General features: G+C 47.0%; 2 protein-coding genes across 4 annotated transcripts; both read right to left on the bottom strand.

Moving 5' to 3' along the window:
• Positions 1–12,912: 12,912 nt before the first annotated feature.
• On the bottom strand, positions 12,913–67,264 carry AMOTL1 (angiomotin like 1). 3 transcript variants are annotated; one of them, XM_042862517.1, is made up of 14 exons: positions 67,223–67,264; positions 59,431–59,577; positions 56,271–57,165; positions 49,357–49,455; positions 44,804–45,086; positions 37,875–38,019; positions 36,718–36,807; positions 29,790–29,935; positions 23,433–23,582; positions 20,378–20,568; positions 18,991–19,116; positions 17,017–17,243; positions 16,295–16,564; positions 12,913–15,667 (listed from the first exon to the last, which is right to left on the bottom strand). In XM_042862517.1, the coding sequence occupies exons 3-14, from the start codon at positions 57,104–57,106 to the stop codon at positions 15,564–15,566; spliced, it is 2,667 nt and encodes an 888-aa protein (XP_042718451.1). In that variant the 5' UTR covers positions 57,107–57,165; positions 59,431–59,577; positions 67,223–67,264; the 3' UTR covers positions 12,913–15,563. The 3 variants fall into 3 exon arrangements, with proteins under 3 accessions (XP_042718451.1, XP_042718452.1, XP_042718450.1); XM_042862518.1 differs by lacking the exon at positions 49,357–49,455; XM_042862516.1 differs by lacking the exons at positions 59,431–59,577; positions 67,223–67,264 and having other exon boundaries at positions 56,271–56,937; positions 57,042–57,132.
• Positions 67,265–117,589: 50,325 nt separating this feature from the next.
• Positions 117,590–121,568, bottom strand: FUT4 (fucosyltransferase 4). Its single transcript, XM_042862530.1, has one exon. It carries the CDS (start codon positions 121,566–121,568, stop codon positions 120,498–120,500), a length of 1,071 nt encoding a protein of 356 aa, XP_042718464.1. The 3' UTR covers positions 117,590–120,497.
• Between the last annotated feature and the right edge of the window lie 328 nt (positions 121,569–121,896).

The raw sequence follows: 121,896 nt of genomic DNA, 5'->3' as shown, positions 1-121,896 counted from the left end.
TGAGTTTTGTCTTGCTCACTTGGGAAAAAAATTGACATGCTTTTCCTTAAGAGATAAAGCCTATCCTTTGTTGTAGGTCAGCTGCTTTTTCTCTAGGCAAACTGACGTTTGTAAACTGGTCTTTCTTCAACCACTATGGCCTCACTGCTGTTCTTACCATCACCCAAGGTTTGATATTAATGTAAAGAGGCACTTCTTGAAATGTTACACTTCCACGGGAAAGGCATCTCAGAGCTCTTCTTTTGAACTGGGGATAAGCAGAAAGGAAAACGTTTCCTTAGGTATCCCAAGTCACTTAGTTAAAAAAAAAAAGCAACAACAAAAAGAAACACTGAATTCTGATGTCCATTGGTCAAATGTTTCTGTTATGTTGAGATACTTGAGGGCAGCTTAACAAGCAAGAGGGAGAACGACTTCTAAATGGTCCTTTCCTATGAGGAAAGGTTGAGGGAACTGGGCTTGTTTAGCTTGGAGAAGAGAAGGCTGCGGGGAGACCTCAGTGTGGCCTTGCAATATTTGAAGGGAGCGTGTAAACAGGAGGGGGAACGGCTGTTTGTGAGGGTGAACAGTGATAGGACAAAGGGGAATGGTTGTAAACTGTGACAGGGGAGGTTTAGGTTAGATATTAGGAGGAAGTGCTTCACACAGAGGGTGGTGACACACTGGAACAGGCTGCCCAAGGAGGCTGTGGATGCCCCATGCCTGCAGGCATTCAAGGCCAGGCTGGCTGTGGCTCTGGGCAGCCTGGTCTGGTGGTTGGTGACCCTGCACATAGCAGGGGGTTGAAACGTGATGATCATCGTGGGCCTTCTCAACCCAGGCCATTCTGTGATTCTATGATATGATCCTATGATAGTGATAGGACGAGGAATCATTTTAAACTAAAAGAGGGGAGAATTAGGTGAGGTGTTAGGGAGAAATTCTCTACTCAGAGGGCAGTGAGGCCCTGGCACAGGCTGCTCAGACTGGGGTTTGGTGATTTAAAGTAAAACTGCCTGCAATTCTAGTATGTCTAATGCAACTCTTCACTGGAAGGGAAACTGAGCTAAATCTAAATGGATTAAATTTCGTAACCCAAATCTCACTTTGCATCAAACCCTCCAAAATGGAGGGAAGCTGGCAGTGTGCAGAAGGTGGAGAAAAGAAGCAGAAGAACACAGGGACATCTGATTGCCCTCTGTTGGAATCTGTAGCAATCAATAGTTTGAATAGGAAAAGATGATTTCTAAATTGTGCTGTCATACAACTTTATAGCTGACATCAGACATCTGTTAGAATAGATTTTATGCAAACAGAGACTGTGAAGTAGGCTGTATTCTGAGGAGCTTCAGAAGTCAGGGTGGAGGGCAGGGTGGGGATGCTGCTCAGTGGCACCAAAATTGTGTCTAGGGGCTGAGTGTGAGCTCTGCCTCCTTCAGAGTGTGGCTGCTTCTGTCCCTGCAAGGCTTCTCCTCCTCCCAACTCTTCTCTTAGAAATCCTCTTGCTAGGAGGCTGCATTCTTTGTTCCTTTTGCCCCAAGTTATTCCCAGGGGATGGGATTTCAAGCAGTGACAAAGGTTTATTTTTACTGTATTGGAAGAACAAACAGTAGGTTAGAGCTGGAGGAGGATGGATTGACTTGCCAGCCTCCTTACTGTGTATGGGGTTCATCCATGTCCCCTGGAGTGTCCACTTGGACTTAGGGACAGTTGGGATTGGTGAAGCATTTGGGTGCTGCAACAGCTCTTCAAGAGGCTGTTAAGTAGACTTTCCCCAGCAAAACCTTCTGCTAGCAATGTCCATCACGTGTTTAACCACAGGCTTGCTTTGGGCTGCACAGTGCAGGTGGTTAACACTGGGATTTGTTCTGCAGGATGGTAGTGCATTAGAACATCTTTTTGGTCTGACTTCCAGGGCGGGGTTTGTGTCAGATAAAAGCACATGTAAGCTGATGGTGATGACAACAGATCAGTTCTCTGAGAGCTTTAGCAAGTATTTCATGTTGAAAACGTAGCTCTTTTATGTACAGATCCTTTATGTTTGCCTTTCAAATGTAGGCTTTTTAAAAACATCTATTTTCAACGCAGGCAGTGGGAGAGAGTTTTAGGGAATCAAGGACCAATAACTAAATAAACAAAGCAGATTAAAGTCCTTCTTTATGTAATACCCTTTCTGCCATTTGCTCCAATAACAAATAAGAGCTAGCTGGTGCTAGATGGAGGCGTTAGAGCAGCAGATGGTGATCAGGACTCCTGCCATCTATTTTCAGCCACCAGCCCAGGATGGTGGCCTGGTTTTCATTCCCCTGGTCTGACTCACACTGCAGAGCTGCGTTATTTGTGGAGCTGGGATCTTCCCTCCTTCTGGGCCTCTGCTGAGCTACAAACGGAGATGAATCCTGCCCTGTGAGGGGTGCTGGGTGTCATGGCACACTGCTGCGTTGTGCACTGCGCCCCAGTGGCATCTCCTATGAGACATGAGGGTGCAGGAGGTCTGAGCTAACCCTGCAGAGGGTGGAAGCACTCATCTCCAGTCCCTTGAGTGAGGGATTGGTGCACCCTGGGGCCTCACCCTGGAGACTGCTGGCACCCCAAGTGCTGCTGCAGGTGTGGGGTGGCCTTCTCCTTCCTGGCCCCTGCTTTCCAGGTCTGCTTCTCAGTGGAGGGCAGAGCTTGAGAGGGTCCCAAGTTAAATGGAAGGGAATGGGAGACGCTGATCAGGGCAGGGATGGGACTACTTGATTCACACAGACATAGTGCCTGCAGCGTATAATGCTGCTGAGCAGAGGAGTCACCATGAATGGCGTTGCAGAGACCAAAGCCCATGTGGCATTGCCCATCTGAAGCTGCTCAGGTGTCTGAGTGAGAAGTGAGCTGGGCGGAACACTGGAGTGAAGGGCAAGTGGGAAAAAGCCTCACCTCAGGTCTCTCTGGTTTCCTGCCCTTTTCCAGGCATCCATTTGCTGCTGAGTTGCCCCATGGGCTCAGCTTTAGCAGAGGTTGGGTGTGTGACAGAGCCTAGCAAACAAGAACTGCCGCTGCCTTTGGCACAAGGTTATATTGAAATCACACGCTGTCAAAAGCAAATAGTTCTGCTCCATTAGCAGCAATCTGTCCTGGGAACTTGTTATAAATTGTGCTCTTCCTTCTTACAGAGAAAGATTAACAACTCCTGACTGCAGATGGGTACGGACAAACCTTTTCTTTTTGCTCTGCTGTGGGTTGGCAGGCTCCTCTTTGGGTTTTTGTGGTGTGGTGCAGCTTTGTCACTTTCTTTGGCCCATTTCTCCCTGTTTCTCACTGTTTCTTGTCCTTGCTTCATTTGCATGCTGCCTTTCTGACTTACCTCTGACCAACAGTGTTTGTCTTGCAGGACAACTCAGTAGCAACAAAGAGCAGCACTGGATTATTCTGTTTAAACATCAGTTTAAACATCATTGGCATGTGTTTTCCTTACAAAACATCTCAAAAGCAATGGAAGGATGGTTGAGGCCACTGCAGCACACACTTATCCACGTGCCTCAGGCTGCCCATCCCTGGGGCTCCTCCTTCCCCATTGCCCCCCTCAACAGCCCCTGCACTTCTTAAGGGTTTGTCATTTTAGGAGCTAAAATGAAATTAAAAGTGCTGAGCTGAACACACATTTCAACTCGCTGCTTTAGAAGGGTCAAAGAAAACCCAACTCCAAGAATGAAAAAGTGAGTGTTCAGCTTTCATCAAAGCTGCTGGCATCTAGGAAGGCAGTTGGGTCATTGCAAAGTAGACAGATACTCCAAGTGTAATAACATTTAGAATAACACATGCTTACCCAGCGGTCACATTGTATATGAAGTTCATTTCTATTGAGTGAGCACCTTTTCCAGGAATAGAACTCTTTTTCTTTGGCAATTCAGAACTGCACTTCCTTTGATGGAGAGGGCAAACACACAAATAACTTTGTGCTGTGGGCAAATCTGAGCTGACCACAGTCCTCTCCTGTTTGGAGGTGGAAATATCACAGAGAGGGCTGTTCTGGCACACATCTGATGTTTCAGCATGGAGGTGTTGGTTGGACCGGGTCCCCAAGGTTGCACCAGGCCAGTGTGGGCTCACAAGGCAAAGAGGATTCCAAATCGCTGCTCCAGATCCTCTGCCTCCCCCCCAAGCATTACTTTGATAGCTCTGTGGATTAAAGAAATGGGTTTTGCTTTATCCACAGTGGGGAGCCAGCTTAAGAGCTGCACCAGTGCTTCAAGCCCCTCCAGGAGAGCAATTAAAGCCATGGAGTCATGGGCCTGCTTCCAGCCTCAAGTCATTGCTGGCTGCTCCAAGGTGTGCTGCCAGGAGTCAGAGCTGATTCTGCACCTCTGGAAACTGCGTGGATTTAGGAGTCTGGCTCTGAGCACCTCCTGCCCTCATTGCAGGCGCTTGGTGCTGCCCAGGTGGGACTGAGTGGTCCTTAGGCTGTTTCTGCTGTGGCTGTATGACATACCATGATGAATTCTCAACTCCCTTTTCAGTTTTGCTCTGCTGGATGGCCTTGCCTTGTTGCCCATAGCAACATCTGCTTGAAAATAAGAGCTGTGACAAACGGATGGGTTTGCTGGTGGCCATGTGAGAATGGTTGACATTATTAATGATAGCTGTTACTACTACCACTGCTATTTATAGCTGTTGGGGCCATGCAGCAACTATTTTTGCTGGGGATGTAGCAGTGTGTGACTCAAAACAGGGTCACCCAGATGGCATCTCTGCGAGCAGAGCAGCAGTCTGGGGCAAAGGCTCAGCGATCACGGAGGGGCTGATTTCTCTCCTGTTGCCTCAACAACTGCTTTTCTTGGCAGGGAGCTGGTGGAAAGAAGCCTGCAGTGTCAATAGGGAATCCTTTTTTTCCTGGAAAAAAGACATATACACGTCAATGTGTCCAGGAGAGCCAGAGTGGCACATCATCAGGGCTCAGGCTGTGACTCAAAAGGGACAATACTGCTTGGTGCACAAGTCAGAAACGTCTTCAGATGAGCTGAGCTATGCGAAGTGGCTCATGGCTTTGGACATCTTGGTTTCTGGGAGACCCTGGTTGAGCTGTTGAAGACTGCTATGTGCAGATAACCTGTCTTCTCCAGTCCCACAGAATGTTTACGATCGTGGCCCCCTTAGTCCCCTTTCACAAATTACAGCTGGGTTGTGGCATCCATCAATCCTTACTCAGAGGGCACTGATGCCCTGGGGCAGCTGCCCAGAGAGCTGTGGTGCCCCATCCCTGGAGGTGCTCAAGGACAGGTTGGATGGGTCCTGGGCAGCCTGAGCTGGTGGGGAACAACCAGCCCATGGCAGGAGATGGGCCTGGGTGAGCTTTGAGGTTCCTTCCAACTCAGGCCATTCTGTGATTCTGTGATTGCAGCCAGATAAATGGGCACAGAGGCACAAGTGCTGCACAGGCAGGCTGGATCCAGGTGCAGCTCTGGATTCCCAGTTTAACTCATTTGCTCAGGGCTGCCCAGTCAGAGGAGGAGGCACAGCAAAAGCTGGCTTCATTCTTCTTGAGAGCTTGGGGTGCTCCTAAACTTCCATTTTTTCTGCATGCAGTTAAAAAGCAAGTTACTATTGACAATGATGAGCTGACAAGTTCTAATTAACAAATGATAGTTGGTTTCAGAACAAATCATATTTTGAGGGAATGTGCTTAGAGGAGGGGATAGACTTTGGCCTCAGCAGCTTTCAGTTGCGATCATTTTCCTTTTGACTGTTCACCTTTAAGCAATTTAGTCTGTGAAGCTGAGGTTACTCATCCTCAAATGAAGATGCTCATGCTCACCTGTGGCTCTTCCTCTCCCCTCCAGGACACTTAGCAAACATAAGCTGTCAGAAGGCATCACACCAATCCACAGCTTTCTTAGCATTTATATTTTTCAACGCATTTTTCCCAAATCACCTTAAGATCCTTCTGGAGGGGCGCAGAACAGCACCCAAATCTCTGTGGCACCATCTCCTGCTCCACTACCCTGGCACACACCAAGCCCTTGGTGTGCAGGAGAGAGGACCACAGCAGTGTCCACCTGGAGGAGGACGGAGGTGGCCACCACCTGTCCCCAGGTCTGGTGAAAGCAACAGTTCCATTCAAATGTCCCTCTGGTTGTTCCCATCCTGTTGGGGTTACTCATCGTGTTGGCTCCCTGCTGTGGGTTCGAGCTCTGCCATCCTGCACTTGCTCTGGAGGGTCCCAGACAGGAACTGAGGTATTTACAAATGGAAAAACTGCAGAAAAGGAATGTGTTAATTTGGTGTTTTCTTTCTTCAGCACTTGAAACTGCTATATATTTGCCAATCTTCTAATGGACATTGCCAGTATCTATGAATTCGGGATTTTTGTCTTCTAAATTCATCCTGTTTCTATTATTCCACTTTACAGGATTGTTCAGTTCCTCCAAAATGAAATGCTTGCTGGTTGGTTGTTTTTTCCTTTTTTGTTTTGTGTTTTCCTTCAATTATTACATATTTATGTTACCACAAATTCCATTAGCATGTTATTCATTGCACCAGCAGCATTTCCAGAAATATTAAATATAACCCCAGATTCACCTTTGAGGCTCTCCAGTACGTTTCTCCCTTCAAGTTGAGAAAACCTTTCTGAAGCTGAACACTGATATCCCTCTTAGTCCCTGTGCTTCCCATCTCAGTTTCCTCCCACTGGGGACTGTCTTCTTCATTTTAACTGACAATTTCTCATGGGACAGCGTAACAAAAATTTGGCCAAGCCCAGATAGAGTTGACTGACTGCCTCTCCTTTGTCTAGAAAATCAGTTATTCAGGAAAGCTCCCAGAGTTCTTGGGCAAGAATTTCATTTGGCAGACACCATAGACAAACGCAGAAGTAGTTGCCCAAGGCATCTTCCTTGCTTTCTTAAATTACTGTTTTCCAATACCGCTTCTGAAACATCACAGATTAATTTCAGATACTTGCTGTTGGACTTAAAACTCGATGACCTGACTCTTCCCTGTCTCTGGGGTGGAGCTGGTCCAGTTCTTTCAGTTTGTAAGCACTTAGCTCTTTCAGATTTTCATTCCCTTCAGATGTGGTCATTTCCATATCCTGATGTCCCTCATTCATCTTCACTTTGTGCTGGGATTCAAGATCCTTTTTCTTCCCAAAGGCTGACACAAAACAGCCACCTCATTTGAGGGATGGAGTTCAGTATCTTTAAGCTTCACCACATCCTGGGCACACAGAAACCACATTTCTTTGTTCTCTTCTCATTTGTGACTCATGAACGTTTTACTAGTTGTTTTAATTTCCTCTGCAAGATCGAACGCAGCTTGACTTTGGTGATTCTCATGTTACCCCTACACTTCCTGACCTTTAACATAAAATTCTCTTTGCTGGTTAATTAACCCCTTTTTCCATCCACTGCAGGCTTGTGGTTATTCCTAATTTTGTTTTTGTGGTAATTCTTCATTCAATTAAGGCATTAACCTTTCCCCTGAGAGCTTTCCTCTCTTGCCTGGGATATACGATCCATATTGTTGTAAGTTCAGTTGATTTCTCTGAATAATTCCCTTAATTTCTCTAAATTCCCCCTCTGAAATGTTAACTTCTTTTTGATTTGAAGGGAGATGCCTTGAGGGCTCCTGATCCAGGATATTTTCTATGACAAAATAGTTCTGCGAAGTCTTTATCTCTTAGTAAAGCAAGTGCAAGGTGTTGCACTTGAGTTGAGGCAATCCCAGATACAAGTACAAAAAGGGAGAAGAGCTCACTGAGAGCAGCCCTGCAGAGCAGGACTTGGGGATCCTGATGGACAAGATGGACATGAGCCAGCAGTGTGCACTTGCAGCCTGGAGGGCCAGCAGCAACTTGGGCTGCATCAACACAGAAGTTGCAGCAAGGAGAGGGAGAGGTTTGTTCCCCTCTGCTCTGCCCTCATGAGGCCCCATCTGGACACTGTGCCCAGGACACAAGACGTAGAGCTGATGGAGTGAGTCCAGAGGAGCGCCATGAAGATCAGAGGGCTTGTGGACCTCTCCTATGAAGAAAGGGGAGACCAACTTTTTACACAGTTTGATAGAGGCAGGACAAGGAATCACTTTAAACGAAGAAGGGAGGTGTAGGTTAGATGTTAAAAACAAATTCTTTACTCAGAAGGTGATGAGGCCCTGGCACAGCTGCCCACAGAGCTGTGGTGCCCCATGGTGCACCCATGAGGTGCTCAAGGCCAGGTTAGATGGGCCCTGGGCAGCCTGAGCTGGTGGGGGGCAACCAGCCCATGGCGGGGGTGGGGGCTGGGTGGGCTTTGTGGTCCCTTTCAACCCAAACCATTCTGTGACGCTGTGATTCTATGATAAAAGCAAGTAAGAAAATAATTTCCTTTATCAGATATTTCAGGGAAGAAACCAAACTGCTGTGTCCAGGAGTTGCTGCATCTCACAATGGCCAGCAACATGACGATTCATTCAGATCTTCATTAGAGACTTCTGTGCTTGGTGTCATCAGCTGTATGACAACAGCACAGCACTCCCTGTTCTTACCTGCATCTAATGACAGAGGAAAATGCCACCACTACCCTCATGCTGACTTTTTGTGCTCCCATTTCCTTCCTGTCACTGCTGACACCACCTAGATACCTCCTAGACAAGGCATGCAGGATGTTGTTCCTCTCACACAGACTAACGCTCTCACTAGTGCTTATTTCTGAGTCGCCATAAGGTCCACTTAATCTTCTCCACCTCTGCAGCTGAGTTTGTGTCCCAGCCATCATTTCCCACACACTTGCCCAGCCTGACCCCTGCTATTTGCCTGATCTGCAAGCTGCCATGACAAGGACCAGTTCTGCTTGATAAAACCTGCCCCTTTGAAAATGGTTCTGTCGGCTTTCCCTTTCCTCCACCAGGAATCTTCATCAACCTAAGATCCTTACATCATGCTTTGCCTTTAATGAAGCTGTCACCTCGGAGTACCTGTAGGTAATTGGTTGGAATCTGGGTCCCATCCCCCAGCTCAAGGCTACAGATGGTTCCAGTCCAGCTTCCCTCTCCACTCTTGTCTTCTGGCCTCCTCCTTGCCTTTCCTATGTTGTTAAGCTTTGGAGCTCCCTCAGTCTGCAGCAATCAGAGAGTTTAAGGGGCTTTGAGGCTTAAGGAAAGGCTGAATCCTTCCTTCTTGGGGCCTAGGAAGCAAGGTTCTGTCAAAAATCTGCCCCACTGCTGCCACAAGTCAGTCTCTGCTGCTAAGCTGGGCGGAACTCTGTGCCTTGCCAACCTGAGACCAGCTCAGTCCTGTGGCCGGAAACCTCCAGGGACTTTACACACGGGCTGACTGCCCCCATCTTCCCAGTGTTACGGTTCTTTTCACAGCTCTATGACCTCTGCTGGTGAGGGGCCCAGACGCAGGTCGGGAAGGAGCGGCCTGGAAGAGAGCAGGGAGGATCTGATAGGGACATGCTGATAGAAGTGGTTGCTCACACCACCGTGCCCCATGCTGCCCACCACACAACACACAGCCCCTTTGCCCACTCGGTTCATCCTCTTTTCCACAAAGAACTGCCAAGAGAAACCTTCAGTGCAGGGATCCCCCAGAGGGACAGTCCACGTAATTGCGTTTGTTGTGCAACCAAACTCACCGCTCCTTATCCTCCGATAAGCTGCCTTCAAAAAAATGGTAAGGAAAAATTATGCAAAATACCAGATTTGGGCTCTTTAAGAAAAGCAATTGCTGCTGTTGATGGGACGGTTCTCCCTTCCCTGCCCCCTGGGCTCCTGCCAGCAAGCTGGGGAGGAGCTGTGCGTCCCAAACATCTCCTCTGCTTAGGGCTTCAAGTGCATTTTTCACATGGGAAAAAATCTTGTAGTGTAGTGTCCAAAGGGAAAGCTGACGTGCTTTGGGTCAACATTGCCAACTCCGAGCAAATGTTTGCTTTAAGGAGGTGTGTGACATTCCTTTCCAAAACCAAAGGGAACCTGGTCTTCAGGAGCTCTCTTGAATTTTAACCAGTTGAGTGGACGAGGAGGCAAAGAGGACTTCCAAGACTGTGTAGTTAAACAAAAAGTTTTAAATTACCAGCCAATTCCTGTGAGCATACTGCTGTGTTCCCTGCATGCAGAACTCAAGCCAAGCGCTCAGGCCCAGGTGTTCTACCTGGATAGGTGCAAAAGGTGCTGATATGGCCACAGTCCCTGGTCACAGAGGGGTGACAAGTCTGGACAGACAGCTGAAGCCAAAATCAAGCTCTTCTCCTTCAAATGTTTCTTTTCCATTTGCAACAAACTGAGTTTCTTATTCTTTCTCTTACAGTGCCCTCTCCTCTCCTCTCCTCTCCTCTCCTCTCCTCTCCTCTCCTCTCCAGTTACCATTTCATTTATTAAGGATGGGGATTAAGGAGGCCAGTGGGGTGGGTTAGGCTGGGCCAGTGACATCTGGGTAACATAATAAGGAGCTTCCAAAAGCAGAGGCTCACCCAGTGATAAAAAGCCCTGTTGTGGCATGGAGGAGCACTGTGCAGCACCTAATGATGAAGGTGCTTTCAGAATGAACAAGCCAAGGGAGCACCCAACTTCACTCACCCCTCTCTCTCCCACCACTTCATCCCAGAGGGATTTTGCCTGCGTTCATGTGTTAAATTCCAGGCACAGACCCCATTCAGGCGCTGTGCCCTGCTGTCCCACAGGAAGTCTGGCATTCCCACAGGATCACAGGTTCAGACATAGATGGGGACTGAGACAGGCTGGAGTAGTGCAAAATAAAGAAGTACATTAAAAGACATTGCAGCAGAGCAGGTTTGTGCATTGATGTGCTACTCTCCATGCTCCTCAGTGAAGGAATTCTCCCCCAGGCATTCACAGCCCTACACTTTCTGTTCCTGTATATGGATCAGTGCTGAAAAATGCCATTTTTTGTTTATTTGTTTTAAATGTTATTCATATTTCAGCTCTTGGCAACATCCATTTGCTTTAATGGGCAGCGGTAGATTCCCGTGCCAGGTTCTCAGACTCAGCTGCTACTTTTCACTCCACTTCTTCAGCTAAGGCAGAGATGCTCCTTGCGCACCCCCCAGCATGAAGGCACAGACCTTCAGTTCTGCTTGGATATTCCTCTGCCCTACAGCAGCGTGGATGTGCTGCCCTGCTTTAAACCAGCGCTGGCTGAGGACCAAGAAGGGCCACGCAGGGTTACCCCGGAAAATATGTGCTCTGCTATTTTATTCATCTGGAGCTGAAGTGGTTGGTATGAAAGAAAACACCCCGTGGGGCTTCATGCCTCGAGTCAATGGATTCCTGCTCCTTTTATAGCTCAGGAATGCCAGCGAGCTCGGTTGGTGTTTCAGGGCTGTGAAGGCACAGCTTACAGTCTGGATAACCATTAATCACAGCAGCACAGTGACAGCTGTGCACCTTCTGCTGTGCACCTTCTGCTGTGCACCTTCTGCTGTGCACCTTCTGCTGTGCTTTCAGATGTGGGCAAGGATGAGTGCTTCCCAGCCAACTGAGATCTCTGTCCTAAAAGCAACAGAGCACAAGGAGATGGGCTTCAGAGTCTGTGGGTAAAGGGTCTCAGCTCCCCACAGGCCTCTGCTATCCCACGGCAGTGCTGTGCATTTTCTGGGTAGGCAATCCATCAGAGTACCCCTGTCAGAGGGTGCTGAGAGCCCCCAGCAGGATGCTCAGAGCCCAGCTTCACAGGTTGGGCTGCATCCAGCTCCCAGATTCGGGACACCTGGCAACGACCATCCTCCCAGCAAGGGATGTTTATGCTTGGAGTGTTTCTACCATGGTGCTGACAGCGCTGGCGGTGCTAGCACAAACCTCGGTGGGTGATGTGCTCCGTCAAGTCCAGCTCAGAGCTATTTAAAGACACGAGGAATCAGAGCTTCTCAAGAATGCAGCTCACCGGTGGTTGGACGTTTGTTCCATTACAGCATGGGAGGAGAAAGCCTCTATCCCAGCAACCGACCAGAAGAGGAGACACGTTGTAGCTGTGCAGCATGCTGAATCCAAGTGGATCATGAAAAGATCTCCTCATTTGGGGCTGGATTGCTCTTGATTTCTGAATGCTTCTAAATAGTGATTCTGTTGATGGCTTTAGCTCTTCCGAGTTCTGTCCCTGTCTGTGCTAAGATGCTGCCCCTCGCTTACTTCTGGGAAGCCTCAGTCATTAGTGACTTTGACATTTCAACAGATCACCTCTGGAAGTTTGCTTTGTTGCACTATTTTTTCCAGAGGGTAATATGCAAAATGTACTTAACCTGCAGCCTTAACCTGTTACCGAGGTGAAGGCACAATGCAAAAACGGGATGAACCATTACAGCTACATACCTGAGTGCAGCTGGTGTTGAGGCTTTTCCCACCCCAATTCTGCTGTTGCCTCCATTGGTTTTTTTTCTTTTTTCTTCAATGAGAAAACAAAGAAAAGAAGCTCTGAATAAAAGGAGCTAACTCCCCAGCCTTGCTGCTCAATCCTGACTCAAAGAAAGATGAAAAGCCAAAATCTAAGCAACCATAGATTTCTATTCTTGGTAGTAAAAGGCCATCACAAGTACCCAGATATAGGAGGATTTTAGGTATCTTTCCCACATCGATCCAATGCCTGTCAAGCAAAGAAGTCCCAGACTCACAGGAATAATGAAAAAAAACCTACAAACAATGGGAGTGCTATGCTTAATGGGAATATCTTAATGGGAATATAGGGCCAAAGTATATTCTGATGCTCACCAAAGCACCTTGACATTCCAGCTTGATTTCCTTCAGGTAAAGCTGATCTGACTAAAACCATCTTAGGCTTGGCAAAGCTCTCTGCTTTACAGACCTGCTGACTCGGTGCCCACACACCACTGGTGCCAACAGCCATGGAAAACAAAGGAGGTGCAGCCTATGGTCAGCCAGGTCTGACCACTTAGCACACTGGGTGAACTGTTTACAAATTCCTTTCTTCTTAGGGACCAAATATATTCACGTTGGAAAAGTGAAGAAAGAAACACGTTTATACATTTATTATATACAATATTAAGGCACGAGTTTAAACAGCAAAGAATTGGAAATCTTTGGCTGACCAACAGTATCTATATTTGCTGTGGGTGACACGTAATGCTGCTCGTTTACCCACCTATGTACAAACGACCCTCCAGCTGTACAACACTGTACACCAACTCCTCTATACAACCAACAACAATAAAAGAATGACAGTATTTTACAACGAGTTCCCAACATTGCCTGGAACGGCTACAGCACCATTTCCCAAACCACCATTCAGTTCCAGGAGCTGGGAAACCCAGCAGGAAGGCAGCAGTGCTCCATGCAAACTATTCATGGTTGGTCTGCGGGGCAGCACTGGCTGTGAGCACACCTTTGATGGCACGCCCAGCTGCCTGCCTCTACAGAAGTCATTAAGCAGTTCCATCCAAAGAAATAATACAGCCAGTAATGACGTGCTGTGGGACTCCCAAGCAGCTGGGTATCCTTATTTCTTGGAGCAAAATGATGGCACATTTACTGTCATTTTCCTGCTATCCCCTCGCTTTGCCATCCTCCTGGCCCAGTCCCAGCTGGGCAGCGCTGGCATGCGTGGGGTTGGGAGGTGCCCACCTGCAGCCAGCCACAGCCACACGCAGGCCCGGCCTTTCCTTACGACCTTTAAATTAACTTTAGAGGAAAAATAAAATTATTTCACAAGGCATATATTAAGCGGCACAGCATCTTCAAAGGAGTTTTACACATTTGGTTTTGCAAAGCTGCTACTACTTGAAACACACAGCTCTCCTGACGGCACGACCCACCTAGCACTGCTGCGTTAACAAGTGCAAAAACCAGAAGGAAGGCAACACCAACACATCTGACTACACACACACTCAGGTAAGTGCATGGACTCAGCATAGCAATTTTGTTTTACAACGAAGGTATCTCACAGCCATGGGGCTCCAGCACCTGCAGCCTTTGGGGTTGCAAGGACTTCAGTTTTCAGCAAAAGTACAGGGTAAAGTGCCTGATGTTCTCTCAGTGTTTCTCCTCCTCTTGATGCCTACAGGAAGGGAGAGCCTTGAGCCAGTCCTGCACACACGTGTATCCAGGAGCACCCATTGCTTTTCCACTCTACACAACTTGGCATAAAATCCCACCACCCTTTTGCCAAAGCTGAATTCTTCCTGATGCCATAGGGGCACACTAGAAGATTTGGGAAGAGAAAAGCCAATAGAAAAATAGCCTGGAGAGGAAAAATTCCCTACCAGCTTTTTTTTTCCCCTACTAGGAAACAGAAGATATGTTTTGAGTAACATTGCTGTGAGCTGGCTGTCTTACAGACAGATGCTACCTCCTACAGAAACCAAGGGCTTAGCTAAAAATCAGAAACGTTTTGTCTTGGGTGAAGCAGGCTGAAAAGAGCCCACAGCTCAGCACACAACAGGTGATGCTCACGCACTGCTTTGCAGTTAAACATTCCAGGTTCAGTCCTGCACCTCTTAATGCAGAGTCCCACGTCAACCCAAAAGGCAGGTCTGTTTGCACAGGGAATGTGAGACTGAAAATAAGGAACTGTTCTTGTCCTGTCTGCAGACACTGCACAGTAAGAAGTATCTTCTGACCTCACATGCAAGCTTGGCTTAGTTCACTGAAATAACCGCAGAAGGCATCAGTGGTTTCTGTTTTCTTCCCATCTCTCCCGTGTAAACAGCCCTGAAGAGTTCCTTGGGCTACACTCTGTTACAGTTTTGTGCTCAGATTCTCACTTGCTGAAACCTATGTGTTGCATCTGGCTCTGCGTTGGGGCAGCAGAAGATGCACTGAGGCACCTCACCTCCTCCATCTCTGCCCTGCACAGCCCTGTGGTGGAACTGGCTGGATCCTCCTCTGACTTTCCTTCCTGAAACTTTCCCAATGTTGCAAAAGGGAACAGCAGGGTAATATCCCTCCTTCACGTTCTTCCTCTGTGGAAATTCCAATGAGCAACTGCTCCTATCAAAAAACAGAAGTCTCAGCAGACTCGGAGTTTGCAAGACACGAATATTTGCACTGTAATCCGGCTCCAAGAGTAATACTTGCCTGGCCAGGCAGAAGCACCTGACCTGCATGTCAGGAAAACCACACCACACCACTTCAAATGAATACTTACAAGAACCTGCCGTGTACATCCACACACCAATAATTCACTAAAATCCAGCAGTGAATACTTTTGAGAAAGGAATCAATACTGAGGAAGATGCAAGTTTCTCCAATTATTGTCAGATGCTCTGCTGGCCTCAGAAAAGCCAGGATTTGGCTCCTGTCCTGGCTGCAGAGGCAGCAAAACAGAAGCACCCTGTGCACCCAGTCTGTAATCTTCCTTCTCCACCAGAAAATGCAGTTTCCTCTTTCCTCAATGACCATCTTCTCGGGCCACCTTCGGTTTTCAAAGTCCCCTTCCACTCAGAAAGTCCTGAACACTCATCTCATCTCATCTCTCCTCTTGGGTCCTCTTTATCTCTCGCCCGGTCCCAAGTCTCTGTGTAACAGACTCAAGCTTCAATTCAGGCACAAACTTTCTCCTTCCTTCTTCAAATTCTCAGAGTCAGTTTTTAAGGTTGGCACACCAACAATGTCCTTGGACGTGGATGTATGCCCACAAAAGCCCAGACACCATCCTCTGCTCAGATGAGGACTTCCATCATATCTGTATCTGGAAATTCAGGCTTGTGGAGCAAGCTGCTCACCCTGCCTTTGCTGTCGGGCAGCTTTCCGTGGCTGGAGTTCTCTGCAATGGAAACAAGGCAAAGTCAGTCTTCAGCTCAAATCCAGTAACGAATTGCCCGAAGTAAATACAAGACCTTTTTTTTTTTTATTTTCCAAGGGAGAGGTACAACTGTGTGGCCTAAAGACTGAAGGCCAACTGGAGGGCAAGAGTCCCATAAGCCTCCCTGCACGAGGAAGGCCACAGTAACCCAAAGTTTCAAGCAGTTAAGGTATTCAGCCTCACTAGTGGCAAATAGGAAGTTTCTAGGGGGAGATTTGCTTTTAAGTAGAAAAAAGTATAAGAAACTGACTTTTTCAAAACTGCATCTGCAAAATATGTCTCTCCTTGATAAGGCTGCATGCCAGCAGTTTCCATATTCCAAGAATAACTGAAGTTGTATTTCTTTACAGAAAAACCCAAACCGTAACAACAAAACATTCTCCATTTTACTTTTTAGCCATATGTTTCTTTTAAAAACCAGGTGGTGCTTTCACTAACCATGGTTTAACCATTGGTCTGTATCCTCATTCGCATGAATGACGACATTTGTCACCCTGAGGTATCTCGGGGAACAAGCCAACAGGTCAGGGGAGCTGACACTCCATCGCTGGCCCTGCTGCCCCCAGGTGTGCTCCTGCCAGCACTCACCCAGTTTCTCCCCGGCTGGCCGTGCCCCCGCGGGCCGTGGTACCGGGCTGTGTGTCGGGGTGGTGCCCAGCCGGCCACGGCCGGGGAAGGAGGCGGTGGCGGGCCAGAAGAGCTCGGTGTTTTTGTCGGTCTGGGTGCTGTTGTCCTTGCTGCCCGTCTTCACGTGGGAGGCTGCTGGTGCCGGCACGGGTGCACATGACAAGGAGGGCAGAGGGGGAGGCAGCGTGGGGCCCGGCGGGTGCTCGTGGTGCTCCTTCCCCAGGAGCAGCCCTGAAAACACACCGAGCGCAGCCATATCCAGCTCAGTCAGAGGTACTGCCCCATACTCACCCCGGAGCTACAACCCCCTTTTGCACACCCATCCCAGCCGTACCCTGGGGCAGGCACACACACCTTCACACTCCCATTGCACACGGCATCAAATGCATAGTAAGATGAGAGGTAACAGCCTATAGTTGCGCTGGGGAGGTTCAGGTGGGGTATGAGGAAACACTTCTTCTCAGAAGGAGTGGTGAGGCACTGGCACAAGCTGCCCAGGGGGATGGTGCAGCCACCATCCCTGGAGGTGTTCAGGAACTGTGAGATGTGGCACCGAAGGATGTAGTGAGTGGGCATAGTGGGGGTGGGCTGGGGTTGATCTCAGAAGTCTTTTCCATCCTTAACAATTTTATGATTCTCTGAAGCAATGGACTAGCCAAAGCTTAACCAAAACCACAACTCACCTATGCTTCCCTTCCAGATCTTCTCCTCTTTCTTCTCCTCAGTGATCTGGTTGTTGGTGAGCGAGGTCTGGCGTGAGTGTGTGCCCGCAGAAGCAGCAATGGAGGGCACGGAGCGAGCGGGTCGCAGGCTGGCACTGTCGGCTTTGCCGGGATCCTTCCGTGAGCGCTGCTGAAGGACCTTGATCATGGCATCCTTCTCGATTATTTTTGCATGGAGATTCTTTATTCTGCCAAAATACAAATGTTGTGCTTACAGGGCTGGAAAACAAGTTTATATGGGCAGCAATCTGCAGCCAAGGGTAGCAGGACCGCTCCCCAGGTACATGCCCTGCTGCTCTGTCATCTCTGCTTTTACGTGACCCGGATGAGGAAGCTCCCTGCAGGGCTTCTAAGGGATAACTATGCAGCCTGAAACAGGGAGCATTTCTGGCTATTAACCCCAAACAGGTTTATTTTGCATGGTTAGATGAAATCACCTATTGCTGTGGCTTTACCAACACAGGAGAAGCAATGGGAGCAATATCCTGACTGCTGTGGATTGCTACCTTCACTGAAATAACACAAAAACACAAGCAACATTCCCCCACTGCCACCAAATCCGAAATCCCTCCCAGCTTGGCAGACTGCCACAGGGAGGAGTTTGCCTCAGCATTATCTGAATGAAAATCCTGAGTTAACCTCGTAATTCAGGTCTGTTGGCAGCTGGAGGAAAGATTTGTTGCTAAAGTGATGGAAGGAGTTCCCTTTGGTGCCTATGGCAGCTGGGCTGGGCTCCCGGATCCCACTTAAGCCCTGCAGAAACCATCTGTTTGTGGTGTGCAAAGCTGGGACCCCAAAGACCATAGAAAAAGTTATCTGAAAATTGTCTCCGGGAATTATTAACAACTAATCCTACTGTATCTTTGCTGATGTACAACATACGGTCAAATCAACTACGTTCTGTGGAGCAGTGAAAGCTGAAACGCCACATCTGAAAAACTTACACATGCAAGGGAGACAGACAGTAAGATGCCTTTAGTTTTCATAGTCAGATGTCTAATTTGCAATGAAAACACAAAATCCTAATCCATTCTTCATGAAGTCATTGGCAAAACTATTGCTTCGCTAGAAGCAGGGGTAGCTTGCATGTGTGAGTGGAAAACAGAAATCAAATCCAGTAGAAACAATCATCTGCACTTTCCATAAGCAACACATACACTGTTTAATAGAACTGTCTGCAGACTTGTCATTTTGTGGGAAAGACAAAAACGGAGCATGGATTTCAAGTGATTTTTCATTAAAAACCTAGAGACATCCCCAAGCACTCCCAAGGGATCCTTACTCATCAGCAGACCACTTTTCTCCAAAGAACAGCTGGGATGACAAGTGCAGCCCCATGCTCTAGCACCCATGTATCTACACAGCCATGTTTCCACTGGTGTGCTGAAAATGGAGAAGTGCCATTGAACATTACCTGTATCCAAAGAAGTGTATGCTATATGTTCTTCTACTGCTGGTAAATATATATATATATATATATATTTAGAGGTGTTTGGGGGACTAAGTTTTGCAGGCTTATTGCTAAATGCCATGTGAATGCCACTCAACATGGACGTGCACAACTGAGTGTATCCGGAAAGAGCAACAAGCAGGCAACTAAGGAGAGCAGATGCTCTACTTGCTGATTATGTAGGAGTGGGATTACAACTTCAGCTTTTACAAAGAGATGCTCTTGTTTCCAGAGGGGGATTTTCAGTGAGATTAGGCAAGTATTTAGCTTCCTTGCATGCCAACCTACTTTTAATATTGGAACAACCTCAATTTTTCAAGAAGGTCGGTTTGGATGCAAGGCTTTGGTGCAAGTAGAGGAAGTTATCTAAGGACAGCAAGGAACCAAAGTGCATCCTGATCCCCCTTCCCAACACCTCACCCCACCACCCAAGGGAAGGAGCCCGGTGGGGTGACTCCAGTCCCAGCCCCACAGCAGTTCCTTACGTGTACTCCATGTCCTGGCAGCGCCGGTTGGCCTGCACAATTTCCTCCTCCTCCTGCCAGCCCCGTGCCTCCAGTGTGCTCTCGCCATAGCTGCCGTTGTGTGAGTGGCTGGGGGCCGAGGTGTCCCTGGCAAAGTGATGGGACACAGTCAGTTGGGCCCCATGGACTTTGAGGATGGGTTTTACAAGAGAGGTTGGTGCTTGCAAAAAAAACCTAAGCCAAATCTCACGTTTGAAGAGTAATGATTGACTGTTGAAATGGATGGCTATTGGTTGTCTTGCTGTGGTGCACCCTTGGATCTGGGTTAGTCGTTAACGGTGTTAATAATTAGGACCAATGCTAAAATCACAGCTGAGCCCTGTGAGATTAACAGCCATCCTGCAGGATGAGGTGAGACATCAAGAGGACTGACTCACCCACCAGGGAAACAGTCCCAGAGTCACCAAGGCTGCACCATGAATGAGAAACAAAACTGCATGCTTAGGAAAGTGAAAAACAGAGGAAGTGCTGTCCAGAAGCACAAAAGGAATGCACTGTACTGAGATCAGCACACAGCCATATTTAACAAGGCAGATCTCATCTTAGGATGTATTCGGGGGATTTGGCTCTAAAGAAACAGGGGTGAGACATTAATTATCCTGACCCATCATTGTCGGAGACTTTGCTGCAACACATTGTGTGCTTTGGGGCACCACACTTTGACACAGACAAACTGGAGACTACCCAAACAAAAGCACTGGGAATGGGAAGGGGTTCCTACAGGACGCATGAGGGATGGCTGGAGGAAGCGGCTTTAGTTCAGGCCAGGAAGATACACCAAAGAATGTGTGTCTTCCAACATTTAAAAGGCTGTTATAACGCTGCCAGTGACCTGTTATTCATCTTGCACACCTGAGAAGGACAAGAATAAATTGAAGCAATCTGCAGCCAAGAGGTTTAGTTTAATGTTAGGAGAACTTTTTTAATTTGAAGCTTAATGAGGCAGTGAAACAGAAGACTTAGGCCACAACGCTTCCCTTGTTACAGGTTTTAAAATGAGGTTATAGAAACAGCAGCAGAATGTGGGCTGGATGCAGCTGATACCAGTAGCTCCAGCTGTGTGCTGTGCATAACCTGTGAATAACCTCACCAGTGCTGAGTAATTTGGCATCCTTAGCTTGGTGCCTGAGTTTGGTAAACTTTTGGACATGACCAAAAGGGTAAATTCTGTCTTTAACCAAACTGTATTTCAGAGGTGTCACCTCACTGAGAGATGTATTAACTCTGCTGGAGAAACAGCATGGAAAGGCAAAGCAAAATCCAGCCTTGGGGAAATACCCATTCCTTATTCCTCCCCCACACTTTCTGCTGCAAATAGAGCTGCCTGCTCACAGCAACACCATCTCACCTCTCCGTTGCAGCCGTGGCTGCAGCATTCATGGCAAAGTGCCTAATGGTGCTCTCCTCCAGGTACTTCTGCTCCCACTTGGTCATGTCGGCTTCCAGGGCCAGGATCCGCTCCTCCTTCTCCCTCACCAGCTCCATCAGTGCCGGCGCATTGTACTCGGGGAGGCTGCTGGGCTGGAAGCTGCCCTGCCTCTGCCGGAGCAAACAGCCACAGGTCATAGAATCACAGGATATCCCAAGTTGGAAGGGACCCGTAAGCATCATCGAGTCAACTCCTGACTCCACACAGCACCATTCAAACAGGACAGGACCACCACCTGACAAGCACAGGAGCTACCAGCCCTCATTCTCCATATGGACAGCTCAGCCTTGCATTAGCACATCGCCACAGGGGCTATGTTGAGCCACCTGCACAAGATATTGGATTGCAGGAGTCTGGGCAGGCTGCCAGGCTGCCAGATCCCTCGATGCACAGGGATTCTGTGGGATGCACCAAACCAAGGCAAAAAGGAATAAAGCTTTAAAACATATTCTTCTTGCCTGCCTCTGCTGGTACATCCCAGTCTAGCAGTCCCTGGAGATGCTTTGTGAGGGCAGCAGGAGACTTTCCACCCACATGGGCAGAAGATCCCCAGAGGCTGTGAGGTGGTTCCCACAGGAGGCAGACATGCAGCCATGAATGTGGAAGAGCACTCTGGATTTATTCTGATCTACACAGGTTTATTTTGCTCTGTTACAGGCACTTAACTACAGCACCCAAGCTGCAAGTAAAGCTGCCCTGAGCTCCTTGGTGGAGATGGGGCAGAAGAGAAAGCTCTGGGAAGATGTCATTATGGCCTTCCAGTACTTATAAACGGGAGCAGGAGTGACTTTTTACATGGTCTGATAGTAGTATGACAAGGGAGAATGGCTTGAAACTAAAAGAGAGGAAATGTAGGTTGGATGTTAGGAAAAAAAATCTTTATTCAGATGATGGTGAGCCAGAGAAGCAATGGTGCCCCATCCCTGGAGGTGCTCAAGGCCAGGCTGGATGGGCTCTGGGCAGCCTGAGCTGGTGGGGAGCAACCAGCCCATGGCAGGGGTTGGAACTGGATGAGCTTTAAGGTCCTTTCCAACCCAAACCATTCTATGATTCAGTGATAAGATCCAGCTCAGAGGCTGGGTGGAATGAGCCCATACTGGGAGGATGGGCACAAAGCTCTGTCAGAAGTCAGTATAAATAAATGGTGAGGTTTTTTTAATAAAAAAGCAATTTGTTACAGTTCACAGTGTACAATACTATGCTAAGGGGAAAATCATCTTCAGCTCTTCCTTCTAGACATTTATCTCCTGGTTACAGAAAAGAAGAGACAGCAGAGCAAGACTGCAGCTTTTGGCTTGATGCAGTAATGACATGTTTGGAAGATACTTTCTGGAATAGTGCAGTAGGGAATAACCCTTAGGAGCAACTGCTGCAACCACTCCTGCAAACCAGCCAGTGCACTCAGATACTGTCAGACCCCCGGCAGGAAGGCAATGTTTTGGAAGTACAGTTATGGGCTGTAAAACAGAGCCCTGCGGTGCTTCACTCGCAGTCAAAACATCTGCCAGCCCTGCATGCTCAGCCTGCAACTCCAAGTCAAAAGGATATTTTTTTGGTCAATGACATGATATTTTTTTGTCAAGACAATGACAATATGCTGTTTGGACTCGCTTGGGTCAGGGAGCAGAAGAGACTGGCTCACTGTCTCCTTGCATACCACATCTCTTCTTGCTGGTGAAGAGGAGAAAAAAGCTCTTTTCCTCTGTGTTGAGAAACAATTTCAGTAGATGTAACTCTGCTAACAGAGACAGATCTGACTGAAAACACTGGGGCATCATTGCAAGCACCATGATTTGTTGTAATGCTGTGTGTCTCATAAGGCCAGAAGTATAAAAATATCCCAAAGTCTCCCCATCAATACTGATAAGAGATGTGAAGTCAAAGAATCTTTGTTCTTCAAATTCTTTAAAGAGGACTGGTGTAGGCATGCAGGAGCTATGGCAACCTAAAATGCAGTTGCTAATTGCAGTTCCAAAAAAAAACACAAAGAAGGCAAGTTACAGAGGCATTTTTCTGACAAAATCATAGACACAGCCAGAACTCCCGCAGCAAGGACTTGGGTGGGAGTCCATCCCAGTTACCTAATCTATCCATTTGTCCTTCTGTCCCAGCCAACAAAGCCTTTTCTAGTTCCACACAGAATCATAGAATGGCCAGGGTTGGAAGGGACCTCAAGGATCATGAATCTCCAATCCCCCTGCCACATGCAGGGCCACCAACCTCCACATTTAAAACCAGACCAGGCTGCCCAGGGCCCCATCCAACCTGGCCTTGAATACCTCTAGGGATGGGGCATCCATCCAGTTTTACCTTCGTTTACATTTATTTTTCTCAAATGATCTTTCCTTTCCACCAGCATCAGCATGTTATATCCCCGAGTGACTTATTTTTTAAGACAGAGAAGAGCAGGCTAAGAAGCAATTGAGAAGAGCTACTGAAATACAGCATACAATTCCATGATTCTGTGAAAACCCAGAGGATGTCTGTATAATCTGTTTGCAAACTCCCCAGGAAAGGTTGTTGTAACAGATGAGTTTCTTGACAGATATAGGAGTGAGCCCTCCAGGAGTTACAGCAAAATCAGCCTTACTTATGTTGCTGTCTTTTACCCAGGCAGAGGTTTGATAAATGTGGTGCATCTGCTCACTCTGCACTAAAGCCAGTACTCGTGTATTGGGTACTTGGTGCTGGCTGTGAACTGGAAATCCTCCCTGAAACCTCCTCATGCTTTTTTTCCCCCTTTTCACAGATAGCTGCGCCTGGGGACTGGGGAGAAAGAAGAGTCCAGAGTACCACTCAAAAGAACGACTGCATAGGACACAAGCTACCTCCAGCAGCCCCACAGCAGAGTTCAGCCATCATCCATTGGAAACCAAGGGCTCCATGGGCAATCCCAGCCCTAAAGCAAGGTGACTCTCAGAAAGGCTGAGAGAAGGCTCTGTGCTGAGTCCCACACAGGCTATCCCTGCCTCACCTGCTGCATGCGCAGTGAGTCCAGCTCCCGCTCCAGGCGTGTGCGCAGCCGTCGCTCCATCTGCTCCCTCTTCTCACAGGCAGCCTGAAGTTGTGTCAGTGCCTGTTGTAGCTTCTCCACCTTCTCCACATAGGCCTGCTTCCTACGCAGCTGCAGGTCACAAAATAGAATCAGAGAATGATTAAGGCTGGAAAAGACCACTACGATCTCTTAGTCCAACCATCAACCCATCCCCACCATGCCCACTAACCATGTCCCTCAGTGCCACATCTACACACTTCTTGAACATCTCCAAGGACAGTGACTCTACCACCTCCCTGGGCAGAGAATTTTTTTCCAATATCCAGCCTGAACTCATACTGAAGGAAGCAAAGGTTGGTTTGGGGTGGAAGGGACCTCAAAGATCGCCTAGCCTAAGCCCCTACCATGGGCAGTGACAGCTGTCAGTAGATCAGGCTGCTCAAAGCCTCTTCCAACTCTGAACATCTCCAGGGATGGGACATCCACAGCTTCTCTGGAAACCTGTCCCAGCCTCAGAAAGTGTGGGTTCTCCTCCTCTACCCCAGCTTTCTGTCATGAATTTTGTCACTGATACTGAAAGTTTTGGGGGATTGTAGCTTCAAGCTTGAAACTTGATTTAAACTTCTGATTTGGTGAGAGTGAATGCCAGAACTCTGCCAACACCAGTCAGGCCCATCTGCAACCTGGGTGGTAATAGGGGTGTTTGGGGTCATTGCTACAACCACCATGATCCCATTTGGGGCTTCTGATCTCATTTATTAGCGCACTTGTTTGGGAAGCTTTTCAGAAGCAAGATAGGAGGCAGAAAAATGCATTAACCCTCAGTGACGCTGGTGAACTACTAGATATACAAGAGACTGAGAGCTGGCTAGGTCAGAGCCAAGACAGTATTCTGGAGCCTATCTTATTTTTAAACACTTAAATTGCTACTGAACTGCAATGTGAGTTCCAACAGACATTTTTTTCCTTGTGTGATGCTGGATTCGCTTAGGTTTCCTCCCAACAACTACAGAGATAATAAAATTGATTTTTCTTAAAATTCTTCTTCCACTATCTCAAATCCATCCAGGTCACAGATGGAGTGAAACTGCTCACAGCAAAAGCAAAACTGGTTGAAGCAAAGTTCTGGCTTCCCATCCAGAACCAGCCACCTGCAGTGTGACCTCCCTAGCCCTGCTGTAATCTGGGCTAATGCTCATACTCCCACAAACTGCAGAAAAGCACTGAGATTATAATCCCCGCTGGTGTTTGGCAGCAGTAGGAAGACTGCATTCCTTGGGAGCCGATGACTGCAAAATAGACACACTGGTGGCTTCTTAGTGAATATGCTGTTTTGCAAGTAGAAAAGTGCCTGTGCCACCTCCCAGCTGTGTGAGCACAGATCCGAGAGGTGATGTGGGCTCCCAGCCTTCATCCATGTCCCCACATCCTGCTGGGTGCTGAGCAGGATCTATACCACATCAGCCAGAATTTGGCCTTGCAGCAGCCTTTTAGGGCTCAGGATTCACTCACTTATGCATGAGTGCTCCTTTGTATACGTGGGTGAGGCCAAGCACGTCTACTGCCTTAGCAATCAATTTTGTTAGATATGCAACAAGACAGTTCCCACATTCATATACTTATAGGAAACTTCTTGAACCAAATCTGACCTTTTTTCATCCTGTCTGCAGATTTGTAAGAAATATTTCATCCACGTGCACTTAAGAAGCAAAGTACAACATGTTGTCACTGAAATTAATGGGCTTGCTAGTTGCTGTGAGGGAGGAAGGTTGTAATCAGAAATACATGATTCTAAGCTCCACTGCCTTGCGGAGTCCCAGGCTCAAAGGAAAAATGGCTGGAAGTTACCTCAGCAGGTACCAGTCTATCCTCCTGCTACCAGATAGGATCAATTCTACCTAAGTCACAGGCTGGAGAGCTGGGTCGACCCAGCAGGTTGAAGGAGGTGATCTTCCCCCTCCTACTCTGCCCTGGTGAGGCCACAACGGGGGTATTGTGTCCAGCTCTGGGCTCCCCAGTTCATGAAAGACAGGGAACTGCTAGACAGAGTTCAGCAGAGGACCACAAAGACAAAGAGGGGTCTGGAGCATCTCTCTTATGAGGAGAAGAGGCTGGGAGACATGAAAGTGTTCAGTCTGGAGAAGCTTGAGAGGGGATCTTATCAATGCTAAAGGGCCAGAATCAAATGGATAGTCCTGGGGTCTTTTCAACGGGGCCAGGTTCTTTTCAGTGGTGCTCAGTGACAGACAAGGAGCAATGGGCACAAACAGCAACACAGGAAGTTCCATAAAAACATGAGGAAGAACTTCTTTACTGTGAGGGTGACAGAGCACTGGAACAGGCTGCCCAGGGAGGCTGTGGAGTCTCCTTCTATGGAGATACTCAAGACCCACCTGGATGCCTACCTGGATGCAACCTGCTCTAGGGAACCTGCTTTAGCAGGGGCTGGACCTGATGATCTCCAGAGGTCCCTTCCAACCCCCACAATTCTGTGACTGTATGAAAAGCTGGTGGACGTCTGTATAATCTGTTTGCAAACCCCCCAGGAACATGGACACCACAGCCTTTCCCTACAAACGACTTCATGACCTATTTTCCCTTGCTGCTTGAAAACTTTTACCCTAATGCCTAATCTGGCTTTCTCTTTTGCAATTTAAGCAAATTACTTCTTGTTCTGCTTCCAAAGTGTGATCTACTAGAGCAAGAAGCACTTAATGAAACAATTCATGTATTCACAAAATCAGCAAACTTGTCTGAATGCTGCTCTTGTCCCACTGGTTAGGAAAATAAAGATGAAGAGCTAAGGCCAAAAGGGGCTGATCCAAACCTTGTGTCCATGAAGCAAAAAAGTCTGAGAGACCAGTGGGTCTTAAGAAAAAATTTCTGCTCTGGGAAATAAACTCTGGTTTGAGTTACAGAATAGTGATTGGGAAAAATCTATGGATTTGACTGTAAGAGATGGAGGATTCACTGACTTGCTACATAAGGCTGTTTCCATGTTAATGACTCTTTTCTTCTGGCCTGATTTGCTCAGGTTTAGCTCCCAAACACTGCAGCTCATTATCTCACCTCATGTTTAAAAGCGATGTTTAATCTAGCTGACAGCAATCTCTTCTTAATCTTCATGTGTACGGACCCAAGCTCAGCCATCTCTTAACTTTAATTGTTCACAGCAAAGAACATCTTCTGGGCTTCAAATAAATTCTATGGCTCTTTCCTGACCTCGCTCCAGTTATTCAGTTGTTTCTCTGACACAATTCCAGCAGCAGTGTCTAAATGACATGTGGTGGTAATACCACCTACATACTTTTGAATTAAATCCTTCTACTAACAAGCAATCAAGATAATGTAGATTTACATAGTATATTATGTTAATTCAACTTAGCAGCTGCTGCTTATTTCTCTTGATTTGAAAAGCTTTTAAACTCAATTACATTTTGGTGCTACAAGAAATCTATGTGGAATTACAAAGCAGTGCATGAGGTACAACTCAATAATAATCATCACCTTTATGTGAGTGTTTGTTTCTTTCAGTATATCCCAAATTATAACAAGAATGCCTGGTTTGAGATGAAGACTCAAAACTTGAAGATTATCTGGTTTGCATATGTGTCAAACTGATCTCCAAGAATTGGAGATCGTTAAAAAAGTGGTCTCTTTTAATGGTGGAACAGACCAAAAGCAAGGGAAAGTGCGATGAGGAGTTTGGGTACATGCTGACAGTCACAGTTTAACCATGCAGTGCCCAAGTTGCTTGGCACCGCACTGCACCGAAACCACAGTAGCTGTGAGAAAGCTCATTTAACTCCTCTTAGAATGAAAACCACGTAAGCACTACTAGCTTAACATGGGTCTGCTGAGGCTGAGGGCTCTGATTAACTCTGGGGAATGTGGTTGCATCACATTCATTCACTGTCAGCCCTTGGATCTAACATGCTCTAGGGCACGTAGGTTACCACCTCTGCAACACCTAACATGCCCCAGACATGAGGTTATCATCTCTGTAACACCTACTGTGCTCCAGCCTTGAGGTTATCACCTCAGTAACACCTAACATGATCTGGGCAGAAGGTCCCTAACCCACCTTGAGCAGAAGATCACTTCCTGAGGAATACCAAACATGTAGGACCTTACCAGATCTCTTCACAGGAATATTTGTCCTCTCTCACTTTAACTTGTAATTCCCATCCACAAAGGCATATTTTTCTTGGAAGACTAGGCTAGGAACTGGCAACTGCAAAGCTTTAAGACACAGAGCCTCGAGACTGCAAATGTATTTACAGGTTAAGGACAGCTTTTTATACCACCTGCCTGAAAATCTGTGTTTATGCTTCTGCTGCCTTCACCAGTGTGTGATTAGCAAGTTGGTATTACCTGCCAGTATCACACTGACACTGTGGAGCAGCCAGAAGCTAAACATGTTTCTTCCCATTCCCTGTGTGATGCTGTGCTTGCAGAAGCAGGTACTGCTACCTAAAGCATTTCTTTATTCAGCCACTTTATAAGAAAATGTAAACAGAAAAGCTCTGGTTACCTTTAAGGCAAACAGTATCAAGTGAATAATGGACAGATGAAAGCTATACTAGCTCCTGCAGCTATCCCAAAGGGACTGCCCTAAATACACTGGGAAGATGAGCAGTTTAACAGAGGAGCACTTAATCTTAATGGGATCCTCTTCCTGCTGCTGAGTGCATTTGCCAGAGGCAATGGAGGTTTAAAAATGTTTTCAAACAAGAAGTCAGAATGGTCTAGTGGCCAGGAACGATACAGCATTCACCTTCAGTACTTGAAAACCACCAGGTTGTGAGTTATCATTAATTAGCCTACAGGAGGGTCTGTCTTGAACTGCATCAAGTTACTTGCCCACTCCTCGCAAGACAACTGGCAGGATTCATCCCCAGGCCAACCTCTGTGAGAGTGCAGCTAGGAAACGAGGCACCAAAGGGAACAGAGCTGACCAACCTTATTACTCTCTTCCAGTACCTGAAAGGTGCTTACAGTGAGAGCGGGGTTGGTCTCTTCTCACTGGTGACAGGTGACAAGACGAGGGGAAATGGCCTCAAGTTGCGCCCAGGTAAGTTTAGGTTGGATGTTAGGAAACACTTCTTTACAGAAAGTGTGGTTAAACATTGGAAGGGGCTCCCTAGGGACATGGTTGAGTCACCATCCCTGGATGTGTTTAAGAGCTGTTTGGATGTGGAGCTCAGAGATATGATTTAGCAGAGGGTTGTCAGAGTCAGGGTATTATGGTTAGGCTGCGGTTGGACTTGATGATCCTTGAGGTTCCTCCCAATCTGAGTAATTCTGTGATTCTACGACCATGCCAGCATTCTGTGCTAGGTGAGCATTCTTCCCCTCACTGACAGAGCCTGCTCAGACAGTCAAAACTTTTAAATTTATTCCCCATAAAACATCTTCCTTCTCTGTTGGTCCCAGGGACTGATATTTCAGGGTCAAAAAGTCCTATTACAACAGTCCTGTCTTATCTGCCAGAGCACACAGGCTTTCAGCTAACTATTATTTGCAACTTCTCATTGAAGGTCCGTAAGGAACACAATAAATTGAAATTTATTGATCTCCAGTAACAGAGAACTGACATCACTCTTGGTTATTGCTAATACCGAGCATTATTTCCATTTTGAACTTGCTTAGCTTCAGATCCAGCTACTAGATGTTGTACTGTATTTGCCAGTTTGAAGAGCACTCTATTCTTAGGATTTGTCCTCCTGTTTGAATACTGATTTTCACTATTGGGCTTACATGACTATTTTTAAGAATGCCTTGGGGGTTTTGCACAGATGACACTTTGGGAGTCTTATGGTACAACAGGTTTTTTCAGCTCTTGGATAAATACTGTAGCTCCAAATCCTGAGGGTCTTGCCTGTAGCCAGATCAGCTCATTCTTTGAAGACCACAATTCACATGCAAAGTTGCTAAGCCCTAGACTGCTGTGCTGCAGTCCTGGAATTCTCTGGGGAGATACAGGATGTACCAGGATCACATGTTTATATCACAGCTCTGAATCAGTGAGTCAGATTTTTGTTTGATATTTCTAAGCCCTACCAATACCTCAGCCATCAACTATTTCAGCTTAGAGATGCTCCCGATTACATGTTGAACGCTCTGCCTTGAAAACATCTATGGTTGTAGTCTCCTTTAATTGCTTTCCTGGCTCAGTGCTGTACTGCTGTGCATTTTCTCTGCTGGACATACACCACATGGGAGCAGGAAAATGTGCCACATGATGGCCAGAATAGATTCTGGACTGGGATGGAATAAGTCTTATCTGCAAGCTACCATTAGCATCAGAGCAGAGGAATGATGCCCACGCCTCACCTCCTCTTCCAGTTTGATGACTTTGGCTTGAGCATTGTTTAGGGCCTGGTCAAGGATTTCAATGTGCCTGCGCTGATCCTCATTGGCAGAGCGCATGGCTGCCAGCTCCATCTCCAGCTTCTCCTTCTCTTTCAAGTGTTCCTTGTCTGGAAGAAAGACAAGAACATTGTGGATAAGATTTAAAATGACATCAAAAAATAAAGCTAAGTTCAGTCAGCTCTTCTCGCAATTTTCCCTCAGCAACAAAACTCACCATCAATTTTGCTGACAACCTACATACTGAAAAGCTCAGCTCCACCTATATGAAGTTCTTTACTTAGAGGGCGGTGATGCCCTGGCACAGCTGCCCAGAGAGCTGTGGTGCCCCATCCCAGGAGATGCTCAAGGCCAGGTTGGATGGGGCACCGGGCAGCCTGAGCTGATGGGGGACAACCAGCCCATGGCAGGATGGGAACTGGGTGATCTTTAAGGTCCCTTCCAACCTAAGCTATTCTATGATTCTGTGATCTATCTCTGCTCTGACAGCACTGAGAAACCACTTCAGGAAATACAAATATTGCAATCTGACTGCTGGATCTCCAGTGTCAGACTACAAACAGTTAATAAGGAGAGGAACTGGGGATGGAAGTTTCATTCAGTGAAATCTGAGATTTCAAAATCTGGCCTTCGTTCTGAATCATGGCAAAAATAGAGCATTTGGAAAGCCTCCAAGAAAGAATATTTTCTCCAAAAATTAATTTGGCACCAATTAAACCTTGTTTTGACTTTTGACTTTTTTAAACCCGATATTACAAAATGCATTTTTTTTTTAACTGAAACAAAAAGTTGCTCCAAAACCAGCAAACTGTGGAAGATCTGCCCCTAACATCCAGTCCCCCCAGCAGGGACACTCAAGTCACGAAGGCCCTCCAGCCACCTCCCCACCAGTCACTGAGGAGGGACAGGACACCTCACATGGCTTTTTTCAGAAGCAAACTGCCCCCTGAAGGACCTTATTCTTCCTTAATCATAAGCAGGATATGATCAGCATTAATTTACTTTCTCTTCATTGTGTCTGCAGTGAGGGGAGACAAATACGGGCTGAGCCATGTGGAGGAAGGCACGAATGGCTCAGGTGAACCCAAACCCATCTGGCCACCTCTCTGTTTGTCCTAAAAGGAGAAATACAGCACTCAACAAAAACAGACCCAGAAGCAACACAGCAGATCAGCCTCTGCACAGCACTGAGACTGCTGGGCACTCTACTTTGCCGACCAGCACTGGGAGCCATCTGAGGAGGACATGGCTTTTGGCTTTCCACATTGGCCAGGAATTTTAAATCTGACACACAGGCCTCATCACATTTACTTTGGTCTGATTCACCAGAAGAAACATTACTGTCTATTGTATGAAAGTGTAAATCTGGGAAAATGATCAAGCAGCTCATTTCATTAGAGGGTGAAGAAGCCAGAAGACAAATGCTATTTCAGTCTTGTGGCATTCAAGCATCTCACGCTAGGACCATGCTTGCTGTGCTTTGAGCTTGAAATCTGCCATATGAGGACAGTGTGCACAACACCAGGACCTGAGACATACACTTATGACTCTCATCCAAAGCACTCCAAGTAAGTTTTCTATTCCCTCCCCTAAAATGAGGATAAGATCATGTTGTACACAGAATGACTGCTGAACCCACTGGAAAGCTGGCAAGAAAAATTTGCCTAGCAGTACTTTCCTACACTGTATTAATTTTTAGTTAGAAAGGACTTTACTGAATATACCTCAAATTCTCACATACATACAAGGCATCCTTGTAAGTAAAAAAATTAGTTTTACTGTACTACACTGTGCATATCCCTTGAATTTTGACATGTGATTTTTACCCAACAGACTCCAGCTAATAACTATTCCTATTTTCTTATGGGTCACTGCCACATCCCATTAATAGTGGCCTTCTATGACGGCGTAACTGCGCCAGTGGACAAGGGAAGAGCCACTAATATCATCTATTTGGACTTCAGTAAGGCCTTTGACACAGTTCTGCATACAGACCTCATGCTTTAACAAAAATTTTTGATCACATCAGTCTTGAAAAGAAAAAGAGAAATGTTTTTATTTGCTTACATCAGCTGAATGAGTGCCCTCAAAGCTACCCATACCTAAACACTATATTATATCTAAATATCAACTTATCTGCCTAACTTAGCAACCATATCAGTATGCCTTGAGCTGTTTTTCTCCTTGCTGCAATACTGCAAAGCAGTGACACTGACAGCCTTTAAGGACACTCCTTGTTCCTGTGGAATGACTGCTGCTGGCGGAAGAAATTATATCAAATGACAGCAGTGGGAACAGAATTTGCCTGCAAGAGATTTGCTGAAAACAGGAATCCCTCGCATACCACATTCCTTGAGGTGTTTCCAACAATCTCTTGTACACAGGTTTATATTTCTCCATGATCACTCTTTGCTCACAGCTGTTAATTCCAACAGTGCTCCAGTGACCATCACTTTCTTAAGCAAAACCTGTGAGACTTCTTAAGACTCCCATCAGTCTTGCAACTCCCAACATGGCAAGTGAGTGGAGGAGCTCCATTGCCCGACATCCACAAGTATGGGCCTATATGACAGCAGCAGTTGCCAGTCCCCAGCAATCTGGCTGATTCAACCAGGATGGGCTGAGGCACCAGAGCTGCCTGTTCTGCTCATCCACTTCCATCAAGACTAGTTCTGCTCATCCACTTCCATCAAGTCTAGGGCAGCTCTGGTGGCCCTGTGACTCCACCTGCAGTGATCAGCAGAAGGACAGGTAAAATCTGAAGTGAGGACAGGACCTTCTTGCCCATTCTAATACACTAGTGGTTATCATCCCAAAAATATGTAGAGTGAATGAATAAATAGATCCCATTCACTAAGTTTGGCTGTACTGAAAGGAGATTTTTCGTAGCTTTAGTAGATTCTTCACACATTAACCAGGGCCATGTTGCCAGGTCAAGACTTTGACCAGGTTTGCCAGGTCCATGGAAGCAGCACAGCCAATGTTCATCTGTCCCTCTGCCCTCTGCAGCTTGGTAGTGATAGTCTGGGCCAAGCCAAGCATGAAGCTGTAAAGTAGGACTGAGAAATGAAGCATTTCTTTCTGTTCTCACTCTCAAGTCCCAGTGAGAAAACTGGAAAAAAATCCCACACAAAACAAAAATAAAAAGAAGATAAGAATGACCTCCCCAGATTTATCAGGCAATGTATTTAACGGGAGGGATAACCAAAGGCTCACTCTCAAAAGAACATTTCTGAAAAGCAGGAGCACAAATGAGTCACCATCTCTTTTCAGCTCATCCAGCATCCAGGATGGGAAGGATGAAGCCTCTCTGTACATTCACCCCAAACACCTCTGCAAGGAGCAGCTCCCCGTGGAGCAGGCTGAGCCCTGGCTGTTGTGTGCACGCCACAAATGCAGCTGCATTCGTACAAACTGGGCTCCTGTGCTGCAGAAAATGAGACAACACAGGTCTCCCCCACACTCTTCTCAAGGCTGCATTAACCCCTGCATGCTGGCCAAACGCCAGAGGAGCTGGCTACAAAATGCTCCTCCTGCAGTTTTGCTCATAAATGGCATGTTCCTGGCAGCTCTTGCAAACTTCTGCCATGTAAAGATTGAGGAAAGGCTGAGAAGCTGTAGGAGTTGATGCTCGGGGGAGTTGAAGTCTCTGGATTCGTTTTCTCATATGGTGATTAACAGGGATTTTTTGGTGGAATTAATAGCTGTAATGAATTTCAGTGTATTTAACAAGTGGTTCAGTGTGTGGTTACTCATGGTCACTGACCTAAGGGATGAAGAAGAGTTTCAACTCTGTCCTCCATTATCAGAGAAAGTCACTGCATGGTAGCTTTCATTATCCTACAGAAGTAAATCCAGCAGCTCAAAGATGCTCTGATTTACAGGTTGGGCACTGCCACTTCCATGTAGCAGTGAAGCTGTGAATGCCCCATCCCTGGAGGTGCTCAAGGCCAGGTTGGATGGGCCCTGAGCAGCCTGAGCTGTTGCGGGGCAAACAGCCCATGGCAGAGAATTGGAGCAGGGTGGGCTTTAAGGTTCCTTCCAACCTAAGGCATTCCATGTTTCTATGATTCTATGTCATGAAGCAGAAGCCAGGGAGAGTTTGACCTTCACAAGTTGAAAACTGTCACTGGTCTTCCATTCCACTTTCTTTTGGAGAGCAGGGGAAGTCATGCGGAACAGATGTTTTTTTTTTATACAACACACTCTCTTCAGGCTCCTGCTCCCTGTGCACATGCCCTTGTTCTGGGGAAACGAGAGCAGCAGCTTCCCCATCTTCCACGTGTGCTCCTCAGGGCTGTGAAACAACAGAGCAAGGGTTTCCCCTTCCTTAACTCCCGGAACTTGCACTGATTATTTCCTATTTTAATACCAAAGGACTTTCAGTCTGCCCAAAACACCACTCTGAAAAACATCTACTGAGCGTTTTTTTGGCTAGGTTCATTTGATGGGAACATTTCTTCATCTGGGATTTTTAGGCTGGAGATATGTGCACAAGTGCTGCACAGCACATCCACAGCACACTGCCACGAAGCACGAGGCTTTACTATGACACTATGAAAACTGTCTGCACATCCCCACTAATGGGCCCAGAGCCATGCAGGGTAAACTCAGATGGATGCAGCCTCCAGTCTGCCTCAGACACCTGAGAAAACAGTCCCTTGGAGGAACCCCTGCTCTGACAGAGGGGCTCTAAGTCCAGAAATCCCAGAAAAATACACAACATTCTCAGACTCCACCAAAACAAATTCTTCCTGTGATACGCACATCCTAAGCTTTCTCTTTGTCCTGTGCCTTTGAAATCATCCTCAGTCTCTCCCTTTTTGCAGCACCTGTCTCCTGCCTATAGTTCTTCTGATGCCTGTATGGGCCCAGACACCTTCATCGGTCACTGCTTCATGTCTTTCCTTAAATGAGCCCTTTTAACTGAAAAAACATCACATCATTACGATGAAACTAACAGGTTGTGAGTTCTCTACTGTGCCACATACTATGGCAGCATTTTTCATTCCACACAAATGCCGAGCACTTAATTTTTTGAGGTGTGCAGCCTGGCTTACGACAAAGAATAGGAGCTGTTGTCACCTTCTGTCCCCATCTCAGAGTGCACGACTGCGCCGCACTGCTGCACTGCTGACAGGGACTGCTGCAAAGAACTGAGAAGTGATGCCTGCAAGGGTGCTTTTCCTATTAGCAGAGTTCTACCACAATATTAATTCTGTAGTTGAAAAAACAAAACAAGCACAAGACCGGCTTAAAAATGGTAACATTTAGGAAGGTGCTAATGTTGGAGTCTTTCTATGCAGCTTTTGGTTTGGGGATGTTAAAGGCCATGTTTTCAAGTTGTTTTCCATAAACTTCTGAGCCCTCAGAGGAATGTTTGAGGCTGATACCCTGCTATCAAGCTCATCACCATATGCCACAGCAGCCCTGAGAACATGACTGAAGGGGAACCTGCTTTACATGTGCCCACTTTTCTATTCTTGGAAGCGCTCTGCATCACATTGGTAACATTTAGCTCTCTGGCCTGGACAGGAGAACTCCAAGCATTCAGCCTGTCTTACGTGATAGGATCCAAAAAGCTATATTTGCTCATAAGCTGAGGATTGATGGCAGCAATATGCCAAGTGCACAGCACGAAGTTTTACTGCTCGATATTTAACATTAGAAGCACAGAGCATGTTTGTATGCTGGAAAACAACTCAATTCAGTGCATTCTGGGGATTTACCTCCCTTTGCTGATACCATCACACATAAATACTGCCAGGCTATCTCTATATGAAGACAGCAGATCTCAATCTGCAATTTGCTCTGTGCAACGTACCCTGTTTAAACTCCAAAGGAGACAAATTGACATAGCAATGCTATTTTCTTAACAGACCAACCACTTAGATGCACAGCAGTATCTACACGCTCTGGCAGCATCTGCTAATATAGCAAAGCTAACACAGTCATAGAAAAGGTAACCAGATTCTCTTCTATTGGTGCACATACGCACCAATCTGCCAGCAGTGTTGCTGTGCTGGTGTCATTGGCACAGGTGGGAGCTACAAGGAGGTTCACCTGCACTTGGGCTGGCAGCAAGGCACACTGAGTGCTCTTAATAACTCGCAGTTAGAGGAGATGGCTGGCTCTCAGCTAACAATTTGCAGTTGCAGCTCATCTTCCAAGAAAGCTCTTGGTGCAGTAAATAAAACAGGATGAGCTGTACACTGGGTTTTGCTTCAGTAGGATTTAAGCCCACAAGGGCTTGGTCAAGCCAAGCCTTTCAGAATGCATACTACAGGTGCTCAAGATATTTAAGAGGTGATATGTGTCAGACAGCATCCAACTGCTCAGGTTTTGGTTTGCTTGGTCATCATCAGCACACAGTGGGACATGCTGCAGAACTGTGCTCAGTCATTAAGGAAGCCTAAAATTTGATTAGAAGGGGCAGCAGAAACCATGAAATCTTTGTTTCTGTAGCCCTTTGAGAAAATGAAGGCCCAGCTCTGCTCTTCCACCTGCTAGTCAACCCATGGCACTGACAAGTCAAAAGAGGTTGCTCTGAGCTTTTCCCAGCCAAGAGAAGAATTTGGCATCTCTAAAAATTATGTTCTTTGAAAGATGATTCCTGCAAGCAACACTCTGCAATTTCAGATAAATATTTATCAAAAATAAACTAAGTTATGATATCATTAACTCCCACTGCCTGATTCTGGAGCTCAGATAAAAAAAGCACTCCAAAACAATCCAGTCTGCGGCTTAAATCAGAATATCTGATGAATTAGCTGACTAGAACCAAGCCATAAGGAGAATAAGAATTAATAGCAAGGCATTTAACTTCACTTCAGTACATATACATGGGTGTGTACACATATGTACCTTGAAAATAGATTAACACAGTACTCACTCTGAGTGACATAAAGGCCCTCTGTTGACTTATCCTCATGCCCATCGAAGTCTCTGCTGGCAAGCTGCCTGTTGGCTGTCTCCAGTCGTTCTGCACAAAACAGGAAATAATTTAAGTATAAATATATGTATATAAAATTGTAGGCCAACCAAAAAAATAAGATGTGTGCCAGCAGTACAGTATAAATAGACTCTCTAAAGGAGAGTGTTTAAACGGAGGCTGACACATACATAAAAGATGAGACCTTTGACCTCTTCCATGAAGCTGTGCTGTTCAGACTTACAGAAGCTGGGGAGGGGGGGGAACCTCCGCCATCTGCAGCTAATATGTCCAAGCAGTTCATTTCTCATGCTGTCCAAAACGTGCAATACACTTGCCATCTGACTTCCCCCAGCTCTACAGGGAGATGGGTAACTTTCTACGGTGGAATGTGGTGCTGCTAGATGCCCTGGGGGAAGGCAGACACCTTGGTGACACCAATCCTTGGGATCCTGCTCCTTTCCCATGACAGGGATTCTGCAGCCAGGGATGACTTTCTATTGGAAGGGCAGCTAGAAGAAGGACATGACTTCCCTGAACCACTGCCAGCTGCCTTTTGGCACCCATCTCCACAAAACAGACCAGTCAGACTCCTCGTAGGAGTCTACACAAAGCATTTCATTGCATGAAGACGTAGCCATGTAATCCATCAGGCACCTGGACAGGTAACAGTTACTCCATTTTCATTCCCAAAAGGATATGCTCTCAATTTCATTTGTTTTCAGTACTAAAAAGAGATACCCTTTGATACTTGCTATTTCTTTGCTAAGATGCTGAACTTTGAGATATATGGGTTACACAGTGTTGGTCTACACAGGAACTTGCTCACTAAGCTCACTAAGGTTGGATGCGACTTTGGGACTGGCAGTCAAACTGACAATTGCAAGTACTACATGCAAAGGCATCATTCAAAGCTGTCTTTCATATTTTGCCGGAAGGTTTGTCTACAACCAGCAGAGTGACAGCAGTTCTGTCTTATGCCAATAAGCAGGGCCTGATTTCTCAAGGTTATCTAAAACATGTGAAAACACTCCTCTAAAGCCTGCTACTCTGGAGTTTGTGGAAAGTGAAGCACCACGTCAGCTGTGGAAAAAATCAAACACACAAATTTAACATACCACGGAGATCCCTGTTGAAATCATGAAGTCTCCTAATTTCTCCTTCCAGTTTGTTTCTCATCGCTTTGTCCAGAGACTCCCTTTTAGTGGTGGTCTTGACCAGGCCCTCATAAGCTTCTGAAATCCTCTGAATCTCTATTTCAAACTAGAGGAGAAAGAGGAGAGAGAGCTCCCATGAAAGCCCAGCAGGAAAGCATCCCATTCTAGCATTCACAGAATCACAGAATGGCTTGGGTTGGAAAGGACCTTAAATACCACCCAGGTCCATACATGGGCAGGGTTGCCACCCATTAGACCAGGTTGCACAGGGCCTCATCCAACCTGGTTTTGGCACTCTCCCAGAGCATTTTGATGGGGCACAGGTGCTGGGGCGATACCTGTGCCGAATGTCACACCAACCACTGGCTCTAAAATGAGAAATCCTACACACCACCAGAAATGTTATAGGCTTGACTCTGACCTGATTTCAGCTCTGAACTACTGTAGTCCAATCCTTTATTTCCTTGGCTGAAGACTGCTCCGCAAAGGAAGAAACTCTCTACAACAGACCAAAACAATTGTTTCGGATTTCCAATCTTTTAAACACAATCTCCTTGACTTTTGGAAAATGTGTATCTTAAAACCTAAACCCAAAAGACTGACAGGAGGACAACTCCAGGCAGGCTTTTGTTGTTCTGGTCAAACAGATTCAGCTCTTTTAATCAGCTAGATTAATGTAAGGTATTACAGCTCAGCTGAACTCACCGCTGAAGGAATTATTAACATCAAGGTGGGAATCTGCTCCTGCATGCCTCACTCTTGTGTTTGTGGAGAAAAGCCTGATAATGTGCATGGGCTGGAAAACCAAGAGATATATATAGCCTTCCACATACCTTTCTAAATCTGGTGCTTTTTTAGCTCCTTCAGCCATTGGTGGGATGGACTGGTGATTTGTCAAGCCAGAGTGCAGGCCCACCTCTACCTAACTCTCTCCAGGGCTTATTAAGCTTTAGCTTTAATTTGCCAGCTGCAGCATTAGCAGAATACAAGCTCCAGCACCAGGGATGCAGTCACCCCTCAGGAACCTAAAGGCAGGCTACAGCAGCCTGAACCCACGCTTCCTTGATGCCAGGGCCAGACACAGCCTTAGGCACCTCTGATCCACACACAGAGCAAAGCCTGTAGAGCTTGCACCTAAGGGATGCTGGGAATGCCCAGCTCCCCAGATTTCTGCTGTCAGCTCACTTAGGCACAAAAACTAAAACAAACGAGAAGATACAAAGCCAAAGACACCAGCACTGACACCACCCTGTGACCCCCGCACCTTTGGATCAGCAGCTGACCTTGCTCACACCACATCACCTATCTCACACAGGTGGTGATTTACCAGCTTGCAGGTATTTCACACACACAGGCTGCTTTCCTAAATGCGTGACAGTAATGGAACCATAGGCACGTTAATTTCAGCCAGTAATTCTCTGTGGCTCCATGAAGAGATTGAAGTGGTTTTATCCCATACTGTGACACTTTTTCTTAAGTGAACTACAAACCATTATTCTGACTTTCCATTTTTGTTTTTCAAAGCAGGACCACCAGGAAGTCCTGCTACATTTCAGATGATCAAACCTAGAAAAGTAGGTCCCTCCTTTTTCCACTCCGCTGGGACAAGAACAGACAACAAATGTGTTTCCACCATGGGGACAGCACACTCGGAGGAATGCTGCGTAAAACCTACCTGCATTGCTGTAAAGCACATGCAAAGATTCCTTTTATCCTTTCCTGGCAGTGAACTTATTTCCCATCAACAAGAAATCAGTATTAAAAATATCATGCACTAGAAAAAATCTTCATTTGAAACTCAGCCTGAATCTGACTGTGGTTCAAAAACAGACAAGGAGTTCTCTTTTGCATGGAATCAAAAACTGATTTGGGTTGAAAGGGACCTTAAAGACCACCGAGTTCCACCCCTCCTACCATGGATAGGGACACCTTCTACTAGGCCAGGTTGCCCAAAGCCCTATGCAATCTGTCCTTTTTGAGGGATGGGGTATCCACAGCTTCTTTGGGAAACCTTTTCCAGTACCTTGCCACCCTTTAAATAAAGCAGTTCTTCCAAAAGTCTCATTGACATCTCCCTCCTTTTAGCTTAAAGCCATTAGCTCTCGCCTTATCACTACACTTCTGGATAAAGAGCCCCACTCCAGCACCTTTCTAGTGTCATTATGTGTATTTTTCCTCACACACATAACAACACAAGCTTATACAAGCATGAACTTTCATGAGAAAATCTGTTTTGTGTGAATTTTGCAGAATCAGAGCATATCAAGTAGTTACTCAAATAACAGCACCGTTGCAGCTACTTAGGGCTATGGCTTTTCCTTTGGATCAGTGTGACCTCTGCTAGCTTTACTCCTGCAAGTACTTAGAGGCTATCTATACTCAAGCTACCCTGCATCATTCTCTGTGACCATTTACAGAAAACAAGCTTCTCTAACTCTCTTGGAACAAAGATTTGGCTCAGCAAAATTAATTTTCAAGGCATGCCCCTTTATTCATAACATGATCCCAGGAGGGCACCGTGCTCAGTTGGGTGCCCCAAGACCTTTTGTGCTTCCCTTCTCACACTCAGCTGTTATCCGAAGCAGACGATGCCTGCTCCAGAGAGCTCCTACCACAGCAGAGCAGATTTTCCAACACAGCAGGGATTTCCCCAGCCCAACAGCCCTGCTTCACACTGCTGGTTAATGTGGGGGCTCTGCTCTGCTCAGTCTCTGCTAAGATACCCATCTTTCCCAAAGGACGTCACCATGCAAGCTTCCTTCATCCACAGAGGCAAAGACTTCAGCAAAAACCTCCATCAACAATGAATAAAATTACAGGACAGCAGAACAGTTATAAGTTATGCTGACGTTTCTGAGCAGCTCTGAGACTTCCTTTCTTTTCTTCTGCTGAGGCTGCATCTAGAACTGACCTACTCAAACAACCTCCAGAAACAGCATGGGAAAGCACCAGCCCAGCAATTAAAGCTCAGCAAGGTTTGTCCACCAAAAAGCAGCAGAAAAAGCAATGCTCTGCTTTACTGAAAAAGCTAAAAATAATGTGCGCCCTTCCCCTCCAGCTCTTTTTGATAAGAAAACCAGACATCACATCAAGCAGCACAGGGATTAATCGCTGCCTTGTACCTTTCTGCAGAATGTCTGTTCAGACATGACTTAGAATCTGACAGCCCTCTGGGTTGATCAGCTCATGTGAACGCTCGGGGAGCTTTGCGTCAAGCTGATTTTCTCTGATTTCTTCTCCTAATTCTGTTAAGAGAATAGAAGTGCAGGGAGGGTTGCCCTACCTAGAATAACTTTGGTACACACAGACAAAAAGAAGTACTTCTCATAACTTTTCCACTTTCAGCAACAGAGAAGATCTTCCACACCTAACATACAGAATTTAACTCCATTGGTTTTTCAGATGTGGTGTTCAGCTGTGGGAACACAGAAGGACCTGCCCTGGCCACGTGCTCAAACACGGAAAAAAAACCCACAGATAGCATAATGTGTGTGAAGGTTTTGGTTCAGGAAATTTTCCTGAAGGAAGAATGCACTTGAGCATGTGTTTTGCTTTAAGAGTCTGCTTACATTCCCGCAAAGTCAATGGGATTCGAGTCCACACTGTTGACTGAAGTGAGACTTCAGCCCCATGCCTGAATACCTTTCTGTTGGTGTCTGATGCAATCAGCTTGCAGGGCATCCAAAATAAAGAGCAAGCCATTTCTAGGAGTGTGAAAGGGAAGCTGAATGTTTTTAGGGCATCATACATAGCTTCTACTGAACAACGCAGCTTTTGTGAAATTAATAAATGGAATATTTACTTTTGCCCACAAAGGCCATGGGGAAGCCTTTACAGCTATACTCACAAGTAACGCTGCTGAAAAAATGTTTTGACTAACTTTAGGAAATTCTGTGAATACAGCACAGAGGAGGTTGCAAAGTTAGCAGCAGCTACAAAACAACATATCTCTTTTTAAACCTTTCTGGACTTTCTAGTCAAAGATTTTCCTAAATCTGGGTCTTGAGACATGGTCTCTCAGTGCTGGCTCTCCTGTAGAAATGTGTCTCTGATAAAACACAGCACAGAAAAACAGAACTCCTAAATTCAGAGAGAGAAGACCAGAAGCCTAATGTCATTTCTGCCTATGTGGTGAGAAGTCATAAATGAAAGAGTAGCACAGGATCCTAAATTAGAATGGGAATTAAAATAGTTCAGTTGGAAGAGACCTACAAAGACCATCTAGGCCAATTGCCTGACCACTCCAGGACTAACCAAAAGTGTATTATTGAGAGCATTACCTAAATGCCTTTTGAACACTGACAGCCATGGGGCATCAACCACTTCAGTGGGAAGCCTGTCCTAGCATCTGACCTCTCTTACAAGTGACCGGACCCATTCACTCGCACCCTTTGAGCTCTGCCCTCCAGCCAGTTCCCTTCCCAGCACAGGGTGAACCTCTTCATCTCACAGTTGGACAATCCACGCAGAAGGATATTCTGCTATGAGGTACTCTATCTAATGTCCAGAAAGATTACCACTGCCTTCTTTTAATTCACCAAGCTTACCTTACCATAGAAGGAGATCAAATTTAATTAAAGGAGGACTTTGCCATCATGAAGCCATATCAACAATGTCTGACAATAGCATTATTCTGTGCCCTTCAGTAGCACCTAGGATAACTTTCTCCATGGCTTTTCCAGGTACTGAGTTTACACTAACAGGTCTGTAGTTTCCAGAGTCTTCTTTCATGTCTTTCTTGTAGACAGACTGCTATCTTCCAATCAGCAGGAGCCTTCCTGGACTCTCAGGACCTTTGGTAAATAGTTGAGAGGGATCCAGCTATAACATCTGCTAAATCTCTCTGTACTCTGGGATGAATGCCATCCGACTCCAAGGATTTACAAGCCATCAGCTGATACAACTGGTCCCTGACAATTTCCATGACCATAAATGAAAAGTCACTGCTCCCCTCAGTCACAATCCTCCAACTCAGAGGACTGGGCAACTCAAGATCTACTAAGGCAAAAAGAGGCATCCTTACTTGTTAGGTGTCCATAAAGTATCAGCTCAATGTTTCCTTTTTGCTATTGACATAATTCTGTTGTCTGACACCACACTGGCCAATATCAATCCAAACTGAATTTGTTTTTTCTTGTTTTCTCCCCGCAGATGAGAACCACAGCTCTATAATCTTCCTGTGAAGCCAGATCTTGCTTCCAGAGATCATATTCTTTCTTTTTCTTAATAATTACCAGGAGGAGTTCCTTATTCAACCAAACCAGTCACCTGTCCCAATTGCTTGCCTTGTAGCACAGTGGTGATTGCTGGTTCCTGGGCTTTTAGAAGGTGGTTCTCCAAAACTGATCAGCTTTCATGGACCCCTAGACTCTCCAGAGCAGATGCAAATGAGTTCCCTGAGAAGCTTAAAGTTTGCTCTCTTAAAATCCAGGATGACAATCCTGGGGACTGTTATTTCTCATTACTCCAAAGATTTTGAACTCAACTAATTAATCCATGATCACTGTCGCCAAGAGAACTTAGCTACCTCCACATCTCCCACAAGGCCTTCCCTATTCTTAACAAACAGATCCCAGAGGGCATCTTTCCTAGCTGGCTTACTAAATACTTGTGACAGGAAGTTATCTTCAGTGTGCTTTAGAAATTTCCCAGACTTGCCTGTCAAAGCAGCATGGTATTCAGTTTATGTAAATAATTCATACGGTCCTGGGCCCCAGGGACCCAAAGCCAGCAGGCTTGGGAGCACCTCTGCATCAACTTTGGTGAGACCCCACTTTTAAGCAACATCTGCTTTATCTAATTTTCAACTGTCTTTCCTTGTCAACCCAGGCAGTGCATGAGACATCACCTTTCTTTGCTGAAAATGCCCACTGTGCATACAGGAAAGAGGGTACAGGAGCTCTCCACAAATGGGTTTTTGAGCAAATATTTACCAGATTCATTCAGATAAAGTGACAGTTGTTTTTGAACCAAAACATTCAAACACACCTATCTAAGATTAGCTTTTAGGAATTCAGAGCAATCACTGAAGACCTCTCTGATAATCACACTATCCAAACCATGTCTTTTGGTTGTCCAACCACACCAATCTTCAAACCACATCAACCCCATCACTGTCTGCTAAGCCTTCATAGAGTGGAGTGCCATGCTAGCTCATTGTATGAAACACTCAGGATAGCCGTGGTCATGCTCTTCAAATGCTTCTTGTATACAGCTCTACTGCCTGTGCAACTTGGCTGCCCTAGAACACCCTGCCTGCATGAGGCACATTCCAGCAAAGCTGTCACGGAACATACGGCTTGGGTTGTAAGGGACCTTAAAGATCATCCAGTTCCAATATCCCTGCTAAAGGTCAGGCTGTCACCCAGTACATCAGGGTCCCATTCAATTTGGCTTTGAAAACCTCCAGGAATGGGGCATTCACAGCTTCTCATCCAGAGGGTGGTGACACACTGGAACAGGCTGCCCAAGGAGGCTGTGGATGCCCCATGCCTGCAGGCATTCAAGACCAGCCTGAATGTGGCTCTGGGCAGCCTGGTCTGGTGGTTGGTAACCCTGCACAAGCAGATGGGTTGAAACATGATGATCATTGTGGTCCTTTTCAACTCAGGCCATTCTATGATTGTATGATTTTCTGAGCAATCAGAGAAGGATGGAAAGTTCCCAAATGAAGGATGCTTGATGAGCTGCCTTGCTACACCCTACAGGCAGAGGAGCCTGTGGGCACCGGGGCACGGTATTATGCTTACGGGACACCACCACTGAGAGGCAGTGGTGAGAGACTGGTCGCTGGTATGTTCCTATTGCAGCGACAGAGCCATGAACAATCTCTTGAGGAACCCAAATGCAGGAGCACTGAGACTGTTCCCTATCCCCACATCTCCACGTACCTTCTGCAGCTTGTCTGCCTTCTCATAGTACCCCTCCAGCTCCTGCCGCAGCACGTGGTTCTCCTCGGAGAGCATCTCCACCATCTGCTGCGCCCTCTCCACGATGGCGAAGGCGTCAGGTGTCAGCTGCTGGCCAGGTGGCATAGGTGGCTGGGCAGTGGAGGGGGCTGGCAGTGGAGGCAAGGAGCCTGGAAGCAGAGGGCCGGCAGCGGAGGAGGCCTGCGAGGACATGGGGCTGTGCTGCTGGGCCGGCGGCGGCGGGAAGGGAGGCTGGCATTGTCGGCTGCAGGAAAGCACAGGCAGGGATGCGTTAGAGCTGCTCACCCTCAAGATGCACGCAGGGGCTTCCACATAATTACTGCAGGGTTTATTAATAGGGTTATAACTGTACAGTCATGATTTAGTCGCTCCTAAATACCAACAATCGCAGCAGGCACTGGGTAAATTGTCTCCTTGCCTGTTGTTGACATTGATGTATGCATCTGGTGCGAAGGGATAAAGGAAGCATTGAGTCAAAAGCAGCATTTTTAACAAGGTGCACAGCTAATATTTCAGCCCTCTGCCAGCCTCTCCCTGCCCCCACCTCAGCACAAACCCCACCACAGAGCAGCTTAAGCCCACGGCTGTGACTGGAGCCCAAGGGATGAATTACTCACCTTTCAAAAACTGGCCCCTGCCTGGAGCGAGCCGAGGGGCTGAGCGGCCAAATTTGGAGGTGAAAGGAAGTGATGTGAGCAAAGCAGTGTCCCTGCACGACTTTAGTGAGCATCAAAGGGAAGGGCTGCTGCAGAGCTGCTGGAAGCACAGCCTGATCAATCATCCCGTGCAGTGAAAGCTGGGTGAGACCTCATTGTGTCACTCCACGACAAATGGCATCCATCACCCACCAGCCTTATACCAGGGAGAAGAGCTGATCCCAGCCCTTGCAAACTGCTTGTGGGCTGTGCTTCCTGGTGATAGATTGCTCTTTAATCCTCCACAGCCAGTTGGCAGTGGCTGGAGGATAACCCAGGAGCACGTTTTGGCAGGGAGGGTAATCCTGAAGCTGGTGCTCAGGTAGGACCACAGTCATGGAACGGATTGTGTTGGAAGGGACCCCAAAGATTAGCTAGTTGGGCAGGGTTGCCACCCATTAAATTAGGCATTTGATCAGACCACTCAGGGCCCCATCCAACCTGACCCTGAACACCTCCAACAATATGGCAATACCTCTAGAGAGGGGGTGCAAGTCATTCTCTGACTTCCATTCTGCCTTTCACTCCTGCAAGATCAACAAGCAATGCAAACCCTCTTTACAAAGGGAGAACTGAGGCAGAGAGGGAGCTCAAAGCTTCTCCCATCCCTCCAGACACACCCAACCAGGCCAGTTTTGACCTTGGGGACCTGGCCAAGGTAGGCAGCCACACGCAGAGCTCCTCAGCCAAGACACCAAAGCTAAAACACGGGCTCCAAAATCAACATCACTTCTCATTAAGTGGCTCAGCCTAGGCCCCATTTTCTCTGCTCTACCTCAAGACCTACAAGGCATATTTTAGCTCAACCTGAAGTCCAGCAATCAAGCACTCTTTAAGAGGTGTATTTTGGCTTCACCGCAAGCTGTCGGCCTTGCACAGCCCACGCTGCCCTTATCTCCATACCGTAAGGAGATCTAGCGGATGGACGCATTTACCCTCACAGATCTATGAAGACTGTTCTGCAGGCAGACAGTTTTGTGCTATGTAAATACATAATAAATATGATGACTGCTGTGTACACAGCATCTCAAACAGGGGTTTTCAAAAACTCCCAGCGTTGACCTCATTCTGCTTCCAATGATAATAACCCATCACTACCTGCAATCGCAGCAGAACAAGATGAAAAGTGAGCACACTTTTAAAATCCTGCCCTAAAAGCTAACAGACTGAAAATGAGCTCCCTCCGGCCTCAGGATGGCTTTCACCTGCCCCAAGCAGCCATGCCCTGAGGCTGGCTGTCCCCTTCTGAGGGGCGCAGCATTCAGCCATGCCTGCAGGAAGGTCTGCTGCCTTAGCACAAAGAGGGGCACGGTGGAGGCAGGGTGCCACTCCAGCACAGTGTGCCAGGAGGCCTTGGTCCCCTGCATTTCTCATCAGCCACAGCGCCAGAAAGGAAAGGAATGTGCGCACCCCTCCCATGGTGACTTCCTGGCTGGTGGGCCTGCAGGCCACAGCCTTCAGACTGAGCTCAGCAAAGCCTGGGCTGCAAAAGGAGCCCCAATTTCCATTAAAATGTCCTCAGCGTGATGGGTCTGAGGCTCCAGAGCTACACACCAGGTTAAGATGCTGGTCCTTGCTCACCTGTTTTTGCAGTTTGCTGCCTTTGCAGGCAGTCACAAAACCATGGAATGGTTTGGGGTTGAAAGGGACCGCTGGAAGTTTGGTGCAGCTCCCCTACAGCTTTTAGGTGTCTGCAAGAAGACCCAACAGCCTCTCTGGGCAAACTGTGTCAGTCCTCCATCTACCATACAGCTTTGAAGCACATCCTGGAAATTCTGAAACCTCCCTATTCCTGTTTGTGTTCACTGCCTCCTGTCCTGACACTGGGCACCACTAACAAGAGTCTGGCTCCATCCTTTTTACGCTCTCCCCTCAGGCATTTATGGACATTGATGAGACGGGAAGTTCTTTACTATGAGAGTGGTGAGGTGCTGGAACAGCTGCCCAGAGAGGCTGTGGATGCCCCATCCCTAGAGGTGTTCAAGGCCAGATTGGATGGGGCCCTGGGCAACCTGGTCTAGTATATGTGGAGGTTGTTGGACCTGCCTGTGGTAGGCAGGTTGAAGATTCATGATCCTTGAGGTCCCTTAAGCCCGGGCCATTCTGTGAGGTCCCTGAGCCTCCCCTTCTTCAGACTGAACAGTCCAGATGTAATCCTTTCCTCATAGCAGAGGTACTCCACTCCCTCATCACACTGGTGACTCTCTCCAGCATGCCTATGCCTCTCCTGTTCTGGGGGGTGCAGAACTGCACACAGGACTGCAGGTGCGGCCTCACCAATGCTGAGCAGAGGAGAAGCATCACCTCCCTCACCCTCCTGGCAACGCTCTGCCTGATGCAGTGCAGGATGCTGCCAGCCTTCTTAGCATCAAGAGCTAACTCAGCATCAAGGGCACATTGCTGACTCATGTTCAGCTTGGGGTCTCCCAGGTCCTTTCCTGCCAGGCTGCTTTCAGCTCGTTGGCTCCCATCACATCCTTATGAAATAATCACAAGGGTTGCAGGGGTTGGAAGGGACCTCTGGAAACAATCAGGTCCAATCCTCTGTTAAAGCAGGTTCCCTACAGCAGGTTACAAAAGAAACAACCAGACAGCTCTTGAATATCTCCAGAGAAGGAGACTCCACAAGCTCCCTGGGCAGCCTGTTCCAGTGCTCTGTCACAACTGAGCCATGCTAGCATGGATTTTGCTGCTGCCATGGCCAAAGGACAAGGATACAATGCTTAGCCAAGACAGGCAGTAACTGCTCCTCTAAATCCACTGGATCTACAGAAGAATATCTGCTGCCAGCTGAAATATTTGTGCAGAAACAGACCCACAGAGGGAGAGCAGATCAGTATCTGTTGCACAGAAGGGCAATGAATCTGTGAAAAGTCTGGAGCCCAAGTCCGTGGAGCTGAGGGAACTGGGATTGTTCAGTCTGGAGGAGACTCAGGGAAGTCCTTATCACTCTACAACTTACAGGAGGTTGTGGTGAGGTGGGGGTTGGCCTCTTCTCCCAGATAACTGATGAAAGGTAATAGCCTTAAGTTGTGCTAGGGGAGGTTCAGGTTGGGTATTAGGAACAATTTATTCTCAGAAAGAGTGGTGAGGCACTGGCACAGGCTGCCCAGGGAGGTGGTGCAACCACCATCCCTGGAGGTGTTCAGGACCCATGGAGATATGGCACTGAGGAACGTGGTTAGTAAGCATGGTGGGGATGGGCTGACCAGGTGATATTAAAGGTCTTTTCAACCCTAATGTTTCTATGATCTGATTCAGGTGCTAGTTGAAGAGACCATTTTAATCCAGGGAAATTTCTTACTGCTCAGAGCACAGGAGGTGGAGGCAGCACTGAGATCACCAGGAGGACTGGGTACAGCATGGAAGCTGTAAGGACTGTGTTAGTGTAGCTGCTTGGCTCTGCTCCCTCTGGATTCATGGAGAAACTTGAAGCATCCATCTCCCCTTCACAAAGATGTCCTGCAAAAAGTCTGTGAGGCTAAAGCCCCAACAGCACTGTTTCTCACAGTCCATAAGCACGCTGAAATCAGGCATGTACACAGTGAGCAGCCTCATGCAAACATCTTCAGCAGCTGAGTCCTCTCCGTCCTCACCGCTTCTGCCTGTAGCTGGGTCTGGGCCTCACAGCAGCTGCTCCAGGGGTCATAGTGAGCTAAGGGCTTGTTTTATCTCCCTGAGACCAACCAACACCACGTGGCACAGCCCTCACAGTATCTTCACAGGGATCTTGCACTCATGCAGGACTGAAATACTGTTCGCTTGAAAAACTGCACAACAAACAATACCATAAGCAGTGGAACAAGGGATGTCACTCACAATGCAAAAGGTGCTCCATAAACTTGTGCAAATGCAGCTGACAGCCAGTCTGCACTGTGATGTGTTACCACAATTAGTGCAGCTAAGTGGGAGCTAGCTCTGTCAAAACAAAAGACAGCTGGTTTAACACATGTAAAAGCCCTGCTGTCTGGGCACAGTTATATTGCTATGAAGGACACACTTGCTACAGATACAGATTTTCTCACTTCTGCATGGGAATAGCTTTGAGCAACATAACACACTTTTCAATTGATCTCTGAATCTAATCCAGGTGAGATAAAGTGATTTTTCTTTTCTTTTTCATGATCAAGTACTGCGATCTCCTGTTGTAGATACACCCTCTGAACACCTGAGACTATACTTGTGGGAAATCCAACCTCCCATCACTAACCTTTTCACACACACTTCATCTGCTTGGCTTTATTCCCAAGAGTGAGGAGAGGTGCTCAGGACCTCCATTCTCTTGAAGGGTGAATCACACACTGAGTTATTATAGGTTAGCAGCAACAGTCAGACCCCAGCATCCTTACAGCTGGGGCTGCAGGAGAGATTCTCTGAAGCGTTCTCCAACTTGGGACATAGAACCAGCACACACACGGCTCCTTCTGAAGCGTGGCTGTTCAACATAATGGGCATTACCCAGTTCCAGCTTCCCTTTTACTTATTTAATCTGTCCTAGTTTAATTATGACTTAGTCAACGGTGAAGTGCCTCAATGTATATACGATAAAATCAACACAGCAAGTCAAATTAATAAATCAACATTTGTAGGAATAGGAGCTTTGTTCACATTTGACCTCTTTAGAACTCAGAAGAAACAAAGCAATCAGGATTATCCTGAACTCCTTTGGACTTAGTAAAGAATGACATTCTCAAAATGTTTTTGCTGTACTTTAAACACCGATCTTGCTCTACATTAGAGCAGGCTAAAACCTTCCAGCCAAGCACAGTTCCATCAAAAATTGTCTTTTTTAAAAGCATGAAACTGGGGGATATCCCAAGGTTTGGATAGGCTGCAACACAGCAGCAACATTTATATTGAAAACATATAATTTTGCTGGCATTCTTCTAGAAATAGGGCTTTATCAATTTCTGCAATGCAATACAGAAAGTGAAAAAAGAAAGAAATTGGCTTCTAGCATAGAGAGACACAATCAGGCAGACAGACAGAGGGCTTTCCCTGGGATCACTACATTGCACTGTCTCACATGATATACAGTTTGCAGCACATGTAACAGCTTGCAATACAGTTTCTTCAGCAAAACTCTTCACCAGGGACCTCACTGCCGTAAGAAATCTGACAGAATTCAGCAAGGCCATCCACAACCCTACATTCAGACACAGCCTTAATACACCTGTTGGAACTCCTTGGGAAGAGAGAGGTCAACACAAGACTGCTGAGGGCAATGTGTAACTGAATAAAGGAATCAGAGACCAACTAATGATAAAGTCTACTCACTGACTCCCAGGAAATCACAAATACAGAAGATCTTGCATCTATCCTCAATAAAGCAAGGCAGCATTCAGAAGTAATAAAACTAAAATCCTTGGAAATGTTCTGGGAGGGAAAGTCTACCTCCGCACTGGTTCAGGTACAACTCAGGTCACCTCTGTGCAGGGACAGAAAACAGACAGCTGAGTAAGGATGTAGGCTGCAACCTACCGTGATGCCCTGGAAGCATTCAGTGCCAGGCTGTGTGGGGCTGTGAGCAACATGATCTAGAGAGAAGTGTCCCTGCCTATAGCAGGGCTGGATCTAGGTGACCTTAAAAGCCCCTTCCAACCCAAACCATTCTAAGACTTACAATAGTATTTAAAATGCTCTCCTCCAATCTCTGTAGCTTATCTTTCTCTGAATGCTTTGCCTTCCCTAGCCTTCAGGGCAGACTGGCTTGTTCAGCTTTCACAGGATTTCACCTCACATCCATATCTGCTGTGGATGCTGCACCTAAATGCAGTGATACCTACACATGGGGAAAAGGCAGGACATCAGAGAAGTCAGTAAGTCCAGTCTGCTGGTCATAGTGCAAGGAAACAGCCTAGATATCCATTACTAAATGCTGATGCTGCCAGAAACAGGAGAAGACTTTCAGTAGCCAAAGCACAGTCTTTATAATATCCTGTTTTATGGGAAAAGCAACAGTCCAAGCACTCTGGTTTATTTCAAAACCAATTTGCACACTTGGACTCACCTCTAGAATTCAGTGTTTTGTTAGTGATGCCTGTTAGTGCTGGAAAGTTGTCATCCAACTACTTTGGAGGTGATTGTGTTATGTTCTGCATGGAAAAATCATTTAAAAAGACACACCATATCTGCCTTAAGTCGAACCAGAGGAGGTTCAGGTTGGATATTAGGAAACATTTTTTTCTCAGGTAGAGTGGTGATGCAGTGGCACAGGCTGCCTAGGGAGTACAGTCACTGCCCCTGGAGGTGTTCAGGATCTGTGGAGATGTGGCACTGAGGGATGTGGTGAGTGGGCATGGTGGGGTGGGCTGGGATTAAACTAAGTAACCTTAGGGGTCTTCTCCAGCCTTAATGATTCTGTGATTAAACATATCCTCCACAGTTAAAAAAGGATACCTTATTTCGTCACAGGGAGTCACATGAAGAACAAACATCCTTTCTAAAGCCCAGTTAATTTCCAGCAAAGGAAAAGGTGTGCTCCTCAGCCACATTTTTCTGCACCTTCACAGAGGATGCAACTGGGATAAAAGCAGAGGAGAATGAGAAATGACACTGGCTTCACAAAAGCTGCTGGAACAGTTTCATCTCTTCTTTATTTTACTGAAAGACAGACTAGACCAGGAGATGATAGAAATCTCTTCTGCAGGGACACTGTCAGCCTCCAGGACATGATGCAAGCCTTCAGCCTTCCCTATGGCTGCCAGCACCCACGCCAGCCAGCAGCGCTGCCTCAAACCATGCTTACATAGCTGCTGACCTCACTGAAACACATCGGCCAAAGTCAGCGTGGGTGCCCAACACTGGTGCCAGTGCCAGTGCCATCCCTCAGCTCCACCAACCCTCACTTTCCTGGGCACCTCAGGGAGTGAAAGGACCACACTGTATCTCCTTGGCGGGTGCAGACATGTGGTTGAATGAGTAACTATAAACAGGTTGTCTGAAAGCAGCAGTGACGTGTGGGGCAGGTTAAATACACACACATCTGGAGAAGCCACAGGCTGTCCCAGCAGTTAAGTATAGGCTTCTATATCCAGGCCAGGTGGAACGTTTTTGAGTATATAAAACAGTGTCATAGCTTTAAAATAGCCTAAGTCCATTTGTCAGTTTCATGCTGTCTTTTAAAATACATGGATTAAATCAGAATTAAAAGATGACCACATGAAAGACTTCCTCACATCACCACAAATGAAGACCCCTCAGCAAGGAGTGTTGTTTCAGTTTAAGGCCTCATTCACATTAATTGCATGAGGAAATCATACAGGACTGGACTGGTGCCACGGGGGGCAATGAAAAGGATTCACTGCTCACCCTGAGCGATGTGGATCGCTGCTTAAGCAGAGCATGAAGAAACAATATGCACTTGTGCACGTCCAAATACAAGCTCATCCACTCAGGAATAAATACAGCAGGCTACAAGCAAAGAGTGGGGAACCCTATCCTGGGCTGCCACTACCCTCACATGTCTGAGTGGGTAACAAGCTGAATGGTGAGCTCCTCACAGGCCAACCTCTGACACGGCAAGTGTTTATGAGATACACAAACAAGGAACTTTGAGCCATGTTGCAGAGGTGATGTTATGTCTTATTTGCCTCGTGTCTGGTTAAGTTTTCTATGAGAAAAGGCTATGGGTTGGGTTGTTGGATTTCTTTTTTTTTGAAAGCAGTAAAATAATTAAGGGACTCCAGGCTCCATTTGTTTAATGCATTAAAGAAAGGACAGCACAGCGCTCCTCACTATCTGACAAAGATATTGCAAAATCCAGACTGGTAACTAGAAAATACAGGCTGGAACTAAGACACAGATCTGTGCCAGAAGGGGCAATTAGCGAGTGGAACAAGTCTGTGATGGATTCTCCAGCTGGAGAATGTTACAACCACCAGACCAAACGTTGTGAAAACCGAAATTAATTTGTGGTTTTGTGTGATCAAATTAGACTATTTCAAACCCCTTTTACCTGACAAGCTGTGAGCTCTCTGAGCATGCACCTCAGGAAAATTAGCATGGATATTCTTCAGGAACAGATGTGCTAGAAGCTAGCAACGAGGAAAGGAAAAGTTTTTTCAAGACTATTACACTTGGCCAACTTGAAGCATTCAGAAGTTGTGAGTCAGGGCGCAAGGCACCATAACCAATTGAAAAATACTGATAATTTAAAATAAGAATAAATATTGGCTCCTCTTTATTTGCCTTATGGGCTTTTGGCCTTTTAAGCCGCAGGCTTTAAGCTCTGCTCTACAATCACGGTCTCCACAAAGGACAGGTCACCAAGTGTAATTTATATAAATACCATGACTCCTGCAGAAGCCTACGAATAAGAGGTCTTCAGAATAACACTGAGTATCTAGATTTAGAATAGAATAGTTGAGTTCAAAGAATCCTAGAATGGCCTGGCTTGAAAAGGATCTCAAAGATCATCCAGTTTCAACTTCCTTGCTATGTGCAGGGTCACCAACCACCAGACCAGGCTGCCCAGAGCCACATCCAGCCTGGCCTTGAATGCCTCCAGGCATGGGGCATCCACAGCCTCCTTGGGCAGCCTGTTCCAGTGTGTCACCACCCTCTATGAAAAACTTCACCCTAATATCTAACCTAAACCTCCCCTGTCTCAGTTTAAAACCATTCCCCCTTGTCCTTTCACTGTCAATCCACGTAAACAGCTGTTCCTCCTCCTGTTTATATGCTCCCTTCAAGTACTGGAAGGCCACAATGAAGTCTCCCCAGAGCCTTCTCTTCTCCAAATTAAACAATCCCAGTTTTATCAACCTTTCTTTACAGGACAGTGTTCCATCCCTCTGATCATCTCAGAGGCCTTGTTGGAGGGAGCTTCCAAGATCATCTACTCCAACCCCACTACTCGTATCTGTAGTATCAAATCCTACACCCTGTTTTCAGTCCTACTGCTATTTACAGACAAGTTATGAGATTTCACCACTGTGACTATAAAGGCAGCATTCCCTTTGACAACCAGCCACAGGAGAACAAACAAACATCAAATTAAGCAGCAGCTGTGGTTATTCCATCTCCCTCAGCAGTTACCTGCCAATATGTGTGGGTCCCTAGCCACACTTCCCTCCTCACATGAGGACTTGTGGGGCAAGGCAGGGAATCAGTGGCCCTACAGGTCATTTCCAATCCTGATATCTGTGGGTTTTTCCTACAGATCAGTGCAGCTTTGTGCTTTTCTCCTCTTTTCTGGCATGCAAAGCTGCATTCAATCATGAGATTTCTCAGTATCACCCCCACTGACCAGGTCCCTGGAAAAGTTTTGACACCAGCATCAAAGGGTTCCTTATTTGACAGCAGTGCCATTCCCGGTTAGCCACAGAAGTTAGCACAGTGCCCAGGTCTGCTTGGCTATATGGACTCAGCAGAACAAGCTCAGCAGAACTGGTTATTGAATCAGCATCTTCCAAGAGCAGTAACAAAACCCCAAGCTAACTGCTCTTATGTGCAGATGAGTCCAGTGCTGGAGATGTTTGTTAGCAGAATGAACAGCTGCTGTAGCCTTGCTAGGGCTTCCAGAGAGCACAGCCTCAACTTGACCCTGTAGCTCTCAAGTTCCTATAGATGTCTCTCAGAATAAACAGATTTTCACTTAGCTCTTTAAAATATCATTTTGCTCTGAAAAACTACCCAGGCTCTGTGCAGGGAGCACTGGTAAGCAAAACATGATTGTCAGGGGAAGACCTGCAGCACTGCCCACTCAGAGGGACGGCACAGGTCTTTTCCAAGTTACAACCGTTTTGCAGCATTTACCGAAGGAAATTCACACCTGGTTCAAAGTAAAAGCTTCACTTTTCCAACAAGAGCATTTACTCCCTGATTTTTCTACAGAAAAACAAGTACACCAAGTCAGAGCCATCAAGATCTTTGCAGATTTTGTGTCAGTGAAAACCTAATTAAGCAGCCTCTAAAATGAAAACCACAGTTGCACAACACAGGTTCTGAACCCACCCAGCGAGGCTGGCAAAATACTGCCTAGGAGGCTGCAGGATGAAATGGAGAATCACTCGTGTTTAGGAAGAGCAAGAAAAACAGCTTTGGATGGACAGATGATGAAGGAAGCTGTGACATGGCACAGGCCAGCCCCCGCCTTACAGCGAGGCAGCGCGGTGCTGGCAGGAGCCGTGTGGCTCTCAGCAATCAGCTCACAGGAAATAAACACTGTGGATTATTTGTAATGCGCTTGGAATAAAACCATCCTCATGCAGAGGCCCAGCACAAGGGGCCAAGCTCCATAAAAGTCTCATGTAAGTTTTGTTTGGAGGATTTAAGTAGGGCCTAAGTGATGTATACACTTTATCTAGCCCTCTTTGTAAAGGGGACAGTTCCCCCCCCCCCCCATTGAGCAAAGAGAAAGGCCTGAAATAAAGAGATGTCTCTATCTCACAATTAAGCTTCATGCAGGTTTTCCACTTTCTTTCCTTAGTTTGGGGTTCTGAAGATCTCAAGGATACAGGGCTTAGGTTATAAGCTCCCACATTCTCAGAGAGCACTCTTTGTGCAGTTACAGGTGAAATCTCATCTGCAAACTCTTCCACATGAATTACAACAGTTACAGCCCAGCTGCCGCCGCAGCACTTCAACACCCAAACAAGAGCTGGACACGAGGTTGGTTGCACAGCTAGGAATTTTCCCACCTAGAACTAAAAGGGTGGTGAAAGAGGAAGCCTTGAAGGCAACCAGACCCCTGTGGCCACAGGCTGCCAGGCCCGCACCCCGGGCATTACCTGGTCACCCCATACTCTGGGGGCGGCTGGTAACGGACAACGGCCACCTCGGTCCTGGAGGGCTGCGGGGCCACATAGGAGGCCTTGAGGACGTCCTGCGGCCCTGCCGGGTGCTGCTCGCCATAGAAGAGCCCATGATCAGGGGCCTTGCTGCTGGGGGACACCGCCGCCGCCACCTTGGCCTTGTAAGGGTACTCGGGCGGCGGGCCTCGCGGGTCCATGCCTTTGCTGGGTGTCGGGGCGGCCTTCGGCCCCTTGCTGCCTGCCGGGGCAGGTGGGTGCTGCTTGGCCCCGTTCCTCTCCAGTGAGAGCTGCATGATCCTCTCGCTCAGCGAGCGCACGTGGCCCTGCTTCAGCTCCTTCAGCGCATCGTCCTTATGTGCCTGCCCGCTGCCGGCCCGGCTCACCGTCGGCCTCCCCTCCGTCCTGGACTTCTGGCCAGAGGTGCCGGCGACATAAAACCCCGGCCCCGCCGGCGGCTGCCCCCGGAAATACTGCGACTGGGCCTTGGCCTCCTCGTAGGTGGGGAGCTCCTCGCTGCTGTGTGGGGGCTGCGCGGCCCGGGGCTGCTTCTCCATCGCAGCACCGTCCCCCTGGTGCTCCTGCCCCTGCGGTTCCTGCCGCGCCGACGGCTGGACCATTTGTGGGTCCTCGGGCGCGAGGTTTTCTGTGGAAGAGAGAGTGCTGGCAGTGCTGTTGGAGGGGCCGGCGCTGCCCGTTGCCTGGTGCTGGATGGCCAGCAGGTTCATGTTCTCGCTGGGGTTGCCATACCTCAGCTGCTCCTGGATCAGACGCTGCAGGACCGTGCCGGCTGCCACCTCCTCCGAGCCTCGCATCTCCACCTCTGAGCTCCGGAGGAAGGCTGGAGGGTGCAAGGTGCAGAGGGTTTCCTCGGCTGGGTGGAAGAGAAGGCAGCGGTTAGGAGAACACCTTGTTCTGGGCCGCCTGAGAACAGCACCATTCTACTTTCAGAGGCCTCACTCCCTCTGCTCTTCTTACCCCCCACGGCTGTACCATTCTCATCTCCTTATGGCAGCTCACCCCTAATTCTGATTAAGCTAAGTGACCCCATCCCTTCCCCAGCCCTCCCCCCAACATTCTCCACATGCCCCATACCCATGGCTCCAATCTCAGTCAACGGTGGGACAGGGAAACGTGATCTTCTCTAAGACAGGAATTGGGTAAATCTCTCCCTGGAGATGCCTGGCACAGATTACAGAGGAGCCTCCATAGCAATACCAAATCAGCGCATTTTTGACAGCTGAAGTTAGAGAGCTGAATCCCCTCACAAGTGCACTGCATGCCACAATACATGATAGATAATATATATATTATATATAATATATAATATAATATATTATATAATACAATAAGATACAACGCAGGATGTGTCACAGAAAAAGCCTAAAATCCTACTGAAAATAAAAGAGCTCTGGGAGCGTAATTGAAGAGAAATCTGTGCTCTGGCATTCTTTCTTAAAACTGCAATTTCCCTTCTGGCCAATAACACTAATTCTGTGCAAGTCAGTACCAACTTTTGTAATTTTGCTGGGTGAATACAAGGAAGACATTAAGGTTGCAATGTAGTACCAGAGCTTTAAGTATCACAGATCAGACAGACAACCATAACATAGACTGAAATAATACAGAGACAACTTCTTCGTATAACTTCTTCACCCAGCCTCACAAGATGCATTTGTATGGGATAAGGTGTTACAGATGCTGTAACTGAAGTGAAGGCACACAGCTCAGGGGTTAGGTCAAATACCAAAACAGTCTCCAGCTCCCTTCTTCATCTTAGTCCTGTTTGTTCCACACAGCAATGTGGGCATAAGTCATAGAAAGTGATGCACACAGTGAAGCTTGCCTGCAGCAAGGCACCTAATGGCATAATCCCTCCCAGCTGAATCCCATGAACCCATCCCAAAGAGGTGTAAAGCATTTGTGTCTGCACCCAAAGGAGTGCTCCTGGTGGGTGAAAATCAGCCCTCAGCTCTGCAGAGTCCTCCCATTTTCCTAGGCAAGGAGGAGGAGGTGCTGTTCTGAGTTCAGTTTTTGAGGTCATTTTTGGCAACTTTCTTTCTCTATCCCGCTGTTTCCAGTTCTCAAAGGAGCTCCTCAGCAGTATTTACATTTGTTTTCTTGGCGTTCAAAAGTTGTTAAAAAGCAAAACTTTCTCCCGAGGTCTGCTATTTCCCCATGTTTCACCAGTTACTGCAGATAATGTGGGACAACTTGTATACAACCTGGATGCCAGAGGGGAAGAAAAACCCTTGACTCTTATTCTGTGACAACTGGCCATTTCCACTAACACTGTTTTTGCCATAAAAGCTTAACAATGATTGTAAAGCTTGAGGGAGGCTGTTCCACTCCACATCTGCCCTGCAGAACACATCTCTCCTCTGCCTTCCCTGAACATCAGTACCTTACTGGCTGGGGTGGCAACCTGGCCACCATAACTCAGAGGGTCTGCCAGCTCCCTGAGCCAGTGTTTGAGCCAACAAGATGAATGGCTTAGGTTGGAAGGGATCTTAAAGATCATCTAGTTCCAATGATACAAACCTACTCAGCTAGCTGCACAATAGCCAAACGTCCATCCACATATGCCCCTGAAGCTACGGTGAACTCATACTGCTGTATTTGTATTATCACACTGCACAGGAGTCTTGCCATAATAGTCGTTTTGCAGACTTGAAATAAAAAACCTCTCTTACATACAAGAAAGCTCACTGTACAAGTTATTAGACTATAAGCAAGGAAAGTAGATAAAGCCAACGTCACATACTCAAAACACCAGAAAGATTTTCACTCCTGCACTAGTCATCCATTAGATCCCTGTATTCAGGGGATGTACTTTGGTGGCCTGTTTCTGAGGTTCAGAAGGACCAGCAGTGCTGTCCTGCTGGCAAGAAGCTATGCACCTCAGTCCTGCTGCTCAGTGAAGAGCAACCACATCCAGAAGGACAAATAGAAACAGGTGACAAATGACAGCAGGTTATAACACTTCCATCAAAGGAACCTGCCTTCTGCCTGTGCTGGGGGTGAGGAGGTGACCTTCATCTCAGTAAATATTTAAAAATGATGTCTGGTTAGTTAATGCTTAGGGAAAACCCAGATATAACCGTGATGGGTTCATATGGAAGAGTGGCAACTCACTCACCAGCTTTTTCTTTAGCACTGACAGCTTCAGCTGTTAGTGGAGAAATGTCATGCCTGCCAGCAAACAACTGGTGGTCCTGATAAAGAAAGCCAGTGTCCTCCAGTATCTGGCCTGGGCTGGTGGGCTTGTAGCATGCAGCTGAGGAGCCTGCAAGGAAGAAAAGTGGGATGTCAGTAAATAAGTTATTTGAATGATAAAATATAAAGCCCAGATTAATGACAGAAGTTCAAATAATTTTTGAGCCCTGTTCGGTGTCTGAGAGGCCCTGCTGGGGTCAGGCTGAGGAACAACCAGGAGTCAATGAATCATCAGTGCCATCTCACGCCCCAGCCCACCCCAGGAACACAGCCAGGCTGACCCAGCCTGGCTTACAAGAACCAGCAGGCTTACAGGTTGGCCAACAGAGGCTGTGGAATCTCCTTCTTGGAGGTCTTCCAATGCTGCCCGGGCTTGGCCCTGGGCACCCCGCTCTGGGTGTCCCTGCTGGAGCAGGGGTTGGAGCAGATGGACACAGAGGGCCCTTCCAACCATTCTGTGAACAGCAACAAGGTCACAAATCAAGTCATAGCCCCAGGACACGAAGCAAACAGAACTGGCATAAAACTGAAAGAAGGACCGGGTAAAGAAGATGGAAAAAGGTGAGGACACAATCACATGTCCAGCGGGGCTACGGTCTGTGAAAGACTTCACTGCAAAATTTGATCACAACTAATGGCTCAGTAAGACAGAAAATTACTAGGACATAAAATACAGCCAACACCCCCAAGGGAGTCCAATCCCTTTGTCCAGATGTTCTTAACATGGATGTAGCTGAGATCCCCAGGAAAATGTCCAGCAGGAGCAGAGTGACCCAGGTCACAGTGGCACCAGCAGAGTGCCCATGCATCCCAGCAGGGCATCTGTCCATCCTAGCAGGACGGGAAGCCACGAATATGGGGATGAGCTTGCACAAGCAGAGAAGCACATTCTTCTGACACATTATTGCTGACTCCACCCCCTGCACAAAGCAGGGCAGCAGGATCTAGCCCATCCTGATTACAGGCACAAAGTTGTAAAAACTATATTCTTCTATGCCCAGAGGAGAAGAAACAGGCGTTTGTGCAAAATGTTAATGAATTCATCACTTCACCATTCATGTTATGCACAGATTTGTAAGGCAGTTACCTATATTTAGAGAGCAAGGAGGAGAAGATTGTTCACTTGAGCAAATATAAGCCAAATATATTTGCCAAAATTAGCACAGAAGGCTGTTCTAGCATTTGTGCTGATAAAGATGCAGGGAAAACCTCCAAACCCCATTTTCCAACACGACTGCTGTACTGTGGCACAGAACAACATCCCAGACACCTTTCACTGCTCCTGCACACACACACAGCCCTGCCCTCAGACCGGGAATTCTGCCTGAAACAAAGAGTTGCGAGCCCAGGCTTGTTTTACAAATAAAAACTGGATTGGGATGAAACACATAGGGTAAAAAAAAAAACGGTTTCAGGCACTACAGACAACCTAAACAGCCATCAGCTAGGCGTCACCACTCGGCAAACAAAAGCTAGAAGGAAAACTGCTACTAAAATTTTGCTTTCATTCATCTGCATGCTGTATTTTGAGTCATTAGACACCCTCGGGTTGTGTCTTCAAGTGCTGCATCTGCAGCAAAGGGCGCATGAGGAGATGCACAGCAAGATGGCTTTGCTGGGAATCACAGCTAAAGACAAGGAGTGAGATGAGATGGGGTGCACCCATGGAATGCCACCCACATCCGGACATGTCCTGAGCACCAGAGCAGCTCAGCTGGGCCAGGAGGGTTCCAGTGAAAGGCAACCTGCCTGGAGTGAGGGTTACCCAACTTCTGATAGCCAAACGGAGCAAAGAAAAGGCTCCTCTGCTGCAATACTCATGCACAAGGTCAGTACAGAAATCAAAAGAATTCCTTAGAGCTGTGGTCACTTGAGAAAAAACAAGCAGAGCGACATCCACTGCTGTCACTTTGCTGAGGAAGGTGTTACTGAAGCCTCCAAAGAAAAAAAATCCTGGACTTAAGGATTTAGAACCTGACCATCATTAGTACTTGCTTAGATACCTTGGTTAGCACAGGCTCCTTCAGTCATTAGAAGGAGCTTCACCTTCAGAAGGGGACTGAGTCCACCCCCAGTGTAGAGGACTGGGATGAGGATGCTCCCAGCAGGAGGACCCTGACCTCAGGCACTGCCCAGAGGATACACTTGGAACAGACCTTCTTCCAGCACAGCTCATGCTGCAGTGAGACATTGCTCTGAGCCTCTCTTTCTCATGAAACCTCAGTCTACAGGACCGCACTGACAATTTTATAATTTTGTAATACTTTAGGTGAATATAATGCTTTAAATTCATTTAAAGATAAAACTGAGGGAGATACAATGCATGGCTGAAACAGTAGTTTTATGGAAACCCATTAGCACAATTAGTCAAAACCTTTCCACAAAACCACTCTGTTCGCTAACAAGCAGTGGGAATGCTGACCAACCATAAACTTAAAACATCAAGGAAAAAACTAAAAACAGCTGGAAGTCCATGCTGCATTTGATTGATCTGAACCACTACTGCAGTGCAACAGTGTCTATACACAATCTGGTTCATAGACACAACCCTCTCAGCTGCTGTATATCCAATATCTATCGCATCCACCTCCAAGACATGATCACATCTCCTGCCTTGGTCAGTCCTTGCCGAGCTCCTCCCTCATTTCTCATTTCCAATGAGACCCTGGCCCAGCTGCCCAGAGAGCTGTGGTGCCCCATCCTTGGAGGTGCTCAAGACCAGGCTGGATGGGCCCTGGGCAGCCTGAGCTGGTGGGGAGTGACCAGCCCATGGCAGGGATTGGGGCTGAGTGGGCTTCAAGTCCCCTCCAAACCAAGACATTCTATGATTTCTGCCTCACTACCAATTCTCCCAGATCTCAGTGGTTGCCCAACACCGATTCATGTTTCCTTTGTCAAAGATAAGCACATAATTATGCCATATCATTCTGATACAGCTACGCAATTCATTTCAAGATTCGTAACCATTTCAATGAATCATTCACTAAGATTAATGCTGGAAATGCAGCAAGGACCCACAGATGCTTAAATATTTCCTGTTTCTGATGTGGTTTTGGTCTGGTTTTGAAAGGGATCTAACCCAAAACCTCATAGGAAGCATACTGCTGTGACTTTACAGGAAAGCCACGTCTTCATAGCAATACCAGCACTTCCAGGAAGCAGATTTCCTCCTCAAAAGCTATTTGGAGTAGGCAGTGTTCTTCCAGCCAACCTACTGTGACTTACATCTTTACTGAAACACCCCAAAAATGCCCATTTTGAGTGGCCTGCTGCTATTTTGATGCAGCACTGGGCGCTGCTTTCCATGTGGCTCCTCCACCATCATCCACCGCTCCCAAAATCCTCCATCCTGCCAGACACAAGCAGTGGGTGTCCTCCAAATAATCTCCTCCCAAGCTGTGCTGCAGCTCAAAAAGAGACTGGAGCATTTCAAGCACCTTCCAAAGCAGCCATCTGAAATTAAGAAGGGAGTAAGGTGGCTTTGCGCTTTCCCATAAACTCCTCCATGGTCTGTAAGGAGGATCCAAAAATGACAGAACAAAAATGACACCGTTTCAAAGCCCACATCTGTCCTTTTGTCTCACAGCCAAGCCAGCAAGAAATATAAATACCTCATTCCACCTTTGGAATATTTCCTCTGCCCTGTTGCTGGGTAAATTACAGTTTGAGTTGGAAGGGATCCTCAAAGGCCACCCAGTTGAATCCCCCGCAATGAACAGGGAAACCTACAGCTCCATCAGGTGCTCAGAGCCGCATCCAGCCTGACCTTGAGTATTTCCAAGGATGAAGCACTCATCACTTATCTCGGGTCAGTGAGAAAAGTATTGGTGAAGGAAAACGAGACGAGGACAGTTAAAGCACCGCTGGTGCCACGCCAAGACTGGGCTATGATTTCCCAATGGGATACAACCATGTCCCAGACATGAGATGCCCCACCCAGCCCTGTGCTGGGCAGGATGCACAAGAACCCAGTCCCTCTGCAACTTAGGGACAGGAACCTTTGCTCACAGCACTGTGCTGTTCCCCTGTCCTAAAAGAGCTCTGGGAGACTCTTGCTGGGTACTACCACTTCCCTTTCCAAAAAGGTCATTATCCAAGAGAGCACTGAACAATGGGAGAAACTATCACAGGAGGGTCAGGCTGCGTGTTAGGGAAAGGTCGGGCCCCATGGGACAGTGGGCATACAACACAGCAGCAGGCACAGTCCCCAGCTGCTGGAGCTTAGGGAGTGTTTGGACGGCACTCTCGGACATTGGATTTGGATTTGGGTGGTCCCGCATAGAGCTGGGAGTTGAATTTAATGATCTTTTAGGCTCTCTTCCAACTTGGGATATTCTGTGATTCCGTGATACAAAAGTTAATGAGAAGAGGCAACGGGGGCAGCAAACCCCGAAATTTAAATGCATATATAACCAAACACTTTCCATTTAACTTCAGCCCAACGCACTGATTTTCATATACATTTCCCCTCAGCAAAAACAAAGCGGCCGAACCCAGAGTTAAGAACAAAGCAAAGCAACCACCCTTGGAAGGCAGCTCACAGAGCTGGCAGCAGATCACATGGATGCTGTGAGCGCAGGGCCCAGGCTGCCTGCCCAGCGGATGCCCGCAGATCAGGTGCATGGGCGTGTGGGGGGGGCACAGATGGCAGCAGTGCTTTCATCTCGCTGGGACATGATTTTTATGAAATTTAATAATTCACGGGTTGGTTTTTTTCCCTTCCACCTTCCCAGGTTGGCATGCTGTGGACAGGTGGGCTGCAGATGGGGTATCTGACTTGCAGAGGGATGCCATGTAACCTGTACTGGGAGGAGCAAGGAGACACGCTTTTTACAAAGCTTCATTACGGCATACAGAAAAATACATGTCTCTACTTATTATAAGGTACAAATTTACCTCTGAGGCTACAGCACTGAGTCTACAATGCAGAGCCAGCCTGGATTTATAATAAGGATTCAAGGAATTGAATCAATAATTGAAATTTCTGCTTTGATCAAAGCGCCATGATTACAACTTGTGTTGGCGTTGTTGCTCTGAGATAAAAGGTGAGGTGCTGCTCAGAGCCAAAGCAGCACAGGAAGGAACTCTCCGACAAGGAGCGAAGCACAAAGGCTGGCACGGAGCTTGGGAATCAGCATCAACCAGCCACAACATGGACAAAGCATCAACCAAGCAGGAGCTGAAGCTACAACTAACTGTGCTGTACTTACTGCCTTTAAAAGCGATCTCGTTACAGAAATGCCCTGGCACGATCACTTTCATCAGACATTTAAGCCTTTCCATTAATTAAACAGAAGTGAAACAGGACCCAGGACTGCAAAGACACTGGGATCATTAAGGCTGGTTCCCGGGCACTTCCAGCAACCACGTCATAAAACTCCCTTCTTGCAGTGCATGGGCTGTGCCTTTATGTGGGCATTTTGTGCCCCAGTTCCTCCCATTTGGGAGCAGCTTTGGGCTCCTGTTCCTCCAGCACACAGACATCCCCCCGGTTCCCACTCAGTCCCCAGTGCTGCTCTTTCTCCAGGCAGTTTCCTGCCAGTGGTGTCCTTTAGGTTAAATAGCTTTCTCCCTGAGTCATTCCCACAAACTTGCAAGCGTACAAAGGAGCCTGGGATACGGACAGAACAAAAATAGTACAAAGACCGTACAGTACTCTTTAACTGAAAATGCAGGCACTGAACTCTATCTTATGCATCTTCATATTTCTCAAGCTTTTCCTTTTTTACACAGCGAGCCACACAGCCAGCACTTTGCTCCATCCACACACAGAACTGTGCGATAACCCAACCCTATGCACAGCCGCTGCCTTATTCTTATCTTAACCGCCCCATCTAAGGGGAAAAGACATTAAGCCTTCTTCCCACCAGAATATATATTAAAATTATGCGCCTTCTGTTATTAAATCATTACTCGCAATTTAGAGTCAGCCGCTTTCAAAGTGCAGGAACGCAATAAAGGTGCTACACACAAAGGTGCTAATGAGGTGACTGCCTTCAGCTCCTGCTCCCAAGTGACTGAGCAGCATCCATCCCCTGCACATCCCGCTGCTCCCGCCCTCACCCGCAGCAGGACGACAGCGCTAAGACCTTCTCCCCCCTTTGTGCCCATAAAACACAACTAAACCCGACCTGCTGAGAAAGTCACTTCAACACCAAAAAAAAAAAAAGAAAGAAAGAAACAAAACCTCTTCCTATGAGCATGAAGTTTCAACAAAAAGTTGAGTGAACGTGAGCTCGCAGCCTTCTGATGGCTTCCAGCATAGGGAGGTGCAGCAGGCACATCCTCCTATTCTCCTGCCTCCGCCCTGAGCAGCATCACACCAGAGCCAGTCCACAGTGCTGGGCACAGCACCACGTGCTTTGCTCCAGTTGAGACAGACCTGTTGCCGAGGGAGGGCTCAGCACTGAGCCATGACAAGCAGCGCAGGGACTGTCGCTGGGACCCCCAAGCACTGCCATTATGCAGGGATATAAATGAGAATCAAGGGGGTGACCCCAAATGCTGCCATCCCCAGGGGCCTTGGGGCACGCTTGCTCTCCTGCAGTGTGTCCCATGGGAAGGCAAGGCTGGGGGGCACATCTTGCCTCCACACACCATCCCAGCACACAGTGACTTTGCCTCCTCACCAAAGCCACGCTGGTTAATGTCCTTCCTCCACTGGAAGAGAGCTGTGGTGCTCCATCCCTGGAGGTGCTCAAGGCCAGGCTGGATGGGCCCCAGGCAGCTGAGCTGGTGGGGGGCAACCAGCCCACAGAAGGGGGTTGGAGCTGGGAGGGCTTTGAGGTCCCTTCTAACTGAAGCCGTCCTATGATTCTATATGACATTTTATTATCATAAAATCATTTTTATCTGAAAGATTCACTTGGGAGAGTGCCGTCCCTGAGGACTGAACCCCACTGGAGTTGTTCTGCTAGCTACCAACGACCACATATTCATTCACACACGCAGGTGTCCGTGAAAACCTCTACGTGGGCAGGACACAGCCAGGCACTGCCCGCGGGAAAACGAGCCCACTGCCCAGCTCCAAAGCCTCCCCAGTCCCGCCAATCTCCCCCGCCGTATTACTCGCAAGGCAACAGCAGCACAGCCCCGCGCTGCCCCCGGCCCCGCAGCTGCTCCCGGTCCAGGAAAAAGGAAAAAAAAGTGCACTTCTTTCCATCGCAAGAGGAAAACAGGCGAGCAGCGACCTTCCTGTAGTTCAACACGAATCGCAAACCACGGCAGGAGGGCTAGGAAGGGGGAGAAGTTCACGTCGCGTACCATTTATTTATTCCTCCTGTCTCAACGCGTTTCGCTTTCACATAGAAATCGACCTCCTCTCCGTGCAGGAGAAATACCGGCTCTCCGGCGGCCCCAGCCCCGAGCCGGACCCCTGGGGACGGCGCAGAGCCGCTCCCGGTCCCCGCGGGGCTCCGCGCAGCACCGCCCGCGGACAGCCCCGTTGGAAGCCCTCCTCCTACCGCCGCGTTCGTGCGGGACAGCACCGCACCATCGCTCGGGGTGCCGCCGTCTCGCACCTCTGCTGGCGAAGCGGAGAGAAAGTCGCCCAAGCGCCCCGGGGAGAAGCACGGAGACGGGGCTCCGAAGGGTCTACGGAGCAGCCCACTTTCACCCCGGATCCCCCGACACGACGCCGGCCGCCCCACCGACATCCCGCCACCGCCCAGTACGACCGCGCACACACGCGGATCCCGAGACCACCCGGCGCTCACCTCCGGCTCCGCGCCCCGCCGCCCCCGGCAGCACCGCGGCCATCCGCGCCGCTCCCGCCGCCCCCGGGCGCGCTCCGCTGGGGCGGGGCGGGGGCGGCACCAGCGAAGGGGCAGGGCCACGAGAAGGGGCGGAGCTAACGGGTTGTAGTGGGCGTGGCCCAGAGGTTGTGGGCGCGGTCTGGGCATGGGGGCGGAGTTTATACATGGGGGCGGGGCCTGGTGCTCGCGGGACCTGAATTCCATCCTAGGAAGCACGCAGGGGATGGAAGCGTCGCCTCCCCCTTGCACTTCTAAAATCGTGCAATCGTTTTGGCTGTAAGGGACCCTAAAAGGCCATCTAGTGAAACTCCTCTCCAGCGAGTGAGGACACCTACAGCTAGTCCCAAATTAAAGCTTTTAAATGCTTAAATTCTCTGCAAAATTCTTCATTTTCTGGAACAGCTTTCCAAGTGGTTTTCACAGCCTTTCTTTCCTGTTTGATTCCACTTTGATCTATAAACCACGCAGCCATGGAGGGCAGCAGGCTGGAAAGAGAGTTTTGTAATCCCTCTGCAGTTGAGGGAATCTGAATGGTACAGGAAGGTTTCGGCCACCTGCATCGTGCTCACCCAGCAGCACCAGGCCAGCACCGCTCTGCCTTCCCCATGCTGCAGCTCCACTCTTGGTACAGAACTTCCCCAGCACGGGGAAGTAAGGATCCTCCAGCACCCGGGCACTGCTGCTGCCACCAGATCTGGGACCGGCTGTCCTGAACTGCAGGCACACCCGGGTATGGATGCTCGTTACATTTGCACCCACCCATGCGTGTAATCGCTCAGATTCCTAATGCAACAAGCCAGCAAATAATTGTCCCAGGGCGCCTGGCCCTGCGGCAACCCCAAATGCCTGCAAGCAGCTTCCCTTCAAGCTGCTGTCCCCTACGATAGGAGCTTCATAGGCAGTGCTGTGTTTGAAGGAATCTCTCTGCACATCTGTTTTTCCAGCTCTGCCAAAGAGCTTTCATTTCCCCCTAAACCTGACCTGCTCGGTCACTGGCTGCTCAGCAGAGCACTGGTTCCTGGATTCACTCCAGTGCGAGATAAGGTCAGTGCAGCAAAGAAAAAGAAACAGCTGGATGTCCACTGAGCAGTGGGAGCAAACAGTGCGGGGACCGGGGCTTTTTTTTCCCTTCCTTTTCTACTTGTCCAATGGGATTCATTCCCTGTGTGTTCATTCCCCCAGCACACTGTATCACCGTATCACCAACGCAGCATTTCCTGCAGCCTGGGGTTGCCCTGCCTTTTCAATCCGACTTTTTTTTCTGCCATTCAACAAACTCATCCAGAACGGCTGCAGAACCATCTCTAATGGGGAAGGAAGGAGGTGGAAAAGTGGTAGGGGATGAGGGAATGGAAGAAGGGAAGGGAGGAGGGCAGGGAGAAAGCAAGGGGGAGAGGCAGAGGAGCCTCTGCACATATTCCTCTATGGGGAGAGTTTCTCCCTCCCTGACCTCACTTTCTCCAAAGCCAGAAGTTCCTCCTCAGGGTTTGCCAAGGAGACAATGAAGTGCTCCTCTGTTGGACCATGCAGAGTGTGAAACGTTCTGGTTTCATCATTTGAAGAACAAAAGGAACACAGCAGTCCCAGGCTGACTCATATCTGCTGAAATCCAGCAGCCAAGCAGTGGGAGAGCAGAGAGAAGAGGAATGGAAAGAAGAGGATGCGAGGGCTGCTTGTGACTTTTTCCCGGTTCATTGCTGTGGACACAAATACCACTTTGCATTATCCCAAAATTTAAGAGCCTCCAGTGTCCTCTCTCTGACATGGCCACTAAGCAGACAACTGCAGAGGACATATAAGGAAAAGTACAAACACAGATGATGTTTTCTCTAGTACATGAGCCCATTTTCCAGCAGTTCCTGCACTGCAGGAACTTCCTGAGCTGCATCATTGGTTCTGAGGGCCCTTCATAGACAATTTTTTTCCATGTTATTTTCTAATCACTGTTTGAGCCCATTCATACTTTTGGCACCCTGGACATCCTGTGGCAATGGGTTGCACAATGTAATTGTATGATGTTTGAAGGCATACTTCCTTTGGGTTGTTTCAAGCCTTTCCTTATTTATTTCCACGTCATTCATAACTCCAGTACTTCTACCATATCCTCCTTCACTTGTTTCTTCTCCACTCCATGAAGGCACAGGCTGCCCAGGGAGGTGGAGGAGTCCCCATCCCTGGAGGCGTTCAAGACTTGTGGAGATGTGGCCCTGAGAGTTGTGGTTAGTGGGCATGGTGGGGATGGGCTGAGGTTGGACTAAGTGAACTTAGTGGTCTTTTCCAACCATAATGACTCAGTGATTCTAAGTTGTAGTTTACCCAGTGTCTGCTTTCATGGAAGCTGCACTCTCCCTTGGTCACCACTGGCTCCCTTGTCTGCTTAGGACTGAAGAATCATAGAATGGGTTGAGTTGGAAGGGACCTTCAAAGGCCATCATGTTCCAAGTCTCTCTACACCACCTACCAGCTCAGGCTTCCCAGGGCCCATTCAACCTGGCCTTGGGCACCTCCAGGGATGGGGCAGAAAGCTCTGTGGGCAGCTGTGCCAGGGCCACACTGCCCTCATGGGGAATGATTTCTTCCTTATACCTTGTCTAAATCTCCACTCAATCAGTATAAAGCTGTTACCTCTTGTCTGATCACTACATGCCCTCCGTGAGTTTTCTCCAGGAAGCCCAGAAATGCACTCATTGCTCGAGGTATGGGTGAGCCATGCCCTGGTCACACAGCAGCAACCCTTGGAGGGGTTTCCAAAAGTTGGGCACAGTAAGCAGAGCTCCAGCCTTTAAGAGGCAAGAAGAAAAAAACATTAGGAAAGGATTTTCCAGCCACTGTTAATTCCATTCTTGGAAACACTGAAACAATCAAAGCCTTTGCAAATGTGCAGAAAAGGAGGATATGGGTAACAGCCAGCGCAGATTCAGCAAGAACAGAGCTGGTCAGACTAAATCAGTCTCCCATGATGAGGTGATAAATCTTGTAGATGAAGGGTGAACTGCAGATGTCCTATATGTTAGCATACATGTAAGGCTTTTTATATTGTGTCATGTGGTATTACAAGTAAGAGGAAGAGAGAGGGAGAAGAAAGTGAGTATGTAAATGCACGGCTGCTCAAAACCCTTCTCAGAACTGAGTTACTAATGCCACAGGGTTGCACAAAAACCTCTCCTAAATCTGGTGCTGCTCAGCATTTCCAGGAATGACTCAGAACCCAAGCAGAGCTTTTTATGTTTGCAATGGACACCAGGCTGGGATGAACTGCCAGCATGCTGGACACAGTGCTGGAGCTTGAGGCAGGCTTGCCAAGGAGGAAAAAAGAATGGGAGTTGGTGATACAGAAGTGCCAACTGAAGCAGAAGCTCTGTGTCACCTGCAGATCCTATGCACGAGCCAGGATTGTGCTCTTGAGAAAAGGGCAGACCTTGCAGAGAGGGGATGGCACTGCAGCTCTCTGCCCTCTGATGGCAGCTGGAGGGCTTGTCTAATTTGGGATAAATGCAGAATGTGGAGAAACATGAAAGAGGAGGGAAAAGCACTGCAAGGCTGGAAAAGACATCCTGTGAGACAAGGGATTGGGGTTATTTAATCCAGCAAACAGACAGCTGTGTTAAAGTCAGAACCTTCAAGTACAAAAGACGCAGTGGAACATGAAGAGAAAGTGAACAAACCTTTTACGCCTGCTTTTGGCAGCACAGTGAGTAACTGGCTGAAATTACAGATTTAATTAGATACCAAGAAAACCTTTCCAGCCCTTGGAGCAGTGCGACTCTGGAGCTGATTCTGTGGGAAAGCCGCTGGGACTCCTGAACACAGGCTGGTTCACCAAGCAAGGTGGTGGATTTGTCAGTGAGACTTGCCTTCAGGCAGCAAGGATCCTCAGCGGTTTTTAGAGTAATGAAGCTGTGTTACAATACTACAGTTTTGTCTTAGGGTGTTACTGTTAGTAAAGCACCAGAACAGGTTGCCGAGAAAGGAGGTGGATGCCCCATCCCTGAGACACCCAAGGTCAGGCTGGATGGGGCTCTGAGCACCTGATCTAGCTGTGGGAGTCCCTGTTCACTGCACGGGGTTGGACTAAATGATCTTTAAAAGTCCCACCCAACTCAAACAATTCTATGATTCCAATAGCCTCAATTCTATGATTCCAATAGCCTAGATGGCCTGTTTGACCAGAGAAGAGCACCAAGTTGGTGTTCTCAGGCTTACAGAATCCCTTCAGCACAGGGTACATCTGAGCTGCAGCCAAGATGGTCTTCACCCCTCTGACGTGTTGGTTCTCACCACCTCTCGCCTGGCACTGGCACCATGCAGCTGTGTATGACTAAGGTCAGGAGCAGAGCCAGCTGCAAGTCCACCCACTGGGAAGAAGACAAGGCGAGAGTTCAGTTTTCCATTACTCATTTTGCTATCTCACATGCTTTGTCTACCTCAGATGGAGTCTTGTGCTGCATTTGGAAGGCAGAGTGGAAATGTAAGGTGATGCGAGCACTGGTTTCACTAATCTTTTCCAGCCTGAGGGATGTCTGTGTAGAGGGAAGTGGTGTCCAAGGAGTTTTTGGGGGTGGGGCTGTGCAGAGGCCATGGGAGATGTCACCAGCACAGCCAACTACCCACACTGGCAGGCTCAGACTGTTCCTCCATTAGCATAAGGAAGATGCCAGTACCCAGGTTGTCCCATGTTCCATCCCTCATTCCTACCTCATCCAGTGTCCTGCTCCTTGCCTAGGTGTCACCAAGAACCCAGCAATAAACCTTGTTCTTCACATCTAGAACATGTGCTACTCCACTAAAACCAACCAAATGTTGTTGTCTTTGTCACTGCGTTTGCCAAAACCTGGAAGAAATGGGCACATGTCCGTGCAGGAAGGCTCTAGCCAAGGGGAGATGATGCAGAAGACCAAGAAGAAAAAGAGCTGGTGGAAGCTGTGTCACAGAAAATGTGTTTTAAAGTAACTTCATTTGTTTTAAATCACCTGGGCAGTGAATGAGGCAGCCAAGGGGAAACTGCTGGCTTTATTCCCATTCCCTGTTAGACACTCGTGGCCAAATGCGTTAAAGTAGTCTCTATCCTGACACCAAGTGGAGAAGGCTCACAAGAACTTCTTTAAAATGCAATTGTATGTATGAAGCTGCCAGTGAGGGCTGCTGCTGACCCAGTCACCCCTTCTGGAGCCAGTTCATGGGCATTCTGGTATTTGTAGGACATTTTCAAGATGCTGGCTCTTAGCAGCAGTGATTTCCGTCAATGCACAAGACAACAATCACCATTCTGGACTCCTGGACTTTTACCTTCCTATCTCATGTGCCTCATGCAGTGAGCAGCCCAGCACATGCACACTGAGCTTCCTTACTGGAGCCAAGATGGATTTCAAGAGCAGTGGGGAAAGCATCGCCTGTGAACTGAAGAGAAGGGAATCCTTCCCTGGGGAGGAGTGCTGATGCTCTGCCAGTAGTGATGGGCACCATGCTGGGCAGTCCCACGGCTGTCACAGATCTGAGCCCTGCACCTCCCCAGCTGCCCAAACTTGAGAATTTCCATGTGCTACATCCATAACCTTCCTGCATGGTCTCAGGAGGGACTGATGCCTTGATGTTCCCCTGTCCACCTCACTGCTCATCTCCTTGCCCCACCTATAATTCATTCAGAGATACCTACTGATGTTAGGCTTTCTTTCCACACCTCTACTTCTGTCTCCCAGGGTTTAAAAAAAAACCCTCACTCTGTTGCAAGGTGTCAGAGAGTCACAAATTGCCAGCCAGATCTCAGAAGTGCCCGCAAGCACTGCACTGGGCAAATGGCAACTCCTCTACCAGGAAGAAATTCTGCACACATTTCATACAGAAGGATGCTGAGCACCTCTAACATTGAGCAGTCCTTCCCTCTGATGGATGGCGTTCAAAAGCAACATGGAAAAAAGAGCTTGGTAATGATGCATTTCAGCAGTGGAAAGCATTTGGCTTCTGCCCTGAGTTTCAACTGAGTCATCTCCTAATTGCTCTACTGAGCACAGAAGAAAAAAGAATTGTAAAAAAAAGTACTGCATGTGGACTTACCCAGCTGATCCTGAGCAAACAGGGCTGGTGCACCTTCGGAAAGCTCATTGTCTGAGGGGAGAAGAAGAAATGCTTGGAAAAGTCAGCTCAGGATGTAGTGCAGGTGCCAGGTGAAGAAACTTTCTTTAGGCTCACCCTGTGAGTGCCTTTCCCCTGTCATTGCAGGTTGCTGAGATCCAAAGGGATCCAGCCCTAAGCAGCTGGCTCAGACCCCCAGTATCCCCTCCATCACCCTACAGCCCTGTGGCACTGCAGGCAGGGGCTGTGAGCTGCTTGGGTAGCAGACCTCAATACAGGCAGGGTTTGGAGATGGCTTTTCTGGAGATGGTGGGGATTTCTTTATTTTCCAGAACTGCATTCAATACCCAAATGCTGCTGAATTCCAGAAACTCAGTGCAATTTTCCAAAATAATAACATTTACAGAAGAGTGCTTAGCTGGGAGATTGCACCCAGGGCTGCTGCGCTCATAATGCATGCATTTCTTTGTCTAATTCAGCTGTGATGCAAAAGGAGGTGATGCTGGGGCTGGCCCAGGGGACCCCAAGCCTCTGGCAATGGGGCATGGAGAAACATACGTGGCTTCTTCTGCCTAACGTTTCAATGAGGATTGGAAAGCAAATCCCAGCTGCTGTCAGGAAATAAGGCAGAGAAGAACTGATGCAGGAGGTCAGTTTGTTGGCTATTTCCCATTGCCCCAGGAACACTTGCGGAAATTTTTAGAGAGCCTCTGGTGTTGTGGTGTGATATATTAGGTTGGCCAGCAGCCCTTGTTCCTGCTGTCATTACTAGGTGTGTCCCTGAGGGTCTGTCCTGAGCAGTCCCACACAAATGTGATTGAAGAGAGAAGGGGATATTTTACCAGCTCTCCTCCTGGCTCCTTCCTGCCCACAGTCATGCGAAGTTAGGGTGGTGACACCTAGCACAAGTGGTGTATCAGCTCCCCAGAGGGTAAATTCTAATATTTTATTTTATTTTATTTTATTTTAGTTCAGTTTAGTTTAGTTTAGTTAACTTAGTTTAGTTTTAGTTTTTAGCAGATCGTTTCAAAGAATAAAGACAAGCAGCAAATTGAGCCCCTGGATCAATCTGCCAGCCCCTGCAGTTTGGATCAGACCTTTCCCACCTTTACACTAAGCATTCTCAAGCTGGTAGTAGCCTCATGTAGTCCCTAGGACTACCGCAAGCACAGGGAAGGGCAGCAGGACATGTGAAGGCTCCCAGCATCATCACTGAACAGATTAAGATCCACAGTGATGTCCTACCTCCTTTCACACCAACAAAGGGATGGATCCCACCATGAGACAACCAGTTGGCTTCATCCAGCTCCCAGTTTTCACCAAGGTCCATCTCTGATCAGCAGCATCAAAGCTCTGCTTGCGATGCCTCCTGCAACTCTCTCTGGGGAATAACAAAAAAAAATGCACTAAATGTCTGTCCTATTTCATACCACTTCCTGCTTTTCTCAGCAGAGGAAAATGTCTTGTCAATATTTCAGGAGGAAAGGAAAAGAAAAAAATGTCACGACTCAAGAGGGAGTATTGGAGCAAGGAGTAAATGCTTCTGCCAAGCCATAACCCATCACATTGACAAGTCTGTTGACTGGGTCAAAAGGCTACTGATCCCTTGACCTTCTCCAATTCCTTCTAACACTGAGAAATTCCTAATCCCTTGCAATATTTGTAGGAATAGAGATTTATTTTTGAGGAGGATGGTGCACTGTGAGGGCATCAGTCATGGCTGGGAGTCATAGCACAGGGCTATGGTGGCTCATATTTTTCCTCCCTGGCCTCTTGAACCTGTGCACCCCTGATGGGGAAGGTACATGGGGGGCATTTCATTTATCCACCTTTTCTTAAAGCGAGGTTATACAGATCTGGGAGGGAATCATACAGAACCACACAGAATTGCAGGGGTTGAAAGAGACCGCAGGGAATCATCAACTCCTGTCTCCTTGCTAAAGCAGGAACCCAACCTGGTAACCCAACGGAGCCCTTGCAGAAGCAACAATCACTAATTTATTGAGGAATCACATAACAGAAGGGATCTCATTACTGTTCATAAAGATCTGAAGTGCAAGAATCAAGTTGATGAGGGCAGACTCTTTTGGGTGGTGAGCAACAATAAAACAAAACATAAATGGGCAAAAACTGGAACACAGGAAGTTCCATACAAACATGGGGAAAAGCTTCTTTACTGTGAGAGTGACAGAGCACTGGAACAGGCTGTCCAGAGAGGCTGTGGAATGTCCTTCTCTGGACATATTCAAGACCTGTCTGAATGCCTACCTGTGCAAACTGCTATAGGGAACCTTTTTTAGCAGGGAGTTGGACTCAGTGAACTCCAGAGGTCCTTTCCAAACCCAATGATTCTGTGATTCCGTGAATTGTGTTGGGATGCAACAATAAGTCACTACTGAGTTTTTTTTCCATCTTCGGGAGGGTAAAGAAGAGATGACCACAGAGACTCTCCTTAATGTTGCCCAAGGTAAACCCAGACCCCAAATAGGGGTTGATGGGGCATCAGCAGCTTCTTTGGACATCCTGTTCCAGTGCCTCATCACCCTCAGACTGAGACCTCTTCAGGCTAAACAAGCCCAGCTGCCTCAGCCATTCTTCATAAAAGAGATGCTTCCACCTTCTAATCACCTTCGTGACCCTCTTTTGGACTCACTCTTGCAGCTCCACATCCTTCCTGTAGTGACAGCCCCAGACTTGGACACAGATGGGGCCTCAGATGAGGGCAGAGCAGAGGGAGGACAACCACCTCCCTCGCCCTGATGGTCACCCATACAGCCCAGGAAATGGTTTAATACAGCTGATAAAGAAAGAGTCAGATGGGCTCTCTCCCCATGGCCAAGATCTCTCCCCCCATATCTCCTGTGCATGGGTAACTCCCAGCCACGTCACAGAGCTACGCTTTTGGTTAAGGCTGTAGCCCCAGGTAGACTTGATGCCCCAGTGAGGCAGGTGGGTCCCATTGGGGTGAATCATGGCTGTGCTGGTGCTGCCCTGGCTGGACAGACGTGTGAGAGGTCACTTTTGCAGGCCTCTTGCTTAACCAGCACCTTCATTAAGCAGAATTAAATCCTTGTGCATCTGCGTTTGCTGAACAGCACCTAGAACAGGTCTCTGCTGCATGCGGTGTGATTGGGTTTTTTGATGTTGCAATTTCACCTGAAGCACAATTACAAGGTGCAGAAACACTCAGCGAGTTTGGGTTGAATACACAATTAGTTTTAGCTGAAAGAGAAGAGAAAGCATTCTGAGAGAATCAGCAAGGCTTCATTTTGATGTTTTAAAAATGAAACATATTTTGTTGTTCTTTCAAATGATGTTTTCCACCTGAGAGTGACCCAGTTTGCTTTTTCTTTTCTTTTTCCTTTCCTTCTTTCTTTCTTTCTTTCTTTCTTTTCTTTTTTTTTTTTTTTTTTTTTTTTTTAAGATAGGAAAAACACTAAATAATCCCAACCAGAACGCCTTATGCAATGCCTATGAAAAGAAATAAGAAAATCCAGGAGAAGAAAGGAAATGTTCTCCTTTAGGGGGTGACCCAAAACAAAAAAATATTTTCTATTTTTCAGTTCAGCCACTGAAATGGAAAACCTATTATTTGCACAGCTCCACTACTGGAAGGCATCCCATAAAGGCGTACTGTTGGCAATGTATTCCTTCCACCTGCCAAGGGAGAGGTTGGTCTGCAAGTTCAATAAAAGTATGAGAGGGAAAGAGCAGAAGGGAAATTTACCAACACAGTGGAGGAGATTAAACGGCTTTTCCATATTCACTCACTGCTCTAACAGAAGATAGAAGCCACCTTACAGCCTCAGCCCTTTGCCTGCTGTCCATCTCTGCTCAGTCATATAGACATGAAGCCATGTAGGCACGAGCCCTGACCTCCCATCAAACAGAAAATTATTTGCAAATGTACAATTTCTAACTTAACTGATTCAGAAAGTCCATTCTGTACAGGAGAAAGAAAAACACTTTGGCATGGGAGGGAGGAGGCATGGACCGTAGAATCATAGAATCACAGAATCACCAAGGTTGGAAAAGACCTCTAAGATCACTCGGTCCAGCCATCCACGTACCACCAATATTTCCCACTAAACAATGTCCCTCAGTACGTCTAAATGTTTCTTGAACACCTCCAGGGACGGTGACTCCACCACCTCCCTGAGCAGCCTGTTCCAGTGCCTCACCACTCTCTCAGAGAAGTATTTCCTAATGTCCATCCTGAATCTCCCCGGTGCAACTTGAGTCCAGTTGCTCTAGTCCAATTGCTGGTTACATGGGACCAGAGCCCAGCAGCTGCAAGCTGCATGTGTGCAGAGATCTTCTTAAAATGTAAAGGTAAGAAAGAGGCATCACCACTCAGCCCAGTGCCTGGCAGGGCTGTGAATGATGCTCTGGCTCCTCAAAGAGCTCAAGCTTGTTTCAGTCAATAGCCAGCACCTATTGCCTTCATCTTTTAAGAAGATAAAAAAGCAAATGCCGTATTTCCAGAGTGCTTTCACACAGATCCTGTGCTCAGACTCCATTTAGAGCAGGGGAGCTTGTTTTACGCACCCACAGCTTGCCCCCAGTCCTCCAAAAGCACAAGATGAGCAAAGACACTGCATTCCTGCCAAGATACACGATATCTTGATACAGTACAAAAAAGTAGTGGAAGGAGGGGTAAGTTAAGATCCCATTCACTTCACAGCTGACACCCACACGGATCACAAACCACTGTCGCTTTTCTGATTGACCTATAAAGCTCTTTCCAACTGCAGAATAAAATAGTGTCGTGCTGAATGACCATTTCAGCAATATTTTACAGCCCCTCTGGTCTGTAGGAAGCTGGGAGGGAGCAAGCCTCATTCAGGCTCCTCACTGGGAATATTTCCAGTTTAAAACAGTCTGCCACACAGCATCTCTGGGCACCCAGCAGCTGCGTTGGGAATTACTTCTTTAGTACCATGAACTGCAGAATGCACATTACCAGAGCAGGAGGAAAGTAAAAGTTAATGACTTGAGACTAACCCAGATAGACGAGAGATTACAGAATCAAACCCTCTCTGCTCTAGTACATAGGGCTTGATCTAGGGCACAAGCAGCTGGCAGCTCTCACCCAAGCACTGCCCTCAAAAGCCACTCCATCCTCATGGCTCACCAAAATGGGTGACTGCTGACCCAACACGAGATGTTGCATGAGGGATCTCCCATTTATTTGAGTCACTGTATCTCCTTGTTTACAGTTCAGCTCCAGAACTGCTGAAAAAGCTCTATCTGTAACTATCTACTTGATGAGAAGAATGGAACAGTGGCATTTTACAGAAGCCACAGTCTGCAGGGGGCTTGCATGGTCAAGCTGAACATTTCTGGTCCTTCTTTCTTGCACAAGGAATGAAGGAGGGCACAGTTCCACGAGAAGCTTGTACCACCTCTCTTAGTGCATGGTTAGGTTTGCTGAACACCATACACATGTTGTAGGTCTGAGCCTCCAGAGGGCTGCATACAAGGACTTGTAGTTTAGTGATATGTTTATTTATATTAAGAATCTTTTGTTTTAGTTTCAGAAGACCTCACATGAGAAACATTCAGAGCAGGATTCCACCTGGGGTAATGATGCAGTGTGGGACACCTCGACAGAGGTGCAGCACCAAGCCAAGCTGGTACTGCCTCATGAGGCCATTTTGGAGGATGATAGAATCACAGAAAGATTGGAAGAGACGTCTGGCTCCATCTGGTCCAAGCTCTGTTCAAACAGGGACACCCAGAGCAGGTACCCAGGGCCATGTCTAGGCAAGCTTTGGAGATCTTCAAGGAGGAGACCCCACAGCCTCTGGGCAGCCTTTGTCAGTGCTTCATCACCTGCACAGCACAAAAGTGCTTCTGGCAGACAGCGGGAACCTCTTGTGCTCCAGTTTGTGCAAAAAACAGGGTTTGGGGAAGAGCTGCACAACAGCTGAGGTGGGATCTGCAGGGAAGATTAGCTCTGAGGAGAGCAGGATTGAGTATCAGGCACCATTTTAGAGCAGGAGAGGACATAAGGGGGTCTGAAACCAGATGATTTTTGTTGATCTTCCAAGCCAAGCCATTCTATGATTTCATGAGAGAAATCTCTGTTTCTGTTCATGTTGCAAACCCCATAGCAGAGGCTGGGCATTTCTAGTCTGTTTTCCAGCAAGAGAGAATATCAACCATAGCCTGGCAACTTGAGGCACTTGGGATGGACACTGGCCATCCTGCTGTTCTGCTTCATTGCCTCTCCCCTGAAGACTCCTTTAATTAGCTCCAAAGGTGACTAATGAGCTGTTTGTTAATACCATCATTTAAAAAACTCTATCTGTAGCTGGACTTGGAGTTTTTTCTTTAAAGAAGCGTGTTTCAGCCAACTGGCAGAGCATAATCACAAGTTAATTACATGATCTCACAGAAGTTATCTTGCACTAATACATCATTAATCTGATCTTCCAACGACTATGGGAGAAGCCCAGAGCCAAGAAGCACTTGTAGGCTCCCCAGTCCCCAGGACAGAAGCCTTTTTCATAAAGACTGAGGGTTTACACTCAGCAGATGTGACAGGACAGGATCCTCCACAAGTTGTGTCGCTCTCCTCGCCTCAGCAAAAACATCCCATCCAGGAGCTGTGAAACACATCATCTTCTCCAAAGGAAGCCTTTGCCAAAAGAGCTGTCACCTTGTCTCTTACCCAGTCTGGTATCAGGGGAGTTATTTTTCAGGCAGATGGTCTTGAGTTTCCCACACTGGTGAGGGCAGGAGCTAGAAGCTCCTCTACATTCCTTTGGGCATGCCGTAAGGATGAAGAACAAATTAATAACTACATGGCTATCTGCATGACATGACTTCACTGCTGTAGCCCAATCCTAGCTGGGGACACATATCTACATAGGTACTCAGGAACTAGAACAATAGCCTGAACAGCTTTAAGAATATCCTTAATGTCAGCCAAGCCCTTAACCCAGGAGCCCCCAGGAACAGCCCCAAGGCACACACTGGGATGCCCAGGGCTGCTTGCAGTACTAACTGCCCTTGCCTGAGGTTTGGGTGGATTAAGATCTGTAAGGTCCTCCGAGCTTCTGCAGTGAATAAAATTCCTCTTACTTCTCTGTTTTCTTCCAAATACAGCAAATTAAACTGTAACATAGCGATTCAGATGTTAAAGCACTTAAAGCAAAGATTGCATTCTTTTGTATCCTCTACAGATCTGCCTGTGCTAAACTAAGACTACCAAACGCACCACACCTCATTTTTGCCAGTTATCTTCACAGGCGATTATCTGCCAGGTTATTTTACCCATAATAATCACTTATCTAGTTAAGAGATTATAATTTATCCATGCTGTTCACGTACCTCTTGGGAAGCACTGGACCTACTTTATGGTGGGTTTTTTTGTGTTCCAAATAGGAAACCTTCCAGCTCCAGCCTGATTTTGTGCTCCATCTCTCAAGAAGCAGTTAAATAAAAAATGGCAGATCTTACCTCACAAAATGTCTGTATTTCTCCAGCAACAGAAAGTCTCTGCGTCTCTGTGCTGCAAGAGCAAAGCTTTCTTTCTCAGGGAGATGTTTATCCCTCCTTGGGCTCCACGAAAACTATGCAGCCATTGCCTGGACTTGCTTTGGGTTGTGTAGGTAAGTCACGGGAATTCAGCTGCTCTTGTGTGTTCAAAGAGCTTCAAAATACTCTAACCCACCTACCGGCGCTATGGTTCCCGCAGGTATGTGAAGTATGCGTTTGTCTTCCTGAGTCATGTAATTGTCTTTGGGAAAGTAAAGCCACGGAAGTGAAATGGAGGGGAAAAACAAGGACCAGCCACTGGAATTCCTTGAAGGTCAGCAGTGACCCACTAAGATCGCCTCCAACAGGTGGAGACTTCACTAGTGCATTGTGCCAAGCATGAATCTGAGGGAGACACTGGGCTGTCTGCTTCCATTCCTACTTTCCCTATGCAGGCAGTGCCAGGATGAAGCAGCGGCACCTCTGGAGCCCAATGCTCAGTGAATTGCACAGGTTACGGTACAGACTCTGGCCAGGGGGAAGGGAAGCAAGATGATTCGTGCATGAATGATGGTGAATGGAGGCTGAGTCATCAGTGATATGAATTGAAGAAATGGTGTGATGCATCCGTGTCTGGGCTAGTTACATCTTGATAAGGGTGGTGAGGGACTTCCTACATTTTCTGTTGAGTCAAAAGCACCTGGGGGAAGGTGGCACTAGTGAAGGGATTTGTGCTACAATCAACTGCTACCCGAGACAGTCTCAGAAAGGGAATAGACACCATAAGAGACTGGAATACCACTGAGGTGAGCTTGGCAGGAAAGTCTCTTATGCCAAGCATAAGAAAATGTAGAGTAAACAACTCCTTGATCACACTGCCATCTTGCAAGGATGAATATGGCCTTACTACAGAGCACACAGTTCCAGCAGACATTCACACATGGCACCATTTTATCAGATTTTTCACTTTTTCCAGTTGTTTTATAATGAAGACTTCTCAGAAGTGAAGCTCCAGATCACTCCAACTCATACAGGCAAACAGCCAGCTTACTTGGGCATAGCAAGGCGCCACAGGTGAGGCAATTGGAAACAGATCTCAGCTTTAGCTCCATCTCCCAGAAGACCAACTCCAACCACCATCATCTTTGGCAGCTTACAGTACTCAGGAGATGATTTCAAAGTTATGAGCTCAGCCATGAGGAACTTCCAGCCACCAGGTTAAACAGAAAACTTCAGACCTAAGAAGGCAGCAGCTCCCTCTTCCAGAGCCAAAGGGTGGCCCAAGCAGCCATGTGTAGTGAACGACAAGGAGAAATGTGCTGTGCAGGCTTTGAGCCTTTGTGAGTCAGGAACATTCCTGGTTCTGGGATACTCTAAGACTGACCTCAAGTTCAGGCTCACTGAAACAGTGCCAAAGCTCGCCAGCCATCCCCAGGGGACTGGTTACCCAGGACATGACCCAAGGATGGAGATGACCCAAGGATAGAGGTGTCCCAAGGATGGAGATGACCCAAGAATGAGGATGCCATGCGGTCTGGACTGTACTGGGAGACACCGGGAAAAGCCTTAATGCTCAGGGAGAACTGAGCCATCAGACATTCAGTACTTGCAGTAGAGGTTTTGGATTAAGTTCGTGTAAAAGAAAAAAAAAAAGAAAAGAAAGCAAATGTAATTACAGAGACACAGTGAGTCATTAGTTCCCCATCAGGTTTACAGCAGGCTGCACCAATCTGCCCTTTGGGCAAATGAAGCAAGCCCTTGCAGTCCAAATCCAGCAATTCCCAGTGGGCAGGGGTGTGGAGCTGACCCTGCGCGGCATCACACCACAGAGCAGGGGTTGCCTACATAGGAACATCCCTGCTTTCCTCCCACCCTGTGCTTGAGATGAGTGTCATCAGCCTGCCCATCCTTTCTCCAGCTGCTTCACCCAAGCCTGGGGGGACTCGGTCAGTTGGGTATGAATTAACCTCACCTTGTGGTCTTGATCTCACGTCTCTTGCTGCTCCTGGTCGTTCACTGCACAGAGGTATTCTCTCTGTATTAATGAGGGAGGTCTTGCTCTCAAAGCTTCTGTCTCTTAATCCTAATTTACTCCCTGGTGAAGTACAAGAGCAGAGTGAAGAAGCTTCTCTGATCCAAAAACTAAAGTGAATCATCCAATGCACTGCAGTGCGGCTCAGGCAAGATTTCTGCTGGCAGATGGGAAATACTAGAGCTTCTTGCTGAAGCTGTGCCGTTTTTCAGAAGAACGATTTAGAAATAAAATATTAACAGCACTGTCCTCAGAGGAAGCTGCTTCTGGGGATGACACTGTGGTAAACAAAATCAGATCTCTGCAGGGAAAGAACAAAAAGGGAACCCAAGCAGCATCTCACTGAACTGTTTCACTGGGATCAGAAAAAAAGACAAAAAAGGATTTTTAAAGCAATGGTGGTGATACCATCTGTGGGAGGAGTTGTGGCAAAATCAGACCCCAGGGACATGCTCACTGGCCCATGTGAAGGATGCTTGTCCTTCCCCCCACCACCCAACTGCACACATGAGTTGTGTGGTCCTGCACCTGTTCTGGCTCCCAGCCCATACTCCTTCAATTGAGCTTCACCCAATACCATTGCTCCATGCCCTGATTCTTTCTGGCTCCTCCTGCACAGCCCTGACCTCCCCAGTGCCACATTTCACCATCCTAGGACAAGCTGGTGCTTGCTGCTGCTGTACTTCTCCCCACAGACACCCAGAGCCCCAGCTCTGGCTGTACAACACACCCTGATGAGCTGCCAAAGCTTAGATGGATGGGGCCATGCCTGGGAGGTGCCAGTGCTGCAGGCTCGCTCTCGCCCTGCGCATGTTGCAAGCTCTACCTGGAGCAAATGCCTGATGGATACACAAACAAACGGCTGCTGGTTGATGGTCCCACAATCGTCACACATGGGTTTAAGGATTTGGCTTGTGTGGGCTGGGATGGTTGAAGAGCAGAGCCAGTGGGATCTCAACGTGACGGTAAAAGGCAGGTTGGCTTGTGTCCACCACGTAGAAGAGAATGTGGAAGTACCGCCACAGTGATGAAATGATGGGAGACAAATCTTCCTGATCCTTTCTCCAAGAGAAATGCGTGGAGTACATGGTGCTGACACGAGTACATGACCTGTGGCCCCTCAGAAGAGAGAGGGAAAAGCAGAAACAGAGATGGCTGTGGTACAGTGACCTCACATTACAGAATCATAGAATCATTATGGTTGGAAAAGACCTCTAAGATCATCTAGTCCAGCTGTTCACCTATTGCCAATATTGCCACTAAGCCACGTCCCTAAGTACCACACCTACACATTTATTGAACACTTCCAGGGCTGGTGACTACACTACCTTCCTGGGTAGCCTGTTCCCCTTCGGAGTGTTGTAGAGAGTGATACAGCCTCCCCTGAGCCTCCTCTTCTCCAGACTGAACAATTTCATCTCTGTCAGCCACTCCTAATAAGACTTGTACTCCAGATCCCCCACAGCTTTGTTGCCCTTCTCTGGATGTGCTCCAGTGCTTCAATGTCTTTCTTGTAGTGAGGGGCCCAAAACTGAACACAGCAATGAGCTGCAGCCTCACCAGTGCTGAGTACAGGGGGACCATCACCTCCCTGCTCCTGCTGGCAGCACTATTTCTGATACAAGCCAGGATGCCATTGGCCTTCTTGGCCACCTGGGCACTGCTGGCTCATGTTCAGTGAAGCGCTGAGCAAGACTCCCAGGACCTTTTCCTCTACATAGTCTTCCAGACACTCTGCTCCAAGCCTGTAGCATTGCCTGAGGTTGTGACCAAAGTGCAGGACCTGGCACTTGGTCTTGTTGAACTTCACCCCATTGGCCTCAGCCCAGCGACCCAGCCTGTCCAGATCCCTACGTAGGGTCTTCTTACTCTCAGGCAGGTTGACACTTTCCTCCAATGCGGTGTCATGTTGATGCTGTGCCAAAGAAATGCAGCCACTTTTGTGGAGCAGCCCTCCTTTCAGCCACAACTTCATTCAGCCTGACCCCATCACCCCGATGCCAACATCCCAGCACAAAAGGACTTGAATGGTGCCACTGCAAGGAGCAGAGCAAGTGTCACATCTGGGTTTTTTGATGTAGTCTAGCTCAGGGGGCAGAGCTACACAGAGCACAGGCCTTGTTCAGGGAAAGGTTGTCAAATTCACATCATCAGACAGTCATGTGCAGAGCTCCCTGATCTGAAGAGAACAAATGGTGCCCAGTGTGGCCCTTGGTGGCCGGAGGAGGACAGAGCTGGAAGCCCCACTGCTCCTGCCACCAAGCAAGGGGTTGGCCCGAAGTCTCAGATGCAGTGTGGTGGGGTGAGCCCCTGTCACCAGGCCCCAGCCTCCTTCTTCAGTTCTCAGAAAAAAACTGGAGACCGTGGTTTTCCCTCCACATAATAAATAAACCATATATAATAAAACCAAACGCTGAAATTTCTAAAACCTCATAAAAGAGAAATGCTATTTTCCAGCCAGCTCTTCTTGCTGCTTGAGAAAACAAAACTATCTTCACAAGAAACATATCGGCATGGCGATCACATTTGTTCCAGCTAAAACGTGAGCCTTGCCAGCTCCATTTCTCCTTTCACATCACTGGTTGACTGCTCTTCAGACTTGCACTTTGCAGCGACCAGGGGCTGTTGATTTGTGCATGTTATTTAAGCTCTCAGCAAGGAACCAAAGTGACAGTTATCCATCCCATGGGGACTCACAGGAGACTCTGCCAAGCACGGTGGTGCTGCGTAAGTGTTGTGAGCTATGGGTGAGAGATGGCCATAAAGAAAATATGCTCAGGTCTATTGTGGAAGAGCAGTGTCTTACAGAATGCATCCAGGTGTATCGTGGGAACAGGGGAACTGGGTAGTTTAATTGTTCCATGCAGTAATCATAAAATTATAGAATTATACAATAGTTTGAGTTGGAAGGGACCCTTAATGGTTACCTAGTGAACAAAAACACCTACAGCTAGATCAGGTGCTCAAAGCCCCATCCATCTTGAATGTCTCCAGGGACGGGGCATCCATCACCTCTCTGGGCAACACAGCTGGTTATTACTTATGCATATTGCAGATCAAATCATCAGTTATACAACACCAGTGGGTAGCAGCTTCTTGAATGGAAATGGCTCCAGCTGTATGGGCAAAGAGATGGAGAAGCACCCTGGAGTGAGAGTTCCCCAGGTTAATGATGCTGTTTCATTTCTCAAGCAATGATGGACCAGATTCCCACCTACAACAAAGCGAGGATATGGGGGATAGCTTTATCTTTTTTACTCTTTGCTATGCAGAAATTAATAATAGCCAGAAAGAACTTGCTTCAGCTCTAACATGGTTCCAATAATGTCAGTAATCTAAATAACTTCTCTATGGCTTTACCAGGCTGTTCACTGTAACAGCCAATCCTACCCGCTTGGGTTGCTGTGATACTCTGGACAGAGGCATCTGGGACACAGATTCTTTTTAGAGATGTTGGTGGGTTTTTTGTTTTTGTTGCCGTTAGGTATTTTTTGCTACCACTCATAAATGAAGAACAAACTTCATCCATCAGAGATATTCAGCTTTGTCTTACCCTCCCACAAAGGAAGCAACAGCTCTCATGCCTCTTTCTGTTGTTGCTGTGACCCACACACTGGAAGCATGCCTGAGCAGATTGGAAACACCTTCTGGGACATGGGGCAATCTCATGACTCTTCCTAAAAAGATGACACAACAGGGGCAGCTCTCCCTTTTCCCTCCTTCCCATAACCGCTCACTCCAAACTCCCCATCACCACAAGTGGAAGACATCTATTCTCCTTTGGGGACTGTAAATCATATTGGATATACTTCTTCAGCTATCCTAAAAGCCAGAGTTAGACTTTATTTTATATTATTTTGTGAATAACACAACATTACCTGTGTACCTTGCAGGAGAACTGAAGGGGACAGAATCTATTTCTTTTCCCCTCTTGGCGAGCTACCATTCCATTGTAACCATTTGCAGTTGGGCTGCACGCTGGGGTTTCCACTGTTTTCTTCTAGACATGTAAACCTCCACAGTTTTCCCAAGGGCTCAGGACACGGGGAGCCCCAGGGCTGCTCCCCGTCCATGAAAGGGATGTGACCACACAGCACTTGCCCACAGCACCTCCTGCACCCACTGCCCACAGCAGGTAGGAATGCCTTGATAAAGCATTTTTTTTTTCCTCTGGAAAATATTTTTTTCAACCTCTTTTTGGGAATGTACCATTTTCAACAAAACCTCTGCCAGGGAAAGTTTCTCAGGCTGGAATTTTCAGTCAACGTGTGGAGAAGCCACCTGGGACCAGGCAGCAGCCGGCGGTTGGGCTGTGCTGCAGGGACCTCAGATGGCCTGCTTCAAATAAACATCTCCAAGCCAAGCCTGCCACATCATTAACACCACAGTTAAGATCGCGGGCTCCAACTCTTGTTCCAACGAAATTAGTAAATCAAAAAATATAAAGATGAGGCTCGGTCCTCCTGCAGAGTAGGGGGGAAGAAAAGCATAAAAATGAAGAAACACTTCTTCCCAGCCATGCTCAGGCTGTTTGCTTTCCAGGCAATGGTCTCCATGTGTTTCCCATGATCTCTGTGTGTCCCAAGCTGAGATCCAATCACTCACAGCATGGCTGCTCCCTGGAAGACATGAGGGGCGACAAGCTAAGCAGGCACACGATGACCTGAGCCCACAGCACTGTGCAGGGCTGAGGCTCACCCTGTGCTAAGCTGGCTCGAGCCTTGTGCCCACCCACATCCTGCCCTGCCTTCACATATTCCCACACTCCCAGCACTGAAATGCCACATGTGGCCGTGACTGACATTTCCCTCATAGCACAAAGCAACTCCATTCCCACAAGTGGGGAAAAAAAACCAAAAAACACAAACCACTTAAACATCCCCGTGCCAAAAATCTCATCCCTGTCAGCTTGTCTCGGTCAGCACTTCTGAAATGATGGGGAGGCCCTTCACACCAGGGCTGGTCCTCTGCGGAGCATCTGTCCAGCTGCAAGCTCTCCAAGAAGAGCGGAGAGAATGAGGAAGAAGATTTACAGCAGGCAACTGGTTGAGAAGAGACATCCCATTATCATTAATAAATTCCAAAACCAGACACTTTTTCCTGGGAAACCTTTCATGAGATCACAGGGCAGCTCATGGAAGATCTTGGTGGCAGCTTGCCTTCCATGTCCCAGTCATCCCATGCACTGGTTAAGGCTGCACCACTAGCTCTTGAGGGCTAAGAAGGAACAAGGGCGCAGACTGGAGGCTGACATCAAGGAGCTGCCACCATTTCAAATATTTTTTTATCTGCTTACTGGCATCTACAGTGCAAACAATCACCTCCAGCTTCAGTCAGGGTTTTCTTTTGAACAGACCTTTTATCTTCTTCCATTTGTAGTCTTCATGACAACCTCTCCTCCCAAAAATGCAGTATTTAATCCAAACCGAAATGGGTTTTATTCCCTCCCCCTCTCCCTCCCCCCATTTGTCAGCCCAGCAGCCAAAGCAAATGCAGCCGTCCTTACACCCGCACTGCAGGCTCTGCAGGAGCAATAAATAACAGCACTGCTTCCAGCCTACCTCAGGAGGTCCCTCCTCATTCCTCTGGCTGCATCCAGCTCTCCTGCTGTGATTTTGCCCCCACCCCCCCCACCCCCACCCCCTCATGTGCTGCTGCCTTGCACAAGGATGGCTCAGAGGTTAGTATTTGTATTGTGGAAATGGGCATCCAATGGCAGTGCTTGGGATGGGATTCAACCTTCAGGGAGTTATTCCTGGCTCCAGTCAGTCTGTGTGGGAGCAGAGGGATCTAACACAAGCCTTTGACAACAGTTAAATTCAGGATTAACACAGCTCTAAAATGGCCCTAAACCTTCAGGAGGAGCAGCTCCCACAGCCCCCACCTCCCCACCCCAGTGGCTGCTGCAGCTCTGGGTGGCCAGCACAGGGACAGGGACAGCTTCCTCCAGCCAGCCCCGAAATGATCAATTTATTCTCAATCCCAGATCGTGTGTGGTTTGTAGAGGCGGGTGGAAGCTGTGGCTATGTAAATGCAGTTTGGGTTGTTTTGGCACTCTGAAGGAAGCTTCTCGAGTTTACACTCCCTTTCATGAATACCTTACTTTTTTCCTCCTTGATTTCTTGCTCATTCTTGCAAAGCCTCTCCAGCTCCCAGGTCACCATCCTCTGCTGCTGTCACAGGGACCCACGCCAGGAGCCGGAGTGGAGCTGATGGATATGTTAAGTGGCTGACAGAAGTGTCAGCCTCTATCTCTGTCTTTCCCTCTAGAAGGATGCTCTTGAAGTTCACTTTTCTGATGGTGGCTGGCTTTCTTTCAGTCTAAACACATTCATGGGCACTTCACATCCATTTTTTTCTTAAGCCTATGTTCTCTTTTATTCGAAAAGCTTACTCGCATCCCCTTTTTCTAGCCTAGGAAATTATTTTGAAAAGAGCAGTCATAACCCTTAAAAACAGCACTGAGCTGTGTTATATATTTCAGCTGCTATACACTGGCTTCCTAAGGCTTTGACATGCAAAAATTCATCTGCTTAATTTTGTTTTAATATGTCGGACTATTAAAACTACTGGGACTACTCAAAAATAAATGAAACATAACTTTGCTGGGAAATCGGCTGTGTAATTAGCTGCATCTCTGTGTGTTCTGCGTCTGAAAATGTATATTCTGTTCTAAAAAATCCTTGTTGAAAAGATTACAATATGTGTTTTCTGTCAATAGAAACAAATCTCCTTTAATTTGCCTTCTTTCATTACAAAATTAGAGCTCCATGATGAATTAATACCATTACTTTGGTTTAAGAGATGTTACAAGCTTATCTAAAGCTGCAGAGCTGCCTCAATGTCTTTGCAGTGAGAGTAACACAAAGCCCACACCCAAACCCAGCCAGGTGCCCCCTGGGGCTCTCAGCTCTGCTCAGACAACAGCTAGCGTCTGTCTGTCTGTCTGTCTGTCTGTCAGCCAGGAGAGGCCTCTGGATGGGCTCTGAGTGCAGTTATGCAACTTCAGCAGTAGCAGTTCATTTATGTTCAGTATGCAGCTCCCTATCACTTCTGATTGCTGTGCAGTGATTTTGCATGCAGTTTAATGATAAAAAGATGACGAAACTTCAGCTTTTGTCCTTAAAAGTAGAGGAGACACCATTTTTAAATATACATGTGAGCATGCAGCATTTACTGAGCGATTCTGCAAATAACATCTCCCATCACCTCGCCACACCTGCTCCACGCTAATGAACGTTCAATACACAAATAACTATTGCAGGTAAGACTGCTTTTCTTTCCTTTTTTACCAACTTAAATTCCTAACTCTGAGCGCACAAGCACAGAATCACCCTGGAATAACTGGAAATAGGAATGGCCCATGGCCCAGCACCGTGGGCTCTTGTCCCACCAAAGTCAGCAGATAATGCTCTTTGTTCTTGTGCGAGTGCCTTGGGCAGTTTAGCTCTATCAATCCGGATGCTGGGGCACAAAGGGAGCCTCAGAAGCTTCTTCCATGCTGTCCCATTGACTTCTCACTCTGTGTGGGCAACCTGGTCTGATGGTTGGCAACCCTGCACACAGCAGGGGTGTTGAAAATAGATGATCATTGTGGTCCTTTTCAACCCAGGCCATTCTATGATTGTATGATGTGTATATCTATATACATCCAGCTCCCAGCTAGACACTTTGGCTCAAGTGTTGACCTGACGCTGCACATTCACTCCATGCCAACAGCTTGGTCTAATGCCTTTGAAGCCCCATCCTCAGAGGCTATGCTAGGAGATATATTCCTTGTTTTTTCCTGGAATCAGTGACCCCATGGGTTTGTATGTGTTCAGTGTATGAACAGTTTCCTTTTGGGCTAACTCCCACTGCTCTCAGCGGTGTGACTGCAACCACCAAATCAGTCCCAGGTTCTCCATGCACTACCAAACCCCCATATTTCTAACTCAGAAAATATTTTCTGTATTCCCAAAACGCTTTTTATTTGTTTGTTTGTTTGTTTATTTAATCTTACTGTAAGCAATACACAGTTTATGGCCAGTTTTTCTTGACACTGGCTTGCCCAGGCAGAAGATGTCGAGCATTTGCAGAGGGTGATTCAGCAGCCTGCCAGCTCTGCGGGTGGATGAATTGCCCTACCGAGGTGCCTGTTCTTCACTGATGACAAAGAAAGCCTAAGGCAACACCTTCAAGCTTGGATAGCTGATTTCTGAATGCCCTGACGAGCATTTGGTTGAACCCCATGCAAAATGGATCTACAGCTGCAGATCACTTCCAAAGCTTTCTCACTTAATTGATGCAGTTCTGTTCCCCTGATTTAGATTGTAAAATTAATCCCAGGTGAACAGAGGTGCTTGTATTCAGGATGAGATGAATCACACCAAATTCCTATCTTGGGATGGGCTGAATCACCCTCCAAAGCCTCTGTATCACTCCACCACTACCAGCAGTAGGTGACCAATTCAGATTCTCATAGAATCATTGAATGGCTTAGGTTGGAAGGGATGATTGAACTCCAACCCACTGCCATGGGCTGGTTGCCACCCACCAAGTCAAGCTGCCCAGGGACCCATATGAACAAGATTCCCATAGCTGGGAGAAGAATTGCCATCTCTGCAATCAGTGACACATCAGGTTGGAGCCTCTACAGGCAGCTTTGTTTTCTATCTCTTGCATTTAGAGGTTAGGATCTTTCAAATTGTTTCAGTTTCTTACAACTTAGGTAGAATTTCCGTCCTATGCTTACTGACATATTTGCAGAACTACGTGAGAATGTGTGTGTGTCTCTCCTGTGCTTGCTAGGCGAAGTGTGCTGATGAGCTCAGAGGGTTTTTCCCTGTTCTTCAGACTTCCTCCAAATCTCTTCTGCGTTTTCTCTTGGATTTTTGGATGCTTTGTGCTCTCCTGTTGGATGTTCCCTCAGTCTGTAATGCTGGTGCAGTCTTCAGGCAGATCCATGTGTTCATCAGCATGATGGACAAAGATTTCATGTAGTGGCTGCATCTGTGTAGAGCAGCAGCTGCTTCTGGAATGCATTACTACGGTCTGGAGTGATGGAAAAATGTCATTCTTTTGTTTGCTATTAAGCTAAAATAATGTGCTACAGTTAAATTGCCCACCAACCTTCAGAGCAGACTGCAATTAGCTGAAGGTGGTTGCAATAAACTTGAAGTCACCTGCTGCTGATGGATAGGGTGAAAGATGGCATTTCACTCTGTAGCATCATTGTTTCGCTATTGTTACAAACACACACATGCATTTTCTGCTCCTTCTCCAATTCTCTTCCTTGCATTACAGCTTAAATCTTTTTATGGTGATTTGAGTTACAGTGATATCCCTCAGTTTACGTGAACAAAACTGCCCAGGTTTGCAAAGTTCAACAACATTCAACCTGTTTAAATCCAGATAAACTGAAAAATTTTGTGGACCTCAACTTATACTGCAGGCACTCCAGAATTATGCATGTCTAGGGCTGTGCCAGTGTAAACCAGTGCAATGTTACACATTTAGACAGAATCATAGAATCTTTAAGGCTGGAAAAGACCACTGAGATCACCTGGTCCATCCCCAGCCCACCCCCACCATGCTCACTCACTACATTCCTCAGTGCCAAATCTCCAAGGATCCTGAACACCTGCAAGGGCACCTCCCTGGGTCAGCCTCTGCTACTGCATCACAACTCTTTCTGAGGAAAACTTCTTCTTAATATCCAACCTGAACCTCCCTGGTGTAACTTGAGGCCATTCCCTCTCATTGCTGTTACCTGAGAGAAGAAGCCGACCCCCATCTCAACCCAACCTCCTTTCAGGCAGTTGTAGAGAGCAGTAAGGTCTCCCCTGAGCCTCCTCTTTTCCACAGTTCCCTCAGCTGCTCCCCATAAGACTTGTGCTCCAAACCCATCCCAGCTTCACTGCCCTACTTGGACACGCTCCAGGGCCTCAGTATCTTTCACAGGGGTCACAGTTTAACACAAAACATTTCATAGCGCATAGCTGGGAGCATACAAGATCTAAAAGAGTCAAAACCAAAGTACCCACAATGGAGCACATGCCATTGTCCTCACTCGACACTGGCTTGCTTTGGTAGGTGCAGGGCAGGCGCTGCTCCTCAAAGCTCAGCGAGCTGCAGTTCTGGACCTGGGGAAGGCAGGAGGACATGGAAATACATTGCCTTTCATCTGCCTCAACTTACGGCCGCCAACTCAAAATTATTTTGTGTTTTGATTTCCCAGAACACATAAAAACAAAGAGATCGGTGTGATGAGTTAAGCAGGCAAATCATTTGGGCATGGTGCTGTGAGTGAAGAAGAATTCTGTATTTCTGTGATAGTCATTGCTCTCTGGAGAATCTGGGACAGAAACCTGGAGAAATCAGCCCGAATTCCTCTACCCTGCTGCTTTGCAGAGAGGGAGAAAATTCCTACTGACCAGAAACAGGCACAGAGGAAACATTTTTGTATTGAATGGCTGTACACTTGCTGGTTTTGGAATTAGAAAGCATTTTACCTTAAGCGCTCATACGTGCAAGAAAACCATGAGCAGAAAGCCAACATGGCATGTCTAATACAGAATGAAACATGACCTTTTGAGAAGGCTTCAGCTTCTGAAGAGCAAATGTTAACTCTATATAATTCAAAGTATGTTGGCTAAACGAGATGCTGAATTCAAAGCTGTCTTGAATAACACCATCTTCAGATTCAGTTCAGTTTTTGGCTTTATTTAATATGTGTAGTTAAAAAAAAAAAAAAGAAAAAGAAAAAGAAAAAGGTGGGGGGTTTTCAGCGTTTACTGTTATTAACCCATTTACCACATGGGGAAACCTGCTGTCTCTTTGAAAAGCAAGCAACCAAGGGTATTTATGGCATTTTCACTAAGTACGTATGGTTAGTAGCCCTGTCATACTGATTTGAAGAACTTGTGGTCCCACTGGGTATAAAAAGATGCTGAAAATTAAAATAAATGTTGATACTGAGACATGCCTCATTGATGAGATGCAAGAAAATTTTATTTCTTAGAGAACTACTTAAAATCTCCTGTAAATGAACAATTCTGCAACTAGAAAAAGAGCCCTTGAAAAGGAACTTAGACACTAAATGGCAACTGGGTGCCTGCGAGTGACACGTGGTCTGTATCCATGCAGGCAGTGTCTCTGTGGACAAATGGCAAGCCCCACGTCCCACAGCATTAGTGAGGACTTTGCTCCTGGATTCCAGAAATGTGAATTTAAAAAGCAAAGTCCTGATGCTGTGCTGCTCCGGGCACACACAGTGCTCAGCTGGCCTAATGCAGAGAACAGATTATTCCTCACTTTAAATACAAAACCAAATATTTTCCCCTCTCCAGTGCAAGAGAGAATTGGAGCAAAGCTGTGTTGGCAGTTGTGAGAAGCCAGCAAGATTTCTGAAAATCGTATCTATGGAATGAAGTTATCCCCTTCCCCAGGCAGAGAGGCTGGGTGGCAGCTCCCCATGGCCTCTCTGACCAGAGACATCTGTGGGACAGTGCTCAGAAGCCAAACAGTCATCAGATTGCTTTCTCACTGCCAAGGGGCATGGAGCACATGGGGTCATGGATGTACAGCCAGAGTTTTCCTTCCACTATGAAAATGGTGTTTTGGAGGATATGATTTATGTGTGTTGAAAGTCATTTTTTTTCCAATTTTTGGACTAAGTCTCTACAAACCTCCTTAAAATTCAGCCAAGGAGAGAAGGCATGACACTGTCAGGACAACTCTTCCCCATCCCCACAATTGGACACTCCTGGAGGCTGCTGCTTCTCCTCCTGGAGCCTCTTCTCACCCCACTCAGGTCACCTGCCCTGCCTGCTTGGCCCACACCTTCCTCATACATTTCTATCTTTGCTGGTGATAATTATTCTGAGACATTTCTTCATGTTTCTACTTATTTCTTTACTCTGAAACCTTTAATATTTGTACTGGAAGCTTTCTCTGATGCCTCTGAATCTGGTTCCCAATCTACATCTAATGCAGTATTTCGTTTTGGATCATCCAAGTCTCAATCTAATCAGGCCTTAAAGTAATGTACATTTTAGGAATGCACATATTTGTCTCCAGGCTCTGTTCTCATGCACGACAGCATCGTGGCTGTACAACTGTTTGTAACAGAAGGGTCCATTTAGTCTCTGGTTACACATGCATTACTTCTGCAGCAACAGGAGGGAATGCAGATACCTACTAGATTCTGTAAGAAATTTCTGCATAATACTGAATATAGTCGGCCGTCATGAGTAGCACCATATGTCTGCTGGCTCCTTACTGCTTTATAGAGAACAATTCAGGGGTGGATACCAAGCATCCACCCCATTCACAAGTTTGGTTTGCTCCCACCAGAGTTGCCCATCCCACCCAAAGATGAACCCTTCCTTTCACCAGGAACCACATCTCCCAAGACGGCTGCGCTCTAAGAACAGTCCCATGCAGGACAAAGCATTACACATATTAAAATATTTGTAAGTCTGCTTAGACTGGAATGGTACACTGGATCTGGTACAAGATATGCTGCACAGGGCCACGAGTTGCTGTAAGCAACTTAGCTCTTTGTGGCTTCCATTGCCCCACTGGGCACTAAAAAGCAGCTAAAAAGCAGGAGGTGGAAGAGCTTTTTGTGCACATCAGCATCAAACCCTCCCATTAATATTCTAAGAAAGAGGCTCATTGCATCCTTCCAGTATTTAAAGGAAGATTATCAACAGTAGGGAAATCAACTTTTTACATGGGTAGATAGTGATACGATAAGGGGGAATGTTTTTAAACTAAAAGAGGGGAGATTTAGATTAGACATCAGGGGAAAGTTTTTCATAGGGTGAAGGTTTTTCATAGGAAAAACTCACATAGGTGGTGAGGTGCTGGAATGGGCTTTCCAGAGAGGTTGTGGATGCCTCATCCAGGTAGGTGCTCAAGGCCAGGCTGGATGGTGCCTGGGCAGCCTGAGCTGGTGGGGGACAACCAGCCCATGGCAGGAGGTTGAAACTGGATGATCTTTGAGTTCCCTTCCAACCCACACCATTCCACGATTCTAGGAAAGCCTTTCTTACCCAGTACACTCTTCAATTCTACTTTCAAAAGTTATGAAGAAATGTTCAAGTGAACCCTTCTTCCATATATGACTTCAGAATACCTACTGCAGTGCTTATTTAATATCATTTCTTGGCCTGTGAAGTTATTACTATACTTCACGTGAACATAATGGCTCTAAGATTGAGTTGGCAGCAGCACAGAACTGCTGTAAGAAACTGAGGGATCAGGTTGATGTGAATTACTCTACAAGAAGCCCTATGGTTAGATTTTTCTCTTCAAGGAGAGAGTGTCAGGAATTATCTATAGAATCTAAGACTACACAGGTGAAATTGGTCTGTTTGCTTTATATTCTGTTTTTAAGGAACTGTTTTTAACAAACTGTGATCAAAAAGCAATTACAAAGTTAAAGTGGATTGTTGTGCACTCTTTGCAATGCAACTACCAACTGTCAGCAAGTCCTATATTGGAATTTTAATATGTACCTGTAATTTTTAAAATATGAGAATTTCCATAATGTGGAATGAGACAATGAACATTTTAGAAGTTGAATGAATGATAAAATACTCATATCCTTCTTCATTCAGTGCAGGTATAGGAATTGAATGTTTTCTCTGCAATCTGAATGTTGGCAGACACCCATTGGACATCATCACTCCCCTTTGGATGGCTGGGGCCATACTCTAAAAAGCCAGTCTCCATAAAGAACTGAGAAATATTAAATGCTTCAAAGTTTTTGTATTTTCAGGGGAAAAGCACACAGAGCAGGTAAGTCCTGAGGCTTCTTGGGTGCAAAAAGACATCTTGGGTCATATTTTTGAGCCATGTCAATCTTCTTTTCAAAAGCACCTTCAACTCAGACTCGGTGTTAGCACTCACGTCACTCTCTCATGGGACAAACTCAAGATCATTTATGCACCACACTTGTCACATCAACTGTAAACATCTCACTGTTCCAAAAAACTGGGTATATCTCTACCACTTTTCTTCTGGAAATGCTCAACAATTCATAGGCAGTTAATAAGCAAACTATACCTGGAATAGTTTCATCCATCTTCAAAGTGACACCTGTCACTTTTTTTTGACACTACACATATATATCCAGAAAACGGACAGCGAAAAAGGACAACCGTCCTCAGTCTCTCGTCCTGATGGACGAGAGACTGAACATGAGCCAGCAGTGCACTCTGGCAGCTCGAAAGGCAAATGGGATCCTGGGCTCCATCAGGAGAGGGGTGGCCAGCAGGGACAGGGAGGTGATTGTCCCTCTCTACTCGGCTCTTGTGAGGCCCCATCTGGAGTACTGTGTCCAGGTGTGGAGCCCTCAGTACAAGAAAGACATTGAGATTTTGGAAAGGGTCCAGAGGAGGGCGACTAAGATGATCAGGGGGCTGGAGCACCTCCCCTATGAGGACAGGCTGAGGGAGTTGGGCTTGTTCAGCCTGGAGAAGAGAAGGCTGCGGGGCGACCTCATTGCAGCCTATCAATACCTGAAGGGAACCTACACCCAGGAGGGGAGTAAACTCTTCAAAAGGGCTGATAACAGCAGGACTAGGGGAAATGGATCCAAGTTGAAGGAGGGAAGATTTAGGTTGGATGTTAGGGGGAAGTTCTTTACTAGGAGAGTGGTTAGGCCCTGGAACGGGCTGCCCAGGGAGGTTGTGGATGCCCCGTCCTTGGACGTGTTTAAGGCCAGGTTGGACGGGGTCCTGGGCAACCTGATCTGAATGTGTATGTTTGGTGGCCCTGCTAGGCAGGGGGGTTGGAACTACATGATCCTTGAGGTCCCTTCCAACCCGGGTGATTCTGTGATTCTGTGATTCTGTGACAACCATTCCCAACTGGAACAGCAGCGGATGAGCAGCAGGAAAGTTCTGTTTATGTTCTAGCAATGACACCAAAAATTAACTCTCTTGTTTTTGCACATATTTCCCATTTCCCATGCTGATTAAGGAAACTAAAGTTTCTTTTTATCAAGACAGTATCTAGAAGTGATTAAATATTAATTAACATAATAATCAATAAATTATTGGTTACATCCAGAAAGAGAACGATACGAACACATGGCGTTTAAAACATAAATCTACCATTTAATACTTTCCATCTAAGTAATTTGCATACAAATATCACTTACAGAAAATGTGTACGTGTATCAATACCTAAATCTGCCCTAGAACTACATGTGACAAGAGCCTGGCTCCATCCTTTCGGCAGGCTCTATTCGAGTATTTATGAGATCACCCTGAGCCTCCTCTTCTACAGGCAGAGCAGCACTCAGCTTCTCCTCATAGCAGAAGTGCTCCAGTCCCTTCACTGTCTTGGTGGCCCTCCATTGGACCTTTCCCAGTCCATCCAGATCTGTCTGGTACTGAGTTGCCCAAGGGGGACCTGGACCCCTCCCTACCCTCGAGGTGACATCTCCCTGGGGACACCACGGTGTCCTCACAGTGACACACTTACAGGAGTTGGACTCGGTGTTCCTTCCAGTCAAGGAAGGATCCAATCCAGGCAAACCCAGTCATGGATGAAGGTAATTTGGGCCATGCTGCAACCGCAGCCTTGTCCTCTCTGCTCTTTACACATTTCCAAACATTTGGGTTAGATGCAAATTTTACGGGAACGATTTTGCAGGTTTTGCAGATTTTCAGGCTCAGTGACGGTCTGGTTCATCTGAGGTGGTTGGGGCAGAACGGAAACCTCAGCCTGCCCTAATAAGGAAGGCAGAGGCAGTGATAATAGCAGCAGTGTTTGGAAAGCCTTACCTCACCATGCAGGAATCCAGGTGGGCCACCAGCCCCGCTGCAGAGCCTCCTGCTCTGGAGGGTCTGTACCGACAGCAACCAGCTTGAGCGATGGGAGCTGTGTGATAAGAAATTTAAATTCAGAACAATTGTGATAAAGGGCCTCTGATGTGCTGCTAAAGCCTCCTCCCAGGCTTGGCATGGTCGCTGTGCCAGGCTTCTCCAACCAGGCCACCCCACCAGTGCTCAGGAGGCAGCATCTCTCTGCCAGACGGCAGTTTCGCACTGCAGGTGCTTCCTGCTGCTTGCACAATCCCCACATGCAGTTGGAGGGCTGAAGGATAGACGTGGCTTTGCATCTGTCCCATGCTGAAGCTGAGCACTTGTGTCTCCACAGGGAGACATCAGAACAAATGGGTAGACTCCAGTAGCAAGGCTTCCCAGTGATGGGTTGCTTCAAACCTAGTGATGTGGCTCTGTTACACTGGTGTTTGTATTTACATAGTGATGACAGACATTTTTTTAATAAAGAAGATAGGGAAAAAACAGTGAGGAAAGCCAGACTTACAGCTGATGCATCAGTAGCATGGAAACAGTGTTTTCGTACTACTGACACACTGAGAAAACGTTCAACACCTTATCCAAATAACTAAGCACCTCTTCATTTCTGAGGACGGATAAACATCTCTTTTTATGGTTGATCCACCCTCGAATGGCCAACATTCCAAAGGCAACACCACCAACACAACCTGCGTCAGGACCTGCTGAGATATGAGGCTCGTCACACTTCTGCGAGGCACATGTTATTAGTTTAGTTTGGAGTCAAGATAGATAGAGCAAAGAGGAAGCACTGAGTAACTTCAGCAGCTCTGGCCTGCTCACAAAGCATAGCTTTGCAGCAAGGTGAGTTAAGGATGGGCAGCCAACACTGTGCTGACAGTGCTGGACCAGGTTAACCTGCTTAAATCTCCAACACGCCTGGCAGACCAGCAGGCCTCTTGGACTGACATGAAGGACGGGCTGATATGTTTCCAGTGCTCCTTTATGGAGGAAGTGCTGTTGCTCAAGTTGCATTATAACTAGATCATAAAACAAAGCTGATAGTAAATACTAAAGTGTTTGCAATCATACCTGTATCAGGTCGAAATGCACCTTGTGTAGAGTTTCAGAGTGTACTGGGGCCAGAAATGAACAGAAATACCAAAGCAGGAACAGGACTAATACACACGTCCTTGTGAGACACAAAACTTCACATCTGGATTTCACTGAAGATTTTAACTGCTTGTTCTCTTTATGAGAAATGCTCTCATTTCCACATGTCTTTATAGACTTACTTTTTCATACCAGATGGCAGCTGGAAGACAATATCCACACGATGGGGTTGAAGGTTTCTGCCTAAATTGACACATCAAATAAACTGGTGTTTCAGCTTGAGGTCAGATCCTGCCAAGGTGAAAGGAGCTGAAGCACAGGAGAGTGAGATCCCTGTGATGTTAACACTGCCAGGCACAGGGAGCAAACATAGAACACTTCAATTTATTGCTGTTCTGGGGAAGAAAAGCAGATGTATTTCAATAGAAGATGTGTGCAGCAGGACCCGGTGCTCACTGCAGCCTCTGTGCCTGCTGCAGATCCGCTGACTCCACAACAGGAGCAGCCTTCTCTTAAAAATGAAGAACTGACTGCACCTTGCACAAAAATATTTCATTTAGTTTTAAAACAGATAGTCCCAATTCGGATCAGAGCCTTGGCCCAGGCACACAGACATCAGTGCAGACTGCAGAGTAAAACTCGGCCCCTTCCTGCAGGATGCTGGTAGCAGTACCCGGCCTTTCTGCTGTAGGGTTTCCAGTCTCCAAGCTGTCAGAAAGGCAGATTTTATTCCTTCTCTGTCTCTCTCCCTAAAGGTCAGAAGTCAAGCTGTATTTTTTTCAAAAGCAGCAGACTGGTGCTCATTCAAACGGAAGGCAGAACAGCCAAGGCTCGAATTCCCCTGCTGCCCGTGGGAGCACCATTGGCTGCTCCAGCTCTTCTCAGAATCACAGAATGGCCAGGGTTGGAAGGGACTTCAAGGATCATGAATCTCCAGCCCCCCTGCCACAACCTCCCCATTTAATACTAGACCAGGCTGCCCATGGCCCCATCCAACCTAGCCCTGAACACCTCCAGGGACGGGGCATCCACAACCTCTCTGGGCAGCTGTCCCAGCACCTCACCACTCTCTCTGTAAAGAATTTCCCCCTGACATCCAACCTAAATCTTCCCTCCCTCAACTTAAAACCATCTTGCAGCCTGAACAACTCATGCAGTGTAGCACATGCATCAAGCCAGGCACTGACTTCTGTAAGCAAGGAGGACACCAGTCATAAGGTTGGTTATGAAAGCATGGTACTCCATTTATCAAATATAATACTCCAGACCCTCACAGGTTTTCTTGGTAAAACATGATCTTTTGGGGTAACTAGTTCACGGCCACTCTGAACCTGATATGAAATCCCACTGAATGCTTGGCTCCTTTCTGACTGCTTCACACAGATCTCCAGTTCTGCTCTTCTGTAGAAATGTATGGCCAAGAGATGCACCCCAATATCTGCTCTTCAGATGCAATTTTCTCCAACACAGGACATGAGCACTTCCATGAGCTGCCTCACCTTGGTGAAAAGGGAACTGAGCACTATTGGCACAGGCTGCACAGTGACACCAGGAGTCACCATTCCTGGAAGTGTTCAAGAACTGTGGAGATGTGGCACTGAGGGACATGGTGAGTGGGCATGGAAGGGATGGGTTGGGGTTGGACATGATCTTAGTGGTCTTTTCCAACTTTAATGACTCCAGAGTTCTATAATTCTCTGAAGATTGGCAGCTCCAGTTAATCTTTATTTTTCAGGACTGATCTAATCCTACAACCCAGCAGCAGCATGATGGGGACGATAATCCACATCAGAGCAGGCAGGGCCATGCAGCCACAGATCTGCGGCCACATCTCCCATCATTGGGTGCCGCCATGTCCAAGAAAGGCTGTCACAGCACTGCCTGACTTGGGAAAGCATCACCTCTACATCTGGATAACTGCCTGCATGCATGGGGTGAGGAATAAGGGGTCATATCCCAGTTCCCAGTGCCCCAGATAAGGGGCATAAGAAAATAACAATGTTAGGAGCCCCAGGCACCCACTGTCTCTGTCTTTTCCATATTTCTGATGTGTTGCAAAGCTCTTAAACTCTCCTATTTTTACCTACATTACATCTCTCTTGCTCTTTTTTTTTTCCAGCTTTTATCTTATTTTACCATGTATGGTGCTATTCTAGTCTTTGTTTTCCCTGCCTGTTACCAACAATAAGTACTGATTCTATATAAACCTAAGTATGCACTGTACAAAATTCAGTACTTTAAGGGGGATTAAGCTGGTTAAACACAATTGGAGCAAAAAGTTGGTTTTAAAAAGCCGGTAAATCCATGAAAACATAATAGTTTTCTACAACATGAAAAAGTAAAATGAAGCCTGGCTTTGGAAAATGAATGAATGCTTAACTCCTTCTGTCCACACAGCATAGAGGAGCAGAGAGCATCTCCCATTGTTTCCATTCAGGGAAGCAGAACCACATCCTTCCCTGGCCAGAAGCTGGCAACTGTTTGGCCACCCAAACCTTGCGATTCAGCAAGAAGCAGCTCTTCATGGTTTTTTTTTTTTTTTTTTCTTTACAAAAAAAAGTCAGAAGAGGAAAGTCATCATCAGCACCAGCACAGAGCATTGCCATTTCTCCATGCTCACCACTCTGCCATCAGCAGTGAGTGAAAGAAGCAGTGCAAACAAGATAAGTGAAGGGTATTGGGATACATGCAATCATTAATTAAAGTCATGACAACTGCTCATGTCTCAGGTACTTTTCTTTTACATGCAAACACTCTTCCCACAATGACCCTGATCTTCACAGCACTTATAATGTTAAGTATTTTAGGCAGCATCCAGATGCCCTGTTACCCTCAGGAAAATTGCTCAGAGCTTGAACTGTTGTGTAGGAGAACATTGTCCATCTTGGCACAACAAAGAATTCTGAGCTGCTAAAGAAGAAATTGCAACCCAAAGGTACATGTGGCTTTTTCTGTATGGTGCGGCCAACCTCTGAACATTGGACTATGCCAGGCTACCCAGGGAAGTGTCCACAGGAGGTAGAGTCCCCAACACTGGAGACATTTAATAGACATGTGGACACGGCTCTAAGGGACATGGTTTAGTGATAAGACTTGGTAGGGCAGGCTGACGGTTAGTCTTGGTGATCTTGAAGGTCTTTGCCAACCTGAAAGATTCCATGAGCTGTACTTCTACATCCTGTGAGGACAGTAGGTATCATACCCACCCCGCTGATTGCTCCTCCCGGGAGCTGGTGCAGACAAACAAACAAACAAACCAATATATAAATAAAGAGGTCAGCACCTTTCACCACAAAGGAAAAAGGACAAGGCACTTCAAAGAATAAAAGAGGGATGAAGAGCTGAGCATCTACAACCACTGCCTCCTATATCATAACAAAAGGACGTTATCAAAGACGTATAAGCTGCTCATCCAGCTATTCCAAACATAAAATCATAGAAATCATACAATCATAGAATGGCTTTGGTTGGAAGGAACCTCAAAGCCCACCCAGCCCCAACCCTTGCCATGGGCTGGTTGTCCCCCACCAGCTCAGGCTGCCCAGGGCCCATCCAGCCCGGCCTTGAGCACCTCCAGGGATGGGACAGCACAGCTCTCTGGGCAGCTGGGCCAGGGCCTCACTGCCCTCTGAGTGAAGAATTCCTTCCTAACATCTAACCTAAATTTTTGCTCTTTTAGTTTAAAGAACATCTCAGTGCCACTTGAGGTAATTTAAAAAAAAAAAAAGTCATTTATAGAAAAGTCTATATAGAGAGAGCAGGTAAGAGCTTCATTTCCTGCAAAGAGAGTTGAAGAAGTGCCTTCTGCTTTCTGAATCCTCAAGATAAGAGCCTATACCTCACTAGCATAAAATGTGACAGCTTTGATGTTCCTTAAACATTACTGATATTTTAGGAACAGGAGGAAACGTGACTGCTGCAGACAGCATGGTCCTCAGACAGCAGTGCTGGGAGCCCTGACAGCACGCAGCAGGAGCCCTGCAGCAGCACACAGCCGGCAGCACAGGCGTGCAAAATGATGTGTTACCATTCTTTGAATTTCACCAGAGAAAAGGTGACTCTTGAAACACATCAAATGGGAAACCATTTCCATTTTACATCTCTTTCATATTCACATAGAAATTTGCATTTTTAGATATCACAGCACGACTTTGATCTCTCTCTGAAATGATCATGCTGGCTTCAGCTGAATTTCTTGTGATTGAGTATGTCGAAGCAAAATCAACTGTAGCAAATTTCACTTTGATACACCTGTAGGTTCCTGACTTTATGGACATAAGTGCAGAGATGGCAAAGAGCAATTAAGTGGCTGTTCAGAAAAATTTCATCATCTTAGAATCATAGAATCATAGAATCACTAAGGTTGGAAAAGACCTAAAAGATCACCCAGTCCAACCGTTCACCTATTCCCAATAGCTCCTACTAAACCATGTCCCTCAACACAACATCCAGCCTTTCCTTGAACACCCCCAGGGTCGGTGATTCCACCACCTCCCTGGGCAGTCCATTCCAGTGCCTGACCACCCTTTCTGAAAAGTAATACTTCCTCATGTCCAGCCTGAATCTCCCCTGCTGTAGCTTGAAACCATTCCCTCTGGTCCTATCACTAATGACACGAGAGAAGAGGCCGACCCCCAGCTCACTACAACCTCCCTTCAGGAAGTTATAGAGAGCAATGAGGTCTCCCCTGAGCCTCCTCTTCTCCAGGCTGAACATTCCCAGCTCCTTCAGCCTCTCCTCATATGGCCTGTGTTCCAGACCCCTCACCAGCTTTGTTGCCCTTCTTTGAACACGTTCCAGGGCCTCAATATCTTTCTTGCAGTGAGGGGCAACATCTTGTACATCTTGTAACTGGTCGCTGGGGTATGGCCATTACTACAGGTTCCCAGTGGTCCCTTCTGGCTTCAGTATCTATGAATATCTACACATGTGTAGGGCAGACTGTCAAAGCAATAATTCCACATTTAGACCAAAGAACTTGAATTCTCAGGAGGATTTTATCATGTAATCTATAATCATTGCTACTTCTTTTTCCAGCATTTTTGTGTACCTCTGTAGAAACATGGTCTTTTAGCACTCAGGAGGATAAGCCCAAACAGATCCAGGTGTTCATGGAATTTCCTGCTTTAGGTTAGCTGTAGCTTGTGGCAACATGCACACTTGCTTTGGAAACATCGTGTGTGCCAGAGCCTGAGCACATGTACAACCATGGAGTGCCACCTTCTGTTTCGCCATGAACATGGAGCTGGAGGAGCACAGACACATCACTTGGAGTTTTAGATAAAAAATTAACTCCTGCTGTTTAAAAGCAGTGCAACGTCACTTACCCATGTACCTGCTGGGAATTTGCCATTTGCTATCACCTGCAATTTCTGCCTGCTTGTCAAGTGTTGTATCTTCAACAGCAATCATCCAGCAGCTGCCATTGAGCAAGGCAAAGTCAGCAAAAAACACATTTATTTTTTCTGTATATTGCACAGCAGCAGTGCAGACAAGTCTGAGCTTCCTTGGGAAAGGAGCTGGTAGTTTGCAAGTGCTGCTTAACAGTTCCTGAGTTTAACTGTGAACAATGGAAAATGGCTCATTTCCCTGCACTGTGGTTGTGAGCTGTCTTCTCCATCTGTGTTAGAGGATGGTCCATGCTTTCCCTGTATTCACAGGTGCTTGACAATGTGATGGTAGTAAAGTTTCAGTTCACCATCTCCTCAGCAAAGTTCTTTCTACAGACAAACTTATGTGAAAATCCATAAAACCCAGATACAACATTTGATTGTTTCCATAACCAAATATATCTTAGTTACCAGTTGTACTCTGTACCCACATGAGGAGCACCAGGGGAGGGTCAGGGCTCTCATCTGCTTCATCAGTGGGATGAAAGAATAGGGGAAGGATGTTTCCAAACATCAGACCTTGTTACTTCTTATGTCTTACAGAAAGCCCCTATTAGCCAGGGCACTCTCACCCAATGGTAATTCCACAACAGTCGGCCTCTCAGCTTTTGCTCATTTTCCAATCCTCCCCATCTGCAGGGTGGAAAAAGTGGAGGGGAAATGGAAATATGGAGAAAAGCATTAAACTGTTCATTCTTACTGGGTCCCATGGGACTTGTGAAGTTCAGATGCAGCGTGTACTACGGTCTTCCAGTTCTGGTTTTGCAAAATGAATAGCAAATCTGAAGGTTCACTACAGTTAATTACTTTTCATTTGGCCAGCAGAGTACACAGGATCAGCAGGCAACATTAATCTTACTAGGCTTGTCCCAGTTGGCCTAATGACTATTATGGCATGATCTATTAATTCTTTTTCCAAAAAACGTACAAGATAAATTATTTTATAAACAGAGGACAAAAGCAGTGTTTCATTTTTAGAAAAGTGAATTGTTTTTTCTTTATAAAATTGATATTTTTTTTTTACAGCATTCTATGCCTAATGCTCAATACTTACATCAGAAAGTGACACTTTACATCAGTCATGTAATCATAGAACCATTGGAGGTGGAAGGGACCTGTAAAGGCTATCTCATCCAACAACCCTGCAACGAACAGGGATGTGTTTAAATAAATCCATCACCAGCTCTACTCTGACAATGCCAGACAAAAAGCAGGGAAGAAGACAGAGAACTAAAGACACAGCCTTCCATATGACCTTCCTAGTAGTTTACCAGCAGTTTGTTTAAGTGAAGCCAGGCTTTGGAGTGAGTGTTGATGCTCCCCATACCAATGTTGGAGGACGCTGCTTCTTGAACTCCAGTTTACATTCGGCATAATGGATCTGATGCCTCCTGGTTTACGGATAACTTCTTCTAAGCAAACCTAACTGTGAAACTAAATTAAGGAAATAAGAAAAGGGATTCCCAAAGACACTTACATCTGAGATGGTCATTTTAGGCTCCTTTTCCAGTTACTGGGACGAAACAAGCCATAGTTCATCTCACCCTAAAAATAACTTATTGGAGTGTCATGGATAAATTATGCTAAAGGCTGCTAAATATCCATTCTTTGTGTGCATTTTTTGTGCAGCACAGATAAAACACAGCATTCATTGTGTTTCCACCACAATAATGTCTTTCAAGAGTTACAAGAAGAGTGATTCTCCCCCACATTAGTAGAGCTATTTTCACTTTTGTGCAGTTAGAAGAATGTAGAGCAGGCCTTCTCACTAATGTCAGTGACTGGCAGGATCAGGGCTCCCATTTTTACATCTTACTACTACAACTAACCATGCTGTACTTGTTCTGTCTGGATCTGGTTTCCACTGTACCAGGGACTGCACAAGCAGGGAGAATACTAGAGAGAGTCCAAAGCAGGGCTACAAAGATGGGGAAGGGTCTGGAGGGCAACGGGTGTGCTCAGCCCATGCAGAGCAGGCTGAGGGGAGGCCTCACAGCAGCCTGTGAGCTGCATCAGGGGAGAGCAGCTGAGGGTGAGGGAAAGGATCTGCACCAGAGGGCGGTGGGCTTGGCACAGCCTGCCCAGGGCAGTGGGCACGGCCCCGAGCTGCCGGAGCTCAGGGGGCATTTGGACAGTGCTCTCAGTGCTGTGTGGAGCCAAGAGTTGGAGTCAATAATCCTTGTGGGCCCCTTCCAGTTCAGGATAATCTACGGTTCTATGATTCTCTGATTATTTTAGGTTTCAGGAAGTATGAGCAGTTTCCTTTTTGATACATGCTAATCACCATATTGCTACCAGAGGTGAGACACAGGCAGCCTTAGCCAAGCTCTTATTCATTTGCGCATGTTAATGCACAGATACAAAAATCTGAAGGACTGCAAAATGTGAAGCATCAGCTATGCTTGCAGAGAACTGACAAGCAAGTAAAGCCATTTATTGATATTGGGTGAAAATGAGCCAGGTTGCTGGGCTTTTCAACGGGAACTGTTCAGTTTTCAAGAGCAAGTCCATCCTAGCTGTCACCATTGAGGTAACAGTGAAAGAACAGGCAATTCCATGGCTGGTATACAAGAAAAATAAAGTGTTCTGCAAACAGAGGAAATCAGTATTTCTGTGTATCCTTGAATATATGTTCCATTTGGGGTAAAACACTAACATGGTAAACTGTGTTAGCTATTCCCATTTAGAAGCTTAGTGCTTTAATTACACTAAAAATACTGGAGGCTAGATTAAGATTTGGCAAAAAAACAGTCATCAGGCCTTTTGATCTCAGTCTCTGCGGGCATGTTCTGCAATACCTGCTAAAGAAAACAGATTGCCAATGAACAGAGATCTGATTATTTGCTTCTTGTCTGACCTGAGGAAGTGCAGCGGAACAAAGCATTCAGTATTCAGATGAGTCCTGGCCTTGGCTGAGTGCCCTCTGGCAGCAATGCAGCATGAAAAGCACTGAGATAACATCCCTGAATCCTGGAAAGGACTAAATGCCTGTGTGCCTGACTGGTGGAACTCTGCTGCTGCTTGTAATGTAAGTGCAAAACAAGGCAGAAAGATTTCAGCATCCTGACCTGAGCAAGAGGAGTGTTCTGGGTAACCCAGTGCTTTTGCAGCTGCGCTTTCTTCAGTGTCTATATTGTCTCTGTTATCTGTACTTATCTCCGTAGCTGGATCACAGCTGCAGAAAGCAATCCGCAGCCAGGCCAGAAAACTGCCAAGTAAAGCCTGTGCTGCCAAGGCCACATAACACCAGAGATCTAGGGTGGTCCTTAAGCTTCCCCAGCAGTGACCCTGTGGGACTAAATTTCACTTCTCTAATTGCATTTCACTATTGTTTCTTCCAGGGGATGCTGACCTCTGCAGGGTGGACAAAATCCAAGCGGCCAATTTAAACTCAGAATGTCCATACTGCTCCTTGGGGTGTGGTATGGGTGATCCAGGTGCCTATGACTCCTCTTGTTCAATGTTGTGTTTAAAACTGATAACAACTTTAGTGCAAGAAGCCCACCCCTCCTACAAAGAAGAGCACTGCTAGCAGGGAGTTTCATCAGTCAGAGCATGTGTTACTCTTCAGGGTGTTTTTCTCTCCAAGGCATAGATTTTAGGTCCACTAGAAATGAAATACATGTGGTTATGCCCACTGCAAACACAGGAACACAACACAGCATTATTTCCTGCTGACTCTGTTTGTGTTCCAATTTATGCTATTGCAAAGATCAAAGGGATGTAAAGCACTGGGAATATGTAAACCTATTACTAAATTAAAGCAGTGTAAACACAGTACATGGAACAGCTTGACCTTCATTCACTACTGCTGCTTTCAGAGCAAATGCTGCATTGGTGTCCCCACGGTAAGTTCTACTGTGGCCACGGAGGCAACCACAGCACTTGGATGTAGGGTGATACATCAAAAACTCTCCATAGATTTTCCCTGAGCTTCGGTCAGTGAAGAGATGTTATTTCCACCATCAATTGCTTTGCATTACCATGGTAGCTTTTTCCTTGTATCTTATAGCACTTTATAGCACTATAGAATCATAGAATCATTTGAGTTGGAAGGAACCTTTAAAGGCTATCAAACCCAACCCCCTTACAAGGAAAAGGGACACCCACAGCTAGACCAGGTGCTCAGAGCCCCATCCAGCCTGTCCTTGAGTGTCTCTGGGGATGGGGCATCCACCACTTCTCTGGGCAACCTGTGCCAGTGCCTCACCACCCTTATCGGAAAAAAAAATTCTTCCTTATATTCAATCTAAATCTTGCCTCTTCCAGTCTGAAATCATTTTCCTTGTCCTATCACAACAGACCCTGCTAAAGAGTCTGTCCTCTTGTTTCTTGCAGACCCCTTTTAGATACTGAAATGATCATGAGCCTGTTTCCCCTCCTTCTCTGTGGGCTGGATCACTGTGAGCATGGATACGGGGCTGCAGTGCACAACTGGGTGGAGACACCCCATGCTGCCATCCACACCACTTTAACTCTGTAAGGGATGTTTTAAGATCAAAGGTACTTTACCTGCATTCTACTTCAGTTTGGTTTGGGAGAAGAATGACATTTCAGTATAGGCTGATGCTGAGGCATTTCTAAACAAGCTGTGGAGAAACTGCATCCCAGAACAGCAGGATACCTGAACAGAAGCCCTAGTTTTTAAACCATATAAAAAATATGGTTCTAAGCTTTGAAGACCAATGGCTCCATCAGCCAAGAAAGATGCTATGGCTGGACATGGACTCTGACACTTCTCCAAGATCCGTCTCGTGTGTAATAGCAGACTGTGCGGTGGCTGGAGCAGAGAGATGTCCCTGTGATATTTCCACTAAAGGCATGAATTCTTTTAGCCTACAGCTGAAAAGCATCTGACCTGAGCTATAACTACTTATTTTCTTTTAGCAGAGTAGAGCAGTACCTGTGAAATCAGATGATTGACAGCCTTGCAAATTCAATATCCCCACAGCACAGCAGATTGCCTGGGCAATGTTTCTTATTCTGCTCTGTAAAAACCAGACAGGCAGGATGCCACCAAAACTAATGCATACTTCTCCCTTCATCCAGCTGTAGCATTTCAGAGGGATCAATATAGAAAGCTTTAATACACCATGAGCACCGTGAAAAATGAATGAATCCAGGAGGGACGATGTGGTCAGACCCCTGTCAGTCTGTCTCCACAGTAAGGTCTTGGGCCAGATTCAGGCTCCTGACGACCGCCCAGACACAAGCCATGCTGACACTGTCAGTCACCAAGGCCACTTTCCTTTACTATTTACTTGTCTCTGGGTATGTCTAGACTGCAAGGGCAGTGGAGGACTTCAGTTTTCTTAATATCCATGCAGGGCTGCATGGAGGCATCATGGCCTCCCAGTGCCCAGGTCACGCTCTGTTCCCACTGTTCCCTGTTCCCCACTGTCCTTTACCCCATTCTTTTGCCCCCACAGCACTTACATAGTGCCTCATACAGGCACTTCTTCAGCTCAGAAGGGGAAAGCTGATATTCCAGTACTGCCAGCTTCTGTACGCTGACTTCCTGAAGCAAAGTCAGATTTCTATAGGTAGTTTCACAAAGTGAAGCATGATCCTCCAGGTATTAATGGTGCAGCACTCTGCTCCGTCTGTTGGATCCTTGATGCCGAAGCACCTTGCAGCAAAGTTACACATTTGTGTTATGTAGAAATGATGTACACGTTGCTTTCTCATAGCAAACTCCAAACACAAGCCAGCAGGTAAGCCACAGGGAATCAGTATATGTATCCATGCACATAAAAGTCTATACATAAATAAGAATTAGTTAGAATCTCTGACTTCACCTGAGGAGCAGAAACACAAGCTTGAAAGCACAGAAAGAAATCCACTCCACTTTGCCAGGGATGGAATGGGCAGTAACAGGGCAATTAGGAAATCTGTTGTCCACTCCTCATGCCTATCCTACCAAGCAAGCCCTGCTTCAGCATAGGAGATCACTTCTGATCTGTCCTGAAGCTCAAAGAGTCAAATGTAAGCTTCTAAGTGGAAGTAATACTGCAATCACTTGAGTACAAGGAAGCAGATCCCAAAGCCACCTTGCATTTGCATAACATCAGATAGATAACCCATTTGCAATTATCCTCTTCATCTAAACTGTTTCATCTGTTCAGCTCCTCTATCTCCTCCATTTCTGTGGTAGCCCCAGAGCTACCAGACCACCATACAACCCATAGGCAGAAGCAGTGAAGTGCATAAACGTAGTAATGGTGTTATCTCAGTGTGACTTAAAACAGTGATCCCATTCTAGATTAAGACAGGCAGATCTAACATAAAAAAGCGTATGTGTTTTTAAAAGTTTAGCTTACAGGGCTAGCTTTCTAGCAGATAGTGGAGTCTAGACATAGCAAGGAAGCTTTTCCACAAGAGCTGATGGCACTTGGAATAGCCCCACATCACTTGTGGGCTTTTGCAATCCACAGGACACGTGTGTTGGCAGAGCAGTGCAAGCAGCACAAAGCTCACCAATATCCCAAAGGGATTTCTCCTGTTCATCCAGTCTGCAAGTACAGCAGACTGCATTCAGCACCAGGAAAAAGGCATTCTGCTTTCTCTTTGGGCAGGATGGCACTGTGGGCACTGTGCCTTCCTAAAGCTACTTTTGTAAAATAAATTAGGTCATGCACAAGTAAGTAAACGGGAGATGGCCTACAAAGATGTAGTCTTTCTGAGGTCCCCGAGGCCTCACGGAAGCTGTATCAATACAGAAACAAGCTAAAACGTCAGTTTGGCGTGGGGTTTCTTTTAAGGATGTGGGTCTAAGATACGATCTGTCATTGCTTTCAGTGCCTCTCTGCACAGAGGCAGCACATCACCAAATGCAGTTCAGGCACTTACACAAGCTACAAGATGGAGGGCAGCAGGATGTCCCAGGGACCAGACATGGCACCTCATGGGGCTGAGCTGTACACTCAGGTCTGGCTCCTCAATCTGGCATTTAGGAACACTGACTGTCCCAGAAGCTCTTCAGCTGAGTGTGGTTAAGCCATGATTAAGACAAGGAGATTCATAATTCTGCTCTTCATCTCACTTCCCAGCCAACCAACAGCTCCCCAGCCTGCCTATGTGCAATCCTGAAAGACCACCAAACTAAGAGAGCCAAGCACATGCCACTTGTTCCATGACACGACTTTTGCTGTGTTGAATATCACAACCCATCAGAGCAGACTGAGCTGCCCCTGAGTGCTCCAGCAGCCCATTTCTCATTAAGAGGGAAATGAAAGCAAGAGCAGAAAGCCAACAGAAGAAGCGTAACAGATAGGTGTGCAGGGAGATAAACTGACCCCTAGAGCAACAAAATCAGAAAATATTTAAGCCAGGAAAAAAAAAAAAAAATCAGCAATAATCCAAGTACTTAAATACTACATCCAGTTATCCTACAACTTGCAGACATTGTTTAAAATGCCCATTGTTTAGCCAGCTGGAATGATCAGAGAACTGTTAAAAGCTCATGCAGTTGTAAGATCATTAGCTATAAAAAAGATCAATTAAAGTCACTTTTTTCCCTCAGGCAGTGGATAGAATTGAATTTTTCCCACAGTATTTCACAAGTCAGTAACTGGAGCTGGGGAACTACAAGGAACCTCCAAGCCTCATGTTTACAGAATAGAGGAGTGAGATAGTAGAGATTAACCTTGGCTTGATGTTCAGCGCCCTGATGGAAGCAGTGCAGCAGTGTCTTTGGAAGAAGCAGGCAGATGTGGCACTAAAGGACACGGTGAGTGGGCATGGTGGGGATGGGTTGACAGTTGGACTAGATGACTTTAGAGGTCTTTTCCAACCTTAATGATTCTACAATTCCAGGGTCCTACTGGTACTCAACCCAGAGGCTGAGCAGAGCACACATCACACTTGTCTGTGAGAATGAAACTGCTCCCAGGTGTGAGATCAAAAGGGAATCCTCCCAGCCCTGGTCAGGTCACAGAGGATGCTCATCAGCTCTCCAAGCTTTTGAAAATTTTTCTTATTAACACATTTCTATCTCTGCCTGGGTGATGTTCTTCTGTTTATCCCAAGCTGCAGAAAGTACTGTGTGGACAGAAGCACTGACCAGAACCTCTCAGCATTCCATCCCTTCCATACTGTCACCTAGCAGAGAGCAGGCAGCGAGGGTCTGTCCCTGGAGCCCCATTCATCACTGCTGTAAGGGCTGCACGGGATTTATCAGCCACCCAAATGGGATAAGAAGAGAAAGTGTTGGGGTGTGCACTGGACTTCAGATCAAATCAGCTGTTGGCGGTATCTCACTATTGCTTCTCAGTAACTTGCAGCCCATGATGAAGCAGAGCCTTTATCTCCTTGGTGCTGAGCAGGAGGCCACATCTCCTCTCTGCCATGCAGGTATGTGCAGAAGAAAAAAGGCTAACTGCTAACTCACCAGCTACTGTAGACGTTCCTCGCTTTAATAACTTCCTAATTAGTAGAAATAGAAATGACCAGACTGTAATGACAAGCCATAACACAACTTCAGGCAAAGCATCCGGAGGGAAAATTACATATCAAAACCAAAGTGTCGTCTTCTACACACCTAAAATTATTCCCTCGATGTGGCTTTCTGAAGACATTGGTAATTAGTACATAATATCCTAAGAAGGAAATGAAGCACCTTAGAAGGAAGAGGTGGGCAAGCTAGTTTCCATCAGTTGAGAGCCTGACCTCATGTTCCTTGTTACTTGTGAACTGCAAAGCAGAATAATACCACTGGTACGACTCGCAGATAGACTGCTAGAATCTGCAAAGGTTCGGGAAACCTCATTCCCTCTAGTTAATAAAAATAAAGCGAATGAAAGACTCCCCTTTTTTCTTCTTCTTCATTTTAACTGGGGCTGTCCAAGTGAGCATTTCAGCTGCCATCTCTGCCCGCATCTTCCTGCACTGAGCACTGCTCTCCCAGTGCTTTCTGACAGCTTTTATAGTACACAGTGAAGGTTTTATTGAATACTCACCTCTGAGGACAAGGATAAAACAAACAGTCGTAACTTGGAGGTGGAGGTTACTTCAACAACTTTACACAAACTTGGCAGAATGCTCATTGTTTGTGTTTTGGATTAAAGCAGCCCTTTTAATGACTAATTTTATCCATTACTAAGGGCAGATGGAAAATGAGCGAAACTGATTCCAGTGAGAGCATGCCCAAACTCCTGTTGACGTGAGACAGTCATACACACTCCACCTTCTAGCAAGCAGCCATAGCTTTAGCTGGATTCCTGCCTCTGTGCCATTCTGAAAAGCTCATCATCTTCCAGTTGTGTCACCAGAGGTGACTTCAGGCTATAAGTTCTCCTACATGATCCCAGATAAACCCGCAATTCTCCAGGTGCAAAAAGGACTGAAATAGCCTGTGCCTCCCCTTGCCTCCAACCACCTTCAGTCAGAAGGTTTAAAGTTGCATGTTGCAGTGCATGGTTAGGAAGAGCTCTCTCCTTTCTCCACTGCATGCTCAGCTCTCTCTGGAGTTTGCACACACACTTGCTGTCACAGATGTTTCCATCCTCACACTCCTTGCTGCATGAAAAGCGTCAGCCAGAAAGAGGATGGGAAAGGGACAGAAGCCTGCAAAAGAACCAGAGGAGCTGGTGGTAGCTTTGGTTCCTTTTGTCTTGCAGGAGCAGAGGTAGAAACAAGCAGATGATGCCTGAGATGCGAGCAGATGATACAGCCTTGTACACATGGAGCATTCCCTGCTATCAGCTGTGCTCCTGTAAGAGTGAGGCTCTGTCACACAGGACCTAAATCAAAGCCCACAGAAGACAGGACTCAGTGCTTCAGCCCAGCCCTACATTCAACAACAACCTGTCCACAGTCACAGTGGAAACTTACACAGCAAAAACCTGTAGCTCAGGGCTGTAAATCCCAAACTTTCCATTTCCAGTTACATCAGTGAAATGCTTTTTTTTTTTTTTTTTTTTTTTTTTTTTTTAATTCTTGCTATTATTTAAAGTGCTCTTGTAAAATGGTAAAATACATTTAATATCTGAACATAGGAATAAAACCTAGATTTGAGATAGTGGCAGCAATTTTCATGTTTACAATAAAAAGCCACTGTGAATGACAAGGAAAAGTAACTCAGCACCATTAAGGCTGTCATCTTCCTCCAAGGACTCAGTGCAGGAAACATTCTTCATCACAGTCACTGCAAAAGACAGAACAGCGAATCTGTGATTTTTACATGAATATGCACAATGGTGCTTAATGGGAGCTCAAGCATAGCACAAATTCTGCTCTATTTAAATTATCTTTTCACAGCATAGACACACAAAATGCTTTTTCACACTAACGGTGCGGAGGCACTGACACAGGTTGCTCAGAGGTGGTGGATGCTCCATCCCTGGAGACACTCGAGGTCAGGCTGGATGGGCTCTGAGCACCTGATGGAGCTGTAGATGTCCCTGTTTACTGCAGGGGAGCTGGATTAGATAGCCTTTAAGGGTCCCTTCCAACTCTATGGATTCTATGAATGAAGTATTTGAGCTCATAGACCATTTTTGAGATAATGAAAGACTGGAAATCCAAGGTCTACCTGATAAAATCCTCAGAAATAAATGGCTAATGCTTTCTTTCTTCCTAGATTCAGTGTCCCATCATCCAGAACACCTAGAGAGTCTTTTATCTCAGTGCTGAATTTGAGGACACAAATGCTGAAATGTCTTCCACAATATTTACAGCCAAGCCATGGGCTGATCAACTTCAAAAGATGGTTTAATAAATACAGGGAAAACCCAAATCATGATCCAAGTTTCAAATTTTGCAGTCTCTTGGTAGTTATTAAAAGAATATGATTAAAATCCTAACTGTCACTAAAATAGCCCAATTTTTAACTCTATTCACAACATTTTAACCCATACAATGATGGCTTTAAAAGGACCCAAAGTCCTTGAAGGAATTTACCAGTTCAGAAAAGCACTGGCTTCTTAGGGCAAAACTTTCATAGAATCATAGAATGGCTTGAGTTGAAAAGGACCGCAATGATCATGTAGTTTCAACCCCCTGCTATGTGCAGGGTCACCAACCAGCACAGCAGGCTGCCCAGAGCCACATCCAGCCTGGCCTTGAATGCCTCCAGGGATGCACTTAATGGGGGATTTCCAGTTAACGGGGCTTGTGGCTTCAGGACACTCCCTAAACACTGCACACCTTCCTGCCATAAGGATAGACACAGATTTGGTGGCCTAAAGGATCATTTATAACCTGGCACAGAAAAAGGAGGAGGATTATACAGAGTGGAACTGCTAAACAGTTAAAAGTGATATTTGAGTTACTCAAACAACGATTTTTTCTGATTAGAAATGGTTGTGCATACTTGGGTCTGGATTTATCTTTAGTTAAATACCATTTAAATTCATGTTAAGTCACCACGCTCACTACATCAGCCTGCAGATTGAATCAGCTCCTTGCTTCCTACAAAGGACTGTTTACACACTTAAAACAAATACCATCTTATGCGATTGTTGGATAAAGAGAGAGTTAGAAACTAATCGGGTGTAACTCACATCTCACTTAAAAGTCAGCAAACAAGCGTGAGCAAATGGTACCCAATGTTTTGCAGAAAAATATTCCCACCCATTTTCACCACCCAGAGCCCAATCCCGGATGGAAAACCTGCAAGTAAACATCGACCTTTGTGGGCACAGGTAAAAACAAGGCTTAAGCTCTCCTCACAAAACATGGCAGTGACACAGCATAAAGTACTTGAGGGGGAAAAAAAGAGAGCACTGTAGCACTTACCACACCCAGGAGGGGCTGGAAATATGAAGAGGAATGCTGAAATTTACCCGAAAGTATCCATGCTTTCAGCACCCTGATCTAGCTGTAGGTGTCCCCTACAGCAGGGGAGTTGGACTAGATGGCCTTTCACGGGCCCTTCCAAGTGAAATGACTCTATGATCGTGTGGTACAGAACGTGGATAAAGAGAGGTCATCAATCACTTTTTCTGCAATCAGTGTTAAGAGATCACAGGAATAAGAGGTGTGGGACATTTGCAGCTCAGCTGAAGACATCAATGAACAAGCACAAAAATCCCATAGTTGAAAGAGTGGCCGCAGCACTATGTGCCAAATACCATCTCCCATCCATTTCATTTTGAAATTTAAGGGGAAAAATAAAAATACCCGAGCAGTTTCAAATTCTCTGTAGGTCAAGAGACTGTCTGTTGGTTTGTTCTCTTTTTGAGGTTTGTACACTGTGGGTTTTTTCTTTTTTTTTAAATGATGTTTTTCCAGCAGTCACCCAACCTCAATAAATGCTCCTTTTCATAGTGGAAATAACCCAGCACAGCCTCTCCTGTGGAAATATTTACCCCTGGCACAACCAAGCTTCGTCCCCAGCCTCAGACGGTCTGACTGATCTGTAATGAGTCACTTCTATTGATGAAGAGGTGGAAGACAAGCACAAAAGGAAATCTATTTAAAAAGCAGTTTTCTACCCTTCATAACGCATAAAGAAGAGGAAATAGAAAAATAGGGTCGTTTTATGCTACTTCCTTTCTATAATTTTATTGACTGTTAATCTACATGATTAATAAAAGTTACTCCATTCTGTGAAGACTAAAAGATCTTACAGTATAAAATTCCCTGAGATACTTCTGCGAGTTAAAGGATCACCCACATTTCTATATTCCACTTATAATCAAAAAGTAATTAACTTTATGAAAAACAGCACATGATCTTTCTGTCTCTCCCTCCTCCCCAACATTTCAAGGCATGGAATCAAACAGATTTAAAAGCATATTCGTCAAGATTTCTCTATTTAGACTGGAAGATAAATCTGCTTAATTTTTATAGACTGATCACATACTTCACCTGCAGGGCCTTGTGGAGTCTGGTACCTGATCTACAATCCAATTTGCTATGACACATTTCTCATTTATCACTGAACTTGGCCTCTACAAAGTGAGTTACAAAGGACAGCGCTCAGTTTCTAACAGCACTCAATTATTAGGTTAGTTCTGTGAGCCCAAGGGACGGATGAACTAAAAGCCAATATGGCCTCAAAGAGTTGCTGTATTATTGACTTCAGCAGCCATAGACCAGGACCAAACTTCCTCCCGAATCTAACGGGAAAAGTGTGCAATGCTTATGCAAGAACAGTGAAACTGCAATAATTATTACAACACTGCAGTTCTCATTATACAATTTGTGAAAATATTCAACGCATATCTTACAAATAGAGCACAGTTGTGGTTATCTCATTCCAACATGATGTTCTGATCATTGCACGGCTGTTTGCTGAACTTTACAAAACTCATTTCCACCAGAATTTCAGGAAGAGAAGCTGAGAATAAAGGATGGCTGCAATCTGTGGAAATTCCCATGCTCCTGGAGCCTCGTCTTCTGCCTGTGGCATTACTACTGATAGAACCGAGTCGTGTGCCTATAAACTCTCAGGAAACATTTAAAAACTTAGAAGGACTGGGAAAAAGAAGCACTATTTTGGGCAGACTGATAAGAAGCAGTGCAATCTTCACCTTTTTAAAGACTGCGCACTGCTTTGAAGATCAGGTTTTGATGTACACACACATGCACTGCCATAAAAAGCAAAAGGAAAAAATGACAATTCAAAGAGACACTGATTGTATTATGCTGGCACTCAGCTGTTAGGTTAATGCTATACTTGGAATTGTACTTTTAGAATAATCAAAACGAATTTATTTCACCAGCTGGCAGGGCAGCAGAAGATCTTGCAAGTGAGGAGCACGGCTGTGCTCTGAACCCCTTCAGAAGAGCTGGAATTAAAGCCCAGCATCGGGAACACCCCGACAACACCTGCATTGCACTGAGTCCTCTCTGCTTTCCCAATAAAATCTCTCCGGCAGCTCTGGCACAAACAACAGCCACATTCAGAAGTGCTTTTAACCATCTTTCCCTGAACAAAAGCAGAAAACAATAAAAACAGGAGCTTCCGAGCTCTGCCCCAGTAAACCTGTGCAAAATTATTCATGAGCTATAACACTGTAACAGATTTTTTTCCCAATATTCTTTAGTTCCACACTTACGCAATTACTGGGCACAGGTAACTTAAAATGCAGCTGCTAAGTTTCAACAGCATCTACCTGGCAGCCCTCATTGCTCAAATCAAACCTCATCCCATTCTAACCTAAATAACTCTCACACATTGAGCTTTCACTTGCATCTAACTTTCTTCTCTCCCCACCTGCCTGGTGCCCTTGATTTTATTCCACCGTGGCAGCCAGAAAAGGAAGAACTGCAATGCTCTGGGCAGACAGCACATGAGGAAGTGGCAGCCTAGAGTTCTAGGAACAGACTGAAAAAAAAAATTAAGTGGAGGAAATCCCCAAAACCAAATGTAAAGAACAGTAACTTTCTTCTTTCTCTTCATATACTTCCTTCACATAACCTGTGTTGCAGCAGCAGTTTAGACCTTATTGTCTACAGTAGTTCTCCTTCTGGGAGGTAGCATTTGGGGACTTAACTTTGGTATCTTTGTTGCCATTACTGCTGTACACACAACAGAAAGTTAGCCTTCCCATGTACAGATTGAGTACAGCAATAAAACCCTGCCATCTTGAGCCTTTCCCTGCTTTTTCTTATATGGCAGTAATCTTGCATTGAAAGACATGCAGTCTCCTGTAAACATTCTCTAATTCCTGAATAAAGGGAGGGTGGAAATGTTCCTGCTTTCTGTCTGCCTTCTGTCTTTTTCTGTACTTGAAGCTCTTCTCTGCTTTCAAAAAGGACAACTGTGCTCACAATAAATACTTTCTGTCATCTGAGCTGTTTGTTCCACTCAAACCCTTCCATACCCTTTTTCCTACATGGAATTTTTATTTGGCTCAAAGAATTATTATTTGGCTGCTGCAATTTAAAACTGCTAAAAAGTGCTACTGTATCATCACATTCTTAAGTTCAACATTTGTGGCTCAGCATTTGTCAGCAAACAGCTCTGATTTTCATAATAATCACCATTGGAAATATTTGCTTTTGTCTTTGGAACACAGAAAGCCAGCACTGATCGCGTATCCCCCATACGCAAAAGAAAGTTTCACGGTCCAGGAAGCTGTCATAGCTGACAAAATTGGTTCCAGCTGCACAGCTGAAGGACTTGGCATAGGTTATTCTGCAAACAACTGCAAAGGCTTCAGACCAGCACGACTGCTGAAAGTTTAGCTTCGCTCTTGCAGAATCGCCTTGCCTGATGCCTCTCCGTAACTTCATTTTGCACCGCAATAAAAATCTTCTTCTTTGTTTGTTTACCTCTATCTGTATGCTTTTCTCACTGAGGACAGACTGGCTCTGGCAGGCAGGAGGTCTCACAGGGTTTCCCTGTACCTCGGTGCATTCGCTGTTGGGAGAAGCTGGCTGAGCTCGCCTCGGGAACGTCAGCTCTCAAACCAGCTGGCCAGATTCCGTACCGTCTTCAATTGATCCCCTGCTGTCCTCACGGCCTCACACACCTTGCAGTAATGCTCGTCCCAGAAAGACGTGACGTGGACGTCGTACTTGTTCCGCCAGGCGAAATACCTCCTGTAGCTGGGCTTGTTTTTATCGAGGAACTTCAGGTAGGTGGCCAGCAGCCGCGGGCTGGGGAAGTCATCCACGTGGATGAAGGAGTCGGCAGGGATGAAGCGCTCGTAGTTGGCCCTGCGGGGGCCGAGGACAACAGGCACGGCGTTGGCGGCGAAGGCGTTCCTCCAGAGCTTCTCAGTGATGTAGTCGGTGTGCTGGGAGTTCTCGAAGGCCAGGTAGAACTTGTAGGCCGACACCGTCTTCACCACGCTGCCCTCCAGCAGCGCCATCCCACGCGCCCCGTACACGTCGATGGGCAGGTGCTCCTTCAGCTGCCGGTAGTAGCGCACGCGGGCGTGCTCCTCGTTCCAGTTGCTGATGACCCAGGCCACCAGCCGGCTCTTGCGGGGCGGCACGAAGGGCCGCGGCGTCGGCGGCACGTACAGATAGCCGTAGGGCACGAAGACGTCCGAGTCCCGCCGGTAGGACATGGTCCAGTTGAAGAGCCCGGCCAGGCCCCGCAGCCCGGGGGAGTGCGAGGGCGACTCGAAGTTCATCCACACCCACAGCTGCCGCGGGGGTCGCGGCGGGGGCCCGCGGGGCAGCCCCTGGGCGCCGTGCAGCGCCAGGTCGCGGTGGTGGAAGAGCACGGCCCGCGCCTCGCCGTACCGCCCGCGGTCGGCGCTCAGGCGGCAGCCCGTGACGTTGTAGCGCCGCCGGCAGTCGGCCGGGCGCCGGGGGCGGCCGAAGGGCTCCCACCACAGCAGCACGGTCACCTCGCCCTCGGACCGGCCCGCCGCCGAGCCGTGCCGCCGCAGCTCCCGCAGGCAGGCGTACAGCAACAGCGCGGCGCCCAGCAGCGCGCCAAGCAGCGCCCAGCGCCGCCGCCACCTCCGCGCACAGCCCGGCCGGGCGGCGGGGCTCCGCCGGGGGCCCGGCTCCATTGAGCCTGCCCGCTGCCGCCCAGGGGGAGCCGCGGGGCCGGGGCCGCCCAGCGCATGCTGCTGCTGCTGCTGCTGCTGCTGCTGCCGCCGCCGCCTCTCAGCGCCCACCCCCGGGCCGGGCCCGGCACACGGCAGCGCGGAACCACCGGGCTGGGGCGGGGAGATGCAGCCCCTCCCGGCCATGCCGGCCATCCTGCCCCACCCCGCGGCTGCCTGCCCCTCTGCGCCGGCCCCGGCCCCGGTCCGCCCCTCGGTGCCGCACGGCCCCGCCCGCGGCCATCTCTACTCTCCCCATCCCCTCCCATCCCGCCCCAGGCAGCTGCAGAGG

Source organism: Lagopus leucura, unplaced genomic scaffold (assembly GCF_019238085.1).
Source record: "Lagopus leucura isolate 7727_CA_CO unplaced genomic scaffold, USGS_WTPT01 Super-Scaffold_702, whole genome shotgun sequence".
NCBI lineage: Eukaryota > Metazoa > Chordata > Aves > Galliformes > Phasianidae > Lagopus > Lagopus leucura.
The sequence above is the reverse complement of the archived record's forward strand: the minus strand, read 5'-3'. Positions and strand labels throughout refer to the sequence as shown.

Coding starts and splice junctions, on each gene's coding strand:
- FUT4 (XM_042862530.1), bottom strand. CDS start 121,568: ATGGAGCCGGGCCCCCGGCGGAGCCCCGCCGCCCGGCCGGGCTGTGCG.
- AMOTL1 (XM_042862517.1), bottom strand. CDS start 57,106: ATGCGAGGCTCGGAGGAGGTGGCAGCCGGCACGGTCCTGCAGCGTCTG. Junction 17,244..18,990: donor TGCCAGGACATGGAGTACAC/GTAAGGAACTGC, acceptor GTATTTTGGCAG/AATAAAGAATCTCCATGCAA. Junction 15,668..16,294: donor GCCAGCCGGGGAGAAACTGG/GTGAGTGCTGGC, acceptor TTTCCATTGCAG/AGAACTCCAGCCACGGAAAG.